Below are 143,447 nucleotides of genomic sequence, written 5' to 3'. Positions count from 1 at the left end.
GTCAGGGCAGGCAGCAAAGGTCTGTAGTCCAAATAACAATCCAAATCCACAACATTAAATCCAACACAGATGTCAAGAACACCCAGAAATGTTAGCCAGGGCAAAACAAAACATTTCAATGAAGCCAGAAAACGCTGGGAGGTGGGTGTAATCAGCGTTGAAAGGGACGCTGGGAAATGGAGTCAAAGTTAGAATTCTGGAGATAAAGCTCTTTGCTTGCAAACGGGAGTCTCTGAGGCAGCCGTATTCGTGACAGTATGTTAGATGCGTTTGGAGCCACATGAGGGTGAATAAGTAATAACAAAATTTTCATTTTGGGTTTACTGTTTCTTTTAAAATCTGCAGAAAACTGTTGATTGCCACAGAAAATAAGTTTGACTTCAAAATCAGGCGAAACATGAATGTACTGTTATTGTAAATCTTTTGGGACAAAAACATTTCACATTGGGATGAATGTTAGGATGAGCACATTAGACATCAGAATAATGTGACAGGATCGCAGGATTTCCTTTTCTGTGCATATTATAGCCACATTTTCAACAAATGTGGTGACCATGCCATAGTCACAAACTGTGTGAAACAATATTGGACCAAGATGTGTCATATATCCACAAATTGTTTTTATCTCCACCTTAAGGAATCCCATTGCTAACAGAAAACCAGAAGCTCACATTTTATATTACAAATAATAAGTGTTTTAACCAAAAATGACTTTTTACAGACTAGTTGACTTCCATTGTATGTCCTAAGGGTGTCAACATTTTTGTGGTTATGTACAGGATTTGTGGCGTCAACTTGTATTGAAACTATATAACATTTCATGAACAACTGAAATGACAGGGCTGTTCACCAATCCTTTTAGTAGTTGTGTGCGTGTGTGCGTTGTAAATGTTTTTCGGCTTTATATGTGTATATGTCTCCAGGTGCTCTTCAGATCGATCAGAGTGAAGAAACAGATCAGGGTAAATACGAGTGTGTCGCCACCAACAGCGAAGGAACACGGTACTCGACACCGGCTAACCTTTACGTCAGAGGTACAGCTTTGAGCGTCTGCCCCCGATTCTTTAGAATTTAGAAATAGCTAACTAACAAATTCATATGAATAGATGAATGTCAAAGTAAATCTGTGAGGCTGTGTGTCTGATTCTTAGTTGTTTCTAAAGATGTTTCTCCTTAGATCATCTCCTTACCTCTTACACATTTTGTTATTGTTTATTTTGTCCTCGTCGGCTCATTTCTCACTGCTGGAATCCCGTTGTACTCTGTAGAGTTGAGAGATGGTAAGTTCTCTTCCTCTAAAACAACGAATGTGTTTCATGGTTGACTTCTCAGACCCTCACATCTAAATAATCCTTCCTCTCCACTAGTCTGGCTCGCTCTCCAGATCCTAATTGTGCATATGCCATCCGATACTAATCCTCCATATTTCACCTGATCCTGCTTTGCTGCATTCCATAACATCATGCTAATATCAAGTGATATTGTGCCGTGTGCTCATCTCAACCCAGTGCTTAAATTATAAAAAGAATATATTTATACATTTCAACAATTCAATTAAGTAATACAAATTTGTGGGGAAAATATACTTAATTGTAATAAAAATTAAGTTGCATTTGTTAATATTAGAAAATACATTAACTAACAAAGACCTAACAATGAGCGATATAGTTTTTCAGCATGTATTAATCCTTGTTAATGTTAAACCTTGTAAAGTGTTACCATAAACGTATATTTGCAAATGCTTATTTTTATTTATTTTAAAGTAAAATATAAGTTTCATATTAATGACAGGTTTCATGAACGTTTCCCAATAGTAATAATATTAATTTATTAAATTAATTATTGGTTAAGTGCCACTATATAGTGAAGTTACAGCACCATGCTGTCAATGTTTATACATGTTGCCAAAAGGAGACGCGGTGCTCTCCGTTGCATTAAAAATGTCTTTAGCATGAGTTAATAAACGTTTTTTCACACCCACAGTGCGTCGCATCCCACCTCGCTTCTCTGTGCCGCCAATGGATTATGAGATCATGCCGGGAGGAAGCGTGAATATCTCCTGTCAGGCCGTGGGCGTTCCAATGCCATATGTCAAATGGATGCTGGGAGTCGAGGATTTGACACCAGAAGATGACATGCCTATTGGGCGGAATGTTTTGGAGCTCACTGACGTACGCCAATCTGCCAACTACACGTGTGTGGCCATGTCTACTTTAGGAGTTATAGATACAGTTGCCCAGATCACGGTTAAAGGTAGGCTGAAGTTAAATTTTAGACTGTTTGAAGGTTTGGGAAATAATGTTATTAGAAAATAATGTTTTGGCGAATCATCACAATGACAAAGATCCTAGTACAGTACTGTTTGGTGGGCAAATGTTTTTCAGTGAACGATGATGATTTATTGGAACAACAAGTGTTGCCGATGACTGATATGTATGACTCTATTTCATTTCCTAGAGAGTTTGTTGCATAGACAGCTACCTCTTTGGGCAGCATCCATAAATGAAATGGAATCTCAAGTGATCAATTCAAATAATCCGCATGCAACAACTCAAACACTGCTTCCCAGTCGCTCACATTCAGTTTCACTAGAGTTTGATGTTAACAATGCAATACTCTTATAAAATACAAATACATGACTTTTCATTAGATGAATTAGGAGTTGCCTTCAATTCTTAGATTTTGGCCAAAATGAGGGATCTTAGAAAGTATAATGCCTTAAGATGCTGCCTATTCACAGAACCACATACAGGATGGCTAATACTGATGTATGGAGGGCACATATTGTACAATATTTACTTTTAATGTAACCTAAGGTTATATTAAACAATTCAAATATGAAGTATATGATACAAAAAAATGCAAATACAGTGTTTCAAGGATTTAGATTTTAGTAAAACTGACAGGAAATAATGTACGTACTTTAGGCAAAAATGTGACCACTTATAAATATTCTGTTGATTCTTTTTATTTACAAAGCCATTCTTTTGTGTAATATTTTGTAAAAAAACGCAATTAGACAAAAATGTTACTGCAAATTGAGATTTCTTTACCAAGAATTAAGCAAGAATTTTCATTTTCCAAAATTGGACATTACTTTTGTCTACTACTGTAAATATACATACTGTATGATAGTATAAGATTTTATATAGTATTTACAAAAAAATGCCCACATAACAAAGTAAATTGACATATAAGTTCTTAAAACTGACTTGGAGCACTGCATCACTGTTAAGAAAAAATTATAAAAAATGTACCCAATTTCGCACTGGGATGGTGGGCTACCCTTTATAGGGGCTTATGTGTACCCTTTATGTACAGAAAAATGTCCCTCTGATGTACTAATATGAACTCGAGGGTACCGCACAAATCTGTGGGCCAAGTAGTTGAAAGTGATCCTCTAATGCCAATAAAATTTTTAAAAGGCCAGATATTGTCCAGTTAGTGTTTTACTATGTATCATCCTCTTCTATTTGCCAATATCTATCCTTCTTTCACATTTAACTTTTTCTTTCTCTAGCCCTTCCCAATCCTCCAGGAGCTCCTGTTATAATGGAGCCATCTGCCACCAGCATTACTCTGATGTGGGACAGCGGGAATCCGCTTCCTGTTTCTTATTACATCATTCAGTATCGCACAACCTCCTCTACGGACCCTTTCAAAGAAATCGACGCCATAGCAACGACTCGATACAGCGTGGGTGGACTCAGCCCCTACTCGCACTACCATTTCCGGGTGGTTGCGGTGAATTCGATTGGCCGCGGCCCTCCAAGTCAAACGGTGGAAGCCCGTACGGCCGAGCAGGCACCGAGTTCCCCTCCGCGCCGTGTTAGAGGTCGCATGCTGAGCGGTTCCACGGCGATGGTGCAGTGGGAGGAGCCAGAGGAGGCCAATGGTCAGGTGGTCGGCTACAGAGTTTATTACACATCAGATCCATCGCTGTCTGTGAGCCAATGGGAGAAGGAAATGGTTCGAGGTGCAAATTTTTTGAACGTTCGGGACCTGACGCCTAACAAAACCTATTATATTCGAGTTCTTGCCTTTACCGCAGTGGGGGATGGACCGCTTTCCAGCGACTTGCATATTATTGCCAGGACAGGAGGTAAGCAGCAGAGGTTGTTGTGGGGAACGTTATTTCAATTTCGATGTTTTTGCAACTTTTGTTTGTTTCTGTTTTGTTACATCATTCTCTCAGTATCGTTTTCTGCCTCCCTTGCTTTCTAGTCCCATCTCAGCCCACTGAACTGAAGGCAGAGGTGAAATCAGAGACCAGCGTTCTTCTGTCATGGATCCCTCCGGCACACAGTGGCACAGATGCCATTATGGGATACGAGCTCATATACAGGCTTGGAGACCAGCCAGAGCAGGTACACACAGACACACACATGAGTTTACGGATTCTAGTGCCTTGTTATTTGGACCGTAGTCTAAACTTTGTGTTTCTCTCCTCCAGAAAATATCATTTGATCCCTGCTCCAGTTATCTGATAAAGAATTTGAAGCCGTTTTCCACCTACATATTCCAGCTAGCAGCTCGCAGTAAACACGGCCTGGGGGCATTCACCGGTGAAATCAACATTCAGACTCCACAGACACGTATGTACTGGTCAAAACAGCTTAAAAATAGAATGTGTTGGGTTTTAGACGCAGTTTGCATTTTAAATAAGCTTATGGAGGCATGGAAATTCATGCTGACCTGAGTTGATCTTTTCAGGCGGGTTCATTCACAATCATGCCTCCAAAAGAGTTATTGTGCCCGCCTGCATTTATACTTGACAGATGATCAATGAGTCTGATAAGTATGTAGAACATATTTTGAATAAAGACACTTATTTATTTGTTTATTAATAACAGACTCCTTTCATGCTACAGGCTATTCGTATATATATATTTAATACTTATAAAATATATATATAAAATGAATAGAAATCAAGAGTTGCATTGCTGCATTTGCCATTTCTGGTTATTATAATTGGAGCATTATAGTTTGTGGGATACAGTTGATATTTTCTTAACGGTTCCTGGTTTATTAATGGGTTAAGTATGGGCAGCAGTTAAGAATATGAGACACTCAATGGATGGATCTAGAAAGATTAAGCTAAACAGGTAAGTTTCATGTTGCATGTGTTTGTGTGTTATTTTCAGTTTACTGTTTATCTACAGTCTAATTTTAGGTTGGGAACACTGAAAATATGGTTGTATATGTTAACATTAGCTAACATGAACTAACAATGAACAAAACTTTTTAAACTTTTATTATTCTTTGTTAATGTTAGTTGCCAATAATTAAATGCTCTAAAAGTAGGCTATTGTTTATTGTTCGTTCAGGTTAACTAATGCATTAACTAATGTTAACAAATACAACCTTTTTGTAATAAAAAAATAGGTATTTTCTTTATCATTTTTTTGTGTCTGTTTTTGTCATTTTGTGTGCCTTTTTGTGTCTTTTTCTCCTGATTTCATTTCCAACCATTGGCATTCACACCAACACTAAAACTAACCACTGATATCTCAAAACACAAACCCACTCGCTTCATCCACAAATCAGCGTCCGGGCCTCCTCCCCAGGAAGTTACATGCGTAAGCCCCTCCTCCACAAGTCTGCTGCTCAGTTGGGCTCCACCCCTCATCGATGAAAATGGAATCATAACAGGGTACTCCATCCGCTATGTGGCTGTAGAAAGAGAGAATGACCCCGTACAAAGGATCTTGGACATCCCATCTAACTGTTTCCGCTACCGGATAGAGGGACTGAGGAAACGGTCCCTGTACTCTGTGACTGTCGCCACCCACATGGATGCCGGTCAAGGGCCAGAGAGCCTACCTGTATTGGTACGCACACAGGATGACGGTACGTCTCCAGGACAACATACGATTAACCTGACCTCTTGACCTGAAGCTGAGCCTCTCCTTCCTTTATCTGCCAAACACACATCTGACCTCCAAACACCTGCCTTGTCCTAAAGCAACATCTTTCCTAATCTCCTATTTTTTCATCTGTGCACATAAATGCATTTTTTGCCTTGTTGATCACAAGATCAGATCATTTGTACTCTACAGAAAACAATAACAGCATTTGGGTTCATTTTTAGCAAACTTTAAAAAAAGGTCTTGAAGAACGTTTTATCAAGATAAATGATCCGTTCCCCAGCATCAAATATCTTCTCCTCACCCACTTTCCTTCTCATGTGAACTGGAAGGAGTGTTTAGATGTAACCACATGTACCTTGTCCTCAAATGCCCCTCAGTGCCCAGCGCACCGCCGCGGGTTGTGGATGTGGTGGTCTTAAATGCCACCTCTGCCAGAGTGTCATGGAAACCTCCAGTTGCTGAGCGACAGCATGGAGTGATCCGTGGTTACCAGGTGACATACGTCAGATGCACAACGGGGGAAAGAACTGTCTCTCCCAGAATTAAGGAACTCCTGTTGAGAGGCTCACAGGTAGGGGAATACACCTCGCCGACACACACTTTTGAAGGCATTATGTGCAGCGGCACTTATTTCCAGATGTATGCATTTCTTTGTCAAATCACTCCCAGTTGCCAAAAGTTTCCTTTCTCAAAAAGTAAAGACATTAAAGAGAAAACATTAGCATATTGTTTAGGTGATCGGAAAAAGTCACCAAAAATGAAGCAGTAATTGAGCACTTAAAAATGTAAATGATAGCTACAGTCCCAAAGTTAGATTGAATGGGTGTTAATGGTAAATTATACATTTTTGGTCACTTTCAAGTTGAAATGAACGTATAAATACTTAATTTGAAACAAAAAAAATATGTATTGCAGTTATTTATAGTTTGATGGCCCTTTATTATGACTTTTTATGGTTTTAATAAATAAAATGTTTAAGCTGCAGTTTGTACTTTTTGCCCCATGGCCAACTTTAAAACATAAAATTGCGGGTCACTTTAAGTACTTTTCTTTACGTGTCGAATGACATCGAACTGACAAATTCAGGAGAAATCGTACCCAGCAGCTCAAATTATATATCATTATTATAAGCTTACTGTTGCAATTTAGAGTAACGTAGGAAGACATAACACTGATTTTTGTTTATTTTAGACAGAAAAAGTGATGTATTTGCTGCTTTAATATTATAGTAAAATATTATATTTTACATGGCCGTCGGAACCATTGTTCTGTATATAGTTGGGAAAGGCTCCACACAATTTTAAGACCAATGATAATGGACTCACTTTTACTTTCTCTAATTTACACACAGCACTACCTGCAATACAATGCAGATCTCAACTATCACTCGATCTGAGTTGTTTGTTTTTCAGCGATAAGATTTCAGGGGTTTTTTAGCTTGACTAATGATCTTTGAAAGGACTTTAATTTATCTTTAATCGTCATATAACATCATTGTCTTTTTATTAACTGCCTACTAAAACAGAATCTGTGATAACCATCACAGAATCGCTCCTATAAAACGTTCACACTAATTATTCTCAGCTGGTTTTTATTCATTGTGTTGTTAATAATCAGATTACGTCTACCGTTCATTTTGACTTTTATTTATGTCTTGTTTTTGGAACTGTTGCAGCCACAGAATGATTCACAACAATATGTGAGTACACTTAGCTGGACCGAATTTCACTGTTTATTTTTTTATAAAATTTAGATCATTTCTGTAGGACATTTTGGTATCATAGTGTCTGTGTGTTCGTTTAGGAGCTGATTTTGTCTGATCTGTGGCCTAACACAGAATATTCTGTTACCGTGGCTGCATTCACCTCAAAAGGCGATGGGCCACGCAGCAAACCCACTCTCATCCGAACTAAACCTTCATGTGTGTTTATACACGGTTATTCACTTATTTTGTTGAACTCAAGCTTATTAACCACAAAAGCACGCTTTTTGTTAACTATAACCAAATAATTATGGTCTGTTCCAAAACCTAGTGAAGAAATTAAATATGGCGTAAAGAAAGCACTTGTATCAGGTTCAAAAACTGCTCATGTAAGCGCACTAGATTTGGAACGGATTCATTATGACTCAGCTACATCATTGTTATGGTATTAAATTACTCCACTATTTTCTGCTTCATAGTGCCAGGGTTGCCCTTGCTGACAGTTGCATCATCGGAAGATGGAACTGTCCACTTAAACTGGCTGCCTCCGCTGGAGGGTCTATCCCCCGTGCTGGGTTACAGGCTGTTATATGGCCTGGCCGACCCCACCTCAGATACCTTCACGTTGCTGGAGCTAGATGATGACAAACGCACACACAGCATCCAATCTCTGGATCCCGGAGCGCTGTACATGTTCCGCCTCGCCGCCCGCAGCGTTTGGGGTTACGGCTTGAGCGCTCAGGTCACACTTTTAATACCGACTGTGGAGCAAACGACGACTGAGGATACGGTGACAGTTGCAGGGACGACAGAAGTTGGAAACACGAGTGTTCTGGAAACCATTTTATCTTTGTCTGGTTTAACAGCGGAAAGCATTAATTCCTCATCAGCCATCCTGAGATGGGAGCGACCAAGAACCAGCGTGCAGATCCAAGGTTACCGCGTGTGGTTCGCTGTCACTTTTAGTAACGGCACAGACATTGCAATGGAATCGGATGTTATGGACCCCACAGTTGTTCTTACCGGTCTAGTGGCAAATACTGAGTATGTGACACGAGTATGCGTGCTTAGCAAACATGGCCCTGGGCCCTGTAGTCTTCCAATATCCATCAAAACACAACCATTACAGGAAGGTAGGACATGTGTATCCTGACATACAAACACTTTCCACTCCCAAACAAACCACCATGTTTCTTTCTTTCTTGAAAGCTATAAATTGTCTGTCTTGAGTCTTCTCTGTGTTGGTATGAGTTCCTTGCTCTGGCAGATAAAAGGTGAGAATATTTCTGTGATTGGGTCTAGATAAACATGGAGGAAACTGAGCTGTTCCACAGGAAAGTGCAAAATAGAGTGGCTCACATCGCTTCTGTGTAGCATTTACTGTATAAAAGTGGTTCTCAAGCTGTCGTCTGCAGAATTCCTGTGGTCAAAGAAGAGGGGTTTTCAAACCTTCTGGAAGCCCGAGAGAATTTCAGAATAAACGCCAAAAGGAGAAATTATAGATATCTACCAAATATTATCCCTTTTTCAATATAATTTTAAAATGTTACATATATATATATATATATATATATATATATATATATATATATATATATATATATATACATAAAAGTGTTTATATCTCTTCCGTAAAGATACATTTGAATCGAAAATGTTACTCTTTTGGTTTATACATCCACCTTTACTCTAATTGTAGCCAATTACACAGTAACACATTTTTGTTTCCCCCGACACTTGACTCTTGTACAATTCTGTGGTGATAATTATAGACGGTTTCAAAGTGACAGCATAAACAAATGTTACTGCTCATGGGCTGCACTTAACTTCCAGAACACAAACAATAGTGGGCCTGTAGATTATTTCTGAAAACAAGCAAAAGAAACCGAGACGAACCGTTACTTGGCTTTACTTGTCTCTCCAATATTTTGAATGTACACTGCGATACCAAGCTCAACCGCTAGATGTCAATGTACCATACGGTTTGTTTAAATGTGACCAAACTACAGGACCCATTCAACAAATTGTTTATTTAATTTAACAATCAATGGCCGTGTTGATCCCGTCGGCCAGAGCTGCGTTTCCCAAAAGCATAGTAAGCCTAATGCCGAGTTCAGATTGCCCGATTTTCAAAGTCGTTCAAAGCATTCCATTGCTGCAGTATTCACATTGAAAGATGGATCGACGACAGGAGATTACACACTGCATGACTTAACAACAGGTCAGAATTGCTAACATCTGTCTGGTCCGCAAACAACCAAACGCACGCGAGAAGTGATACGTGATATCAGTGTTCTTGCACAACATGGGAGGGTTTTGACTAGAAGGGATACAGCTACCACCACTGGGCATGCGCACTTCAATACTGCATAATTTTTGTCGCGCTGAAACAGTTGATTTATATTTTTGTATTATTGTACGGTCAGGTGTAGGGTTGATGGTGTAGGCATTAGCAAATGTAATTTATTGTAATTATATGGCAATATTTTGGCCATATAATGCGGCCGTTGCTGTATCCTTTTTAGAAACAACCCATTGGGAGTCATGGTTGCTGATGTTGTGGTCTCCTCCCCGAAACCTAATTTTGCCTTTTATCTTGCCTACTCGTTGGCTGTAGGTCATCGGCGATGTATTTTTCAGTCAGAACTCATTTCACATAGCAGGATTTTGAGTTGCCGACAGTTGCATATATCTAGTCTGTCTTTGATAATACACATTGTGTGATTGTCACTCGCGTGAACGAGCACCGATTTCCCACCGATTTTGGCTCCTGCTAGGAAGGCTAAAGATGGCAGTAGATGTCAAGATTTGTCAGATTTCAATGCATTAATACTTTTTAGGAAGTTTAACTTTTGCATTTGAAGTAAAAATAAACAGTTTTTTTAACCTCTAGTAAATGATGTTTTAATTTTAATTGTCATTCAGAATTGTAAGAGAATCGTGATCTCTATTTAAAACAGAAAAATCAGGACTCTCAATTTATCCAGAATCGTGCAGCTCTAAACATAAATTAAAATGAACATAAATGTAATAAAATATACGTGGTTATATAATTAGACACTAGCCAAACAAAGACCGGAAGTTAACTGCAGCCCTGGCTCATTTCCCGATAAAACGGTCTGTCGTGGAAATATTTATTTTCACGCAGCATCAATGTTTAAGTGTATAATATGTAGATCAAGTAAATTTTTAGCTTATACCATTACTTAAACAAAAACTGTACAAATTTTCAAATATATAAAAAAGTATTTTCCAATTGTTACTGTCAGAAAATTGTTGCCATTTCTGAAGCACAGGGAAGGCAGGATGAACCGATGAGTAATAATACAGATATTTATAAATGTGTGGGGGTGTTTTTTGTGAGTACCGATTTTCGTATTCAGGATGTTAAGAAAAACAACAAACATTTTTACATTGTGATATTAAACTTTGTTGGATTATATAGACAATATATTGTTTCCACTTTTTATTTATCTAAAAGCTTACATTTTCTTTATACATAAAATATGTAGATGTATATATATTTCAGAAAGAGAATTTGCGGGGTCCTTGACTTCATAAAACCCCTGTTCTAGGCTATATCTAGATTCGCCAAATAAGGCGTTCAATATTTTGGGGATTTTCGTAAAGGTCAACTCGTACACTTTAACTATGAGTCAATGTTTTAAGATTTGGGGTGTTGGGTGGTCCACAGTTTTTGTTTTATACCGTGCCATCTAAAAACCTTTTGATATAAAAACCTCATGTTGTATATACAGACTAGGTGGTTTATAGTATAAGCGTATTTAAAAATGAAGTGATGTTCTTGTTTGCTTCAGGAATGCCTGAGGCCGGATGTTCTGCTCAGATGACTAGATGTAAATATGTATGATTGTTAAACTCTGGTTTTCTGTTTTTATTAGTGTTTGCTGTAAACTTTCGAGTGAAAGCTGCCATGAAGAGTTCAGTGCTGCTGACCTGGGAGTCTCGTACCACCAGCAATAAAGCACAGCCTCTCGTTGTAAGAACTAAAATTCACTTTACTGCATCTGTGTATGGATCAGGCTTTGTCTTCAAGACCAAACGTCTGTGAATAACTACGTGAACATGAGAATTTGTGTGTCTTCTCCATAACAATAAGCAACATGTTAAGCTTAAATTGTATGGCCAAGTATATATAAGCGTGACATGTGAATGTTGTGTCTAAGGTGTGTGTCACAATATGTGTGGATGTACTTTTAGTTTATTGAATATTTTTTATTCTTTCCTTTCCTCTCAGATCTCATATGGTGATGGTGAGAGTGTGGAGGTAGATGGGCGGCTCGGGCTGAAGCTGATCACTAAGTTAAAGCCTCAGTCTCTGTACACCTTCCTATTAACTAGTAAAACTGATGGTACTGGAGGCCTGCAGCACCGTGCGGATGCCATGACGGCTCCAAATCTGCTGACCAGGAAACCTCAGCTGCTAGACAAAACCAGCTCGCAGAGCATCGCTACCCTGCAGCTGCCCGCTGTCCAGGGACAGGCTAACGTCAGGTCAGCAATAATGCAGTAACGAGAGTTTTTATTAGAACTGTCAGTTTAATGCTTTAATAGTGTTCATTATGTCAATGAAACGATTGATGCAACAAAGACCAGAAGAAAAAGGCTATCAAATAATCATTTGTTTTTTAAATATACGGTTCAGTGCTAGGTGATATACCTAAAATGTTAGATGTTAAAAAACAAAATTGCTTTTGATTTGCATAAAGCCTTAGAAATGTTAAGTGCAAAAATCTGTAACAAATGTAGAACATATACTACATTTTTATTGAGTTAACACACGAAAATATGTTTTCAATTGATTAAAAACATTTATGTTATTATTTGAGATGGTGGAACAAATGTAGAAAGAGTCCCGATCATCGTTTTTGGGGACTCACAAACTTACATATATACCAGACATATCCACAATATTAATCCATATTACTTAAACAATACAATACACTGTTATACATTTTACATCAGCACAGAGAGGGAAGCAAATCTTAATTAGGAGTTGCTCATAAGAGAGTGTAGCAGGCATTGTGAAAGGGTGTACTTTACTGTAATGTTATAAGAAATGTTAATTGTTTTAATTTAAATTTTATTAGAATTCTTTGTAAGTCTGTTTTTTTGGGGGTCTACAACACCGATATTATTTCATAAAATTCACTCATAAAAATGAAATTTTCTACAGGGGTTTCTACATCCTGGTTGTTCCTCTGAAGAGGCAGAGAGGAGGAAACTTTCAGAATATATGGAACGATCCAGATGAGATGAACATCGATGAGGTACATGTTTTCATTCAGTCAACTCACTGTCATTTTTGACAGTGCTGTTTCCTGTTTAAGCAGCGTGTGGGTTCAGACATACGGGATTTTAAGCATCAGGTCTGGTTAATTTGACACATGTCATGTATTTGAGTTATACGTTGGTTTCTTTAGCTGCTGAGAGAGATTAATGGCACCGGTCGCTCCGTGCGTCTGAGGAGGCAGGCGGAGGCAAAGCCGTACATCAGCGCTTATTTCCAGAATCTACCAGCTGAGTTTAAACTAGGAGACGGACGCGTGTACGGCGCATTCCTCAACCGACCGCTTCTCAACGGACAGGAGTATGTCTGCTTCGTGCTGGCTATTCTTGAACTGGGCCAGAATGTAAGTCTCAGTCACGTTGGGGTATATTGAAACCACAAAATGATCATAAAATCAAATAATTTATTTGAATATAAAATGTTTTTCAGTGTTTAAGTAGTAATATTGTATATATGGCTATAAGGCTTTATTTTGTGATAAAGACTATCTGACTGTACCTTATCCCTTATATTACACAGCTACTAAGCAAATAAATAAATAAAAGCACATGAAATATTGATTCGAGTTGACATTATTCTATTATCCGAGAAGACAGAAACCGCAGAGTGCTACAAGAGACAGATTGTAGGGCAGTAAACAGTCAAAAGTAAAAAAAATCATTGTTATGCTAATGTTTCTCAATTGACAGACTGTCTACTCCACAAGTCCATTCTCCGATGCCGTGCTGTTCTCTGACGTTGAACCGCAGCCGATCGTAGACGAGGAGGAAGGGCTTCTTTGGGTTGTGGGGCCGGTGCTGGCCGTCATCTTTATCATCAGTATCGTCATCCTCATCCTTCTCTTTAAAAGGTGAGAGAGTATATGAATTAAGCAGGATAGCGCTGGAGGATATAAAGATGTGAATGGAGTTTTAATTACATCAGCAGGCAGACAGGAAGGAATGGTGTAGGACATTGAATGAGACGGTGAAGAAATGAAGTGATGATAACAGGGTTCCTACAGTCATGGAAAACCTAGTGATGTCATGGACTATTAAATTTGTGTTTTTTGGATCCAGGAGAGTTAGCGAAATGAATTTCTCGTGATAAAGTACATTTGTGTAAATAAAGTATGGCATACTATTTGTATATTTATATATTTAATTTATTTTTTCCCATCCCCCCCTTGCTTTATCTGGAAACGAACCAGCAAACCAGACAGGTCTGTGTATTATGTTACTTTGAAAATGCAATTATGACTGAAATGCAATATAAACTATTTCCTGCCATGTGAGAGTTGCTTTAATGGTTCTCTGTGTGTGATGTTACAGGAAGCGGGCGGAGCTAGAGGGCAGGAAGTGTAGCTTTCCCAGCAACAGTAAAGCCATGAGTTCCCAGCATCCATCTGACCCAGTGGAGCTGCGTAGAATCAACTTCCCCACCGCCGGTAATACACCAAAAGACAAAGCCATGTCACAGACACACGCAGGCAGTCCTAAAGAATCTATATGGTCAACACAGACCGTGTCAACATTATGTTCTCTCTTTTCTAGGTTTACGTGCATCTATCATCGGTTATCGACGGTTATCAAGTCAGTTTTGGCTCATGGAGTTTTGCATTGACTACTTAATCCCTCTAATTCTCATATATGCAGAAATATTAATAACTAGCACGTGCATCTTCTAAATCATTTGGCTCATTACAGGGATGTGCCTTAACGCTTATTCACTTTTGCCCTTTCCATCGGCATCTCTTTTTGAAACGTGTTAAAACAACAGCTATCTTCTGCAAAATCCAACTCAACAGCTGCTTTATTATTATAAGCTTACTGTTGTGAATAGTGGAGGACCAGGAGTGCCCCTTCAAAATAAATTAAAGAATTCATATAATAATTCAGACACAAAATTTTTAATAAATGAATCTCCTTTTAAATAGAGTAATAAGTCAATAGAAGTTTAAAGATAAGTAAAGTTTAAAATGTTTTATTTGTTATTTACTTTTGTTTTAAAGTGAATTTTAATATAAGAATAAAACAATGTAAAATTTATAAATAAATAAACACATTTATAATTGTTTGTTCATGTTTTAAAAGCACAAAAAAGTTAAACAATAAAAAGTAAATTAATAACATATATATATTTTTTTTTTACATTTATTGTTTTATTAAAATACATTTAAAAACATAATTTTTTTAAATAGGTCTTTATTTATATTTATTTACATTTTTCTGTTTGAATTATTAAATTGATCAATCGATTCTTCGTTGTCTTTTTTAAGGGGCACCCCTGCTCCTCCATATGTGAATCATGATACGTTTTGAACCCTTTATGTCTTAATCCCAATAGATGATTTTTTAATTTTTAACCAAAAAAACATCCTGTCTAATATTCTTTACACTAATATGAAGTGTTTCAAAGTCTCTTTTGGTTGTTTGATAACCTCTGATTGTAGCCAATGTAACCATTTTTCATCACACGGCAACAACCGTCTATAATGCACATTTAACATTGAAGTCTATGGTGGAGTAGTGACAGTCCTACATTATAATTTCTAGATCCATGACACCCGAGCAAATCGCGTAAACATTTCCAAGTCCAAAGACGACCCGACACGTCCCATAACGACAAGATTTTTAAAGCTCTTACCCAAGATCTAAAACACTTCATGTTAACAGACGAGTTTGTTCCCCATGAGGGGAACTCTTTTGTGAAATTTGTAATCTTTAGCTAAGGCATGGTAGTGGGCCGACGGTATGAATATCGCAGACCTTCAGTTGCTAGGCAACCAAAATCCTATCCATCCTGAAAACTGCGCAAGCAGCCACAGACCCTACCTGAATGCAAAGTTTTATGAGTGTACACAACAGGGAAAGTAGTAGGTGTAGAAAGTAAATAAGAAGCCAGAGGAAACTCAATTGACATCCAACACATTTTAATTAATGAGCAGAAGTCAAAACGTAATGCTTGAATAACAATTAACCCAGAGACAAACAAAAACCCAAACCTTATAAGAATACCTTTTGTCTTTTAGGCTTATGTTGTAAATGCTGATGACATGACTAACTCTCTTTCACACTGCTCACAGCACTAAATCCAGCGGCATTCAAGATTCTGTATCAACCCCACTGATCTGCATGTGTGTGTGATGTTGTGATTGACAGGCATGACCAGCCACCCTCCAGTATCCATCTCTGAGCTCCCAGCACACATCGAGAGGATGAAAGCCAACGAAAACCTTAGATTCTCTCAAGAATACGAGGTCAGATCACACACGAGACACACCCGCTTCAGGGTACACAATAAAAAGTGTCAAGACATTTTTGGCGGGTGTGCTGATATTTTTGCGAGTTGTGGCAGATGGTCGGTGCGATGTGTAATTAATGGCGCGTGTCTCTTGTTTTGCAGTCTATTGATCCAGGCCAGCAGTTCTCGTGGGAACAATCTAACCTCGAAATAAACAAGCCAAAGAACAGATACGCCAACGTCATCGCCTACGACCACACCAGAGTATTACTCTCCAACAATGATGGTGAGAGTGTATGTATGTGTTGTGTTACAGTTGTAATATAGTTGTGAAATGTTCCACTTTATATTAGAACCATACACTGTAGTCAAAAATAGGGCAAAACATTCTGTATTCATGTCATAAATATCCATAAAAATAACAGATATGTACTTGCAGAAAATGATCAGTATACTTTCCTTTTTGAACAGTGTAGAATTAAGTGTTGAATCGTCCTCACTTTTTGTGGAGAAAATATTTTTCGGATGCACTTTTCCTTTGCCACATTTGCATGTTTAAAGAGGTTGTTATCTAAGGGAGAAACACTATATTGGTGTACACTATAACTTTTATAGTGTGTGTTAGCCCAGTAAGTGCTGTTTCTCATGCAAATGGAACATCGATGTCTAAAAGTCATGAACTCGAAAATATAATAATAATTCTACACTGTATAAAAAGGAAAATATACTGATCATTTTCTGCAAGTACATATCTGTTATTTTTATGGATATTTATGACATGAATACAGTACATTTTGCCCTATTTCTGACTGCAGTGTATGATTGTAAAGTGGAACATGGCTTTAAGATTTTTTTTAGCACAAATACCTTTGACTCATTTGATAAAAATGGACTTAAGGTCAAACATTTTAATGTTTAACAACAAATCACATATCCTCTTTTGTGTTCTGCAGAAGAAATAAAGTTATAAAGGTCAAAAGTCAAAAGAGGGTTAATAAAGCTGCCTTTTACTCAATTAACAAATTCCTGGCCAAATTTCAATAGAATTGTTAATCATAGCCAAGATACCCATTCACATTCATTGCATTTAGCATTATTGAGCATCTATGTAATCTCCATATTTGACATGGTGTTTCATTTGTTTTAAATGGGTTCACTGTTGCTGCGACTGGTCATTAATGGAACGAAGATATCGCTCATTAACACTCATAAATAGGAGTATATTTATGGAAAGTAGCATTTTTCTTCTCTGTGTAATGTTTGTTCAAATGTATTCCTCTTTGGTCAAGCAGGTGTTCCTGATGGTGACTACATTAATGCCAATTTCATAGACGGGTACCGGCGTCAAGGCGCATACATCGCCACCCAGGGGCCCATGCCAGACACGTTCAGTGACTTTTGGAGATTGGTCTGGGAACAACACACAGCAAATATCATCATGATCACCAAGCTTGAGGAGAAGTCCAGGGTGAGAGAGCTACAGTAAATCCGTCACAGTACTGGCAGACAAATCAAAGAAATCTCATTCCCAGACAGATACAAACAAAGCTTTATATTAAAAGCACCGCAATTAGGTGGCTTAAAAATGCTGTCTAGATAGGCAGCGTACTATAGGCTTTGGAACAGAACAACAATAAAAACTTTCTTGGCATGCACTAAACTTTCTCAATCAAATACAGCATTTATGTTTTGCTTATTTCTTATAAAGGCGTGATCACATTTAACATTGCTCATCGAAATTTTGTGGATGAAAAAAGTGGATACATTTTTTAGGCCCCGCCCACACATCGGGGACCTAGCCAAGCAACATGCTTTCTGTCGGAGCTGGTCGGTCACCTGTCAAATTTTACCAAATTTGTAACCAATTGTTTTAGTATATCTTGAAATTCCTCATTTATATCCACTAAGTTTCTCTGTACAGTGGAATATTTGATACATCTTAAATCTGATGGAAAAGAGAAAGAAAGTCTTATGCTGTTTGTCTGTTACTCTCCAGATGCCTTCGTATTTCTTCTCAAAGGCAAGAAAATTCTAAATTGGCTAATTAGATCACTTTTCATTTGAATGGTTGATATTTAATGAATCACCTTCTCTCTCTCCCTCCCTCTCTCTCTCCACTCTCTCACTCTTTCTCACCCTCTCTTCTCACTTCCTTTTTACCTCACATGCTTAGACACGTTTTACCAAAGTGTAACTTTGATATTTTTGGCTGGTTATCACACTTTCACTGCATGCACAAATGTACTTCTGTATAGAAGCATATTGGTAGCAATTCTCATTTGAAATGCAGTTTGCAATGTGTAAAATGGAAATGCATTTATGTCTCTAAATGTACATTTAAAATAACATATGTGCAACATAAGGTGCAAAATGAAATTTCAATAATATTTTAATTTTTTTTTAGTTCCTACACTACTTTTAATACGTAATTTAAATGCATATTTTAACGCTCTTTAAAATCAGAATGCATTCCCCGGATTGCCTTCACGCAATGAGCTGATGTTAATGCATTTGGGGAAAATAATATTTTGATGATTTTGCTACAGTTTTGCTTGGCTTCAACATATATATATATATATATATATATATATATATATATATATATAACCAATCCAGGGAATGTATTTTCATTTTAATTTTTTTAAAATATGCATTCCATTTCCTTGATCCCTAGAAATGTTAACATGATTTCATGGACTCTTATGGCTTCAGACTCCGATTACGCGCGGCAAGATTATGACTGCATGCAACAAAACATAGCTAGTAGCAACAATATGACGTTACAACACAGCGTGATTAATATTAATCTGGTATTTTTTGTTTCTTCATTATGTTTCTTTGTAGCATCTTTTAAAAACAACAGTTCCACAATAATATGCCAAAGTTATATTTTAGTCGTCTTTGTGTGTCTCTTTTGTATGCATTATTACACCGTACGCATATTAGCAAGTACAACACCAAGGGAAGTGTCGCATTTACCATCTATAAGTTTACATGGTTTACATACTGCAAGCGAAAAACACAATATTGGTGACTGATATAAGCAAAAGTATTTTAATTTAAAACAAACAAACAAATGTGTCTTTGTACGGATGATTACGGATACCATTTTGCTTTTACATTTATACACTAAACTTAAACACTACACGAAGTATCCTTTTAAATAATTCATGAAATAAATGCTTTTTTGATAAGGTAATGGAGCAACTCGTGCTTACAGTGCATTCTTGGAATTTCTAGAGAACATCCTGTATTTTGAAAATGAGACCGTGAACTCGGGAGCGGATTGAGAGAATGCCAAAAGTAGTATTGTTCTCATTCGAAGGCAGTCAGTCTAGAGAGCAGCTGACCGTCCGTTTTTTCTCAGCTGGTTCTTCAGCTCTTCTATTACGTTTCCTTTGATGTTGAGATGTGTGTTACAGTAAGAGCTTTACTAAGTGTCTGCTGAACTGTGTGCAGAATAAATGTGATCAGTACTGGCCCAGCAGAGGAACAGAGACATATGGACTGATGCAGGTCTCTTTACTGGACACGGCGGATCTCGCGACCTACTGCGTCAGGACTTTCGCTCTCTTTAAGGTAATGAAAGATAGATCAATACATAAATACAGTAAATTCCAAAACCTACACTTTTAAAACACTGTTCCTGTTATGCCTTTTAACACATTTTGTGTTTGTTTTGTATTGAATAAATAAAAGGGACAAAACAAGTTGAGTTAGAAGTAACAAAAAATGTGTTGTCCCAGAAATAACACAGAGATGTGACATTATAAACACACATATATTGCGTTAATGTAGTAGAGGTGTATTTTTTATATTTATAGATATGGTCATAACATCAGATCAGCATGCTTCCCTTGTATTTGTACACAACATGTATTCTTCTCTTATCTGATATACTAGTTTATGAATAAAAATAAGTGTGACATGAGTGTTACAGTATGTTTAGTATTATATGGTACTAACACTTCCATTATTTCTATGGGCAGAGTGGATGTGGAGAGAAAAGGGAGGTTCGTCAGTTCCAGTTCACAGCATGGCCGGATCAGGGAGTACCTGAACATCCCACTTCATTCCTGGCCTTCCTGAGACGGGTCAAGGCCTGCAACCCGCCGGATGCCGGGCCCATTGTGGTCCACTGCAGGTAAGCAGTGATTAGTACAAAATGATCTAAACACATTTGCGGTATCTACAGCCAGGCATAACAGGCTAAGATACTGAATGAGTATTATAAGTTAGTTCCTCTTTCAATGGAATGTGCTCTTACACTGCAGGGAGAATCGAATCTCCTTACAGTAGAGCTCTAAATGGTATTGACTATATAAGATTGGTGTTATATCACACTGAATTTTTTTCACGGTGCTGCAGTTCAATTGTTCGTCTCAGCCTGTGCGCTCAATACTTTTTGTGGAGTCTGAGTGCTTCTGATCATTTTTATGATGATTAATTAATTTTATTATTTTATTTTGCTTAGAACATATGAAAGTAACAACCCCCCCAGACCGGAGTTTTCGACAACTTTTCACAGTGCTTTATTTTATCTTTTGTTATCTAGTGTCGCAGTTCAGTTTTTGTGGAACATTTTTAAAAATAACATATGTAATGTGATTTTTTGGTTTTTAAATATAATAGGACGTTTTAAAAAGATGGTAAAATACCTACATGTTAGGTTTTTCTTAAATGAAACCTTTAAAACCTGATTTAACTTCTCTTATAGCATTTCTTTGCTACGAAATAAAGTCAGACTAAAGTCTTGTGAGAACGTTGTAAAAATGTTTGTTATAATGTTATACATGTTATACTTTGTTTATTGCACTTCTGTAAATAGAATCGTAAAAGTTTTCATATTAATTGTCTATCCCTTATATCATCACCTATAGCTACTACAATATTTCAATATCTCTGGTACAGAACAACCAGAGAAGCATCTCTTTGAATGTGCATGTCAGTGCTGGTGAAAAAAACGTTTGATGCATTCTCCTGCTCTTTCTCAGTGCCGGTGTGGGCCGAACAGGCTGCTTCATCGTGATTGATGCCATGTTGGAGCGCGTAAAGCAGGAGAAGACGATAGATGTGTATGGTCATGTGACCTTGATGCGATCTCAGCGAAACTACATGGTGCAGACAGAAGAGCAGTACATTTTTATTTACGACACACTGCTGGAGGCCGTCTCTTGCGGCAATACCGAGGTTCCTGCGAGGAACCTCTATGCCTACATCCAGAGACTCTCGCAGACAGAACCGCCAGAACACATCAGCGGAATGGAGCAGGAGTTTAAAGTGAGTTCATCCCTGCATGTTTAAAAGCCATTTTATTATAAATCTATTAGTGATCTAAATAAAAATTGATATTGTCTCCATTAATGAAGTGTTATTTAACCTTTATTAGCTTTTTTTCTGTAACCTTCTTTAGCGACTAGCTAACGCCAAAGCACACAACTCCCGATTCGTCAGTGCCAGCCTCCCATGCAATAAGTTCAAAAACCGACTGGTCAATATAATGCCATACGAGAGCACACGTGTCTGCCTGCAGCCAATCCGAGGAGTCGAGGGTTCAGACTATGTCAATGGCAGTTTTATAGACGGCTACAGGTACATATCTTAATTTGATCTCTGTAAAGCTGTTGCTTATTAACATTTATACGGTGGTGATATTCTCACATCTCGAAATTTTGATTTCTTTCTAAACTCTCTAGGCAACAGGGGGCGTATATTGCGACTCAGGGGCCGCTGGCTGAGACTGTAGAAGATTACTGGCGGATGCTTTGGGAACACAATTCGACCATAGTTGTTATGCTTACTAAGCTCAGAGAAATGGGAAGGGTTAGTGCACACACACATTTGCATTGTTATAATATTTACAAATCACATTTTAAACCTACGGCGACAACTAATGGGTTAACTTGTTTATTCAGGAGAAATGTCATCAGTATTGGCCGTCAGACAGGTCAGCACGGTACCAGTACTTTGTCGTGGATCCCATGGCGGAGTACAATATGCCTCAATATATACTCAGAGAGTTTAAAGTCACGGATGCAAGGGTAAGTCACACATGAATCATTTTACACGAACATGAAATATAGATTTGAGCTGAAATTATTTCATTATCTGACTAGTAGGAAAAAGGCTGAAAAATGGCCATATCAATTATTCTGCAGATTACTTTTGTATGGATTGAATAGCTTTAAATTTGTCTTCACTGCAACTTGTCTTCCCCTGCTTTAACTTCTCTCTTATTGAGCTCCATACCACTGATGGTTTTGTTTAATTGCTTTAACTGGGGACTCCTTAGCCCCCAGCCATCTATCAATGCTTTATGCTCACAATATGTATTAATAATGTATAATTAATAAATAATGATGTCCTCCAAGGCCATTTTACTCTTGGCATTGACTGATTGATCAGTCAGAACCAAATGTTTCACAGAGCCAGAGAAAAAAAGATGTTTTAGTTTCACTAACACTGTTTCTCTCTTTCTCAGGACGGTCAATCTAGAACAGTCCGTCAATTTCAGTTCACCGATTGGCCAGAGCAGGGCGTGCCAAAATCTGGTGAAGGCTTCATTGATTTCATTGGTCAAGTGCACAAAACAAAAGAACAGTTTGGTCAGGATGGGCCGATCACAGTACACTGCAGGTACGGAAAATGTTTTGTAATGATTATATTTATTATAGTAAACTGACCCATAACATCTAGCACATTTTGTACAACTTCATTTAATAAGTTTTATGAAATGCAAGTCTGTTAAATAGCATTTAAATTCAGCATTTACATCTTATTACAATGAGCTCAGGTTCTAAAAGTATGGAAAAATTAACATAGTGCATGTAGGAAAGTAACATGACCATATTACATGAATGGAATGTAACATTTTATGTAAATGTGTGTATGTGTAGCGCTGGCGTTGGGAGGACGGGTGTGTTTATCACTCTGAGTATAGTGTTGGAGAGGATGCGTTATGAGGGAGTGGTCGACATCTTCCAGACTGTCAAAATGTTGCGTACTCAACGGCCAGCCATGGTGCAGACAGAGGTAACAACTTTACACTACATCTTAGATTCTCACTGCACAAACTAAACAGGTTTAAAGCAGCAGTAATACGCAGTTTCTGCCAATCTCATATTAATCTTGAGTACCTATAGAGTAGTATTGCATACTTAGAATCAAGAACCTTGAAAATATGATGACCCAATTTTTTTCCATTTGTATTTCCAAGAAAAAAAAACATAGTCTTATATTCAGAACAATATGGTCGTTTTAAAGCTGAATAAAAAGATTATTAGAATTATATGTCAAAGTTCTGTCAACAGAAAATTAAACGCATAGTCGTCAAAGCCCTAAAACAGACAATTAATCGCCATAATGGCAATGATTTATTAGACAATTAACCGTCAGCCAAATGTTATTATCGTGACACCCCTAAACCGAATTTCATGTTCGAAAAAAACTTTCCGAAACCTATACGAGCCTTGGGGGAGGGTATCGAGCACAGATTTACTACGTCATACATCCAACTCATTTTTTGGCAAGTTGACCATGTCAAGCATGAGAAGCCAGCATGTTTAATGATGTCAGAATGCATGAAACAGTAACCTCCCTTTAATTCAGAAAGTCACGTTTACAATTGCAAGTCGCTTTATGTTGGTGTCCCTAATTCTGGCCGCCCTTGTAACATTTAGTCGCCACAAAATATAATTCCACGATGACACCGAATCAGTTGCTTGCCACTAAAAATAAACATAGTGGGAAAATGGCAGCCCTTTAATGTCAACACTTCGTATTGAAAATAAATGAGAGGTGGTGGCTTTGTTGCTGCAAGTTACTGGTGGTGTGGCTTAATATCTGCACTTTTACTAGAAGCCATAACCATTCTTAACCATTCTCAAAGTTGCTGTATGACATTCTTTCTATTCAACATTACAATTCATGTCACTCCATGACTGTATGACGTGATTTAATGCTTGTATGTGCATTTCACAGGAGCAGTACCAGTTCTGCTATCGAGCGGCGCTGGAATACCTGGGTAGTTTTGATCACTATGCAACATAAACCTTCTCTTGGACCAAGGCCACAACCTCACCCACTGAGACCTGCATCTGATCAATCTGACAGCCTCTTTCTGTTGCCCACAGTCCATAAGTCTGAGTGATTTCTCCAGACAGCACAATATTTAAAGGCCAGACAGGGAGGCCGGCTGGGATAAAGAATTGCCACAACAAATTGTAGCTCAACCCATATGGTTAACAGTTGTCCAGACATATTTGGGATGGAGTGAAGGTCCTCAGGCATTAGAGCTAAGCAGACAACAGATCCAATGATGTTGCGTGAATTCGACCACGTGCTGTCTGGATGGATTCTTCAGACCAGTGAGACAAGGAGGAGACAACATTCAGTTTGATTGTACTTGTTAATTGTCATCATTTGTTTAACAGCAAATCCCCCAAAACACACACAAACAATGCAGTAATGTTTATTGAGGGATGCAGACCAGGTTTCCACTTTTTTGTCCCCGGTTGTATATGGACCCACTTACTCACTTGATGAAGTGAAGAAAAACACCTATGAGATGGAATTCAACCTAAATATTGGTGCTTATGCCAGTTTCCGGTTTATTTATCTGTAGCGTGCACACACACACTTATAAATGCGTATCTTTCACAGATTTAAGAAAAGGAAACTAGAATAGCCTGAAATATGGAGATTTGACTCAAAATCCTGTGCAATATTGAACGTGACTGCACCTTCAAGTGTTAAAACCACTAAAGTATTAGAGATATTCTCACTGTAATATTATAGTCTCATGAATCCTATATGATATAAAGTATAAAACAAAATGTTATAAACCATATTACCACATATATATATATATATATATATATATAAATGTGTGTGTGTATATATATATACATACAAATTTATGAACTGTCAATGTATTAAGTGATATTTCTATGTGAGTGAGGTCCCTGTCAGTGCACATACTGTTACGTACTGATCGCAGAAGTTAAATAACGATTTTTCACTTCATTGTTACCAAGCAATGCTTTCAATTTCAGGTTTGAAAGTTCACATATTTAAATTTTGATCCTAAATGGCACCACAGTTTCTAAATATGGGGTGAGATACTCAAAACAATAATGGATCATTTGACACTGGTAGTGCCTTATCATAGTCACATGTTTAAAATGGGTCGCGTTTCAAGTTGTTTCACATCCAAGGATATAAACATGCTTTATTTAAAGATAATTAAACATCAATAATAAACATTACAATTGAAATATGAAATTATGTATTTAAAATTGAATGCAGTATACAACAGTATAGTTTTAACAGTTTTGAGTCCATACTTCTGGATTCTTGTTTTTGAGGGAGTGTTTGACATATTAACATCTTTGTTTTACCCAATGTGAATGCTATTTGAGCAAGTTTACCTAAAGTATATTTGATACTAGCGGAGATGTTCGTGTTAACATCTTTCTGCAACAGACAGTACTATTATGGAAGTACTGTGATCTTGCAGGCCACTATATAACGCAAGTGAGACTTTAAAGTTAGATTTGGAACTGGATAAACAATACTGCAGTTTGGCAATAAACAATGAAGCCCAAAAATTCATTTAATGTAAATGGCTGGCAAATAGACTTAGATTAGAAGAATAATTCACATATATCAATGCCCTTGTGTTTTCGAGTATCATTGGCCATGACAGTTTGTGTATGGGTTTGGAAATGACTCCACACTTGTTCTATGCACTAACCCTCACTATTTCTTCAACACAGAATGTTATTTGTATTGTGTGAGATGAACTTCACAGTGTTGTTCACAGTGTGTGCATGTTTAGAGAAAACAATGTTTTGGTTACAAAGCTCAAAAAGAAATTATGCACATAGCCTATTGTTATTATTAAATAATTAATAGATTACAGGGTGGTATGGCGGACTTTCATCTAGTCTGGTGGTAATCATCATTCATGGTCACTGCGTATGTCAGCTCATCAAACGTTTCATTTCCTTTTTCCATTATTATTTTCATACATTGTCACGTTTTTAAACCAGGTTTTAAAGGAAATAAATCTTCCACTTGCTACCTTCTGTATAACATGACACATTGAAGAGCATCATGATCAAGTTTCAGGGTTTTTCAAATTTCAAAAAGCATTTGTTTAGGAGAACTTCTTTGCTGAACTAGGTGTCAATGATTAAGAAAAAAGAAACATTTTCAGTGCATGATAGCCCCCGTTTGTAAAATGCAAAGGCACACGTCTTATTTAGATGAATTTTGACATTGTTTGGTGTGAAAAGGAACTAGCACAATCTGTATCATGTAATCTGACCAAATATGCATTGTGTCACAATTTTCGTACCGTCAAATGTTGCTGTGAGAGGTTTTACAATTTCACCCATTAATTAATGTGAAACACAAAAGGGAAATCTTTTACCTCTGATTTTGTAGTAAATGTAAATATTTCAGAGGATGTTTTCTTTTTTAATTTTCCTACTTTATGTTGTGAGGACAGATGTGGGAATACAGTTGTATTCATGGAAAAAGTTTTATTTGTTACAAATAAAATGGTAATTATAATCAGCGTACTCATCATTTCATATTGATTTGAGGAGCCCGAGGAGTTGTTGTTGTAGAATAACTTGTAATATGCAAAAATATTATGTTTTAATATAATGACTATACTTCTGTTACTTCCTGTCCTTGATGTATACATAACTTTTATATTGAATGATTTATTTATAAATTATTTATTTAACGCCCCCAAATGCTGTCCATGATATGGAACAACCAACTGGTGGAACCAACAGCCTACAGACGAAAAATAACAAAACGATGAAATTGAAAGTCATAAATTAAATTGAGTAAAACAACATGATGATTCCAGGTTATTGAACAAAGAAAAATATCCTAATTATGACCTTACAACGTTTTATATCTGTTTAATTTAAACAATGAATATTAAAACATTTTAGTGGGGTTTTTAACTAAACTAACAGTAGGAGGTAAAAATGCAATGAACTTTAGGTTTCTAACCACTATACTTCAATTTACGTCAACGCTTTCACGTAAAATCTAGCTAGAATGAGTTCACCACGCCCAATTTTGGTTACGCCATTACTCCGCGCTGTTGTTATACCACGTCATAACATTGCGCGGGTTGGTTCTGTGCTGGATGAAACGTGAAGGGGATTCTGTGGTAGGTTGAGATCGAGTTGACTGAATATATTCAAGAAGTCAAAATGAGGGATACTCCGCTGTCAAACTGTGAGAAGCATTTTCTCCTTAAAGCAATACAAGAGAAAAAGGTAAGCAAACTATTGCCGCTGACGTGGTACCATGGCATCGCCGGGGTGACCATTGACATAACGTTACTAAATCTAGTAAACTTATTTCTAGCTTAACTTTTTACAAATAACGTTAACTGAATCTTTATTCTGTAGCGTCTAGATGGCAGACAAACATATGACTACCGGAATATTAAAATAACGTTTGGAACCGACTATGGTTGCTGTATTGTGGAGCTTGGAAAAACAAGGTATTTAAAGATTATTTAACATTTGCAATTCTGACATTCACTGCATACACACCAGTTTAAAAGTTTGCTTAAGATTTGTAAGTAATAGTAAACTTATGAACATTCTAAAATATATTTTTAAATGTATGTAGCTTATGTTCAATTATGTTAAATAAATAAATAAAAACGGGTTTAAAAACACAGGAGACATTTCATTCAAGTGATCCTAAAAGTGTAACAGCAAATGTGTTTTTCAGGGTGTTGAGTCAGGTGTCTTGTGAATTGGTCTCTCCAAAAGATTCACGTCCAACAGAAGGCATTATGTTTTTTAATGTGGAGTTGTCTCCTATGGCATCGCCTGCCTTCGAGCCCAACAGGTTTGTGTTCAAGCACACACAATCTTGCAGCACATCATCCTTCCAGTTATCCCTTGTATGTCTTTACACTGTCAGCCCCTGTGTTTGTGATACAGGCAGTCAGAGCTGTTGGTGACGTTAAACAGACAGCTTGAGCGGTGTCTTAGGAATTCCAAATGTATAGACACCGAATCTCTCTGCGTTATATCAGGAGAAAAGGTAAAATGCGCACACCACTTCCTAAAATGTTAGCAAGTCATTTGTGCGTCACTTGCAAAGTTCATTCAGTCACTTTAATGCTGGCGTTTGGCAGGTTTGGCAGATACGGGTTGACGTGCATGTGTTAAATCATGATGGAAACCTGTTGGATGCAGCGAGCATCGCTGCCATATCTGCACTCTCACATTTTAGAAGACCGGATGTCTCTGCTCAAGGCCAAGACGTCACTGTGGTGAGGCTTGTTACTCCAGAAAGTTATGCTTAGCAGCTTTTATTTACCATGGCACCTTGCACGACATGCACTTACATTGTGAGAAGATTGTCTAAAGGGATAGTTCACCGCTCATGTCTTTTGGGTTTTTCTTTGCTACGTGGAACAGAAGTGTAAGGTTAATTGTGTGCTTGTAAACTCCATTTGCGTACCGTTTCAGGCAAGGATTGTACTTCCTGTGTAAACCCAGTGAGTGTTGTATTACTGATGTGTGTCACGGTTTGTGTGTGTTATGAGCAGTACAGTCCAGAAGAGAGGGATCCTATTCCACTGAGCATTTATCACATGCCCATCTGTGTCGGCTTTGCTTTCTTCCTGCAGGGGTAAGAAACAGCTAATGTACAATCCCTTACAATACGACGAGTATCTGTGTCTCACACCGGTGAATGTAACTCACCTCTGATTTTATTCTGAAAGCATTGAGGCTATCAACTAAGTTAATATAGTAGTTTGATCACTTTTGAATCACGGAAACACTGATGTGGCATTTGGTGTTTATGCTTCTCAGTCTTTACTTAACGTCCATTCCTGCTGATATGTACAAGTTTCTAATGATATTTCCGTGTTTGTCTGTTTTCCATTTGAAGGTCTTATTTGCTCGTGGACCCTTGTGAACGAGAGGAGCGGGTAATGGATGGATTATTGGTCATTGCTATGAACAAACACAGAGAGATCTGCTCCATTCAGTCCAGTGGAGGTATCATGCTTCTGAAAGACCAGGTGACAGCGTGTGTCTGTAGAAATTCCTTCTTTTAAAAGCATTTCATGACCTAATTCTTAAACGTACTATGTTGTGGGAATGTTGTCTTTTTATGCAGGTTTTAAGATGCAGCAAAATAGCAAGTGTCAAGGTGTCTGAAATTACAGAGCTTATCAACAAAGCCTTAGGGAATGACAAAAAAGTCAGGTATGAACAGTAACCACCTGCTCATTCTAATAGATAAACAAATCTAAATATATTGACACGCTTGCAATATCGTAATATGCTTTAATGTGCACATTTTGTTTGATTTAGAAAAGAGGGTGGAAAGTTTGGCTTCGCTGAATCTATGCCCAAAGTGCGAATAACAACTCTTAAAAGAGATGAAGCTCCAGTCGAGATGACAGACGTCGATGAAACAGCCGACGATATTCTAAATGGAACAGAAACCGCCACAGAACCGTATCTTTATCTTAAGAGACACTGGACTTGTGTGGCTGTGCGCCGTTTTTTTTAGTTTTATGTAAATCCTTGACCCCATAATCAGCGTGTCGTCTCCGGTTCTTTGTGCCACTGGAACTGCACAGGTAGGTGAGGGCCTTTTAAACTCCTGGGGACTCGAGGAGGAAGAAGAGGATGAGCCTCCGATGACAGAGGACAGAAAAACAGGTTCCACATTTTGTGGATTTTTACAGATTTATAAAGGATACAGTGTTGGTGCTTTCTGGCTTTGCGTTATTGTTGCTTTTTCTGTGGAGATATTTGTAATAAATATATATGATCTGAAGTGTGTGTGTACCCTTGCAGATGATGTGACGGTAATTTCAGACAGTGAGGAGGAAGAAGTTGTCATTCTTAATTAGAAACCTTGTAAGTGAATTTAACACATCTTTTCCCTTACCTCATACATGTGTATACAGCGTGACTACATTATTCAAGTGTGATATAACCAAATTAATCCTTTGTTAAGGAAAGAAGAGTGTGCAACAATTATGAACATCAACACTGAAGAGGAAAGACAGAAAATATCAGGGAAATGGTGTTCATCAATGACTTTTATACCACATTCATTATTTGTTTCTTTTGGTATTATAAAATAAATGTGAAAAAAAACCATGGTGTTGAATTATTGAGGGGTGAATTGTTGAATTTTAATGTTATTTCATGTGGAGGTGATGAAAAGAAGCCATCAAAGGTTGCTGCCATGTATTTAAACGATGGGTTATTAAGATTCTAAGAAAATAGTACGACTTTTATTAAATGCATAATCTAAGAAAATAATACCACTTTTATCATATGCATAATGTTTCTTGGCCAGTACGGGGATCGAACCCGCGACCTTGGCGTTATTAGCACCACGCTCTAACCAACTGAGCTAACCGGCCACGTGCAACCTGTCGCTTAGAATGCTTTATAAACAGTTATACATGTTTTAGTACTTCAAGAAAATGTACCCAATAGATGATTATTTAGTTTTATAAATACACAGCTGCTAGCTAACTTACGAATACGACTATGCATGACATAACAAACAGATCCGATTATTTTCTTTTTAAATGTTTTATTAAGAAGCCAAATCGTCAAACGTACTTTTATACCTATAAGCAGTAGATCTTTCATCCCTGTACTAACTTTTTTACGGGTTTAACATGGGCGTGGCTTGAGGTTCCGCTATTCTGACCCTCACGCACGATGCGCGTTGACGTTGACGTGCACCGGCGGCGCGTTCCCGAAATCAGAGAGGGCGCGCCCGTAGACGTTGCTTCTCAGGCTTCAAGATGGCGGAAGCCTTGACAACTCAAGAGGAGGTGGTAAGATACCTTTTCACTAAACCTTTCGTCGAACCCTTGGCATTTCACGCTGAGCTGCCAGCAGCACTTTTGTACAATTTATTATGGTCATGTTTCATACAGACAATTTACGTGGCTGCCTTATGAAAAGTGATGTTAATGAGAAGCGCGGCCCTCTGGCTGTTTTTGAGGTAGCATAGGTAAATGCTAGCCTTGTTAGCTCGTCAGCGACGCTGAGTAGATTAATACGGTTCTTGATTATTTAACGTTTATTATCATGAATGGCTGTAATTTTTTGAGAACGTAGGTGTATTATATTTTTTAAATGATTTGTAAATTGTGTTGGACTTAACTCGAGTTATCTACCAGAAAGTATATTTAGGTTTAGGGCTGCGTTTCCAAAAAGCATCGTAACCTTAAATTGATCTAAAGCAAGTGTCAAGCCAGACACCGCATCTTAATCGCACTCCAGACATCTTTAAGCACATACGCATTCCCATGTCGCTGTAGTGAATTAACACGTTGAGCCGCGCTGATGCGTGCCAGCGTTGGAAAATGTGAGTGTTCTCACTTCTGTCTGTGTCACCCTGCGAACACTCAAATCTGATCCTGGATGTGCCATTTGTTCTCACTTGTTGAGGTATCTGTGTAATACAAGTGTAGCACACGATCTGTCAGCACGACCTGTCTGTCTCTCTTTACAGCTGTCAGCTCATCCTTCCTATCTTATGCTCATGCACTTTTCAGCTTTCAGTCGGGGATAGTGCTGACCTTAAAGGGATAGTTCACCCAAAAATGAAAATTCTGTCATCCTTTACTCACCCTTAGATTGTTCCAAACCCGTTTAAATATCTAGTTCTGCTAAACACAACGGGACATTTTTGGAAGAATGTCAGTAACTTAGCAGATCTCGTACCCTTTTGACTCCCGTAGTATTTATTTTATCCTACAATGGCAGTAAATGGGGTCCAAGGTCTGGGACATTTTTCTAAATATCTTCCTTTTTGTTTAGCAGAACAAAGAAATGTATACAGTCGTCTGTCATTTACTCACATTAACTTTGTGTTTTTCCAAATCTTTTCAAATGTCTTTGTTCTGATGAACACAGAAAGACATTTTGAAGAATGCTTCTAACCAGACAGTTTTTGCACCCTATTGACTACCATAGTAGTAGAGAAAATACAATGGTAGTCAAAAGTGCCCCAGAACTGTTCCCTTTAAGGCAAGCAATATGTTTGCAGTATTTTTATGCGAAATCTATTACAATAATAAAACCATATGAAGTGGGATAACTATATTGTTAAATCCGATGCAGGTAATCAGGATCTGGCAGCATCCATATACAACCATTGTAAAAAATGCATTACAGAAAAACGTCCACTATATACTGGATCTGTGTATGTGTGTCAGGCGGTGGAGGAGTTCCTGGCCAAGCTGAGGTGTTTGGAACGGTCTCAGAATGCAGATCTTGTCAGTCAGATGACAGCGGTTAAGTTCCTTATGGCACGCAAGTTTGATGTCTCTAGAGCCATAGACCTCTTTCAGGCTTACAAGGTACAGTAACATAGTGCTTGTTCTCTCTGATGATAGAATTCAGCGTCGCTTTACGTCTTATGCTTACAGTATGTGTATGTTTGCAGAACACCAGAATAAAGGAGGGCATCTACAATATTAACCCAAACGAAGAGCCTTTAAGGAGCGAATTACTGAGCGGGAAATTCACAGTTCTGGTGAGCACGTTTTTGTATGCATGTCAGCATTTGTCATTAGGTTTTGATGCTTTTACCCTATGCTTGTTGCTTCTGAGCATATTTATGCTTTTGAATAAGTGTTAAATAGAACATGTATTATGTATGATTTAAAAATGCTTTTGGAAATTGTTGCCTTTGTCAAAGAAGTGAAGACTTGATAAGTAACCCTGACCCCACTTTTCAGCTAACGTGGTTCAAATGTGGATTTGTTTGTCTCCATCAAAATAATTTTTGTTATCGTATTATACTAAAAACAGTGTCACCATGGTTCATATTCATAGTTCATGTAAATAAAGCACATAACAAAGGTCACCCTCATTGCTAAAGTGGGAGTGAAGAATGTTTAATCTTTGATCATACATCACATGCAAAACATTTCCATGACCTCTGTTTGGAGGTTACGGTTTGTTTTGGCCACTTTTGTAGTCCTGTTCATGATATATAGAATGTTTGCTCCAGTGTTTGTATGTTGTCCTTGATCTCTTCAGTATGTTCGAAGTAGAGATTTTGAAATATCAGATGTTAAAAATATGACGTTAAATTGACTCTTCTTTGTTTTGCTTGGATTGTGTGTCCTGTTTGTGTGTTCTAACTTTTGAGTGTTGCTGTTAATTTAATGTTAAGTTTGAGTAATGTTTGATGTCTGTGCATTAATTTGCCTTGTGTTGGTGTAGCCCGGTCGTGATGCAAGGGGTGCGTCTTTGGCACTTTTTACGGCACGTCTCCATCGGCCAGACCTCACTACCCACAAGGCCGTTCTTCAGGCCATTATATATCAGCTGGACAAGGCCATCGAAAGGTAAACCGATCAGGAGTCCCAAAAAATAACTTTGCTGAAATGAATTTAATGTTGTTACCATCTAAAAATAACTTTCCTCTCCCCAGTGTTCAGACACAGAGAGATGGGCTCATTTTCATCTATGATATGACTAACTCTACATATGCCAACTTTGACTATGAGCTTTGCGTCAAGATTTTGAATCTGCTTAAAGTAAGTGTAGTGTTGTCATAACTTAGTAGGATTTGGCTTTGGATCAATGGGTGTACATTTTTGCATAAACAAATCTACTGGGCATTTTGGTTAACATTATGCTACCTCTGAATGAAAAAAAGACATTTCAGTTGAAAAAACATATATTGATGTTTTTCAAAAGTTTCCCTTTATCTGAAATGTTCATGAGAACATTGCTTAATGGGCCGTCCTATGAGTAGAAATACCTCACTTGTGTATATCGTGTAACTGTATGTCTTTATTTGTCATTTAGGGGGCTTTCCCGGCTCGGTTGAAATGTGTCTTTATTGTATCATCTCCGCTGTGGTTCAGAGCACCCTTTGCGGTACTGCGTCTGTTTGTTAGAGAAAAACTAAGAGAAAGGGTATGTCTAGAGCTAAGCTGGATTCATACAAATAAATAGTATATAAAGCCACACTTTAGACCAATTATACCGCCTCTTTTTTGTGTTTGCATGGGTCTATCTGCAGGTGTGCACTTTAAAAGCTCACGAACTGGTTAATCACATCCCGATCAGCTCCCTTCCAGAACACTTGGGTGGCACATCACAGTATAGTCACGTTGCCTGGATCCAGTCCTGCATCAACTCCAGCTCCAACAACCCCAATAACTCTTCCTACGTCAATGCCGATTGCTTGGGCAGCTTGCTTCGCTCCTACTCCATGGAACACAGCCAGAACGCTGAGCCTTTAACTGCCAACCCAACAGCCCAGACAGGGGCCACCCTCCTGGGGGATGGACTGAACTCCAACTTGCCCATAATGGATGATGGCAATGCCAACGTGCAGAATCGCAGGACAACTGCGCACGAACATTGGAATGGCTCTATACTGCCAAGTTCAGGGGGCGTCACAGGGTCAAATGCCAATGTTGTCAATGGGCGTGGACGTCAGCCACCTCCACAGTCAGACACACCCCCAGATACGCCCCTGCATCAAAAACACACAGCTGGTGCCATAGGAACAGTAGGAGAATCAGCTATGGGAATGCAAGGAGCTGTGACATCACTGATTGACAGTAGGCAGGATGGAAGTGGTGCTGAGGACAGCCAACAGGATGTAGATTTTTTAGAAGAGGATGGTGTTCCACCCCTCCCGCAAAAGTCAAGGCCACCACCCCTCCATCACAGCACTGCATCAGATATGAGCTGGTTACCAGGGACATCAGAAACGGCGGTGTTGTCAGTGCATGAAGCTGAGCCAGGGGGAATGAGCGTGCAGGATCTGGTGCAGCACGTCAAACGCAAAAAGAAGAAAGGCATTTACCAGGAGTATGAGGAGATCCGCAAGGAGCCTCCTGCTGGGACATTTGACTATTCCAAGTAAGACAAAGGAGGATAGATGCAAAGAAAGAAAAGTGTAGAGTTGTAAGCTGAGAAATACATTCTGGGGAAAGGGCTGGTAAAACAAAATGTGTTTAACAAATGTTTGCGTGTATAAATAATGTGTATTTATTCTGACAGGAAACCCTCCAACCAGATAAAGAATCGTTACAGTGATGTCCTTTGCCTAGACCATTCACGTGTTCGAATCTGTCCGCTTCCTGATGAGGATGATGAGGTTAGTGTAATGGCGTTTTTTCCTTATGTTCTTTTATGTTCCATGTCTGTAGTGGGTGAGAGTGTTAAATTGATCAGTTACCTTCTATACATGACTTTCATTGGTGGTTTGCTTTCAGACGTCTGACTACATCAATGCAAGTTTCATGGACGGCTACAAGAGAAGTAATGCTTACATCGCTACTCAGGGTGAGACATGGTCTCTACACATAATGTTAAGAATAAAATACTTTTTAAAGTAGAAATGCATGATACATATTTGTAATGTTTTACAAGTTCTGGTTTTGGATGGTTTCAGGGCCTTTGCCAAAAACGTTTGGAGACTTTTGGCGAATGGTGTGGGAGCAAATGGTTTTAATCATAGTTATGACTACAAGGTTAGTTTTTTGCTATAATGTGATGCATTGTTTTTTTTACATTGTTATCGTCATCTTTTTTATTAATGTTATGCTGAAAACCCCAAAAGTGAAATATTTTAATTTCAATGAATACCACTGTGTCTGTCTTTCTTCACCGGCCTGTGAACGAATTTACAGATGGTTTTTATAACTGTATTTGTTTGTATTGTATCAGGAGGAAAACGGTGTATTGACTCTTGACCTTCTATTTATCTTAGAGTTGTAGAACGAGGCCGTGTGAAATGCGGACAGTACTGGCCTTTAGAAACTGGCCGCACAGAGGAATACGAGTACTTTTTGGTGAGAAATGTCCATATTGAGATGTTTCAAGATTTTAGGCTATCGCACCTGGAGCTCTTCAACACTCAGGTCAGTATATTTTTATCCCTGTTATCGTCCTGTCTGTTTCTCTTCCCATGTTTTCTTTCCTGTCTTGTTTGCCATGAAGATGAGTCAGATATGTCTCGAAGATTCTTATGAATGTATTGTTCACATGGCAAGCTTTTCTCTTCCAGACAGGAGAATGTAGAGAAGTGTCTCATTATCTCTACGTGAGCTGGCCAGACTTTGGTGTTCCAAAGTCAGCGTCAGCCATGTTGGATTTCCGAGCACACGTGAAGCAGAGACAAGAGACTATGTTACAAACACTGTATCCTGATTGGACAGGCCCCCCAGAGGGTCCCCCATTTGTGGTACACTGCAGTGCAGGCATCGGTCGAACAGGTGAGCTTATTCCTACTCATGTCATACCTCATATGTGCATTACATCCTGTCTAACTTCTCTTTGTCCACCTTCAGGCACGTTCTGTACTTTGGACATTTGTCTTTCTCGTCTGGAGGACATTGGGACGTTGGACATTAAACAGACGGTGCGTCGGATGCGGACGCAGCGTGCCTTCAGCATCCAGACGTGGGACCAGTACTACTTTTGCTTCAAAGCAGTGATCGAGTACGCCCAACAGAGTGGCCTCCTGCAGCCTGTAGAGTGGTCCGACACAGAGCTGGAAACCGACAGCGAGTGAATAAGAGGAACGGAACTCGGGACGAGAGGGCAGAGACACATGGAATGAAGTCGTCTTTTTCCCTCTCCTGGCCACAGGTAGACTCCATCACCTCCTATTTCTTTGTGTTCTGGTGAGGAAGATGAGGAGATAAAAAAGGAGGAGCAGGTTCTTTTGTCCTGCCACCTTTCAAGCCCTTCTTTTGCCTCTAATCCTGAGATTAGAGACTGTGGCTTGGTGTACGAGTTGTAGCAATTTTTTAATAAGTACTGACTTGCACATGTGGAATGACAAACTTGAAAAATCCAATTTATCTTATCTCATTTTTTACCTTCTCAAAGTGTTCAACATGGGGTTACATGCAGACTTTTTTAAGGTGTAAAAACGTAAAACTTGAATTCTTTTTCGTCACATTGGCATAGCATATTATGTGTGTTTAAATAGGTTCCAACCGTTTTCTGTCAATTGTTTTGTCATGTGTGTACTTCATTGTTAAACTAACCTTCAAGCCAAAGGTATGGTGTTGAATGCTTGGATGTTTCCGTAATGATAGTTGTGACCATGTATATCTTGTAACATACATTTATATATTGTGCATAACAGCCTTTGAAAAGCCTTTTTAATATAAATACTCTAAACTTTCTTCAAATTATGTGTATCTATATATAAATATATATATATATAAAGAATTTAAGTTTGTTGGGTTGAAGCAAAATGAAATCAGGAGAAAAACTATGCTATATGTAGTCTTTCTCGGTGACCGTTCTGGTCTTGCAGTTTTTATTTGCATCTGTTCTCTAACCGTAGTCCATGATAATCCATCAATTAGCCTTATTGCAGGACTTCTTTTCACAAAGAATCTCTGACAACAACAGACAACAATCCCAGTGCTCTACTAAACAGTGCCGTGTATAGAAAGTATCAATCTGGTTTTGAGTGTGATGGTAGCCGTTGGAGATTCTTTATGAATGCTACCCTGTAACCTTGAATCACTGCCTTGCTCCCTCTAAATTATGAACTGGTCTGTTTCATATTCTTTTGTTTGTAAAAGTCTTTCTACTACGGGCTTGCCCAAAGTATTTTGAGCCGTGCGGACACTGATTCTATGCTCACGTTTACCCAAGTTACAAACACCAAAGTGTTCCATACCAATGCAAATAGCTAATGTTTCAGTAATTGTTACTTCAAAAAAATATATAAATGTGTGACTTGGGGTCTTCAGCTGTGCATTGTGTGGACTCCTGGGGTCTAAAAGCCTCGGTTTTGTGCCTTCAAGCTTCCTTTAGAGTAAAGTGTAGATTCAGGCAAGGAGTGGAACAGCTGGTCTTGCATATAAATAGGGATTTGTTTTTAATCTCAGGGTATACTTGGTGTCTCAACCTCTGCATCTGCCTCTGGTATTTATCATTTCCAAAAAAACTAAAATACAAAAAAGTATACAAACTTTATTTTGACTTTTATACAGCATCATGTATTATATTATGTTTTTATTTATGTCTTTGTAAATCTTCTGCAGTATTGAAATTTGAATGTTGGTACGAAAAAAATGAACAGATTTAAACTGATAAGCTAAAGAAATCAAACACACGAAACAAAAAAGACTGATCAGCTTTTTCCATTTGTTCAGTGTGGAATTGTTACTCAATATTGTTGACTATATTGTATAAAGTCTGTTTCCAGATGCCTGTAGCAGCCCCTTTTGGATGCTGTGTGGACTGTTTAGGAGATTAAACGCAGCCAAAAGACTGAAACGGACACGTGATTGAACATCACGGCTGCCAAAAACAGTTTTTTTACTTTTTGCCAATCAACAGAAAAAAAAGATGTACACAAAACCAAAAAAGAAATGTATATTAACGTGAATGTTACGATTAGATTAAATCAACTCAAATCTTGGGAGACCTTTGGAATGCTTTCTCCTTTAATATCAATGCTTGTATGATGGCAGATGGTCGTGAATGTGTCCACTCACTTAATGTTTACTTGTTGACTGACTTTATCAAATGCAGGATAGGGCTCAAACTTGACTGTTTTATGCAGCTGATTCCTGCTTGAATGAGACTAATACTTCCAGTGGTTTATTAAAGACAGTCGGGAATGCAATGTGAGTTTTTACTTTTTTTGTTTTCTTTTGGTACCCAGAAGTTCTTGTGATTGAGTAATGGCCTTTTTACCTGACATCTGCAATAGTGTCGTAGTAAACATATTCTGAAACTGAGCATGTCTGTGTGTGGTAAATTTTTCACAAAGGAAATGCATTATTTTAGAATCTTTTTAGTCTGAATTAATGGATGAATAGACAAAATGGCAAAGACTCAGCCAATGATCAGCTCCAGGGAGATCAAAGAAAGTCTGATGTTACCTGTGAGTACTGTAAACGACTCCTATATGAAGCCTAGCTATCGACAAGAAGCCCCCGCAAAGTCCCATTGTTGAAAAAAAAACATGTGCTGAAGAGGTTACAGTATGCCAAAGAACACATTGACTGGCTAAAGAGACATGGCGCAGTATTTTGTGGACTGATGAAAGCAAGATTGTTCTTTTTGGGTCTGACGACCCATAGACACTGAATGCATGCCACAGTACTGTGTCACTGTGAAGACGGTGAAGCACGGTGGCGCAAGCATCATAAGGAGAACGTTTCTTCATTCTATGGTGTTGGGCCTATTTATCGGATTCCAGGGATTATGGATTAGTTTGAGTACATTAAAATACTTAGTGGTCATGTTGCCTTATGCCAAAGAGGAAATGCCCTTGAAATTGATGTTTCAACAAGACAAGGACCCCAAACACACCAGTAAGCGAGCAGCATCTTTGTTTCAGACCCAGAAGATTAACGTTATTAAGTGGCCAGCCCAATCTCCAGACCTTAATCCAATAGAAATTTGTGGGTTGACATCAGAAACGCTGTTTCTGAGGCAAAACCAAGAAATGCGGAGGAATTGTGGTCTGTAGTGCAATCGTCCTGGGCTGGAATATCTGTTCACAGGTGCCAGAAGTTGGTCGACTCCATGCAACACAGATGTGAAGCACTTCTCAGAAACCGTGGCTACAATAAATTCAGTGATTCAGAAGAAGGCTAAATCTTCAAGAATTCTTTTTCATTTTATACAGTAAATGTTTGACCTTGTGAAGAAAAATGCAGACACTGCTATTTGAACAGCCTAACATTCCTTTTTCTTCACTTGCTGTAGAGTAATAACAAATTTGATACTTTTTTTAATGTTTTGATTTAGAATAGATGTACAGTGTTCCCAATGCATCTGTAATAAGTTACTATAAGGATTTTGAGCTTTACTCACTTTTTGTAAACGCACGGCTATTATTTTGAACAAAACCATGTATGTCTGTTTTGTCTCCCTAATAGTTAAGCACAGTGCAGTTTTGTACGTTATGACGACAGTATAGGCCTTTAACATTTTGCTGACAGAAGTTACAAATGTCATTAAAGGATTACTGTAAATGGACACTCAAAATGTACCATGTGAAGATGATTCATTTTAAATATATCAATTGTTGTTAAAAAGTGAATTAACTTGTTAAACAACCAATTCTCATATTTTTCTCAACAAAGTCAACTGTGTTTAGTCAGAAGGCGTCATTTCCCTTTTATTAAATAGTTATGCTTCAAATTTTGTGCGTTGTGGTGTTTTAGCATATTTTGAATCGCATTATTTTAGGGTTTAGTGGTTCTGTTTCAGTTTTTGTAATTCCGGTAAATTATTATGGTAACACTTTACAATGAGCAAATTACTTAACAACTTTACAACTTAATTCTTAATGTTAAAACGAAATGTGAAAATTGTAATTTAATTGATAATAACGATATCCGCTTTATTATTAAGTGTTATTAGTAGGCCTATTACCAGTATTTTTTTAATTTAAATATAATTTTACTATTTTACTGTAAATTAAAAACGCGGTGGCTATAATAGCGTTATAGACCAAGGCCTGTTTACTCGATTATAACTGAATCGTCATGTTTCACCAGCTATATATTTCACCACCTAAAACGATACGTCAATTTACCTTCTGCTGTTTTATATAATTATGGGCACAGGACACAATTCTACAGTCTTCTCTAAAAGTGATTTATGGAGTTAATTGAAGTATTTATTAAAAATTAGACTGATTTATGAAACCCCCTTTTCTGTTTGACAACAACGAATTTGTGTTTTTTCATGGTTCATAAAACGATGCGATCTGTAACATAATAATAGAATGTGATTTATTATATATTATTTGCGCTATTGTTAACCCCAAATGTGCCCGTGGCAAAGTCGCGTCTACGCAGATGTCTCTTTTTAAATCTCCGGTACCAGCCGATGTTGTGACTAATCTTAATAGTTCTGTATTGTTCGACTGGTGCTCTTGTGTACCATGCTCATAACGTTATGATGGATGGGGTGCAAGCTCACGGGTCCTTTGAGCAGCTCCGCGTGACGTCCGTTTATCGGGCACAAAGACCTCGTGGATATTTGCATCAAAAGCCACTCCATCATCTCCCGTCTCTCTTTTCCACTTACATATACACTTACAGAACACAACGACTGTTTAACCCAGCTCGAGTCAAATGTCACACGAGGTCAAACCACGTATAGAAACAAATGAAGAGTTTGCTTCCAAAATGAGATCACTTTTTTATTACGTTATCATGTTTTTATTGTGTTGGTTGCATTTGGCTGAAATCGAACAAAGCAACTACTGTATGATACATACTTATTGGAATGCACTGTATGAGAGTTTTAACCACCTCATTTTGGAACCAAACTCTTCAAATAAATGTAGACAAATAATTAGAAATGAAAAAAAACATTCTTAAACTTATAATGCCAAAATGTGCATGACACAACTGAGGGTGTCATGTTGTCGCTAGCTCATTTTTATGTATTTATTATTCATATTTATTTATTAATAAATAAAAATAAATAAATGGTAAACCTAATAGCAGGAGTAGGCTACTAATGCAATAATAGGATGGAAATAAATCATTAGGCAACAGTCTGATATGATGCAGGTGGAAGCACAATAGAGACATGTGTCAAAAGCATAACAATAAGGCCCACCGCCACGTGTCACTGACCGATTTAATGAAGTCTGAACTGAACTTTAGGCCTAATAAAAACCCCTCAGACGCGTAAGACCATTTCAGATGAGTGCCAGTGAGAGACGAAAGACTAGCCTGATAACATGGACTACACATATCTAGCTTCTGCATATGAGTCCGGGATCGACACAGGCCGAACCTGTAATCGCTCCACGGAGTTAAATTCATGTGGTCAGCCCGCAGATTTTCAATATAACAGGTGCAATTTAGGTGCTTCGACCCATTTCATTGCGCCAGGATCCTGCTCTCATCAGTCCTCTCACTATATAACAGGTTGGTTTGCGTCTTCTTAACCTTTTAACTTTGTGCGATACATTACATTTGCCTTCGAGCAATGAATTATGACCTGACGCTTTTTTCACTGATGCCAAAACTAAGGTTGTTTCATATTTGCCTGTTCTTTCAGTTCATAATCTCTTGACGTATGAGCGAGGGATCCAGGAGAAGCGCAAACAGAGACGCGTCCGCACTATCTTCACCAGCTCGCAGCTGAAAGGGCTTGAGCGCATTTTCGCGCAGACGCATTATCCAGACATCTACACGCGAGAGGAGCTCGCGCGGGAGATTCATCTCACTGAAGCTCGTGTCCAGGTGTCTGTGCTTTTGTTATCTTGTTTATCTCATATATTATGTATTTACAAGGACTTTAGTGAGGCCCGTTTTAATAGCGCGAGGTTGCTGCTTGTGTCCATAATTAATACGTAGCCTAATAACGTTCATATGAAAGTGATATCAATAAAAAGCACACTTAAGATGTCTGGAGAATTGAGTGACCACATGAGCACGAGGACAACAAACCAAACCTTTACAAAATGAGGAGCCATTCGAACGCATTATGTGAAATAATACATTAACGATAACCCACGAGAAAAGGAACCTGTGGGGCTTTGGTTTGTTAAGGGTAACGATTGAACACGGGGAGTGAAATAATCTTTTTTTTCTTATTTTTTGGTCAGGTGTGGTTCCAGAACAGACGCGCAAAATTTCGCAAACAAGAGCGTGCATCCACATGGGGTGCGTGTGCGACCCCTGCCAAAGTGCGCAGCCCGACTTCTATTGAAAACACCAAAACGATGACAGTGCCTCGCCCGGACAGCACACGACCCAATCTAAGCCGAGACCGAAAGCCGGACGACAACCATCTCATTAAGGGACAGGCTACAGATGAGCCGCCCCTGACAGGAGTTCCTTTCGTTGAAAAGCATCGGTCAAGCGTTCCCTGAAAAACTAATTGGCTTTGGGCGAAATAGGACATATTGACCTTATTTCAAATTCTGGAAATAAAAGGAATATTTTCGTTGTCCACGTGTGACCACTAAGGAACAGTTTAGCGCATGGAAGTGGACATTGACCGTTTTGCTACGTGGTATTTGTTTAACATTTATATTTTATTTTAATGTTTTAAAGACAATATTTGCAGTTGGACAGAAAGCGTTTCGTCGGTTACCCAGCATCACCTCCAGGCGGCGTCTTTTCACCCCAATCCTGTTTGATCACAAACGTACAGCAGAGAGCAGCAAAGAAAGCTGAAATGTATTTCTAAAACAAAATAGTATGCAGAATAACACTGTGAAATGTCTCAATGTCAGACAGGTAAATAAACGTTAGTGCTTCTTTTTAAAGCAACCTTTGATAAAGCTGGTTTTGAGTAGTTTAAAGTATGTTTAACCTGTATCTGTAACTGCCTTTTTAATAGAAGAATTGTGTGTGTAAAAAAATGCTGTGGGCAAATTGGAGCATGAGGCTGGAAACTGAAGGGTTTTACAGCCTATATTTGTCCAAAAGCTCTATGTGTGTCTATTGTTTAGGAACGTTTTCGGCTAGTTTTGCCTCAGGACAGATATAAGAGATAAGATCATGTGATGTCCCACAAAAACAGACAATTTACAATTTTGCAGATGCATAAACAACTGCATGGAAAGCAATTTTACATTTGGAGATGTGGCTTAAGTTATTTTGCATATGTGACCCTGGACAACAAAACCAGTTTTACGGGTCAATTTTTTTAAATTGAGATTTTTACATCAAACGGAATAGTAAGCTTTTTATTGATACATGGGTTGTTAAGATGGGGCAATATCTGGTGGAGATACAAGAGTGTAAAACTCTCGAAGTAAAGGGTGCAAAAAATGTAAATATTGAGAAAATCGCCTTTGAAGTTGTTAATCCGAGGCACTGTAGCAGGCCATCCACTCACAAAAATAAAGTTTTTATATATTTTGGGTTGAAAATTTACAAAATATCTTTATGGAACATGATCTTTACCTAATATCCTAATTATTTTTGGCATAAAAGAAAAATCTATAATTTTGACTCACGCAAAGTATTTTTGGCTTTTACTAAAAATGTTCCTGTGCTACTTAAGACTGGTTTTGTGATCCAGGGTCACATATGTCAAGCCCGTAGCCAGGGGGGTTCGAACAAACCCCCCCTCATTGCCAAAGGTCCAGAATTTAAGTCTGTTTTTTTATGTGATTATTGTCATCATTGTTTTAATCAATGCTTGTGACAAATTTCTGGGTTTCTGTTTCAATTAATATGATTATTATTGCAGGACGCGTGTGTGTGCATGCGCAGACAGAGAGAGTTCTCGCAATACACTTTTCAAAGCAACGTGAAGAAGCATCGCCTCTGAATGAAGCGGGGGAGGGGTTATATATATATATATATATATATATAAATGAATGTGGCCCGCCCACAGATTTGGACCGGCCCTCTGAACAATGACTTATAGTGTGTTCACACCAAACGCGAATGAAGCGTTAAGCGCGAGTGATTAACATGTTAAGTCAATGCAAAGATGTGATGACCTGCGAATGACGCGAGTTGAAAAATCAGAACTTTGGCGAAAATTCGCGCAGCGTTAACCAATCAGGAGCTTGCTCTAGTAGGGCCGTGAGCGAGCGTCAGAATATTGGATTTCAGCCCAAATTTCTCTAAGTTACTCACATAGCCTAATAATTTGTTAAATTCATAACGTACCATTGGGATAGAACTGACGCGCGAACCATCGGAAAATTTCAAAGAGACGACAAAATGGCCAAGCGGTTGGGAAAGAGAAAGGTTAATTAATATGCATAAGAAAATGTTTTGAATTTGAGTAGCACTAAACTACTAACTATTAATAAACTATTATACCATTAGGAGGCATCATGAATACATTTCAAATCATAATTAAATCTCCACAATAATTCAAGTAGTACCTCCGGCCCATGTAATTTTCTGTTACAAACCGACCCGGCCCCCCATTAAAGACAGGGAGAATTATGTGGCCCTTGCAGAAAAAAGTTTGGGGACCCCTGGTCTACAATATAAACGTTGCGTAATTATAATAATAAAACATAGCAAAGAGGCATTGACAGAGAGTCAAGAAATTATGATGATAAGAATTATTATTAATATTTCAGTAAAGTTCATTAAATCTATTCCGTCTATTCTTTAAACTTATGAACTGTGTATGAACTGACGAAAGTGTTACATGAGGAAGCAATTTGACAACAATGCAATCAATATTTTAGGTGCATCAAAAAGCATGCTGGTTAAGATACCAGCAGACAAACTAATCCATCAGAAATTAGTGCATAAAAGGTCACCAAAATGAAGTATTTGCATAATTAAATACAAAAGGGAGGAGAAAAACTGCAAAAAGGTTCTCTTTTGGAACTGGCTGGCTACGGACCTGCAATTGATAATATAGGAAACAGCAGAGATTTGTGTCATAATCATTTGCATGGATGTACCAAAGCATTTGCAACTTGTTCAAAGAAATGAGAAAATGCTTGTTTGACGTGCACAAGTGACACAATGATGTGAGGTTGAACAAGAAATTTTGAGAATTTCAAATCTGATCTGAGAAATGTAGCAAATTGACTGTATTTAAAGTGGGTGGGGGTACTTTTGGGGCAGTTTTGTTTCACCTAAGTGTCCCATTTCCACCCCTCTCAAAAAGGGAATATCCAAAATCAGAATCAGTAGCAAGCAGAGGTCGAGGCAGGCAGCAGAGAATCACAGTTAACATAAACAATCCAAGATGATACACGGTAGAAAACAAACACAGGGAAATGCAGTGTGAGACAAGACAAAACTTTGCAGTGTATGAATGAGTGAACAAGGTATAAATAGACAGATGAATGGGGTGATGAGACACAGGTGAATGCAATCAGTGAGAATGAGTCCGGGCAGTGAGTTATGGGGAATGTAGTTCGTGAGTTCGTGAATAGTCTGATGTGGAGTGCCCTCTGGTGGTTCTCAAGGGCACTCCAGCTGGTGACCGTTACACTTACATCTGGACCAGCCCGTGCATCCCTGTCTGCCCCCTGGTTATCTGATGTACCACGTGAGCATCGCCCCAGCCTCCGGTCAGCTGAGAGAAAATGGCACAAGTCAAAAGACCATACTGACCTCTCTCTCTACCAGTCTCTTCTCTCTAGTTTCTCCGTTGACGTCACCTCAGCAAACACTGATTATAACCACTCGAAGATCAGCAACTCTCCTGACTCTCGCACACTCTTAAAAACCTTCTCTGCTCTCCTCTGTTCGCCTGCTCCCACACCTTCATCGGAGTTAACGGCTGATGATTTTGCATCGTGCTTCGTAAAGAAAACTACCGCCATCAACAGCAAATTTTCTACACCACCATTACCCGCCTTTTCTCCTCTGTCTGAATCTGATGTTTCCAAGGTCATTGGTTCCAACCACCCTACCACCTGCCCACTGGATCCCATCCCCACCCATCTCCTCCACGCCATCTCTCCAGCAGTTGTGCCTGGTCTGACCCACATCATCAACTCTTTGCTCACCACTGGGACATTTCCCACTGTGTTCAAAGAGGCCTGCATCACACCGCTACTGAAGAAACCCACTCTCAACCTTACACTGCTAGAACACTACAGGCCGGTGCAGTGTGTGAAAACGCATATCTTCATTCAAAATGTAGATGACTGATTTTAACCTCTAATTATTTTCTGTCTTCTTAAAAAAGATTCTGTCTTCTTAAAAAAGCTTCTTAGCTTTGTATACTGTGCTAGGCTTTAATGGACTGGATTTAATGCACTTATGCATTTTGTTGCCTATATTGTTATAATTGCTTCCAATGTTTCCTCGTCTGTAAGTCGCTTTGGATAAAAGCTTTGCTAAATGACTAAATGTAAATTTAATGAAATGTGTAATGTCATGTGCAATGTGTAGTGTGTGGCCTTGAAATGTTTGCATGTCTACGTAATCATGAAAAAATGCTTCTTGAGACACACAGTGTTGCTTCTTTGCATGCATCAAACGAATTGTTTCTGGCTATATGCATCCATGCATCAGTTAGAGAGGGGTGGAAATGGGACACTTGGGTGAAACAAAACTGCCCCAAAAGTACACTTTAAAAACTGTTTTTTCTAAGTCAATTTGGTACATTTCTCAGATCAGATTTGAAATTCTCAAAACTTCTTGTTCAATCCTTACATCCTTGTGTCACTTGTGCACATCAAACAAGCATTTTCTCATTTCTTTGAACAAGTTGCAAATGCTTTGGTATATCCATGCAAGTGATTATAACACAATTCTGTGCAGATTCCTACATTATCAATTGCTTATGTCATGTTGATCAAAATGCATTATAATGGGTCTCTGTTGAATAGTATAATCCCCCATGACATTTAAGCACTAGTTTTACAATATACAGTGAGTATACTTCAAGTAAACAGTGGCATTTTATTTTACTCAATTTAGTGTTTTGCATTACTATATTCTTTCCACATAGGACTGCAAGACAACTTCACTGGGTTGCAGACGGCCCCTTTTCACACCTAAACAGTCTTTTGACACTCTCTACAGGGATCTCATCCCTGAACAAGAGAGGGGGCAGATTGGAGATGACCTGCCAAAGTACGTGTTGTTTGGGACAATGTCAGTTTCCATCACTCCAACATCATCAGGCAATGGTTTGCGCCCCACAACAGGATGCTGGTGGAGTTCCTCTCACCCTACTCAACCCCGTTGAGGAATTTTTCTCAGCATGAAGTATATGATCGCCAGCCGCATACACAGATGACCCTTCTGGCTGCCATTGGTGTAACGTGTGATGACACGGCAGAGGCTGGATTAGACACTCTGAAAGATGATTTTCACGCTGTATCGCAAGAGAAGATATTTGCTGTGATGTGGATGAGAATCCGTTGCCCAAAAGTCAGGAACGTCAGGAGGTGTAGGAAGACTGCACTGTAATTCCACTGCACTGCATGTACAGTTTTCCCTAAGGAGATTGTCTTATGTTCAGATTTCTACATTTGTTTGTGCTATGCAGTGCTGTCTTTTCCTGTCTGCATCGCAATGACACTGTCTGTCAATAAATTATTGTACAAACAGTAAAAGCTTTAACGTGAATCATGTGCCGTCTCTTGCAATCAAACAATCAAAACCAGAAATGCACTTACTGTTTTGCAAATGTCAAGGATGATTTGAGAAATGCTCCACTCATCACTCTCAGGTCACTCCGCTGCACACGTCTGATCACTTCTTTATCTCCCCCGACCTCACCGCTCTAGACAACGCAGATGTCTTACCGCTGGTCACTTTCCGGCGCTACCTACGGTCCCTCCCTCCTGATTTTCCTCTGCTGTCTTGTCTGCACTCCCCCCCCTCTGAGGAGCTCTCTCTTTTGAATACCAACAGTGCCACAGACACTCTGTGTTCAACGCTTACATCCTGCTTGGACAACCTATGCCCTCTTACATCTGGACCAGCCCGTGCATCCCTGTCTGCCCCCTGGTTATCGGATGTACCACATGAGCATCGCGCCAGCCTCCGGTCAGATGAGAGAAAATGGCACATCAAAAGACCAAACTGACCTCTCTCTCTACCAGTCTCTTCTCTCTACTTTCTCCGTTGACGTCACCTCTGCAAAAACTGATATTAAGCACTCGAAGATCAGCAACTCTACTGACTCTCGCACACTCTTAAAAACCTTCTCTGCTCTCCTCTGTCCGCCTGCTCCCACACCTTCATCGGAGTTAACGGCTGATGATTTTGCATCGTGCTTCGTAAAGAAAACTACCGCCATCAACAGCAAATTTTCTACACCACCATCACCCGCCTTTTCTCCTCTGTCTGACCCTTCTGGCTGCCTTGGATGTAACGTTTGATGACATCACAGCTGATCACAACAAATATCTTCTCTTGCGATACAGCGTGAAAATCATCTTTCAGAGTGTCTAATCCAGCCTCATATACTTTTAATCTTCATGCTGAGAAAAATTCCTCAACGGGGTTGAGTAGGGTGAGAGGAACTCCACCAGCATCCTGTTGTGGGCCGCAAACCATTGCCTGATGATGTTGGAGCGATGGAAACTGACATTGTCCCAAACTAACACGTACTTTGGCAGGTCATCTCCAATCTGCCCCCTCTCTTGTTCAGGGATGAGATTCCTGTAGAGAGTGTCAAAAGACTGTTTAGGTGTGAAAAGGGGCCGTCTGCAACCCAGTGAAGTTGTCTTGCAGTCCTATGTGGAAAGAATATAGTAATGCAAAACACTAAATTGAGTAAAATAAAATGCCACTGTTTACTTACATTTATTCATTTGGCAGACGCTTTTATCCAAAGCGACTTACAAGTAGTTTTTTTACAGTGACACATTACTGCAGAGCAATCAGGGGTAAGGTGCCTTGCTCAAGGGCACTTCAGTCATGACCTGCTGGCCCTGAGATTAGAACTGGCAACCTTCTGATCACAAGCCCAACTCTCTAACCACCAGACCACAGCTGACCCCTTGAAGTATACTTACTGTATATTGTTAAACTAGTGCTTAAATGTCGTGGGGGATTATACTATTCAACAGAGACCCATTATAATGCATTTTGATCAACATGACATAAGCAATTGATAATGTAGGAATCTGCACAGAATTGTGTCATAATCATTTGCATGGATGTACCAAAGCATTTGCAACTTGTTCAAAGAAATGAGAAAATGCTTGTTTGATGTGCACAAGTGACACAAGGATGTAAGGTTTGAACAAGAAGTTTTGAGAATTTCAAATCTGATCTTAGAAATTTACCAACTTGACTTAGAAAAAACTGTATTTAAAGTGGTCGGGGGTACTTTTGGGGCGGTTTTGTTTCACCCAAGTGTCCCATTTCCAACCTCTCAATCTAATGCATGGATGCATATAGCCGGAAATAATTCGTTTGATGCATGCAAAGAAGCAACACTGTGTGTCTCAAGAAGCATTTTTTCATGATTACGTAGACATGCAAACATTTCAAGGCCACACACTACACATTGCACATGACATTACACATTTCATTAAATTTACATTTAGTCATTTAGCAAAGCTTTTATCCAAAGCGACTTACAGACGAGGAAACATTGGAAGCAATTATAACAATATAGGCAACAAAATGCATAAGTGCATTAAATCCAGTCCATTAAAGCCTAGCACAGTATACAAAGCTAAGAAGCTTTTTTAAGAAAACAGAATCTTTTTTAAGAAGACAGAAAATAATTAGAGGTTAAAATCAGTCATCTACATTTTGACTGAAGATATGCGTTTTCACACACTACACCGGCCTGTAGTGTTCTAGCAGTGTAAGGTTGAGAGTGGGTTTCTTCAGTAGCGGTGTGATGCAGGCCTCTTTGAACGCAGTGGGAAATGTCCCAGTGGTGAGCAAAGAGTTGATGATGTGGGTCAGACCAGGCACAACTGCTGGAGAGATGGCGTGGAGGACATGGGTGGGGATGGGATCCAGTGGGCAGGTGGTAGGGTGGTTGGAACCAATGACCTTGGAAACATCAGATTCAGACAGAGGAGAAAAGGCGGGTGATGGTGGTGTAGAAAATTGGCTGTTGATGGCGGTAGTTTTCTTTACGAAGCACGATGCAAAATCATCAGCCGTTAACTCCGATGAAGGTGTGGGAGCAGGCGAACAGAGGAGAGCAGAGAAGGTTTTTAAGAGTGTGCGAGAGTCAGTAGAGTTGCTGATCTTCGAGTGGTTATAATCAGTTTTTGCAGAGGTGACGTCAACGGAGAAAGTAGAGAGAAGAGACTGGTAGAGAGAGAGGTCAGTTTGGTCTTTTGACTTGTGCCATTTTCTCTCAGCTGACTGGAGGCTGGCGCGATGCTCACGTGGTACATCCGATAACCAGGGGGCAGAAAGGGATGCACGGGCTGGTCCAGATGTAAGAGGGCATAGGTTGTCCAAGCAGGATGTAAGCGTGGAACACAGAGTGTCTGTGGCACTGTTGGTATTCAAAAGAGAGAGCTCTTCAGAGGGGGGGAGTGCAGACAAGACAGCAGAGGAAAAGCAGGAGGGAGGGACCGTAGGTAGCGCCTGAAAGTGACCAGCGGTAAGACATCTGCGTTGTCTGGAGCGGTGAGGTCGGGGGTGACAAAGAAGTGATCAGACGTGTGCAGCGGAGTGACCTGAGAGTGATGAGTGGAGCATTTCTCGAATCATCCTTGACATTTGCAAAACAGTAAGTGCATTTCTGGTTTTGATTGTTTGATTGCAAGAGACGGCACATGATTCTGTTTGTACATTAATTTATTGACAGACAGTGTCATTGCGATGCAGACAGGAAAAGACAGCACTGCATAGCACAAACAAATTTAGAAATCTGAACATAAGACAATCTCCTTATTGAAACATGTACATGGAGTGCAGTGGTATTACATTGCAGTCTTCCTACACCTCCTGACGTTCCTGTCTTTTGGGCAACGGATTCTCATCCACATCACAACAAATATCTTCTCTTGCGATACAGCGTGAAAATCATCTTTCAGAGTGTCTAATCCAGCCTCTGCAGGCATTGTTGTGGAAAATTGATCTTGTAGTCTCAAAAAATTGCTCAAACAAAGAAGGTCCCATAGTTATAGTAAAACTGGTGCAGGGGGGTTTGTCTGTTACACCAATCAGGTAAATTCCCGTTATCTCTTATTTTTAATGACCAATAACCCTGTTTCTGCCACCAATAGATCCCAGGCAACAGGATACGTTTTTAATCGTGGAATCATGGTTGGTGCATAAACAAATAATTTATATGCCCATATTCGGACACTTTTCCGGTTCTCTTCCGGCAAAACAACTTGGTGAACTCATAATGCATCCTTGGCCATGTGTAATAACTCATAAGGTGTCCTTGGCCATATGCAATAAACTGGATTTGTTTACCAAAATGTGTGTGGGGTACGTGCAGGTATTCTATGTAAAAAGTGTTTTCTTCATGTCGTTCTCTAAACTTTATTTGAACCTTAGGCCTCAAGCGTCTAGGCCTCACAGACATCACTGGATTTTATATTGCTGTAAACTGTTGAAAATTATTCTTAAACATGCTATATAAGTATTTTTATGTAAGTAACAGGTATACTGATTGTACCATTAAGTAATTAAAACATCTTGGTCATTTGCTCACAATCATCTTGAATTAAATGTGCTCACAATCATCTTGACTTAAATGTGGTAATATGGTTTCTGATTATATCACTAATAAGATTATATCACTAATAACTAATAACTAATAGTCTATTCTATTGTTCCTATGAATACTTCTTAATGTAGAACGAAATGATATGTAAAAGGAAATAGTCAAATGCATGCATAAATGTAGATATATGTCAACGAAAATACTCAATAGCATCAGCTGTGATGTCATCACACGCTACATCCATGGCAGCCAGAAGGGTCATCTGTGTATGCGGCTGGTGATCATATACTTTTAATCTTCATGCTGATAAAAATTCCTCAATGGGGTTAAGGAATGGAGAGTAGGGTGAGAGGAACTCCATCAGCATCCTATTGTGGGCTGCAAACCATTGCCTGCTGATGTTGGAGCGATGGAAACTGACATTGTCCCAAACTTACACGTACTTTGGCAGGTCATCTCCAATCTGACCCCTCTCTTGTTCAGGGATGAGATCCCTGTTGAGAGTGTCTAAAAACGTGACAAGACGTTCTGTTTTGTATGCGTTAGCACACCATTCTAAGACATAGTAGCACCCATGGTTATATTCCCGGCCCTCCTGTTTAGGTGGGAAAAGGGGCCGTCTGCAACCCAGTGAAGTTGTCTTGCAGTCCTATGTGGAAAGAATATAGTAATGCAAAACAGTAAATTGAGTAAATTAAATGCCACTGTTTACTTATAGTATACTTACTGTATATTGTAAAACTAGTGCTTAAATGTCGTGGGGGTTTATACTATTCAACAGAGACCCATTATATTGCATTTTGATCAACATGACATAAGCAATTCAAGCCCGTAGGCAGGGGGGTTCGAACAAACCCCCCCCTCACTGCCAAAGGTCCAGAATTTAAGACTGTTTTTTATGTGATTATTGTCATCATTGTTTTAATCAATGCTTGTGACAAATTTCTGGGTTTCTGTTTCAAATTAATATGATTATTATTGCAGGACGCGTGTGTGTGCATGCGCAGACAGAGAGAGTTCTCGCAATACACTTTTCAAAGCAACGTGAAGAAGCATCGCCTCTGAATGATGCGGGGGAGGGGTTATATATATATATATATATATATAAATGAATGTGGCCCGCCCACAGATTTGGACCGGCCCTCTGAACAATGACTTATAGTGTGTTCACACCAAACGCGAATGAAGCGTTAAGCGTGAGTGATTAACATGTTAAGTCAATGCAAAGATGCGATGACCTACTTGCGGCGCGATTCGCGCGAATGACGCGAATTGAGCGTTCGCGTGATTCGCAAGAGTTGAAAAATCTGAACTTTGGCGAAAATTCGCACAGCGTTAACCAATCAGGAGCTTGCTCTAGTAGGGCCGTGAGCTAGCGTCAGAATATTGGATTTCAGCCCAAATTTCTCTAAGTTACTCACATAGCCTAATAATTTGTTAAATTCATAACGTACCATTGCGATAGAACTGACGCGCGAACCATCGGAAAATTTCAAAGAGACGACAAAATGGCCAAGCGGTTGGGAAAGAGAAAGGTTAATTAATATGCATAAGAAAATGTTTTGAATTTGAGTAGCACTAAACTACTAACTATTAATAAACTATTATACCATTAGGAGGCATCATGAATACATTTCAAATCATAATTAAATCTTCACAATTATTCAAGTAGTACCTCCGGCCCATGTAATTTTCTGTTACAAACCAACCCGGCCCCCCATTAAAGACAGGGAGAATTATGTGGCCCTTGCAGAAAACTATTTGGGGACCCCTAGTCTACAATATAAACGTAGCATAATTATAATAATAAAACATAGCAAAGAGGCATTGACAGAGAGTCAAGAAATTATGATGATAAGAATTATTATTAATATTTCAGTAAAGTTCATTAAATCTATTCCGTCTATTCTTTAAACTTATGAACTGTGTATGAACTGACGAAAGTGTTACATGAGGAAGCAATTTGACAACAATGCAATCAATATTTTAGGTGCATCAAAAAGCGTGCTGGTTAAGGTACCAGCAGACAAGCTAATCCAGCAGAAATTAGTGCATAAAAGGTCACCAAAATGAAGTATTTGAACCTCATAATTAAATACAAAAGGGAGGAGAAAAACTGCAAAAAGGTCCATTTTTTGAAAAAAAGAACCTCTCCTTTCAACTGGCTGGCTATGGACCTGTATGTGGATTTAAATTTTTTGTCTACAGCAGACAACCTAGTAAATGTACACTATTACAGAATGACACGGATCTGATTTCTGGCTTTCTAAAAAATGAAATATAACCCGGTTTCAATGGTTTGCTTGCGTGCTACTTTGAGATATGGAGTTTGACCTCGCCGTCACTTGAGAGAGCATGTCTGAACTGGTCCTATCAAGACTCATGGAGGGAATTGTTTCTGCAGCTTGTACATGCATGCATTTTATTGAACTCTCATGTTTGATGGGATTATCATATCTAATCTGAATAAAGGTATGGGTATCTGGAAAAGAGAGTTTAAGGAAGGTTGTTGAACAATGATCACAGTTGATGGGTAGGCGGTTGACACAAAGATCACGCTCGTCCTGAACTTACAATTACAACTTAATTGTAAGCAAAATAACAATTAAGAAAAATCTTCAAAGCGTCCTACTTAAAACACGTTTTGAGCGTGATACAGAAATATACATTCAGTTTCTCAGTCTGCATTTACAGTGCACTTGCACAGTTTTTATATGAGCGTAAAACAAACACACATGTTAGAACACACCTCAGGAATTCAATTTACCCTGACCTGTAAGATGAATTGCCTTCTGCAATTTGTGGGGTCAGAGTTCACATCATAAAGTCTCACCCTCCCCCATACACACAAGACCTGTAAGAGCACAGATGGTTAAAGCCTTCATTCCCCTTTTCTATGGTGAAGGATGATGTAACAATATAACAGTCTAGACATTGGACAGCTGCTAGTTATCTACATCTCATGCTAAATTAAAGTTCATAAAAAATGGCTGAAGTTCCTGTAGGTGCACCTACCTTAATGAATTAATTCGGACAACATTTACAAATGGGAACTTTGCATAAATATTTATTTTCCAATGTCAAATAAAGTCTGTTGGCACGTGCATATCATTTTAATTGAAACTTTAAACATGAAAACTCTTTGAGTGCATTCAGGAAATCTAAAAAACGATATTAAAGTTATTAAACATTTACTAGACTATATTCTAAATTCATATTTACACCTGCTGTCAGAGGAAAGTGTGGAGTAATTAAACCCTGAAACGTGTTAGCGTTTGCTTTCAGTCACGCTCTCTCCCCGACTCGGGAAACGGGAATGCATTTCCTGTGGTCCGCTCGCTGATTGGTCCGCTCTCTTCCGGGCAGACGCCGATTGGACGAGCACGCTCGACATCTGGAAGGGAGTAGAAGAGGAGAATAGGGGAGCGAGAGAGTTATAACAGAAAAGAAGGAGGAGAACGGGAGAGGGTGCTGACATTTGAGGTGAGTGATGTGCTATGACAAACATGTAAAGAGTATATTAGAGCAGCTGGAGAATGTTTCATTATTGCCGTTTGTCACACCTGCACTTGAATATATTATACAAATGGGAAATATAAAGTTGTGGACATTATTCGCCCTTCGTTGCGATAGCAAAGGGGCTCTTCAGTATCTCACGTACACCGTTTCATTCTTTAGTCAGTTTCGAACGCTGCTACGTTACATAAACACGATTCGGTTGTTACATTGTAACGAGTTTACCGCGTTTTTGATACAGTTGCATTCTTTTCGTTTCCGTTGTTGTGACGGAATGGTGATCGGGGGTTGCGCGTGTGGTCGCAGCCCTTCTTCGGAAATTAGCTGGACTCAACGGGTCACTTTCGGTGCTTTGGTGTTAATGCTTTGCTTATGCGAGGAATGGCATTTCTACTTTCGGATATATTTAGATATATAAGACCATTTGGGGGGAGGATTACGTTTAGTTCACCATGGTTATTTCGTTTACTCGAGTCCCCTCCCATGTCTAATGGCTACGGCCCCCTGTTCAAGGACAGGCCGGTGGAAAACTCAAAGCAGCGGGGGTCGATCGACCATCAAAGGGTCCTGATGCAAACGCCCGCGTTAGTTTAAGTTAAAGGAGTCGTGTTTAAAGGTATCGTAACGGTTGACTGACACGAGTGGCGACGCGCACCTACAGTAGCGGGTACGCGCACACAGGCCTTCGGGCGCGTTGCTGTGCTGTAGCTGTGCGTCGCAGTGGCGAGAGTCTAGACCCCTTTCTGCGGCAGGCACAGACGGCACCAAGCGCAGACGTGTTTTCTGAATACCACTGCTCATTCTTCTGTCCATTCAACCGTACGCAGAACAACAATAGCCAGTAATTCCCATATGCCACCATAAAGCGATCCGACGCTTATGCGTTTACTAGCTGTGACAGACATTTTAGCTGGAGTTTATGGGTTAAAAGTGTATGTAATACTGACAGCTGCTCTGGAAACTTTTGCTACTTTTTAAAAGCCATGTTTAAACATTTTAAAAGGAATGTCGGTGTATTCCAATAATCCTCTAGTTTGTTGGCATTTAAATGTGTTTCTGGATTACAAGGGATCATTCCCAAGGAAATTTGTATATCGGCAGGTGATGTGATGTGTGACTCATTCATGGCACACAGATGAACAACTATATGCAACAATTCAATGTAGAAATAACAGCATAATTCCCAATCTAACTGATGGATATTTATAGGGTCCAGAAGTGTGAGAACACTATTAAAACAGAAAATGCTTTATTACATTTATCATTGTCAGCCTTACAATTTGAGTAAAAAGTTAAAACAAATGTCAGAATGTTTTTCTTTGCAGCGTGCACTGCAATTGGCAAAACACCTTATGCTTCGTGTATTTCTTAAGAAACTTGTGTTCTTTTGCATTTAAATGTGTGTGATTTTCCAAATATTCACATTCAACTGTTATTTTTGTTTAAAGATGCCTGAAACCGACAAAGTTTAGAGTGTTGTTTTTGCATAGTAGGTGGTCCTTCTCTGTTGTCCGATTAGTACACAACAACCCAATGTGGCTGTAAACTGTATGTCTCCACATTGCTTTCCGGAATGTGGAATTTAATAATCAGATTGCAAACCATTTTAGACCCTTTAGCACCTATGTTTAGCACTTTGTACTCCCAAAAAAATATCTTAATATCAAGAGTTTTTTAGACCCGTTCCAAAATGAATCAAATGGCGAAGAACCATGCGGATATATGTAGATAACAGTGAAAATCTCAATTAAAACCTATAATGGCATTCTGGTGTTCTTGATCTGCTAAACTTGACTTTTATCCATTGACTTCTTGTCTGTTTGTTGTGCAACAGCAGCTCAGAGGATAGTTTTTTTAGTCTAGCATGGAGAAAATAGCTCAGGTTTCAGATTTCCTTGTGCTTTGGCTGGGACAAGGTCGCTGCTTTGGGATTAAAAGCCCATTGGAATGTTTTGCTGAAGGCTGTTGCGGTAATACATGAATATTTCGTCTGAGGGTTGGTCATCAGGATTTATTGTGTTATGCAATTTCTGTTGTTAGATTAAGCATGGTTTATACGTGAATATTCTTCTTAGTGAGTTGTTAGTGAAAAATTCCACATCGATGGTTTTGGTTATTGTGTTTAATGAAAGCTAAAGAAATTGACATCAAAAGCTTTTAAGCGTGATCAAGCACTGTCAATACCTACCTAGTTTTTTAGCACACAGACCTTCAGACTGTGCAAAACTAAGGCTGTGTTTTGGTGTAAATATGTTTGTTATTACAGGATATTTAGACTAGTACCGGTATGACATTATTTAATATTTTATACGCTGACCTGCTATGTCAGTCTTGATATTTAATGTAACCTAAAATGATGTCATAATATATAATTATCATTAAACATTTGATATTGCTCAAGTTTCAATTGTCTGTGGATTAAATAGTCTAAAATATAACTAGGTTAGGAAGGGAAATGTGACCCATTTTAAATGTGGCTATGGGCTATTTATGGGAGCAAAAAAGAGACATAATGTTTTGAAATTTAATAGCCAATGAATACTTGAGTTTGAATTATTTTACTTTGGAAACCTTGTATCTGAATTTATTTGTTTCGAATTTACCTCTATGAAATTTAAATATGAAAATTCTTGATTTCCATTTTAAAAACTTGAATTTAATGCTCACAAATTCAGATACAAAACAAAATCAACTTACAGAATTTCAGATAAAATACATTCAGGTTGATCAAATTCGATTGCTCTTATTCAGATCTAAAATTTCAAGTTAATATTTTTCAAAGAAAACATATGTCTAATTCGACTGCTCAAATTCAGATCGAAAAAATTCAAGTTAAATATTCACATGGTAACATCCGGGCTACCCAGGATAGGAAAAACAGTTGAGCCCAGAGCCCGTCTGTAATTGAACCGAACCATTGAACCGAACCAATGAACCGACGTCGGGCGGCCTATCAGAGCACGTCAACCTGACTGTCTGTCATGATCCAAGAAGAGGCAAAGTCACGTATATTAAACCTGTAAAGAAGATGACTTCTTATGGCAAGCCGTTTTGACATAAAAACCTTGGGTTTGACTATCCATAAAATATATTTTAGATAGTTTTAATTGTATTTCGACGAGTCATAATTGTAATTTCACTAGTCAAATTGATAATTAGAGATATCTGCAATTATAATTGCGCTAGTAAGAAATATGATTCGAGATATCTGTAAATATGTTTTGACTAGTCAAAACTCTATTTTAGATATCTGTAATGACCTCATAGATATCTAAAATTATCGCGTCACAAATACGCAAAGTATTTAAAGATATCTCTAATTCAGTTTCGACTAGTCTCAATTATATTTTAAGATATCTGAATCGTGCCTGCTCCTAGTCGAATCTGCTGTTGTGTGACGTGATACTTAATCTCCTCAGCTCCCCCCCCACGCCAAAACCAAAAGCGCAACGGCTAATGCTATCACATTGGCTTCATCGGAACACAGCAAAGGAGACATGCGGCTAGTTTTTTAAAAGGATTTCAAAGGGTTTTGTTCGCTTTTACGCTTTCTCCAGTTGGATGTCTTAAAGACCCTTCGATCTAACTAAAATAAGGGTTTCTTATCTATGCCAGAGCCCCTCCTTATACCTAGTGCTAACGGCTAACAACAGTAGACAGCGTTTGTAACTTGTCAAGGAGAGAAAAGAACTGAATGAAGTACTTTAGGGATTATTAAATAATATATGGAGGCAGTCATGTATGCATAGCGCTGAGATTTTAATTGCAGTCATGTTACAAAGCAGACCAAACAATGTGTAATGTTCAATAAAGACAAAGATCAGCAAACTGCTCGTTTTGTTGTAATTTATTTTTTATATATTTTTTGAATAGACATGAGTGAAAAACATTTGAATTATATACCAAAACGTGAAAAAGTACAAATAAGCACGTGATGGACAAGAATGTTGCATATATGGCACTTCAATCATGACCTGCTGGCACTGAGATCCGAATCGGCAAATTTCTGATCACAAGTCCAACGCTCTAACCACTAGGCCACAGACACCTATACAGATGTCTCGTTCTCGCTTCTCAGGGAACCGAGGTTACGAAAGTAACCGGAGAAGTTTTCCTGCTGGCTATAACGTGTTGCCTAGCTGACTTACCTACATAGAGAGACGAGTCACACAACAAACCATAGCTAACAGTTATGTGTTCCAAAAAATAATCAGCAACAACATACTTTTGTTCTGTCGAGTCTGATTGTACATAAACAGCAAACTACCGGAGCGCCTTCGTTTTCCCTAGAAGTCATCTTCTTTACAGGTTTAATATACGTGACTTTGCCTCTTCTTGGATCATGACAGACAGTCAGGTTGACGTGCTCTGATAGGCCGCCCGACGTCGGTTCATTGGTTCGGTTCAATGGTTCGGTTCAATTGCAGACGGGCTCTGGGCTCAACTGTTTTTCCTATCCTGGGTAGCCCGGATGTTACCATGTGAATATTTAACTTGAATTTTTCGATCTGAATTTGAGCAGTCGAATTAGACATATGTTTTCTTTGAAAAATATTAACTTGAAATTTTAGATCTGAATAAGAGCAATCATGATCAACCTGAATGTATTTTATCTGAAATTCTGTAAGTTGATTTTGTTTTGTATCTGAATTTGTGAGCATTAAATTCAAGTTTTTAAAATGGAAATCAAGAATTTTCATATTTAAATTTCATAGAGGTAAATTCGAAACAAATAAATTCAGATACAAGGTTTCCAAAGTAAAATAATTCAAACTCAAGTATTCATTGGCTATTAAATTTCAAAACATTATGTCTCTTTTTTGCTTCCATAGCTATTCAACATTCTGTTCATCTCTTGCTTTCCAGAGTTTCCTTCATAACATTTCACATTGCATTTCTCATGTGGCTATTTAAATTCAGTCAGGACACTCACAACATCTTTTAAAATGAAAAAATCTTCTTGTCCAGTTTATGTAGTACAGACCCGAGCCGACCCGAGTCCGGGCCCTCTCCCCGGGACAGCAACCCAAATACGCATATCCTTCCAACCTTTATTATCCGTACTTATTATCTGCGAGGCGAACTCCTGAAAGACTTGTTAAATGTTTATTTATCTTGAAAAATATCTTGAGTTTTTTAGCTTTGTTACTAAATAACAAAACAGAGTTCTGATCGTGCTTTGACGCATTTATAACTAATATCTTGATTCTGTTAGATTAATAATGTCTTGAAAAAGATCAAGGAAAATTCTAGGTCAAATGTACTAAAATTTAGTTGAAAACATAACAATCAGGTTCATGTAACACCCTTTAACAGACAAATAAAGCAGAGAAACTTTGAACCCAATGTAAAAACAAATTATGTTTACCCAAAATATTTATGTCTGTGTATTTTTTTGTTTTTTGTTAAAGATATTATTTCTGCTTTAATTCGGACCCTGCACAGATTTAGTTTTGTAACCATCGGATTAAGTCATATTATTTATGTTTATCTGCTGTATTGGCAGTTTTATGTTCCCGAGCGTGTGTAAGTCAATCGGCAGAACAAGAGAAAGTATAAAACACACGACAAACAGCCATCGAGTTAGTGAATGGACGGAGGAATTCCCCCACCCACAGAATGCGATCATTACAGCATGGACACGCAATCACAAACAGACGGAGAGGGGCACGTAGATGTAGACTTTCATAATAAATGATTTATTTTTATTTCATCACTAAGCTTTACATTGATGATTTACATTAACGCTATTGTTTTAGTGTAAGTGTGTATGTGAACCTTAGCAAATTGTGACCCTGCTTAAATTAGCTCCAAAAAGGACTATATCATGAAAACACCGTTGAAGTTTTCATGCACTTTTTATGTCACTCAATAGATTTATGCGAAGAATAAACCAATACAGCATAATTAAGAAACTCTGACCTCCTGTCATCTGTCAATCTCCAGTCAGCATGCTTGTGCACGGTGACGGTCAGGATGTTACTTTTTCCAAGATGTTCCAATGTTTTCATTTTTCTTCATAATTACAAGATGATATTCTATGGTTTCCTTTAAAATGTATTTGGCAAGAGACTGTGAATTACTCGCTGAGTGTAGTTTAACTTATAAGAAGCACTGAAAGCAGCCTGAATGTTGTGCTTCTTCATAACTCTTTTTAAACATCTGATTTAATTGTAAACTGTTGGATGGATGCAACGCACTACGTGTTAAACTTGTAACATATCATCTTTGTGTTCTAACGGTTATCTACTTAGGGAGCAAAATGATCCCTGTGTCTGGGATGCGCATTACTGTAAATAACGAAGCGAATTCATTAATCGCATCATTCTGAGTTCAGGATGCTCATGCATGCTTGTATGCCACTCTGCATATGAGTCTTTTATACGATGATAGATAGTAGGGCTGTGTATTGGCAAGGGCCTCACGATACGATACATATCACGATAGATGGGTCCCGATACAATATTTCACAATACATTCGATACAATACAAACGTTCGATATATTGCAATAATTTGTTTTAAATAAATACAAATTAGGAGTGAGCTAAAAATACATGTTGGTGTGTACAATCTATGGTATTCTGGTATGTTCATCACATTATAGTGATGACTCTGCAGACACAAAAGATTCCATTCAATTTTATTAACAAAGCTATTTATAAGAGGTATTTGTCATCTTGCTTACACAGTGTTACTGAACAGCGAACATATAATGTTTAAAGTACATATTTAGTCATTAAACATTTCAATCCAAATGCCACAAAAACCTTATTTTTTTCACGTATGTTGTTAATAAAAAACAAAGTACATTAAAATCTATTCATAAAACTGAAATTGTCAGTATGACTCTCTTTTATATCCCACTCCACCAGTGCAGTTTTCAGTAACTCTGCAATGTTTATGCCAGTATGGCTTGTCTCATGCATTGCGCGTGTCTGTGGTTGTGATGTAATCCTAACATACGATGCATTGCAAGTCAGGGTCACTCGCTCTACCGAGCTAAGGGATTTTTTTACCTCGTAAATCCCGGTTACTTCTACGTCCGTTATGTGCCTGCGAATCGGAATCACATAACACAGCTAGTGTTCACATATGCCCGAAGCCGGGGTTTTCAATCACACTGTCGCAAATCCTTACAAATAAAATACACCACCGACTCTGTTATTTTCTTTGCACGAGCTAAGATATACGGAAGCTTGTTGGTGATATTATATGAATGAATCTACTTTACGCCGTTTGCTTTCTCGCACCCGCTTACTTTTGAGACATTGTCCGTATGACAGCGAATCACAGCGACATCAACAGGAACGGAAAAAATGGTTATGCGATGAAACGTCATTTTGAATCCATTTAAAACATGACTTATTTAAGGTATCGATACTATAGGTTGGACTATCGATACACTATCGTGAAAAAAATTATCGCAATAGTTAGCTGTATCGATAATTTTGCACAGCCCTAATAGATAGTAGTGTTTTTACTTTTACTCAATTACATTATAAGACTGAAAATAAAGGCATGCTCTAGTATTTCATATACACATTTTAAAATGTTTTACCTTAAACTTCAGTACTTAAGTACATAAAAAAAGTATTTTTTTGTGTTAAAATGAAAACTACTTAATTCAAAGAAGATAGTGATTTTAATGTAATTAAGGATTAAAATGTTAAAACAACAACATTTATTTATGAAATTTAAAGTAAAAGTATGATATCTTTCATAATGTAAGAAAATACTAAAACGTATTATTTATTGGAAAGTTTGCCAAAGGATTAATAAAGTAATCAAAAAAATCTTTATTAGATTAATCTGAAAAATAATCGGTATATAAATCGACTAACCGAAAATATAATAGTTAGATTCGTCGACAATAAAATAATTTTTGCAGCCCTAAAAGGATTAGGTCTATGCTATTACTCCCTTTTAACTTTTTAGATACTTCTTTTGTGTTTTTTGTGTGTGTGGTTATTTTCCCATTTAGAGCTTGACTGCTATTTTAATAAAACATTTCCATTGAATTCACATTTTTGCATTCTAGACAAAAGTTGGTCTCCATACACTTGCCAGGTTGATATTTTATCCGTTCTGCATTTTACATTACATTTAGTCATTTAGCAGACGCTTTTATCCAAAGTAAACGATGGAAGGAGTTCTACTTTCCACCCTTATGTGGCTGCGTATCGATTTATTATATACTATCATTGTGCATTGCTCGTGCTCCCACACACACATCATGTAGGGTTTTCTCTATATACCTCACCTCATAGACAACCAATTTTCACAAGGCTGATGATATTACACCTAAACCTAAACCTAACCCTCATAAAATGAAATGATTCGATTTAAAGTAAAGCATGATTCAGCAAATTACTCTTGTGTTATTGTTACTCCTTTTGTTAGTCAAGACTCAGACAAAAAAGTTGGGCTCTCACAAGCATAGTCAAACCTGTACACACATTATCATAACTACTTCAGACACATGCACCTCGGTCTTCATATAGAAGGTGCTATTGCCTGTGTGTTTTTTAGGTAAGCGATGTGATGTGCCTTGCTTCTAATAGTGAGTATGGTAATTTGTATTGCAGCAGGCACACTCTGTCTCTGTCTCCCTCTTTAAGGGTCTGGACTTGCTGACTGAGGAAAAAGTGAGTCAGAGGGGGATAGAAAGAGAGAAAGGCAGAAAAGGAGGTGTCATGGAGAGACTGCAGCTGATGGTTGAGAGAGGGGTATTTAACATAGGGGCCTCTGCACTGTTGGGTTATTCTTTTCTGTTTCACATAAAGGTTTGGTTACAGCAGAGCAGACGTTGTCTCATGTAGCCAGACCTTCTTACCGAAGGTCTGGAACTTATCACCACTTTCTTTGGTCAAGGCCTGCCCAAGAGGCCATATGACTGACAAGTGAAGCAACCAATCAGGTTTTGTTTTGTGCCGCGCCATATTTAGAGGAGTGGAAATATCGCGTTATCGAGTAACAGACGATGTACATTCACGAACGTGTCAAACGTTAACAGCATCAAAATGATTATGAGTTTATGCCGTGATCCTCCTATACTTTTGAGAGTTTAGTCGTTCGTGATAAATTCTTATAGCAACCTTTGTAAACACGCCAGCTTCCTTTTTAGATCAGACGGCTTCGTGTTGTTTCCAGGTGGACCGTTAAAGAACGCGGCACGCACGTGACTTGAAATCCTGTGAGACGGGACGGGAAATTCACTTCCCATTGCCCACTTCCCATAATCAATTTTAAACAAGTTTGGATGCAGCTGCTTATAAGTATATTGATAAAACTCATAAACAAACTCATTGACTAGTTGCTTGGTGGTGCACACAGTTATGGATTGCTTTTCATTTTCTGACCAATTAAATCAACAAATGGCTTGTCAAAGCTTCACTACCAAAGGTTGTCAGATCTTCACCGTCTGTCAGGAATAATTGCAAACAATCGGATGTTGTCGGCAGGATCCAGAAGGTAGTTGAGTCATATGGGCTGTTTACGGCCACCCGCTGAGACACACGACTGTGCCACCAACTCCACGACTTACGACTAAAAATGGTTTGACAGATCAACGAGTAGGATGCCAGCCTTCATCGTTCAGCCTTGATCATTTTCTGCTGTCCTTGGAACGGGACACGGGATAACGCCACAAACCCCCACTGTGATCTTTTGTGTGTTGTGTATTAATATCACACTCCTCTCAACTGACCATCACTTGCCTTCGGCTTGCTTTAGGATTGTGAAAGTGCTGTTTCATTCCCTCTCTATACGTGTTGACCTCTGTTTTCTTTTCTGATTTGACAATAGGACACTTGTATATTGTTATTTCTCACTTACTTCTCTCTCGTTTTCTCTGTTGCTTTTGGAAGCAGACAGCATTGTGGGCTGTTTTGTAAAGAAAGAAGAGCCGATGACTCTGTCCTATACAGGCCATTGTGTGAAAATGTTTGTTTCGCTAACCAACTGTGTTAGGGTTAGAGGCTGTGTCACCAACAGCACAGTAAATGTTAAGTTCACTAAATACTGTTTAACAAATATTTAGGTACACAAAATATACACAATACAAGTCTTATGGGTACATTTTTAGAAACTGAGATTTTTACATAACCTGAAAGCTGAATAAACAAGCTTTCTATTGATGTTTGTTTGTTAGGATAGGACAATATCTTTGAAAATTGCCTTTGAAGTTGTTATTTAGAGGCACTGTAGCAGGCCTCTCACAAATCTTTTTCATATATTTATGGTAGAGGACGTTTCTCACCATACTTTTTGTTTCTTCGTGCAACAATGAAAAAATTCTTTTTTTCTGGATGAATTCGTATATTACGAGGAAGTCTTCCTCTTCTCTGTCGACTTTCAGTCTGTGATAAAAAAAAGTGTCAGGCGTATCTGAGGTGAAGATTTGAAACGTTCAAATGCAGGGGCTGCATCTGGAAACTTCCTCCGATTGAATCATCTCCCCTAGGCAAACCTTGTCGACATCAGTCTCTCTACTTTTGCTGTGGAGCTTTTGACAGAGCGATGAGGTGAGACGCAGGTTACGTGTGTGCATGAAAGTAAATCTGCATTTTCAATATTTCGTAGCTTTTGACTGCGTAGGTAGATGTTTTGTCAAAGCTGTCAAGTGATGGTAATTTTTATGGTAATTTACATGCCTCAAAGCAGTGCACTTTTTACCCTGCCAGGTTCAAAGCATGAGTATTTGAGCGTATGGGCAAAAAAAGTGTTCCTGAATCCTCAATAGGTTCACTTTCTTTTTAAATTCTCTTTAACTTCCATTTAACTTGTGAAAGCTGAAATCCTTAACTTTTGCACCAATACTACATTTCTTCACTGATACTTTTAGCGATTATTCAGAGTGATATTTGCTAATATTCTGAAGATGAACATAATATTTCTTAACGTTTTGCATGTTATTAATTCATATAATTTCTATTATTATTTCATATCAAACTGGTGATGTTACTTAAAAAAATTAATATACAGTGTGCCAAATTCATTGCATATTCCTGTCTTCTTTTGATTGATTGTATATTGTAACGGCCCTGATAGTCTGTTTCACCGCTGAAACACGGTGTCTACCCGCCTACCGATTACATCACTTGTCTACCATTTGTCACTGTTTGTGAGAGAAAATGTTTTCTGTTTGTTTTAATTAATAGTTTATATTTTGTTGTTTGTTGTTACTGCTGGGCTAAGCTTTCCTGTAGCTCAGTTGTAAGAGCCTAGGGTTAACCACGAAAGGTTGTGGGTTCGATCCCAAGGCATTGCACATACCTATGTATAAATGTATAGGATAGTGCAATGTAATAAATTGGATAAAAGCATCTGCCAAATGCCTAAATGTAAATGTAAATATGACACCTAACGTAACAGGTTGAATAAGACTTTGCTACATGCCGGAGTGTTAACTGTTACACAAGTCGCTTTAAAAAGGGAATGATGATTGGTTATTTCACTGTCTGTCAGACACTGTCTTTGAGTGTTTGATTTCGTTCTGCGCTGTGCAGGCCGGATGGTGTTTGGCACCCGGGTGCTGTTGGAGCATTTTTAAAGCATATAAGCAGTCTGCTCTCAGGTTGTTCTCGCTGTGATTTGGTGTTGTGCGCTAACCGGTCTGTGGGGAGACGCATGGGGTTGAGTGTAGCCATCTTCCTAAGGAACAAAATGCTAATGCACTAATGTGACCGAACCGATAATCTATCGGCCAATGCGATAATACAAAATGTACGGCATTGGCAATATATCGTATACTACACTGTGGTCAAGAGCCGGTTAAGGTTTAATTTTCTTTTTGTTCAAATTTTTCGAAAGCCGGCGCTTTGTCATTTATTCAACATAAATTGTTTTTTTCTTTCTTTATTAAACATAAAAAAATTCTCTTCGTATTCCTTTCTTATGTATTCCCTTGTTATTCGTTTCTTATTTATTTCTTTTCTTGTTACACAATGTATTACTCGTTTTGTTAATATAGGCAACGTAAATGTTTTTTTTATTTTCGTTTCCTATTTATTTCTTGCTTGATGCGTGCTGTGATTATTCGTTTTGTAAGGTCTGTGTTTAATATAAGCAAATGTTTTTATTAAGGAAGATGTTGAATCCAACATTAAATCAAGCAATTGCCCTTCCCGAATTGCCACTAATTTAAAACAGAAAGTAAAATGCCACCGCACAGCAAACCCCTCACCCCCGGTGTCTCCGGTAAAACAGGTGTTTTTACACGATGATTAACCAGTGGGAAAATATTATCACAGCAACATCACTAATCATCGACTGTTTTAAAATATTGTCCGTTAGTATGAAAATTTGCCTATTTTTGACCGATTCCGATTATTGGCCGATGTATCGATACATCTCTTTGTCAAATTATGTCACACCGACATTTTCCATAAAATACAAAAAAAATGTATTTCAAGATTTTATGTCATATCTATAACTTTTTTTAATTGTTTTTGAGTTTTTTTTATTATGTACAAAACTAAATACCAAATGTTGAGAGCTTGTTGAAATTCCTCACTCTAGTAATAAGTTCTTACCAGACACGATGTGACAAGTTTCCAGCAATAGGGAATTTATCAGATTTACATTGAGGTCTTTCTTGCTGGAAATTGAATCATAACATCTGGTTAAGTTGTGTCTAAGCAAACTGATTAACAAGCCAAATCAAGTTTCTTCAGTGTCAGACTTGAACATTGATCCTATGACTGGGTAAGTTAACTGAGACTCCTGAATAACCTGCAGAGTGGTCTAAAAATCTAATAGCCAACGAGCTATTTAACAGCAGATTGTGGTTCTAATGGGCATTAGCATGAATATATTGCTGCAAAATCTGATAAGGAGTTACAGAATTTCACATAAATGAAATAATGAGGAGAAAGACATAGAGAGGGAGACGTTAAGCCGTTTTATGTAACATTGATTTGGCAATGTTTAGTAATGGCTTTGCATAAATTGAAATTATTTATGCATTAAAGCTGAAACAGTTCTCTGCACACCAGTTTCTGCATCCGACAGCCTCAGTTTAACTGTGTTTTTAGAGGAAGCACTGGGAACAATGGACTCTTCCTGCTGGTTATTATAGAACAGACTTATTTTTACACACGCACATAAACACACAGTGCATCATTCCATTTCATTCCTTTCTCACACTGTGTGTTGTGTCTAGTTGAAGTTTCAGCTTCCTGGCTGTGTGTGTGTGTGCGTACTTGTGAGGTTGTGTATTACCCCATTTACACAGAACAATGATTCCAGAAAAATGCTGTAAAATTGCCTTCTGTGTGAACGTAAACGCATCCCGGATTGAAAAGTGATACCGCAAAGACAAAAGGCAGACACAATGCCGTAAAAGCTGTGTAGTGATGACACACATCTATAATAAATTGTAAATAATTTGGCTATGAAAACAAATATAGTGAGGCGAGTAATTTAGTTTGTTAGTAAATCAAAAACCAAAAAATAGGCCTGCAAGAGTCATAAACACCAATCTTAAGGTCAGATGCGAGAATAGCATTGTCTGCTTCTAAACGAACACAGTTTAACTTTAAATTACTTTTATCAAAAGTATTAACACGAAAATACACAGCGCTTCAATAAACTTGATCGCTTACCAACCTGCCGTGCTTGTGATGCACTGCGATGAAGCCCGCGAGTTTTTGTGCAGACACTGTTAACAGAGTAACTCCAAACTTTCACCCGAACATTTATGTGCTAGTTTTTCTTAACAAAAAACAATATAAACATGATGATCATATACCCACCAAAGTGTTTTTTTAATGCATTATGTGCAATGTGCTTTATTAACAGGTTTTACATTCGATAGGAGTAAGCTTATTCAGAAATGGTTATAAAATCTAAATGCTAAAAAACTCAAACTTTGTTTTTCAAAAACAATAAATAAGTTAAACACACATTTTTGTTCATCATTTTACTGAAAAATCATCATTATACCGTGCCTTTTGTATGGCAGTTATGTTGCAAAAATACTGGCCAATTTTTTTCCCGCAGGCAGGATTCGCCACTTCCACGTCATGTGTTTGCATCACATCCTGTCTATTGAGATTCCTTCAGTCTGCCTAATTTTTACGGCACTGTAGATGTATCTTTTGCTGCTTTAAGGATGCCTGTATCAACTAAACATTCAAACGAAAATCTGATATGTTCTAAGCTATATCACCCACCCCTGGCTAAGATACTTTTGCAAAAGAACAACATTTTGCACAGCCCCTCTCCACTTCCATGAGTGCAGTAAGTTGGGACACTTCAGAGTCTGAATATATTTACATAAGGAGAGAACATGCCAAGTCTTAAACCCAGCCCAGTACACTTCTGCTTTTAGAGACTTTGATCCCCTTCCCATTTGGTACGCTGTTTTTCCCCTTTAGCTAGTGTCAGTCTTACAGTTTCAAATTATTGGTGACAGTGCAGTGGTATGAGAGTCCCTCTGCGGTGTTGAGTGTAGAATGTGAGGTGTCTTTGAATATGCCATACACTGTAACAGTACCAGAGCCATGATATGTCACCATCAGGATGACATCACTGAAACATTACCTGGGATGGTGCAGGATCGCACTGGTTGCATATCTGTGTGTGTTTGCGTGTGTGTATGAGAATGACTCCCACTCCAGATGTTCAGCATTAGCGCATGTTTAAGGATGATGGACTTTTTAGTGACGCCATCAACCACCCTCCCCCAATTCCTGTCTGCTGTTGGAACAGGAAATGGCTTTTGGGCGCATTTCAGCTCCTGTGCTGTGCTAGCCTCTGGCACTCACACAACACCCTGTGTGTATGAGAATGCTTCTTCGTGATTGTTTCAGAGCCAGGCTACGTATTGTTTTCCGTCCCTACTACTTAGGTTCTGATGGGTTCAAACAAATGTGCTGGTACAATAGAAAGTAAATAAAGTCAAGAATACTCCTCATTAGCTCTGGTCCAAAATCTAGTGATCTGTCTTGCGTTCAGATGCCTACATAGGAATCCTAACTAGAATGGAACCATTTTTGTGGCTGATTTGGAATGACGTATGCTTAGATAGACAACAACTCCATGCATTATACAAATGGCACTGGTTGTTAAATCGTGGTGTAGGGAAACTATTTTTGGGTTCAAGTCTCCACTCGTTTCAAGTAAAGTGACCTTTTTATAAGCTGTTTATATCACACATTTATGCAATTTATTAAAAACTCAGACATCAAAATTTTACTTAATTGTAAGGATAAACCGCTAGACATCTGAAATTTTGTTATGGAAATAAATCATCAGTGTATTAGCATATATAATTTGCCTATGGCATCTGATAGAGCTGGAAATGATGGACCTGGAAATTATATATATATGACGTTCTATATACGGAGGTGCGTGTTCAGTACAGTTTGCGATTAACATGTTGCTAAGCTAATGTCACAATACAGGATAAGCAAAACAGGATATCTTACAAATCTGCTTTGTAGTCCTGCCTTTGCATCTGCAGTGTTCTTAAAATGGGAGCTTGCTAGGTTCTGATACAAAGCAATTGTCTGATTCTTGTACAGTCTGACGAATTGTCTGACGTTTAGCTTTGTGTTTCTCTGCCATGACAGCTGTGATTTATGAAGTTTCATCTCGTTTGATCTTATAGTGGTTATCAAGTGTTGATATAGCAATACACGCATGTCACTCTTCAAAGGAGCATTATCAGAGCAGATTGCATCAAAGAAACAGCCTCCTGGCCTGCTGTGTTTGCCTTAGATCAGCAATTTCTTTCCAATCAGAAAGATATCACAGTATAACTCGGGGAACAGACAAGATATTGCCACACGGACTATATATCTGCAGAATTCCACTGAAAGTTTCACAGACTTCCACAAAATTGGTGCTACTTACATTTTAAAGTTGTCCTACTTATTGAGAAGCATTCACTCAGTAGGGTGCATAAATTGGCTTCATGGTTCCAGACTACAAAAATATTTTTTTGAAAGAATCACAGATCTTGTGGTTGTGCTATGTTTTTAACCAGTTTTTGCAAGAGTGCATTGGATGAAAGCAGGTAAATTGGATGAGCAGCCCTGTGTTGAAGAAAATGCAAACGGTACTCGGATAATAAATGCATCTCAAAGCTTCTTGTGTGCAGAAATGACTGTTTATACAGATGTTGTTGGAAACCCAAAGTGTTGTGGGATTTTTTCCTCTCTTCTTTTCTTTCCGTCGCATTTAGCACTGCAGTTCCCTCTTTCTCACTATCTCTCTTTTCTCCTATTTTTCCTCTGTAATTTGGCAGCCATTTTTACAGCGAGCACAGAAACCACATCTTTGATATGAAGCCCTGCATGTGTATGCGAAATTTCTCTTTGAAATGCGATCTCGACTTGGCTTTTGCATCTTTTCCCAGCACACATCTGTGCGTTTTAGTGCATAAGCGTTCATGAAATGTTTTGAATGGAGTTTAAATGAGGTTTTCTTCCACAGTTCTGACTGGATGCTCTTTTATGGCAGGGCAGAGAGATGCACAGTTACGAGAAGCAGTTAACTCTGATCTTCCGCCCTGTTTCTGCTGCTAAATAAACTCGCTTTAATCTCACCAGTCTAGCTCTTTCTTTCTCTCACCCTCAGCGGGGTGTGCTTCACAGAACCCCGCTCTGTTGTTGATTTGCACAGTGGGATTATGCGACGGGTCACCTTTACTTCTGTTTTTCTGTACATTTACTGCAGTTTGTTCAACATTTTCAGCTGCTAAAACTGTCAGTTACGAGTCTTTGTGTATTTAGAAAGTCTAAAGGAATCTTGATATTTTCATTGATGTTTATATAATTTTAGGTTAAAATATATAACATACACATATGCTGGCTATTCCAATGAGACACATTAACTTAATAGTATTTTCTTTTTTTTGCAGTGGTGGCGTATCATTTGAACGTGACAGAAGCGCCTCCCTTCCTGCAGTGATACAGGTGTGTTTGTGTGCAAGAGAGAGGGTGAGATGTGCTTTTTTGAAATGGGTAATGAAAGCCTTCAGAAAATGACATTCCAGAAATTCTTCGGCTTTCCTTTACATTCCTGTTGTTTATGCTTCTTGTAAAGACTCTGGATTTGAGGGTGTGTGTGTTATGATTATAGCCGTAGCATCCAGACGCCAAACTCTGTCTCCAAGATCCATTTCTTGAAAAAAGGCGTGGAAAAGAAGACAACAGAACACATAAATCATTCTCTTGTTTGGTTATTTGTGTGTGTGTCTGTGTGCGTGTAGTGGGTCCTGGTAAACAGTGTGTGGAACAAATGTCCTTACAAAGATTTGAATACCATACATTTTTGAGCAATTTTTGAGGGTTTGTCTGAGGGTTATGGTATACAATAAACAGTTTGTACAGTATAAAAATCATTATTATGTCTATGAAAAGTCCCCATAAAACTTGAAAAATAAACATTGGTGTGTCTGAGATCTGCAATTCTGTTGCATTAAAGGTTTAGAAGCTTTCACAAAATGTTTTACATTTTTGATGTTGAAATAATCATTTCACCCCAGTTCTCTTTATAACTTCAAACCAATGCTGACCTCATGTGTGTAACACATAGCATGAAACACTAACTATACGGAGAACATTCTTAGCGATTTATGTTGAATTTATGAGCAGATAATGAATGAATTACTGTAGTGAGGTTTAATTCATGTCCTGAAAAAGACACACACGGATAAGCTTTAAAGGTCATGAATCTAGCAACCTCTTGACTGAGAGAGAGATTATGAAAGAGGGATCTCAGCTAGGTTAGCCACCAATCGGACATCTTTAATTATGATTTACCACACACACAGGCGCACACTTAACAATACTGCTTCTTTGTGTTTGTTTTCAAAATAAATAGCCAAAACCAAAATCTTAGTTATTATCTTAGAATGTATTTCCTTCTGTATCTGTTTTGTTTCCTGTCCTCATGCTAAATAACAGCTCTCTTGTTATTTTAGGGTGTGACAATTTAACAGAAATAAAGAAAAAACATGTTTGGGTTACAACTATTTCAGTTAACACCAAAAGTGTGACACATTTTTGTGAACTGTCCTAAAGCTCTTTTGTCTCACTAGAATGACCAGTGTGTGTTACAATATTCTATACGTGTATAGATTTATTTATTGTTAATTATCAAAAAAATTAAGCAACTGACTAAGAGTCTAAACAACAGCTTTAACAATACTGAGAGAAATGCACAGTTTAGAGTTAAAATGACAAAGACAGATACTGTTCTTTTAGTTGCAAAACGGAGGTATAAGCTCAAATCATAATTGAAATCACTGCGATATTGACAAATTCCCTTGATTTCTTTTTAATGTCAACAAAATCATCTTGAATATCTTACACATCAGCCTAGTTATTATGAGTCGTGCGGTAGATAATAATTTAATTGTTTTCTACCTGCAAAGGGGTTTCCCTTTGAGACAGTGTGTGCGTGCATGTATGTGTTTGTTTGTGGCTCCACCCTTACAGTTATTTTTGTCTTTGCACTCCAGTGGCACATTTCCACCCCATGCTGTTTACACACACATCAGAAGATGTCCCAGTAGACCCAAAACACACACGTATAATAACCTTAGCTCAGACATGGCCGTAGTAAAAATAAATGTATAAAAAAATTCTAAATTCTTTTTTTGTCATTGTTTCATTTTGTTCAGAATACATTTCTCGAGTACTTCCATGGTAATATAGTCTGCTGGTACTGATTGGGCGAAACCTTGATGATGCACTGATTCTACACCATGGCTCAGGAGGCTCTGTGGAAATACCCACAATCCTCAGCTCCGTGGTGAGTGTGCTTGACTGTTCATCGTATTACATGTGTGTAGTGTGCATTTGAATTGATGTGTATTGAATTGATTAGTGTGCGTGTGTGTTACAATAAGATGTTATACACAGATAATTTGCTGTGCTTTAATAAATAAAAAATTATATCTATAAATATTTTTGAAGTTAACTATATTTAAAGTTGTAGTATGCCGTGGGGTGACACCATTTATCTGTTCCAAAGAGTAAAATTGTTTTTTATTAAACAAATTGGTGTGTATTCTGATTTTAAGACTATTGGACCATTATATTAAATGTGAAGTTTTCCAAATCCATTAAGATGCTGTAATAGAATGCAGCTGTCTGTTCATGCAGCAAGCAGCTGTCAAGGTTATGCAGATGATGAAAGAATCTCATTGTGCTATTTCTTGCAGATTTACATTGACAGCGTCTCAGGCTCATTCGAGAAAACCTGTCCAAGGTCAGACAGCCCTCAGAATCTGATTTGTGTTTTTATGCAATCTGTTGAATTAGTGCATGTCATTGGTCTCTCACAAAGACTCAAGTGTCCATATGAATCGTCCTCGTGAGCGTTCAGTAAACTCATCTTTCAACGTGGACCTGATTTAATTTGGTCCCCAATCACATCAGAGCAGGAAAGACTGGGTTGTACCGTAAATGAGCAATGAATCACATTTGATTCACTTCAGATTGATTCACTTCAGATGTGCTAATTCAGTTTGATAGTGCTGCAGCGCAGTCTGTAGAGCAGAGTAAACAGAGATGAATAAACTTTTCATGAACATCGGTTTTAATGTTGATCTTTAGTAGATTTCAGCTTATTTCATTTAATCTTGAAACCATGACTCATTTTTTGTCCTTTATTGTGCCGTTTTATAAATGCAATTGGATATTAAATGAGAAATATACAAGCATTTTCCAAAAAAAAAAACATAACTGATTTTGAAAAGTAAATTTAAAAGAAAGAAAAACAAGATTAGGAAAATGCATTCCGAAAGTAAATGGGCTAAAATTTTGATTTTATGTTTAGTGAATGAAGAGAATTATGTATAATTCAATTCGCAGTTCACGCTATTTGTTTCTGCATGCACTGTTTTGCATGTGTTTTTAATAGATTTTCTACTTTTTCTTAGCCATGATGTCAGTCTGCGTACCTCCACAATGTAACTCCTCCTCCTCTGTGGACGTAGCTAATCACAATGGGCCCTCTGCAACTCCACCCACCTCCCTCAGCCTGCGTTCGTCACACAATCAGTTGCTCAGTGGCGATGTCATCAAACAGGGCCAGTCTACGCCCCCCAAGTGTCGAAAGAAGTACGCCCTAACTAGCATTCAGAGCGCGATGGGACTCGGCGAAGGAGGGACGCCACCATCGTCATCTTCTGCCAATCCGAAACTGGCCAAAAACGGAGCAAATCAGTTGCGTAAAGCGGCGGAACAGCAGGATCACAACAAAAACACCACCAAAGAAGACGAAGACGGAAACACGGGAGAGGAATCAGAGCTGAACATTGATGATGACTTGAGTGTTGAGAAATTAAGCCTCGACAGCGAGTCCAACACTGATGCCGATCACAGTGACTTTGACCCTAATAATGAGCTTAATGAGGATGTAAATGAGTTGATTAACGATGAGACTAATGAAGAGGATCAAGTTCAGCCTGTGGAGAATTGTGACGACCTGCTCATTCTGTCTGAGAAAACCGAAATTGTCTCTGACAGAAAGTCCTCTGACAACCTTAAGACCAAGAGTTACCTGGAGTCATGCCTCAATGCCCTGTCATATGACCTGCCTGATGTGCAGGATGATGTCACAAAACCATTTCTGGAGAAGGAGAAGAATCCTGTTCCCACGTCTCCAAGAAAACAGCAAAGCCCCGAGGACACGCCCCTGCTGTCTGTTGGTTCTTCGTCTTGCTCTTCTTCACCTGAGACGAAAAAAGACCGACCACGGACGGGAGCCAAGACAGACCGCGCACTTAACCGCATCCAGAACCTTCCGCAAAGCGATGAGGAGTCCAGCTGGACCACACTGTCACAGGACAGCGCATCGCTTGGCTCACCAGAGGAGAGCGGTAAGTACATGTGAGGTGTCCATTGCGGTTTTGTGTGTGTGATTTGGCCCAGTGTAGTTGATATGGCAGACACATGAGGTATGTGTGGTTTAGAACTGGGGTTTTTGTGTATTTGGGCTTTTCTCTTCACTGGAGTGTGATAGGTAAGCAAAGGCTAGTGTTTGTTAGCAAGTGTTTGGTTTGGCTCTTTGGCAGAGGTGTGAGGAAAAGTTGATTTTTAAAATGTTGTGTGTAACTTTATCTGGTATCTCCATAATGCTTCATATTAATTTTCTCATTTTATTATTATGGTTTATTTGAAGCTTCATTAAACTTAATCACTACTTAAAGTGAAGCGCTTAATAATTTGTCTGCACCAGAAGGGTGTTGCCTTGAATATACTGTGATATGTACATTATATTAGCATTTCTACTGGGATGAAGGGATGCACCGATACCTTTTTTTAAAGAATGTTATAAAAAAGGGGTGTGTTTACATGATTTCTTCGTTTACGATTGAGTCATCAGGGAATATGGGCAGGACCTTAATATCGGGCTCCATTTCTTGCTCACTGCTGAGTAGACTCTGGTTCCATGACGATTCCTTCTGTGCATGCCCAGGCGCCAAACAGACCATGTTAGCGCCCATCATCAAACGTTTTATTCTCAATTCATTACAATGTAAGGAAGTGGCTTCACGCCGTCCATCTTTTTTACAGTCTATAGTCCTAGCACTCAGGAGGGCGTGTCCCGGCGTGTTCACGTAAACGATGAATAAGGGTGTGGTCAAGCGAAACAATTAGTCATTTTCAAGAAAACAAAACTTTTTTTAATTATATACACGGCTTGCACTGCTTTGAGTGACTCCATGTAGAGCGTCCATGACTTTGAGTACTTTGTAATCACGTTAGAAATGTCAGTTTGTTTTTGACAGAAGAAATAAACAAATGGATGGATGGCTTGTATGACTTGTGGGTGAGTGAATTATCATGAAATTTTTATTTTATAGTGAACTATTCCTTTAAGTACTTTTTAGACGGATACTTTGCCCAAAAAGGAAAATATTTGACATATTTTATGCTTAAATTGCAGTTTAGTTTATTTGGTTGCAACTGTGATTTTTTTTAAACAGTGGGTTTATAGGAGGTTCTTACAAGATACGTGATTTTAGTGAGACTGTTTCTGTGGTAACAAGTGTCATCTCTGCCCTCAACTGTCACTCGTACTAGGTTGGCATTGGCACAGCATTAATCTATCTCTCGCTCACCACGGACGGGATGACCTCACAGGCGCGTGGCGGGTCTGTTGGCCCATCAGGTTGGGTTTTGGACAAGTGTGAACAGGTTTTGCACTCAGATATGTTAGTTGCATTTCTACAATGGGTTTTGCATCCTAACTTTTATGCTCGCAAATATCCCTTGCCATACCTAGGTCACATGATAGTTCATTTGGGTGACTCTGCAGGAAAAATTATCCCGGGGTTGCCGGGGTGACAGAATAATTTGGAGAGGGAGGTGGGTCCGAATGTCAGCACAACCAATGGCTTGTCACGAAAAGACATGATGCCGATATGTTCCTTCACATCCGATTTGGATGAAAAATAATCAGAAACAAACACACTCTGCCGCTTTCGTTGTCTTTTCCACCCCGACTCTCTCCCTCTCTTTCTCCGTCAGTCGCTCGCCCCCCTTCTCTCGGTCTTTCTCCGGCTGTACCTCCGCTTTCCCTCACTCTCTTCTCATGTTATCCTCTCTGCTTGCAACTGCTCAGTCATGATGCTGGGTAATGACTACATGCTGGCCATTGTTATAGTGAATTACGAGGGTAGGTACCGTGCGTGTGTGCGTGATTCAGTGCTGCGCATGTAGCTACGCATCTCGCTTGCGTGTGCAGTGCATGCTTATAAACGCAGACGGAGAAAAAGACAGATAAGACAGGGAGGATGCAGCGAGGGGTGTCACAAGCTGTGTGCAGAATACCCAAGTTTGTGCATATGTCCATGGCTTTGTGTGTGTGCATGTGCATGGATTTTACAGCTGTGCTCCCCTCCCCCTCTGCCTGGACATGCTTTATAGACTGCAGAGAAAGGGACAGCAAAGACATAAAACCAAAGTGGGTCGATTGTTAAATCTAGCACAGAAAACTAGGTTGAACGTAGTTAGTGTATACTAGCACTATTGTTATGTGTGTGTCTGTGTGTGCCATCCTTACTGTGGCTGTTTTTTATAACATCCACAAAGTTATCGATCCTCAACCATGGTCTTTGTCTCAGTTTTGATGTGATTGTGTCCGTAAAGATTTTGCTCTCGAGAACTGCAATGATGTTTTAAGGCAGCTGTAGTGAGCCACTTACTTACTACAACCCCCATAATGCAACTCTCATCACTTCATTCAAAAATGAAAATTCTGTCTACATTTACTCACCCTCAAGTTTATATAAAAACAGATGAATTTTTATTTAAAGGCCAGTTCACACAGACATAAATACTGTATTAGGGCTGGCAATAGCTTAAATGTTTAACTGGGATTAATCGCACACGTATAGTGAAGTGAAGCATACACTATTTATTTTGTTTAACATGTTTATTTTAATGCTGTCAATCAATTAAAAAACACATTCAGATTTGATCTCCAAATTAATGGAGAAACCACACATTTCTTTAACAGCATCATTTCATGAATGAAAGCCAACATTCTAATATCGTTGGCTTTGCAACTGATGTCTTTATTTAATATATAATTTTTTTCTACTAATCAACCCATTATAATAAGTGTCTAACAGGTAGGAAATATACATAAAATAAATTAAGTTCTCAAACACGTTACAGTCTTTACCGATAAATACATGAAATCCAGAAGAATTCTCTTTAAAGCTATAAAATCACATTGATTTCTTCTTTTCTTTTGTTCGTTGATTAACATTAGTGACTTGAGTCACAGCAGCACGTTTAAGAACGCGGCCCCTTTAAACTGATGCCCGTTTCACACTGAACGCGTTAGCAGCGTGTATTTTTTTCGGCACACATGTTAACAGATGAGAGCATTCATTGCGCACGCGTAAGCAGCGCATGCTCGCGAAAAAGAAGTGCCGCTTAAGCAGCAGTGCCGCGATCATTTCGACGTTGAGTCTTTTTTCCCTCCGCACTGCTCCGCCTACACACAGCTTACGCGTGCGGTGTGAAACGGGTGTAACTAGGTCTAAAATGTGCTTCCTATTTTAATACTCTTTGCATTCAAGACTTCATTTAATCATTGAAGACAAAATGTGCTTTTTTGGCATAATCTTGTGTGTTTTTGTTCATTCAAGCACGATACAGAAGTTAATACGGATGCGCTGTCTGATGGATTCTGACGCAGCCTTTAGCCCATGTGTACACCAGATGGGACCCACAGCCAGAAGCTGTAAATCTATACTGGATGTGTCAATACAACCATTTCAAATCTCACTTAAACAGTTTAAAGGCCTTTATATGAATAAAACAGTGTTTATATAATGTAACACTAGGCAATGATGACAGAAAAATGTATGTTGTGTTAATGACGATTCATATTTTTATTTTTATAAATATAAAAATTTGTATAAACTAAACCAAGGATTTAGTATTTAGAATATATAAGCATTCAAAATTTTGTCTTTGACTTGCGCTAACACAGATCAATGTTTTTTATGAGATCAATCTGCAATTCAGCCTTTCAACAAATACCAGGTTGTGAAGTGAAGTAACTGGTATTGGCTGTTTTAAAAGTGGGAGGGGCCACTCGGTATGTCCCGAAATTACGTTGACACATCAAACTAAGCTGTCACTTCACTAGGTTTTTAAATATTAAAATATGAAAGAAATTACTGTAACTTTACCGCAGTGCCTCAAAGCGCATCATCTCTAATGGTCACTTATGTTTGCTTGGTATGCTGGGAACAAGCTAGCTTTGGCCACTAGATGTTTCGCTCTTCTGTCGACAAATCTCAAACTCTCACTGAAGTGAGAAATGAGAAAGATTTTCGACCGGTATCGAATCGGTCTCAAGGTACTTTGATGTCATCCACCTGTCGGATTTTGAGGCACTGCATCGAGTAGAACATGCCTATTCACTATTAGTCACATGACTGGGATGGGACAAGACAAAATGTCAGCGGGAGTAGGCGGGCGCTGTGAATCGTGACAACAATATGATACCCAACTTTATTGAGTTACCCCGCTTTATCGGGTTTGACATACTTCGCATTCTGAAATCCTGATTTCAGGGTTAATATACTCACAATACCTCCTTCTTGACACAGGTTTTTCGTGGATTTGGATGGGACAGGATTTTTTTTGTGGGAGTGGGGTGGAAGAGGTTTGAAAATCCACTTCTGTGTCACCCTCTAATCCCTGACAAGCTAACATCTAAAACAACAATGCTGGTCGTGGGGTTGTGGTGGTGTTATGTGAAGATTGACACAAGTTCCTCTGAGAGTACTTTTAAACTCACACAATCAATGTTAAGGCTTCTTAGCTTTTGTGAGGATGTGTTTCCTGTCATGAATCTGTTCAGCATATGTGTTGTGTAAGAGACTGCAGTGGTTTTCCTCGCCCAGATTTCGTAGCGTGAATAAGGCTCTTACTAACATCTGAAACACGAAACAAAAATTCCCAGCTGCTGTGCGATGACAGACAGAACAGTAGCGGCTTTGGGTTTGTGTGTATGAGAGGGAGAAATTTTTATAGTCTATCAAAGATTTCTAAACAAGAAAAGGACATTGCTATTCTCTTAAATGTAAAACATTTTAAAATTATTATCATTTTAAATTATATATAGTTATTATTATTATCATAAACTATATGGAGTCAGTAACATTTCTTTAAATTTTTATAGTTTCACATTGCACATTGAAACAAAAGTCTTATTCTTAAGTGACAGGTGTGGACCACGCCTGACCTTATGTTCAAAATCATTTGTTTGCAGATATCTGGGGCGAGCAGTCATTTCAGACAGACCCTGATTTGCCTCCAGGATGGAAGATGATGACAGACATGGCTGGTATTTATTACTGGCACATTCCAACGGGTACCACACAGTGGGAGAGACCCGCCCCATGCCATCCAGTGCCAAGTGGCCCCAGCCATGCCAGCCGCAAACACTCACTGGGCTCCCTGTCCCCCTCGCCCACCCCAGACCATGAGGTACGCACAACAAACCCATCTATTAGATTTGAAGTCGTGTTGTTGAAAATGGACATGGACTGCTTTTACTTAAGTTATTTTTATTGGTCATTTTGTTCAGGAAATCTAACAGAATTCAGCCAGGTTGACCCTCTGTATCTTTTTTCTTTCTCAGTCAATGTCTAACGCCGATGTGTTTTTCGGAGCGTCGAGTCGTTCAGGAAGCACCGCCTCCGACTGCTCCTCTGACCCTGCCCCCATTCCCTCCTCTTACTGTTTAGACCCCACCCCTATTCTGTCTTCAAACTCGTCCTCTGACGGCAATGTTCCTTCCTGCGGATTTGTCAATAGCTGCTACTTCGTAAGTCCTTTCATCATATACCAGAAGAGCCAAATCTCAATGGGGATATCCTGCAATTCTGTAGCTGTTCAAGTACCAAAACATAAATGTATATAACTCAACATCAGACAAATGACAATACATTAAAGCATTAGAACTTTTCCAATGTCAGTTAGCCAATGATAGGTTGACAGTATTTAAGTTTCTGAAGAATTTATAGAGCTGGGTAAATGGTTTGTTTTGTTAAAGGTTTGGCTCAACTTTGTGGTGGGATGTATTTAAGAATTTTGTTTATACAAGAGTAGATACTGCTTTGCCTTATGCATGTGAGTGGCAAAATAGAACTCAATGGGATACAATAGCAGTTGGTTTAGTTGGGTAATAGTTGCTTATGGTAAGTTTGCAAATAATTCCAAATGAAGTCATTTGTAAATGTAGGTGTTACATAATGAGACATTTGTAACGACTCATTCCTTATAAATAAATTTAGGGCATTCATCTTCTGCCAAATACACTAAACCGATAAGAGGAATCACTAAATAATTGATGTTGCATTTTATTACATATAAATCATTGTTCAATTTCCAGCCAAAATGATAAGAAACAAAACTGTATATGTGTGCAGCCTCGTTCCTCATCCCTACAGATAACACCAGGAAAGGATAGACACTCCGAGACACGCCATCGGGAGGAAGACAGGGTAACTGTTCTTTTCTGTCACTTTTCTTTCTCTCCTCTTCTGTCCTCTCCTTTTCTCATCTGTCCTTTCCTCTCCTCTACCTGATCCCCTTCTCCTCTGTCCTTTTCTCTTCTGTATTCTATTCTCTTTAGTCCCTTGATCTCCTGGCATGCGAATGTAGAAGAATCTTGTGTGAAAGCGCTTGTACTTGGATTGATTCTTCTTAGTGTTTTAAAAACTGTATTTTGCCATTATCTGATTCTAAAATGATTCTCGATGCATCCGAATTTGAGAGGACTTTGTTTGTTGCCAAATTCTGTATAAGGAATCCACATAACTTCAGGACCTCTTAAAGTTCTTCGTCTGGGCTTTTGTACCCCAAATCCTTTCCAATCAACTAAAAAATTCTAAAGATTCATTGATCATGCCAGAATCATCCAGTTAGGATTCAGAATGCATCTGTAAATTGATTTGTTCTCTTCACTCCTAATTTATATCACATGATTCACATTGAACATCAATCAGAACCAAACACACACAGTCACCCACATTCAAAAGACAAATACACATACACACACATGCTTGTTGGGTGATCTAACAACCCTGTATTGTTTCTCTCCTCCCTCCTGCCCTTGATCCCCCTACCTTGTGTGCGCGTGTGAATAATGGAGCAGAAACAGCCGTGGAGTGATTTTGCAGTGGGAAAGATTGATAGTGAGATCTGGAAGGTTAGTATGTCCAGCTGTATCTTAATGAAGCGCAAAAATAAAATACACAGTAGAATGTCTGTCAAACTGTTGTTGACACACTGTGATGTTCTACACTGGGTCTAGAACTAACATCTTGCCAAACCTGTTCATGGTTGAAAATTCTGACTGTACATCATGAACATTTCTTCTAAGTAAAATTCATTTTTCATTGAGTTAGTCCTTTTGACAATGGGATTATTTAGCTTAGTTCACTGCCACTGTCATAAATATGTAAAGACACTGAGATTTTGTAGCATACTGTAGTTATGTAGAAAAATAATGCCAGTTTAAGACTCAAGTAGTTTCATCATTACTTACTTTCGTTCTTCTGCAGAACACAAATGCAGATATTTTGAACAAAGTTAGTAATCAAACAACATTTGTCCCCATTGACATTGTATGGACATAAAACCACAAGACCAAAATATCTTTCACACAGAAAGAGTGAATGACATGAGGGCAAATAAGTGATAACAAAATTTGTATTTGCGGGTGAACTATCTCTTTAGTTAACAAATAACACACAAGTGTACTTTAAAACCTTTATATATGAGATTTTAAAGGGTTCACAAACTCTATTTTGTGGAAATGATCTAGTTAAGTGCTGTATGGATTTACAAAAATGTTGTAAAACATTTTAGCCTTTGTCACACATCTCAGATACTCAATGACCCCGATAATGATGTATGGGTTATGTGATGTCACAACCTTGGAGACATTCTACTGATGTAGTTTTGTGCTTCTTGAAGTTTCTCCCTCTTTGACCTTTAACCTCTCACCTGAGGATGGCTTTCTTCCTCCAGTGCTTTTCTCGTACTTACTTTGTTTTCCATTGCATTTTACATTTTTTTACCTATCAGTTGTACCTCTATCTTTCATCTAGGGCATAAAACCTCCCAAAATGAAAAGGAATGGGTGACAATTCTGAAAAGCTTATGCGTTCACATGATATAAACATCCTTTTCTATTCCACATAAAAAAGTGTTGAGACAGCTGATAGCTTTGAATCACGGCTCAAGTTCCTTTGCCGGTCCCATTCCCCCCTTTCCACTTCAGTTTCCTGTCCTTCTTAACCTACTGTTCTGTCTAATAAAGGCAGAAACGTCCCTAAAATATAGTAGATAAGGGAAAGTTTGAATTTTCATTTTGGGGTGAACTGTGCCTTTAATACTGGTTAGTTTGTTTGCCACTCATCACAGAAACTCTGATTGTGTTTCTAGGGATGTTTTTCACAAACATAGATCTCTGCACATTGAATCCAGGCATTGGCTGTATGTTTGGGTTTGTCTTGCTGGGGCTTGATATGTGTATGCAAACTCATATTTAAGCAGCCCTTCTTTTTGTCTGTCTCAGGATCTGCAGGCGGCCACAGTAAACCCTGACCCCAGTCTGAAGGAGTTTGAAGGAGCAACTCTCCGATACGCCTCCCTCAAGCTAGGGTGTGTGTTTTTTGAAAGAAAAACAAGAGAGAAAAATATACAGTAAATAGATTGAGATGTGTGTATACGTTATCTGATTGTGTTTGTATATGTGTGTGTTCAGAAACCCTGCCCCTGTGGAGGAGGAAGATTCCAGCAGTATAAATTGTGACCCTGAAGTCAAGGTGAGAGAACTTGAGTTTGTTGACACACACATTAGCTCTACAGAGGACTTATTTTCTTGAGGGTAATTGATGTGTGTAGTATTTTCAATGTGAAAATCTTAGCCTAATATTCCGGATCCGCTACACTTCCAAAAAAAGTATTCAATCGTTCTGCCTTACATAACATCTATAATAGTAATCAAAGTACAAACTTTCTTAACATTCTTAAGGTTTCATAATGTGGCATATTTCAATGTCTGTCATACATCTAAAATATTTAAATAAAACTTATGTAATATTTAAAATGTTGCTACATGAAGTAAATGTGTCTTGTTTTGAGGATGCAATATTAGGAACTGAAAACAAGAGTAAAATACTGATTTTAAAAATGACTTTAAATATATTTTTATTTATTTATCATTTTGTGTTTATTTATTTTCCTTTCTGCTATTCAGTTTGTAGATGCTAGTGGCACAATTACATACTTTAAATGGATTAAGAATTTACATCATTACATAACATTACTGTACCCTGCAAGTTCTAGTCTTGTAAGCATGTTCTTGTGAAATAATCCTGACAAATATTTTATCATTTTTGTGTCATGTGAATGCATCAGCACTACTTTTCTGACAAATATTGCTAATTCCTCTCAACCTCCATGTTTCTTTGTGGACTTGGGTGGAGTTACCAGGTGAATGTATTTCTAGATGTACAGTGCCATCTGCTGAACGCTTAAAGAAATGCACAAGCACTTTTCAGCTAAATCTTCAGACTGACTGAAATCAGACTCAATTTGTCATAATACTATAACATGTCATGAATGCATATTTGTCATTTGTGACACAAACCATAAAACATAAAACATCACAATAAACTTTGAATTGAATTTATAGTGACACATTAGTTATATGAAGTGTTCCATAATATTGAATTATCGCTCAGAAAAATTCAAAGAAAGTGAAACATTAAATTTTTCATCTGGGTTGGGGGCTCATCAATAAAGAAACAGAAATGAATGATGAATGAGTGCTTATTCTGGATGCTTGGGGAAAGAGGGAAAGAGAGAGAGAGAGAAATGATGTATGAAAAGAGTGGAAGATAAAAGAAAAGTTCGAGTGAACATGCTCTTCTCTTTGATCCCAGCTCCTTGCTTTGAAAGTGCGTGTATAAATTATTATGCATATGCATACACACACACACATTCGCTCTTGTACCTACAGCTATTTTTGGAAAATGGTTTGTGAAAATTTCAAGAGTTGTTTCATTGTATTACCCATTCACCATCTCTCTTTTGCTTTATGAAGCCTAATGTAATATACGTAATTGATTAACAGAACACTATAATATTTTGCGTAACTATGTAAAATTAAAAGTAGCAGTTTGTTATGTGTTACTGGTCTTTGTTTGTGATCGGTTGCATTGTGTTTATTAAAGTGTTTCGCCGTACGATCTCTCGGCTGGGTAGAGATGGCCGAAGAAGACTTGGCTCCTGGTAAAAGCAGCGTCGCTGTTAACAACTGCATCCGTCAACTCTCCTACTGCAAAAATGACATCCGAGATACTGTTGGCATCTGGGGAGAGGTGAGACGCACTCTTGCTTTCTTAATAACAAACAAAGCAAATACAACATTATAAAAACACGTTTCTTACTATCTCCTTTATAAACCTGAGAAAGAGATAAAAATGAAGAAGAGAGGAGGAGATAAAATGTCATGCAGTAAAAAAGAAAGGGGATAGATGCAGGACAGGAAGAAAGAGAGTTTAATGTGTTTTGACAGGACACGGTGGAAGGCAGTCTCTGTTCTCCGGCTGCCTTTTATTTTCTAGTCTGATCATTTATTCATTACGTCCAACATACAGGAATAAACACTGTTTGGACCATATCGTTTCTTGTGACGTTGGATCTGTTTTAAAACCTATTGAACGTAGGCAGCATTTTACAGCGTCGTTTATGATGTTCTCCGAACTCGAGAGGGGTTCCTAAAAATGTTTTGCCTTTTGAGAGCTTTTCTTTTGGCCATTTAAAGTGGCATGTATTGCAGTTTCATAATGAATTGAAACAAGCTCAGTGGCAAAAATTCATTCAATCCAATGTTAATTACAAATATACTTATGATTAATTGAATAATGCAAGTTATTGGTCCATAATGGTGCATCAAGTATTGGCTCACAGTTTTGGACAGAGCCATCCTTATTTCCTCTGACTTTTTTGTTTCTCCAGGGGAAGGATATGTACCTCATTCTAGAGAATAACATGCTGAATCTGGTTGACCCAATGGATCGAAGCGTTCTACACTCTCAGCCAATCGCCAGCATTCGTGTGTGGGGCGTCGGCCGCGATAATGGAAGGTAAGCAGCAGTTGCCATTCCGACGATCAGTATGGGTTAGTTAATTCTGTCATTATTTACTCAACCTCTTGTCGTTTTAAACCTTTATGACTTCTTTTCTTCCGCAGAGCACAAAATAAGATATTTTTTTGAAGAAAGTTGGTTACTAACAATATACAACATTTTTCGAAATATCTTTGTGGTATGTGGAAGAAAGAAAGTCATACAGTTTTGAAATGACAGGGTGAGTAAATGAAGAACAATTTTTGGGTGAGCTATCACTTCAAGGAGAATGTGTGAAATGATGAAGAGTTTTATAACGTTTAATAAATGGCAGAGATAAACAACACATTTCTTATTTAAGAAAATGTGTGAGGCGTTTTTGAAAGCGTTTACATAAACAAACGTTACTGCGCATGCACGCTTTTTTGGGCCCTAATCTGCAAAGTATAGAGTCCTTGTAGATTATTTCTGAAAAAAGCAAAAGAAATAACAAGTGAATTACAATAGCTCGCAAGTTAATAGTATGTCTATGCAGTATCTTTTTGGATTTCCAGTAGAAGAACCATTACATGCCTAGACAAAGTTACACGACCAATTTAATAAAATAAATTTACAATCGAATTCAACAAACTGCCTCTTTAATACAATTATTGTTCAATAAAATATGAATACAAATAAAATATAAATAGTAATATTATTAGCCACTACCCAGACCGATCAACAAATACAGACAGGAAGTTAACTTTGGCCTAGGCGTGTGGGTCCGATGAAACCGTCTGTAAATGTCACATTTTAGAAACGGCACAAATGGGCATCAAGGGTTATGATTCAGAGGAATTTCAGATTCTACATCTCACATACGCATACATGGCCTTTATGTCAATCCAATTTTCCACTAATTTTGGTTGTCTGTTTGTCGTCTACCCACTGAATGTTGCCAATTTATGCACATTTAAATATAATTTTTTTAACATTACAAACTGTATCAGTGGCAAAATAAAATGCTGCATTTGAAATAAAAAAGTTCAAAAACCAGTGTGCAGTGGGCAACCCGCCCAGATTTACGTCATCATTTGCACGAGTTAAATTTGTTATTTGTACATAAAGTCTTGCTAAAAATCTCCTTAATGATGTACCGGTACACCACACTGCTCTTTCTCATCCTGAATTATGTCAAGGCCAGAACTCGTCACATCTCATTTTAATTAGAAATTTCAGACCAGCAGACCTCAGCATCTTTGCACCTGTGATGTCTTCATTGGCTTTAATGCTGCATGAGAGATTTATTTAATCTCTCTGATTTAATGTATGCAGAGACGTACTCCTTCACACTAAAGGTCACTTTAATGATTTTGGATTGAAGAAGTCGCCCCACTGAAAGGAGGACAGAAATAAAAGATTGATGATGGAGAGATGGGTGCAAATGAAAGTTTAATCCACTGATATAGGGTGCTGCCCATGTGTCTATCTGTGTTTGTAGGGTTATCTCTCACACACTCTCATACGGAGGAGATGCACTTTTTTTGCTTTAGTCCCCGAAAGGCTGACCGGTTTGTGCGTGTGCGTGTGTGAGTGATGCAGGGGAGGAATGCAGCATACTTCATCAAGGCTGCTGAATCACCGTTTTGCCTCATTGATTCTGAGTAGTACTGCGTTCTGACCACCAGAGTGCGCCGCTCATATCTTCGGTCTTGGGGTGTATCAGACCCAATCATGTAGGCTGGGTGTTTAAGTATGTGCTTGTGTCGGATCGTCATGTTCTCCTATGCTAATACGCCACTAAGCCCATCAGTAAAATATTCCTCCCAAGACCCCGGGAGGTTACCGTAGCGACAAGCGGAGCAGAAGGGGGAGGGGAGAGCGCACGCTGGGATTGGATGGAAGGAGAGGGAGCGAAAAAGAGATGGGGTAAAAAAAGAAAGGGAATGAGTGTAGAGAGGTGAGCAGCATGTTTTAACAGAGCAGAGGATGAGACAAGAAGGTAAAATCTGTAGTAGAGCGGAGCAGGATAATGCTACAGCTTGAAAAGCATGGTACTTAACTAGATGTGAGTATTCTGCCTCTCTTTCTGTGTTTCTTACTTTATGTCCATCATTTAAACATGTTTTATACTGCATGACATTTTTATACTATGCTTAAAATAGCTTAAACCTGTCTCTCTGCGTTTAGTCCGGCGGTTTGATTTTGTACTTTTATAGATTTTTCTTTCACTTTGGAACAGCTAAAGACCGGTTTAGGCATGCTTGAACTCAATGAAAACATGTGGTGGAGTGAGAGAGGAGGAGTAAATGAAGGTGGAGTGGGTGGATTCGCTCCTGATGTGAATCAGTGTGTATTAGATGTTGTTTTTCTTTTATTGAGGAGAAATACATGTATTTTTATACATTCTTTAATGCTTTTTGTGCGATTATAGTACTTTGGAGTAATGTTTAATGAGGTCACACAGCAGGATGTTCACACCATTAGTGGGTTACCTTTGAAAGAAACCGCAACATTTTCAGGTGTGTTCCTTCAGATCGTTCTGGTATTATCCCACACATGCATGCAGACTAGCACAGATACCATTTTTCAACCCCCTCAGGGGATCCACAGCATTCTATCCTCGGTCCGCTTCCATTGTTCTTCGTACTTGTAGTTTCTCCTTGACACATTCTCTCCAGCACATTTGCCTGCTGTCGGCTCCTGCTGAGACGCTGTAAAACATCCCAACCTGAGCAGCTTTAACACTCTTGGCTCATTCTGGGCAACAATGAGTGCACTGAGTTCAGTCGGATTTATCCTTGAATTACCACAGTGTTACATATTCATGCCTTCTGTCGGCTTTGCTCTGCAGCCCTCGTGTTTAGGTGTCACATACATCATGATAAATCTCTGAATTGTGTCATCACACCTGCTGCTCTTATTTTCTTATTCTCTCTCTCTCTCTCTCTCTCTCTCACACACTCTCTTGCTCACGCACTCATGCTTATACAACTGAATTATAGGAAAATATAGCACTTTTTCAGTAGGGGTCTTTTGTTGAAATGAGAATATGTTGTTCACACCAGTGGCCAGAATGTGGGGAGATTTACTTGAGAGGGTGATGTATAAATCAAGATTGCGCAACCAATAAAATATTGTAGTAGGTTCTACTGTTATTCAGTATCTGCTTTCTCATAATTCTGCTCATGTACACAGGTGAACATTTTCTATTTAAAAGCATAAAAGTTTTGATTGTTGCCTACATAATCTTCCAATCACCAGCCCACCATTTTCAGTGTAGGGAACATCTAAAAACTACTATGTCTTGCAACTACACAGAATTTAAATGTGGCTCTGTTGTGCTGCCGTTCACTTGTTTTGAGCTCCTTCCCTCCTTGAGCATGCTTGACAATTGTCACGCCCGGTCGCCTGCACCATTGTGAGCCACTAGGGGGAGTTTCTGTGTTGTCATGTGTTCATGCCTGTTGTTAGGTAATGGAGTCCATTTCCCATCACGCTGTGCTGTCAATAGTGTTCAACCTGGTTCAGCTGTGTATTTCCCTTTTTCAATGTATATAAAGCCCTGATTTGTTATTGTCTAGTGTGAGTTGTTAAAAGTGTTACATTCCTTGTTTCCAGCTTTTCTTTTGGATGTATACAGGGCACACACACACATTTTCTGTTGCTGTATGTAGAAGCGAATGAGCGTTTTAACGTGATTCATCTCCTGATAATGTAGATCAAGTATATAAAAATATTCCATATGAACCAATGCAAAATACGAAAAACAAATGTCATTCCTTTGGGCAAAAGCAGAAGGGTAGCCTTCTCGTCAAAGTTGGCGCTCATGTTTGCAAAAGGGAACGCAGAATAATCTCTGGGCAATGCGAATGCTTTCAAAGGGGATTTTTTGCAAAGGAACGCAATGTTAAAACAAATATTTTCTGCGGCCCGCTTGCAAGATGGCCACCAGTCCAGAGCCTCCAGCCATCCTGGCTGCCTCGCCAGTGGTCCCAAGTCTGGTGGTTCCAGAGGTGTTCGTTCTTGAGGTTCTGCCCTTGGAGTTAGCCCTGCCGGTTGTGGTTGCAGCCTTGTTGTGTGTCTGGGCTGTGCACTGTTCTTCTGCTACAGAGGCCTCTGACAATATGGCTGCCGCTCCAGAGTCTGCTGACAAGATGGCCACCCTGGATGGCCACAGCCTGTCAGCCCCCCTCTTCTGCCTCCACTCCACTGCCCTCCTGGACTTTGATATTTTAGGGCGTATAGAATCCACCCTTAGGGTTATGTCATGTTGTCTTGTCTTCCTGTCTGCTGTTCCGGTCATAGACATCATTTAGTTTTTATTTTATTTATACACAACTAACAATTGACCAAAGTGCTGTACAATCTATAAAACAGGGTAAATCATTCCAAAGTTTTGGAGCTATCGCTACAAAAGCTCGATCTCCACTTCTTGTTTAGTCCAGTGGGTTTGTGGGGCAGCACACATGCATGTTAAAATCACCCACCTAAAGCTATTTATCATATTTCAGTGCAGTTTTACTAAGGAATCAGTAAACTACCCAATAAAGTCGGTGCACGCAACTGGATTAGTCATGTTAAATAAAAACAACTGCAGTTCAAAGCTTTAAAAAGTGCCTACAGATAATGATTAATTGACATGTTATATTGTTCTTGAAGATAGATGCCAAGCCTCCACCATGACTATTGGTGCGTAGAGTGTAAAAAAAGGTAAAAAAATCTGTGAAAAGTCTTAAATCATCAGGGATTAGCCACGTATCAGTCAGGAGCAAGAAGTCTGTTACGTTCAGTAAAAAAGTTGCTTAAAATAAACGTTTAGTTTGATAATGAACGCACATTCATCACCGCCAGTGATAATTCAGCAGATACGTATCTCCTCTGAGTTAGGTTCTTGGATAACAATTCTGCAGGTTCACCCTCCGTTTGCACAGCCGAGGGGTCCAATAGCACGATGATATGGCTCCTTTGGGTGGACTCGCCGGTAAAATCCACTCATAAGAACATTCAAAAGGGCGCCCTGTGAAAAAACACTTTTAAGGAGTAGGTCGCCTTAGAGGAGGTAAAACTCACCTTCGCTGGGCAATACGTTTCGCTCCAGAATGCCTTGATAGTCTTGAGGTTTCATTGTGCCCTGCACAGATTCCAGGCACCCTGTGCCCCAACACATAACAGAGCCTCCTGCATGTTTCACTGTAGGTATGCTGTTCACTTCTTTGAAAGCTTGATTTTTTCATCTGTGAACATAGACTTGATGTAACTTACCAAAAAGCTCCAGTTTTTACTCATCTGATCAATGGACATTCTACCAGAAGGATTGTGGCTCATCAATATGAATTTTAGCAAATTCCGGTCTGGCTTTTTATGTCCTCCTGGGTCTTTTTCCATGGAGCCCACTTTTGCTTAAAAAGCGACGGATGGTGCGATCAGCACTGCTCCTTCAGCTTGTATCTGTTTGGCAGTTTCCTTGGTTCTTTTTCTACCATCCTTCTGTTCAATCTGGGGTTTATTTTCCTCTTGCAGCCGCGCCCAGGGAGGTTGGTTACAATTCCATGAACCTCAAACTTCTTAATAATAGTTTTAACTGTTTTCACAGCTGCTTGGAGATGGTCTTGTAGCCTTTATCTTTATCATGCTTGTTTATTATTTTCTTTCTGCGCTCCTCAGACAACTCTATCCATAGCGTTCTCTGGTCATGTTCAGTGTGGGACACACAATGATACCAAACAGCACAATGACTACTTTTCTCTGACTGAATGACTGATACAAGATTGGATACATGTGTGATACTGATTAAAGATACATTTACATTTATTAATTTGGCAGACGCTTTTATCCAAAGCGACTTACAAGTAGTTTTATACAGTGGCACATTACTGCAGAGCAATCAGGGGTAAGGTGCCTTGCTCAATGGCACTTCAGTCATGACCTGCTGGCACCGAGATTTGAACCGGCAACCTTCTGATCACAGGCCATTTCATCTTTAATTTCATCACTCTTCAGGAAGAATTTATTTCAATGAGCTGTAAGGGTCCCAACAAATTTGAGCATGTCTGTATATCCCTGTGAACTGTCATTAAATGGATTTAAACTGCATTTGGACCTGCTCTCTGTTCCTGACCTGTGTATTCTCGTAACAATAATTAACCAAAGTACTAAAGGTGAATTTTTTAAAGGACTTCTCCTGATAATGATATTGGTTATTAATGTCCAAAAGAAAGAGTACATTTTATCTCTCCACACAATGCCTTCCACGATGAATGTTTGTGTTTATCCATTTGGAGCCAACAATTTCCAAACAGATATGCACTTTCTCTCATATCTAATAAAAGCAGCCTCCTGGTGAGCATGCCAACACAGTCCTGTGGCGAGGAACTCAAACTCCAATGATGAATAAATGGAGAAAAAACCTTGGGAGAAACCAATCTCAGCCAGGAGGGCCAGGTCCCCTCTGACATGTCACAGCTGCACTCACTGAGTGCAGCTGTGACAAGTGGATCAAAATGGATCAATATGTTCATAAAGGTCAGATCATTCCAAAACCGTAAGAGCTGTACAATCCTCATGCACTGCTTGTTGATTCTATAGCTCTTACGGTTTTGGAAGGATCTGATTTAAAATCCAGAGTTCAGATGTTTTTAGAGACTCTAGAGGAGGAAAATCTGAGAAGCAGAGATCCATTTACTCTCAGCTGATTATCATTGTTGTGTAGGATAAACCACTGAGATAATAAATAGACTTTATTTATTTTTTATGGGTGCCTTTAGAAATTATTTACACATACATGAGTCCTGCTGATGCATAAGGGCCATTGTGTTCATTTCCTCATCATATTTCTTCTCTTTTACTTGACTGCTTTCCTGGATTCAGAGAGAGGTAAATTGATTATATCTTTTTGTTATTTGGATTTCATAATTTCCTTGTTGTTAGATTTGACATGGTTATTTTTGTTCATAATAGTGTATTTTTAGCGGAAATGTTCAAGAAGTTATTTGATACAGCTGGATGTGTGAATTAAGAGACACTTACTCATTCTAGACTGCCATGTGCACCTCCATATAAATATATATTTGTAGTAGTACTAAAGATGCGTGCGTGTGTGCATTTATTTGTTTGGCGTAAAATGTGTGTGGGTTTCTTTAAGTAACTGTTTGCTTTCAGATTGATTGTTTCTGTTAAATGTAAAGGGCACCACATCCATCTGGGTCTTGTTTTGCATATATACGTGCACAAATTCACAAAGTGTCTTTTTTCCGTCACACTGTTATATTTTGTTCATTGTCAACATGGCATGGAAATTACCTTTCTTGCTGTTCCATTTGACTTGATCCCCTGTAAATATCCTGTGATTGTGTAATGAGTTTTGTGTTGTCTTTAAATTGCTCTTTACAAGTTTATCTTGTTTTGTTCTCTTTGTGGCCAAACAGGGATTTTGCATATGTAGCGCGAGATAAGGACACCCGCATATTAAAATGTCATGTGTTCCGCTGTGACACCCCTGCCAAAGCCATCGCCACAAGTCTGCACGAGATCTGCTCCAGGGTGAGAATCTACATGATGTATAAACACCACCCAACACTTTTCACTGATATTTGGCTGATTCTTGTGCTGGAACGGGTGCATAACATGCCTGAGTTAACTGACTTTCATACCTGCCCTCTAATAAACATAATTCATAACATTCTTTGTTTATGAGTCGTTTTTTTTCATGATGTACTGAATGTGTTGTGTAACAGATCATGGCAGAACGCAAGAATGCCAAAGCTATGGCTGGAGGATCCCTACAGGATAGGTCACACACTGGACTTGACGTCCCACTACAAGGTAACAAGGTTTTGAGTGTGTTTATTTCTCTGTGTCAGGAGAATTTGTGTGTGCTAATGTGTATGTTGTGTCTCGCCCTTAGCAGAGTTCCCCACGCCAAAGACTGAGTTGGTGCAGAAATTCCAGGTATTATACGTTGGTATGATACCAGCTGCCAGACCTATAGGTGAGAAATCACACACCTGTTTATTCATTTTCTTTCTCATGCTCTCTCGCTTTTTTATCAGTATTTTTAACTATACATGATCACTTACAAACGCACGACACAGTCTTTCTTATGTATCCATCCATCCTACTCTCTGTGAAATAACATCCCTTTTGTAGTGTATGATCTGGAATTAAGTTAAATAACATGTTATATGAACGTATCTACTTTAGCACATCCCTAACACACACAGGCAATAACAAGGTCAAACTCCCCTATTCCACAGGCATGGAAATTCTCAATGGTGCGATAGACAGTTTGCTGACATCATCAATCCGAGACGACTGGATCCCCGTACTGCTGAATGTAGCCGATGCAACAGTCACAGTCATCAAAGAAAAGGCAATTACACCCCTTACCTGCTTAAAATCTTGCAAATCGAAAATCTTTAGATGTTGCTCAGACTCATGACATCATATCCCATGTTAGGAGGAAGATGAAGTGTTGGTGGAGTGCCGTGTGCGCTTCCTGTCCTTCATGGGAGTAGGAAGAGATGTGCATTCATTCGCGTTCATCATGGACTCGGGGAACCAGCACTTTGAGTGTCATGTGTTTTGGTGTGAACCCAATGCTGGCAGTGTGTCTGAAGCTGTTCAAGCAGCGTGCATGGTGAGTTACAACACCAGAATAAAAAAATCAATAATGAATCATTTCTAAGCAACAGCATGTGCTGTATGCACTCTGTTGTAAATGTGGACAATACAATCTGTCAGACTTAAGAACAGAGTCCAGACAGTGCATATTTAGTGGTATTACAGTTATAGGAGGTCTAGATATTTCATACGTAAATGAATCAATTTAAATGTCTAAAACATGTTACATTTCAATTAAGATTAAAATGAAATATAACTTTTTATTATTTTATTTCCTCAGTGAAATAACAACGTTAGATGTTAGGCAAACATTTACAATGCAATAAAGTGTATTATAATGTATAGTAAAGTATTATTTTATTGTTTATTGTTTTATATTTAGAGCAGTATAAATTCCCTGTGAAATTTTCTCTGTGTCTGCAGTTGAGGTATCAAAAGTGTCTGGTGGCACGCCCTCCGTCTCAGAAAGCCTGCTCACAGGCGCCCCCTGCTGATTCGGTCACACGCCGCGTTTCCACAAGTGTCAAACGTGGAGTTCTTTCACTCATCGACACACTCAAACAGAAGAGACCAGTCACTGAGCTGCCCCAGTGATCTGACCCACAAGCACTCATACTCACTGTCACGTCCTGCATGCTTACAAATACCAGAATGTCCTGTACATAGCTGCCACGTCAATGAATGGAGCCGAGGAGGAGCTCACGGGGGAGAAAACAAATATTGGAGAAACTAAATGAGCCAATGCCAAGAAACCCACCCTTTACTCACAAGCACACACACCTAATCCGCCATCTTCAGCTTTCATCGATTACCTGGATGTCAGTCATGCGTGTATCTGCATGGGAAGCCACGCCTCTCCAGCATGACACGAACCAGTAGGCTCCGCCCATCTTTAAGCACTGCCTGAAGAATCAAAGCAGAATTGAGCATAAAACATCATTCGATTTGTGTACGTTATTCAGGCGGAAAACAAACAGCTGCTTCAACTCACTAGAGCTTCAGCGTCATTGTTAACTGTAGCTGCTTGGCCATATGTGTGTGAGTTTGGCCTTGATGAGGATGTTTGGTACTTTTCATGAATACAGTTTGGAGTCCAGTTACTTTTAAATCAAAATTTGTTTTGGTCAGAACAATAAGATAAGTTAGATAAACACTATGATAAGGTAGATCCATGTAAAAGTAACTAGTACAAATATTTGATGCATTAAGTTCTATGTATAAAGATTCTTGGCTTCATTTTTTTGCATTTATTTTGAAAATGTAAAAATTCATTTTTTGTTCCATGTTCATGTAAAGTCCTGTTTAGTGTCAATCTATTTTTTGTTACCTTCTACGTCACAACCTGTCTTATCCGGATAAATGCAAACATTGTTGAGGCGGAAAATGGACGGTTGAGAGGAAATGATGTCATACGGTTTAACTTGCTCAACTAATTTAAGCTTTTACCAAATTAGTTTTATTTAATAAGCTCTGCTGACACAGTCTTCTTCACTGCACTGATTTGAGGTGGCTCAGAAATGTCAATATGAAAATAAATGAAGAACATGTGAAAATAAACCCACAAACACATATTAGTGGATCAAATAACCTAGTAGACTTGCCCTGCATTACCACAGTCAATGCGGTCGGGCATGGCCTGTTCAGTGTGTAGATGTAATGTATGAATGTGCTTTTTTATATTTCCAAAGTAATTGCCTTTTTTTCTTTGAAAGAGAGAATTTCAAGGAAGAGAACTGAATTACTTCTGAAACGTCATACAGAAGAACTCTTGCTCTGAGCCCAACAGTTCAATCGTTTTGAAATCGTGCTTTGACCCCCAGCGTAGCGCTCGCATCCTCGAGGAACACAAACTGTGTTCTGCTTCACTTACTGCGCTCCTGGACAAGGTCGGTTCTGACTGAAAGTTTGGGAAAAACGACCAATAGGAATGGCTTTGCAGCACATCCAGGTTAGCGGACAAATCCCAGTGTCTGTGAAGAGCTATTTCAGTTTCAGCATCCTGACCTTGCTTTTGGATACCATTATTGTCCTGGTAATGTTTCACAACTGTTTCTTGCTGTTCTCCTGATGTGATCGTTCCTGGCGTACCACCTGTAGTCACTGAAAAGTCACTTGTGTGTGTCTATATATAGCAAAAGTCATATCATTAGCCTTTATTTTTCAAATTTGAGATACTTTTATTTTGGTCATACTTGCCTTGTCACGTCTAGTGATCCTGTTTCATCTGGCCATGCTGTACAAAAATCATTGTATGTGTTGTAGATAAACCAAGGCAAAACAAAGACAAACTGAAGAACGGATAATGGTAGAGGTTGTGAATATAAATATATTTTATGGTCCTTTTTAGGAGAACTAGCTATAGGAGAGGATATGTGAATTTGTACGTGTCTTATATCTATGCATTCTTTTAGCTCCGAGGGCGGTTCGAAAAAAAATAGACGCATTGGCTTGCATGTCCCGGGACAGTTTAAGGAAAAAAACTGTACAGAGCCGAAATGATATTTTTTATTTATTCTATTTTATATCGGTATTTACTGGTTTAATGCTCAGACGTTCAATACCCTGTATCAAAGAACACATGGATTTATCCTAGAAGCAAGTCAATCCAAAACATTGTACCGTTACTCTCAAAAGCTGCTCGCCATCGTAACGTAACATTTATAAGGCCTTTACATTCTGCCCAAACATTAGATATCACAGGTACAGTTTCAGTCCGCCAATTTGTTCCAAAATCTGATGGTCAGTTTAAGGAAAATGATTCAATAGAAGACACGTGTCATGAATTTGTTTGGGCAGTGTGTGGATGTGTTTAGCAAGCTCCACTAAAGCATTTATCATTATCCTTGTATCTTTGACTGCACAGTGTCATCACATCTTAACAGATAATCAGAATTTGAGATGATGAAATAACCATCATCTGCATAGATGTGCGTTAAAATGAGCTGACAAAAATCAATCTGCCTGTGTACTGCACCTCCTCTGTCTTCACTCATCATCTTTTCAGTTTTGAAGGAAGCGCAAGTTTCTCCTCTCATGTGAACTTCATCAGCGATACACTGTAGATGTATCATCTTATACCATTCAGTGTATTTTGTTACTGATGATTGTTGATCCACCCATTTTTGGTTTTCATGGTGAAAATAATTTGCACTTTTTTAAAAGACATGCTCTCCATGGCAACCTTCACAGTCACTGTAAGTGCAAAACCGGCAAGATGGAGGAGGATTATGGGTAATATAGTGCAGTACAATAACCTAGCATAGAATCATCAGAATTATCATATGAGCCATGAGTTGTGTATTGTTAGACCTTAATGTTCTTGCATGGTGAAACACTCTGAATATCAGGGGAAATATCATCACAAGGATTAAAGCTGAGAATTAACACTCTGGTAAATCACACACACGTTTTTGTGGAAACGTTGGCTTTATCTGCTCTACACTACTTTGTAAACCATATAAATGTAAACTGTTGTGAAAATAAATGGCAAATCACAAAATATGACCACGAGAGTCCTGTCTGTTCATTGATCTGGTAGGTTTTCATGTTTAATTCAGCACACTATACAAATAAGACGTTTATTTAAAGCACTAGTTTCCCAACAATAGTTTAAGGCCCACCACTTACAATTTCAATGAAAGATAAATACGAAAAAGGAAAAAACCTTCAAACTTTTACGTAACATAAAAATCTGTTTTTCACATTTTTTACATTAAACTTGTACATTTGCAGTTAATTTCTTTTTTTTACTACATTTAAAAAAAATCTGTTTGTTTTTACAGTGTAGCATATAGATGCTTTTGAATGGCTGTAAATGGGGAAACGTTCTTTTTACCTATTTGAAGGAATGTTTCAACCATTTCCTCACCTTGTCATTTCAGACCTGTATGACTTTCTACTGTAACTGAACACAAAATATATTTTAATAACCACACAACAATGTCTCGCATTGACTTCCATTGTATGGACACCAATCCACTGAGATATTTCTCAAAATATCTTCTTTTGTGTTCCCCAGAAGAAAGAAAGCCATACACGGCGAGTAAATGACAACAACATTTTAATTCTTAAGTGAACTTTTCCTTTAATAGTGTAGTCATGTGACTTACTCCCAAAGCTATAGTCAACCGTAACCCACTTGTTACAGCGTTTTTGACAGATCACATGATTTTTTTCCTGAAATTATTAATAATCAATTGTTTCCTTTGTATCGAACAGTGGATGCGTGTCATGAACAGGTTATTGCTCAGCGCCATATTCGTGAATGTGAAACCATCGAGTCCTTCTCAATGCTGGTGGAGGAGGAAATAGAGCTGGAGAAGTTAGAGGAGGTGGAGGATAACAAACGATGGAGGGATGAAGAAAGATGTGCAGGACTGTGCTTAATAACAGGAGGGAGAGAGAACTCTCTTTCCAACCTGTTGACCTTTGATTTGATAACATGTTTTGAATTCAGCACTTCCTGTGAGGAAAGTGAGTCCTGTTGAGATGTGGCCCTGCTGTGTAAAAGTTTGGATGCGTATGGTGTTGCTGGAGCTTCGAAAGTAGATCGTTTGGTCGGAGAAGTTTGTTGAGATGGCCGAAGGTGGAGCAGTTTCTTGCTGGTTGGTTGAGTCCTGCTTTGATGTTCTTTACATGTGCGCAACTTGGAGGTATTTTTTCTTCTGGACTGCTTGGGGCCTTTCGCGTGAGGCCTGTGTCGTTTTGTTTGTTTCTTTTGAACGATGGAAGATGGAGTTGGATCATCGGATGCTTGATGTGGAATGTTGAAATGTTTACTAGAAGTGCCATCCGTAACCAGAAAAATCTGATCTAGGTTTGAGGGACTTTGAGTTGCAGAAGTGTGACGTGGAATGGTTGCTGTCTGACTTTCTGTAGTGACGAGTTGAGTGTAATCTGGAATCAAATGGGTTTCCACGGATGTGATCGGCTCATTCTGGGTGGAAGCTAGTGGGGGTCCTCTTTGTTTCTTTCTTTTTTTCGGTTTCTCCCCGTTCAGGGGTTCAAGTTGCATTAGCCCCCCAAGTAAACCTTTAGCAGCAGCTCGTGCCAAAATATCCTGCACTGTTACTGCCTCTGCTGGGTCCTGCTGTTAGTGAGATTTTAAAAACACACACAGATAATACAATTATTACACAAATCATATCCTTCTTGCCAGCAAACATTTTTAAATAAAACATGACCTATTTATTTTTCATTATCTTTATTATATTGAAAACACATGTTATAGTGTCACCTGGACTGTATAGGCCACACATACATCTCTTATGTACAAATAATTGTTATGTATGTGTTATGTATGTACAGCCTTTAAAAAAATAGAAGAAACATTCTTCATAAACGCAAGGCTACAGGCTTGCCTCTTTTACTGTGTGTGTTTTAGTGTGGATGCTAATGTGTTTAGACAAGAGTGTTCATTATTTAGTGAGAACCGGAGATACGCTGCTAGGACACTAGAGTTGGGTGTGTGTCTCATTCTCCTGATCTCCACAAATTTGACTTCACTACTCTTCGAGAAACCACACACTAACGTATGTTCTGTTTGAAACGTGCATTCATGTAAACTGCATATTATTGAAAAGAAACAGTCAACTTGTTTTCTTTTCCTTTATTTCTCTCTCACTCACCTCCCGTTTCAACACACAGAGAAAGCAGCCATTTGTCAAGTCAGATGCTTCTGTTTTGAAAAATGTTTCTCCCTCGTCGCCCCATCCTGCACTAACCAGCCTGAAAGTATAAAAAGCATTTAGTGGCCTTAAATCATATTCGTTTGTCATAACTCAACCATTCACAAATCCCTCCCCAAATCCTAACAGCCTTACGGAGGATTTACTGCTGTTTCCATGGATACTGCAACTTTAAATCTTCACAGTTAGTGGTGTGTGAAAAGAAGGATTTAATGTCTGGACAACGTGTGTGTGTGTACCTGAGGGGTACAGCTTTTGGTTTGCTATCTGCCTTCTCAAGTGCTCTCTTTACCAGTTGTTCGTTCTCCTCCGGATGCACCGAGCACGTGCAGTATACCACTGCTTTAACCTTAGAAACTGTGGATCAGAAATGCATCATAACATCATATTTGTAAATATGTGAACTAATAGAGAAATATGGAGATTGCACAGCACTGTATGAATCGGGTCCTATTTTGTATTTTCTTTGTAGAAAGTGCCATAAAATATTTGAGTGCTCATGACCAGAACCGCATATTGTTTTCTCATTCTCACTTAGCGGGAGCTTCAGGCGTGTAATTATTCAGTGTCACAGAATCGAGCAGTAAATGATCGAGCGTTTGCACGTGTGTGTATGACTCACAGGTGAGTGCATGGCTGAGGTATTGTGTTTGTTTGGCAACCAATGCCTCCAGTTTACTCTCAGAGATTGTACCTTTAGATAAACCATGTAGCAGCCCTCTGTCTGTAAGACAAATTTAAAACCTTCAACAGAGAAAGGTTCAAAATGAACATGAGAGATTTCATAATGTTTGGTGTAGTTGTACCTCCACTCTCATTGAGGATGAACTCAACAGGGTTGCAGAGTGCTGATGCGGAACACTGGGGAAGCACAACAATCACCTGAACCTTCTGTATGCGTGAATCCCATTCATTCAGCTCATGAAAGTCATCAGACAAAAGTTTTATATCTGTAAACAGACAAACAACAAGATGTATCAATAACAAACAATGGTGCTACATGGTATCTGTAAAATCTAGATTTAAATCCAATAACGAAATTATGAGATTAGGAGCATCAAAGGAGTCACAACCATTAAAAGATGAAAAAGGTTCACGTTTGTTTATCGCTGTAATTGATCAGTTATATAATTTATATTATAGCTTTACCCAAACCATGTGTAAAATTGCATAAATATTCACTTTAAAATACGTACATTCTATTATTAAATGTCAAGTGTCTTGCACATTCAGAAAACCGAATTTAACTGAATTAAAATAGCATTTTATAATGGATACATTTTCCAAATATTTTCTTTGCCGTTTTTGTTTTTTTATAGAAATCCATAATAATTTAGATAAATTACACATTTGTAGTCGTGTCCACAGGTTTTTACTCAGTCCTGTTACTAAGTAGGTTACTCAGGGGCATGTTTACCCTTGAAAACCTTGGAACTTTCAACAAAAAAGTAACTTTACTCATTGTCTTTTCTGTATGTTTGATTATATTGACTGGAAGAGTCAATCTCAACATATACCTATATTATAATTTGGAAGTTATTTGTTTATCTGAAAAATACAAATTTTTGGCAATTCACTAGATTCCTCATGTTATTAGCATCTTCGCCATGCGGCTATATTTTATGTTTTTATTAATTCTATTCTAAAAATGCTGTCCCAAAAATGCATTCATCTTCTGTTTAAAAATCATGTAAAACATAAAATATTTGTCTGAGATTTAAAATTATTTTATTGACGCTAGACTGTAATATTTTTAACATCATTTATTTCTGTCTTTAACATGGCCTTACATATATTAAAGATATCAGGTTTATATTTTCAAATGTTCCTTGTCATTTCTAATTTTAACAAAACATAAATCAATTGTTTGAACATCAAATTATCTAATCAATTTGTTGATAATTTGAAACTATCCAATTTACAGATAGTAACACTCACTTGTGCAGCCAATGGAGGAGAAGGTAGTTTGCAATTCTTCTTGCTTTATAGGATTAATGACTCCACATACATGTACACTTGCAGAACATGCAGCGGCTTGGACAGCCACATGAGCCACTGAATGAGCAGAGAACGACCCCACCATCAGAACGTCACATTTCTCTCCCAACAGCCGGCGAACTGCACAGGCTACGAGGCTGCGGGATTTATCCTGGGTACATAAACACACACTTAGATTGAATCCATTTTTTGGTTTGCAGAGTCACATTGATGGTTGTGTGTGTGTTACCTGTATTATGAGTGTGTGTTCTTTCACAAGTTTGATTTTCTCCAGTTGTTTCTGCACACTTCTTGGAAACAACAGTACATTAGAACAGTGTGTGTCTTTACAGAACACATTTCCTAAGAGCTGTGTGTGTGAGTCCACCTGAGTGAAGCCTGCTGTCTTCAGAATCTCACACACGTTTTCAATGCTGTACGGATGAGTAAACATACACATGACAGGTGAACATGTTTAATAATACATGTCGTGTATATACACACCCTCATTACCTGGATTTGGGGGTGTTGACCCAGGTGTAGAGTGGTATTGTTCGCTTTCTTTGTTGTTTTTCCCTCACAGCCAGCGGTAGGAAGTTTTCAATGGTTAGCAAATTCTGCTTTATTCTACAGTGAGCCAGAGAAGCGTCCAGTTTCGTTTTGTACCTGAAACAAGCACAAGCACAATATCAGTTTCTAGGTTTCCAAGACCTAGTCATGAGTTGTTGTTTCATAGCTTCTGAGACTTAACACCCTATGGGACAATGTTGCCTACAGGCAGCATGACAGATTTTAGCTTGCTGCAATGAAATGCAACACCCACATCATGAGCCCTTCACAAAGAGGGGTGGGCCTAATACTTGTCAAAAGAAAGGCACAAATTGATAACATGATCCACTGGCAACAACTTTTTTTCCTATTTTAGGAATAAACACATATACATAGCAGTATTTTCTCCTGTGAATAATAAACAGATGCTTGTAATTTTTCATCCAAATATATTGTTATGTTACATGAAGTGAATAAGAGATTGCTGGCGTGCAATGGTACAATTTCGCCTGAAGGCAACAACTAACAAACAGCTTGACTCATGTACATGAAATATTATAACACATGAGAATGTGCATTGTTTCTTGAACTAATGTACTCAGATTGATATTTAAAAAATATTCTCCTATTCTTGCATTAAAACATAGCTTGCATTTATTTGGAACCCTTATGGCCCTGAACTACAAAATGCCTCAAAACTGAAATTATAAAAAATAGAATGCCTATGTTTAGTACAGAGCAGAAAAAACATTTAATTTAAAAGGGATAGTTCACCCCAAAATGTCAATTCTGGGATCATTTACTCACCCTCTTGTCCTTTTAAACCTGCTTTCTTTCTTTTTCAGAACAAAAAATAAGTTATTTTGAAGAATGTTGGTAACCGAGCAGCAGCCGTGCCACTTACCAGCATTCTACAAAATATTTGGTTTTGTGTTCTGCAAAAGAAAGAAAGTCATACAGCTTTAGAATGACAAGAGAGTGAGTAAGTGATGACACATTTTTCATTTTTGGTTAAACTATTCCTTAAACCCAATGTCATCACAGTGTCTATCAAAAGGAGTTCATCTTTTGTTAAAACATAAAATTATCATTCTCCTCAAATTAAGCAATTAAAAGCGTGACAATTGTTATAAACCATAACTTGTCCCGACACTTTATGGAAACTGTTTTTGACATTTTTACTAAATAATGGTTAAATTAATTTCTTCCCTTAAAATATACATACCTATGCAGTCTGTCCTCCACCTGTCTCACTTCCTTTATAAGTCCCACCCCTCTTATCATTGGTTCTCTGGGCTGGAACTTCCTGTCCATGAGGTCATAGAGTAGAACCACCACAAGAGCCATAAGGTCATCTGGCTGAACATATTCACAAACATTAGATCAAACATGAACTCCTTTATCTTTTTAATGTTTTTTATGACATCCCTGCAGACCCACCATTTGCTGTGAACGGTAAAATAAGCTGTCAATCAGGATCTCCTCCAAAAGATCTAGGTCTGTGATTGAAGGAAGAATTAGATCGTATTTTGTACAGGTAGAGAACCCAAACCCCAGTAACAGACCTTCTAAGATACACAACAATACCAGACGTCATATAACCCAGACTTATATGTTCCGATAAAAAACAGGTGTGTGGCCCACCAGGCTGTCTATTTGAATGAACTAAAGAGGCTGAATTTATTGATGCTGTACAACGGCCATTAGCCTGAGACCCAGGCCAAGCTTCAGGACCACAACCACTAGATCTGGACTCTGGTACTGCTAGCAGTGATTGGTTATAATAAACTGGATAGAGATGAGGAACACAAAAACAGTCATATACTCCGGAGAGCCGAAAATAGCCAACATCAATGATGTGTGAAAGTTAGAGAACTGAATTTTAAAACTGCATACTCGCACTGGCTATTTTTGCTTCAAAACCAAAGTGTAGCACTATATAGACTTTTTATTTAGCCATAGGTTTGTGATGTAGTTTCGTCTTATTGATTGTATTATACATACAAGTAATGTTCATGCAAAGTAATTGACTTATGGTCCCGCATAAATCGAAATATGAACTTGATAATGTGAAATCGTTTGTTGCTTTTGTGTCCCTCTAGACAAACTGACCTCATGCTCAGGTTCAGTCCATTAATGTGTTACAGGAGTAGTCTGACCTGACATGCCTGAACTAGACTAAAAGCAAATGGATGTCCTTAAAAAAATGGAAAATCCTCCCTCTAAGCAAAAAGTTTGAGAAAGTGCAGATGAAGGAAAGAGAGAGAGACGAATGAGTCAGAGAAGTGTGTGCTGCAGATAAGTTACAAGTAAAAAGTCAGCCGGAATGTGACCAGACGTCTTAAAATGACCAATTCAGGACCTCAAGAATGGCAAGGGGGGGTTCAAACGGAATACGTAGATTGCAGCATTGTTTAAAATGTCTGAACAAAATGACAAAATTTTAAATTATTAGTATCACATCTTTATTCTTCGATTGCATGCATTAAATGGTTTTGGAAAAAGTAATTTTAGTGAAGTTTATGACCCTTCATCTCGACCTCACTGCACCTCTGACTCCTGTGTCAGAGGAACTGAATAATTGATGTTATAGATTTGTGGGCCGCAAATAGCATGACATCAGTAACCAGGAGGGTTATTTGCTGCACGCTGTAAAACAAAGATCATCTGGACACATAGTTGACATCTTTATAGTATTTACATTGTTACGCACAACACTCTATATAGAATTGTAAATGCATTTTTCAATGGAATGTTACGTCTGATCTGGTCCCAAATGAAAGTGTTGTGAATGTGTTTACTCACATTTAAGGGTGTTAAATGCCAGATCATACGCCCAGTGCAAATTCTGCTTGATGTTGACATCACCATCACCAATAATTCCAGAGTCATCGTCTACACCACTGGGCCCATAGCGAATGAGTCTCTGCACATGGTCTTTTTCAACATCAGTCTTCTGAAAAATAGCTGCAGCTTGAAAGTACACCGAGTCTGGGAATCCCGGAGGGGTTTTCTCTCTCTCCATTCTGACCGTGTTCTTTACTAAGGGCACCGTAGAGAGCTTTTTAAGGGACTGAGGACAAACTTTTTTCATTTTGCCCATAGGAGGAGATGGAGCGCGTGGTTTATTTTTAGGAGCTGATTCTTGATCCAGTAAATTCAATGATGTGATGTCAGGCATATTTGAGTCCAGTGTGGTGGTAAATGTCGGCTTTAGCATTCCAATGGAGCCAAATTCTCTAAAAACATATTGCATTACTGATGAATTGCATTTTGGCATATGATCATTTAGGTTATATAATGTTATATATACTGTTTAAATACTACTGTGTATGCTGTTTATGTACAGTACCTGGGTAATTTAAAACCCAATGTTGGATCAAAAGGGAAAAACCCAGATGCTGGGTTATAAATTAAACCAAAACCCCAATGCTGCATTGTTTTAAACCATTGTTAGGTCAAATGTAAAAAAAATCTGGGTTAATTTACTCCGATAGCTGAATTTTGTTTCTTGGGAGGGCAATTCCTTGAAAATTTCAACCTTACTATGACAAAATGTAGTTTTTACCAAGGGTTTTTACTATACAACAGTTCAGATATTAACATATGGTGTTTCTAATACACTTGTGATGTCTTCAAAATTCATTTTCAGGATTTTACCATCCATAAAGGCACATATTACTCATAAACGTGCAAACTCTACAAAGTTAGTGGTCTCCCACAAAACGGTGTTCTTTTTTGTCACATCCATTACATCCTTTTAAAAAAAAGAAAACTTGTGCAGAGACTGATATTTTTCTGATGTTTAAACTCTATCAACAATGGTTTAGTAAAATATAAACAGATAGTTCAGTATATTGGTGTATCAAAAACAACATAAAATACTAAATACATCCCTAACGCAAAACGTCACGTCCATAACGCTGTAATTGCCTGGGAGTCAAACCTTAAGTTACTTATACAATACTCTCTCAAATTTCAATGATAACCATAAGCTTCTAAACACTTTTTTTCTTTTTTTGCTTGTCCTCTCCAATACCTATTTTTAATCTTAAAAATATATATAACTCGACTTTGACACAGCATTTCATTAATTTGTTATGTGTTAAATGTATCCAACATCCAAAAAAACACATTTGATTTCTAATGAAATGAAATGAAATGATGTGAATTCATTTTTTCTTTGCCATCACCAAACCAGTATTGTTGGAAAAAAACATTTAAAAAGGTGCTTCACGATGTCATTGGTCCCATAAAGGACCTTAAACATCCAAGTTTCTTTGTGGCAAAAAAGGTTCTTCAGATTTTACGTAACATTTCACATAACACGTAATAAAAGTCTCATTTTCCAAGTTAGGTTGGTTAAATTCGCACCTAATTAATAAACGGAGACATAAATGAAATTCCATTCTTCAGTTTGAATACGTACCTCTCATAATGTCAGTGCAGTCAGCATGAAGCTTGAAGATGAGTACAGTATGTGTGGACGAGGAGGATCTCTCTCTCTCTCTCTCTCTCTCTCTCTCTCTCTCTCTTTCTCTGTGTAGCTCTGAGATCGTGTGTCACTACGACAACGAACACACTTGCTCTTGTCAACAAAGCGTGAATCTCTCAACAGATAGTCACTCGGCTATCTTCTATCAGCATCTTCTCATTCGCACACACCACACTCTCTCTCACACAAACAAAGTGAAACAGTCCACTCCTGTTTTTCTAGAGGTTGCTCTGTAGTATTGTGCTGGTTTTATTGCAGGTCATGTGTCTCACATTCTTTTAACTGTGTTTGTTGTATCCCTTAACATCTTTTCCCACACGTGTGTAGCGTTGTGTGAGTGTGTGAGTGAGGTTTAGTTAAGGAACAGGCCGCTGACATTAAGGGTAAGCAGACTCCAGAGTAACGCTTCATTTCTGCTCATCCGAAACCCTGTCATGCTTGACGCACATCGGCTCCATTGAGACACAATTAGCAGACGTTTGCATTCATCATGCTGAATGATTCATTGCTTTGAGTGGTTACAGAACTGATCTGAGACCAGTTTCCCTCAGTTAACCCAAATGAACAAATCTTAGTCGGTCGTTTCCATTAAGTCCCAACTTCTATCAAGTTGACAGCCCATCAACTTCTGCATCTAATTAGGCCCCACCCAGGCAGTTCCTGATTGGTCCATGCTACCTTGGTTTTACATTGAATTGGTGATGAGATCTGCCAGTCACTGTGAAGCAGCGTGAAGTCAGTTCAGTGGAACTCAGTGGAAACATGAGGGCGGACGAGAGACTGCTTAATAAATAATGTTGTGTACACTTCCATATGTGTCTGCGTGCTGAATTCGTAATGTGGTGTCCGGAGAAACAAGCCGTTTGTTTTTCTTCATTAACGCCCCCCCCCCCCCTCAATGCACCAGGAACAGATCGGTGTGTCCAGTGACACCACAGGTCATTCATCTTTCTTGCTGTTTAAGCTCAAACCAAGTGCAATCGCTCATCCTGCTGAACGCTTTAAAGAGCTCTGCATGGCATTTTGCTGAACTCGACGTTGGGTTGAAACAGTACACTGACTGGCATATGTGATGGTAATGTATTTGCTGGCGTGAAACAATTCCAGCAGGCCTATTGCTAAACACATTTTAATATGTGGAAATTAATGTTGCCTATTGTGCGCATTGCATTGAAACAGACAGCAGGTGTTTGTCTGGATGTTATTTTAGGTTTTAAGGACTGCAAAACAGAGCACAGCAGGGGAGACTGTAGCACTTTATTCATTTGTTTTGGAAATGTCTAACCTAAAACTTCAAAAATACAAGACATCGGCAGTCATCTTACTTGTCAGTTAAACTCTTTAGAGTTACATATAATTAAAAAAGAAGCACTTAAAAATGAGTGTTACATCATAACATTTGGTGTATGATTGCATTGGACGTATGATCATTTTAAAAACTGTAACCATGACCCCAAAGATATTCACAAAGGTCAAATCTGCAAAACACTTTTATTTGCATATACAGAGAGAAAAATACGGTAAGAAATCGAACACAATCTCATTGCAATTCTTAACCTTTTCATGTTCTATCAAACTGGTGGATAATTGATATGAATCTGTATGATGTCGTATGATCTGATTTGCCCAGTTAAAAAATGTACAAATATCATGCAAAATTGCCACCTCAAAAAATATACATGTATTTTTTCGTGAGATCAGGTTGTAAAAAACGTACTCGCTCAAAACTTACAGCAATTCATTGCGAAATGTTATTGCCTATGTTCATTCATTGACCATTGTTGGTGCGCAAGCAACATCACTATCAAACAATCAGATTGCAGGATTTGGTTTAGGATCAATGATATGTTTAGAAGTGAACATTAGAAGTGACACCCTGCACACACACATCACCGAGACCCAGAGCAGTATTAAGAAGCTATTGTTTCCTTCTAAATTGAGTTATGTTTATGTGTAGAATTTAGGTTAGGATGGCTTTATTTGGACAGGAATGTTGTTCTAGTACAATATTGATAACATTAACACAAACCACTGTCATTAGGTTCTTGCTCATTTTTATGTATTTAAGGTATACAAGTCATAGATTTTAGCAGCTCACCACCACAAACCTGTGAGCTATATATTTTAATTTCACTTCATAACAACTCTGCATTTTGTCGCCGGTGTGATCAGAGGTCCCGGGACAGTCTTTGTTTTTAGGTGCATCATTGTATTATTTGCCTACATTAGCATTGAAAATCTTGACCAGGATTTTAAATATCACACAATTTAGAGAAGTGCAACAGGGTATGATTAAATTATCCCAGCATACCTATAATAATAATAAAAACAATACCTGCATTATATCTTTTTATTCATAGATAATAATGAATTATTTATTGACCGCTGGACAAGAAATGTCCAGATTCTCCTTTTAAAAATCGGAGAAGCATTAAGCCTCTCTAATATCCTAAAACTCAGCCTTGCTGCCCTCCACAGGACACACAGGAACTATGCTCATGACAACACGAGCTCTGAAAAGGTCACTCCACCCCAAAATTACATTTCTGTCATTTGCTCACCCTCAAGATGTTCTCTGTATACATTTCTTTGAACGAAGAAAACATTTTGGAAAAATGTTAGCAACTGACATTTCTGGGCAATCATTACCTTAGTGGGAAAGAATCTTTAATCATTTTGGTTTTTTTTGTAGAACACTGAAAAATATATTTTGAAGCATTTTGGAAAGCAAACAGTTCTATAGTGCCACTACCATTTACTTTTACAGATTTAGTAATTTAGCAGATGCCTTTATCTAAAGGGACTTACAAATGAGGTGAACGGTGGAAGTCATTGGCACAGTAATAAGCGCAGAAAAACTAGTCTCATATAGCTTGCCGCGGTTTATAAAGCTAAGATTTTTTTAAGAGTAGAAAAGAGACTCAGAATGAATCGGTCAGTTGCTGACGGAAGAGATGTCTTTTAAGAAGATTCTTAAAGATGGCTACAAAATATGCTGATCTTGTAGCAGCGTGCAGATCACAAATGTGGAACAGAAAAGGGGCAAAAGGTTTTTCCCTTTTCGGGATGTCACTACAAGACATTGGGATCTGGCCAGTACCAGTCTGAATTAGCGAGTGAAGATATGGGGGTGCCGAACCAGTGGTGGTCTTGTAGGCCAAGAGCAGAGCTTTGAATTTGATGCGAGTGACTATAGGGAGCCAATGTAACTTAATGAAGAGAGGAGTGATGTGTGCACTCTTCGGTTTATTGAAGACCACTCTTGGTGCTGCATTCTGGATCATCGTAGAGCTGCACGATTCTGGATAAATTTAGATAAATGATTTTGTTTTTATCACGATTCCAACAATTACCATAGTTAAATTATAGTGGTTACTTTGTTTTTGTTTTACTTCAAATGCAAAAGTTAAACTTTATAAAGAAGTATTAATGCATTTAAGTGACTTGATGAAATATTTATAGGCCACAGTCGAACAAATTCATAAGGTGACACCTACATTTAAAGGTCTTTAGATTCTACAGATTGGGTCATACAGATTGCTTGAAGAGGTCTTTAAAGAATGATACAACTGATCAACACCAACATACTATAAACAGTTTAAAATAACCTGAAAACATGGAATGTAGGGCAGCTTGAGCATGTTGTTTTTCATCAGCATATAGCGCAGCTTCTCTATTTGTGTAAATAAGTGCCATACACTCTCACAACGTGTTTTAATGGGGTAACACGGGTCTCTTTGAAGACTGCAGGAAATGTAGTGGTGAGATACATTTATAACGTGGGTCAGAGCAGGAACGACAGATGAAGATATGGCCTGGAGGAGATGGCTGGGGATGGGATCTAGCAGGCAAGTAGTCGGGTGGTTAGAAGAAATGATCTTGGAAACATCATCTTCAGATAGGAGAGCGAGCATGTGTTGGCCGTTTTCAGAGGCGGCAGCGCAGAGAACGGACTGCTGATAGTGGTTGTTTTCTTTACGAAGACGCAGTCATCAGCTGTAAAGTCCGATGGAGATGAGGGGGCAGGCGGGTAAAGCAAAGCAGAGAAGGTTTTGAAGAGAGTACAAGAGTCAGGCGAGTTGTTGATGATAGGGTGGTAGTTATAATATTTCCTACTATGGTATTCAATGAAGTCCCAGAATAGTCAGTTGCTAAAAAAAATCCAAATATATTTCTGTGTTCAACAGAACAAAGAAATGTATACAGGTTTGGAACAACTTGGGGGTGGGGGATAATTCATGAAATTTTATGGCGATAATGACACAACACACACAAGTTGATTCAATACATGTGCAAATGCACAATTAATAAAAAATAAAAAACCAATGCGTTCAAACTTTCCATATAAAATGTGGGTTTAATGACTGACAGTCTTTTCTGTGTTTGTCACCCCTGAAAACCTATTGACTTAACAATCCTTCAGGAGTCTCTACAACAGCCATAAAAACATATTCCTACTTAAGCTACACGAACCAAACAGTATGAATTCTATGGAAACTCATTATCAAATTTCATGTACAAAAATATCTCAAATCAGATTTTTTCAGTCTCAACACAAAAGGCATGTCGTGTATTATCGAGGAGGGAATCCACGATGTGGACCACCACGCCCTCTGAATCCTCCTCGGTCTCCACGGAAGTTCGGCCGGTTTCTATCTCGACCACGATCTCCTCTACCTGGGCCTGAACCACCCCTACCTCCCCGTGCTGCCCCTCCACCTCTCTCTGACATGGATTTAGGAGGTGGGGATTTGGGACGCAGTCTCTCGATTTCCTCAGTACAACCAGACAAATAAGCATTGGGCTCACTGAAGTGGCCAGAGTAAGATTCTGGGTTGAAGTTGCTATTGGTCAGGGTTGGGCCAACAGTTAGCCAACCTAGAAAATACATAACATTAGATAAATTGTAACATTAGAGATTTCCCAATTTCAGAATACAGAGTATTGTCTTTTCCGTCAGGCTATATGGCTTTATTAAACAAATGCAGTTTTAATTCTCAACCCTATGCAGCTAAAACGGTCTAACCTGGCCTGATGGTGCTGTCCCTGCCAAACAAATGCAGGCGTCGACGGCCCAAGCAGAAATGTTCGATGATGTGGAAAATCTCCACTGGCTTCTCAATATTGCCCATCTCTGGCTCCTCTGTAATGATCAGGTCTATATCCACATTAGCATGAATGAAGTCACCATCTGTGCTGCGTCTAACTGTGCCTCTGATGCCCATTAGACAGTGTTCCTATACGTACACACATTAAGAGACACGTAAATTGAAAACTAGAGAGCATTTCTAACATGCTGTTGTGGCAGATTTCCTACCGCCCTTGATCAAAAGAAATATGACTTGACTTGTCTCTTACTTTGGTCCTCTGGAACACAGCTTTAGGGTCCAGCGTTTTGGTCTTGCCAGGGTTGTTTTTGTTGGTCTTGATCCAACAAATGTCCTCACATCTCCTGAAGCCCCACTTTCTCAAACACTGCGAGAGAGGACAAGCACAGATCTGAACTGAGACAGACCTTAAGATGAAAGCTCCAGGGCTTTGCCGAAGTTTATCTTGAAGTATAACGCTAGTATCAGAGTATTACACACACAGAGACATCATCTATTGTATCATTGTTCAGCGCATACCAGTGGAAAAAAAGTTTATATCAAAATAGAACAGTAACTAAACACTGTATTTCGGAAGTGTCACATTTTAAGCCTGGGATTATGATTTGTAAAAGAGATAAGAGTGAACAGAGTGATATCACACATTCTGTGCGTGTGTGTATGTATGTGTACCATTCGTCCGAGATCAAGGCCTTCTCCGGATCCACACCACAGGAACACGAAAGAACGAATGGCAGAGATTTCCTCTATGTCCAGCTTCATGATCTTCATCAATCATAAAGATAAAGAAATTAAAGATAAAAATAAAACCTTATGTCATACTTTTATACTAAATAAGGAAATGTGAGTCAAGTCACACATGTATGAATTCATTTGGCAGAAAATAATTGTCTGAAATGTTTTTCAATTCACACGTGGCGTGGAATTGAAGAAACAGGTACAGTAACTCACATCATCCCAGGTCCAAAAGCGCTCTTGGGCGATGATGCCCGACTCTCTGTAATATTCCTCTAATGGAGGCTCTATCAGAAGCACATCGAACTTACACTTCAGATCTCTCAGATCAAAAGAGTCCATATCTGCCTGCAGATACCTGGCACACAAACAAACAAACATTTCCAAAGAAATGCAAGTGGGGTCCTTAAATCTGAGACCATTAGTGAAAATAATCTTTCTAAATTAATAAATTGTTTAAAAATGTAAAGACAGCATGAACTTGAGCTGGCAGTGAAGCTTGTACTTAGCCTGATATTATCACAATAGAAACAGAATATTCAATAAAATAGAAGAAATCATAGAAATCCTGCTTTGTTTCCTTTGCAATGTCGTAGTAGATAAATAACGTACAAATAGTTACAAACACTTTTATTGCTAATAAATATTTCTGTCAGCATGTCTAAATTAGATTCTGAATGCACTTTTAATGGTGTCCGACTGGAAAAATAAAAAAATAAAACAAATCGAAGAAAACACGTTCTCTTACATTGGTGGGGTGTTGGTGGCAGAGATGAGTTCATCTTTTAGCCGGATGAGCTCTCTTTGTTTGGGGTACTCCTCAAACCGGTCAGCCAGACCTAATGCAAAGTAAAGAACACAGGTTTATAACTGTTCTCAGAGTTGGGGATTGAAAAATAGGAGTAGATAAGACAAAAACAGACATAGATCTGAACATTTACCTCCATCTCGGATGAAGTTCTGAGGTCTATGGCCTGTGTCCACAAAGTGTTGGCAGTAATCGTTGTGAGGATTTAGACTCTGAGTGCCCTGTCACACAAAAATAAGCAAGACAATATATGTAGTTACTTTTTTATCACATAAATGGAAACATGACTATAAAAACGGTTTAAAACCCATTTCGTTCCATATCTGATGCATTTCAGAATATAACAGAAAAGTCAATGAGACTAAATACTTACAAAGCACTCTTACAACTAAGACTATTTATTAGATATAACTAAGTATTTAATTATTTGTGATACTGTGTTATCGTACCTTTAGGAAAGTACTTGAGTCTTTGTACACCTCCTCATATGGCCCGCTCTCCTCCTGTTGCGGAGTTTCAACATATTCCTGTAAAACCAAACAGCAGATCCAAGATCAGTTGCATACAGCCGTTTCCAACATAAACTAAACAAATCCCATATTTACAGCTGATTCCCGATCAGCATTCACCCACCTTTTGTTCCTCCACATCTTCTTCTAGATCCTCACCTTCATTCTGACATTTTTTTTTAGCAACGGGACCTGATGTGTCAAATGATGCCCTAGAGTACAGATCAATGACCCTATGAGCACTTATTATAACCATCATATTGAACGCAACTTCACGCAGTATGTTTAAGCATCACATGCGATCTGTGTCCGTTCTGCCCTATTAAGAAGTTTGCTCAGTTTCGGGGGAATAGCAGCACTCCCCCCTAAGTACGCACCTGCATGTTTCTCTGGTCTCCTCGATCTCTTTTTGTTCATCCTTACTGTTGAGAACAGCGCCGAGGCTATCGGGACTTTCTGCTCCGAGCTGCAAAACAAACCAGTAACGTCGTTGAAATAATCGTTGGATGTCGTGCTCGCTGTACAGCAAAGACTAAACGCCGTAGACCAGCCATGATCGCCAATAATGGCTTTGTGAAGCGCGCTAAAAGTTGCATTTCTGTTAACGTTACCTGTTGTGCAAGAAGCTGTCGTCTGAGCTTCTGCCTTTCCCGTATTTCCTGCAACCGACTGTTCATGGCAACACTGTATTGGAGATGTTTACGTTCACGTGCAATTATTAAAACAATAAAATCTGTGCTGCAAAATCCATTGAAAACCTCAACGTGAGAAGCAGTCGCCTGTGTTTTACGTCATCACGGTGCGACTTGCGAGGTGTATGCTATGACGCCATTCGCAGAATATTTGGACTACTTTTTGTTAATATTGTTGCTACATTTGTTTAGTTACATTTTATTTTATTTATGCTATTTTTATGTTTTTTTGTGTTTAATTATATCAGAAGTTTAAAAGTAAAGTGAAATTCTGACTTTAAAATTCTGCCGATTTAAAAAAATAATTCTAGCATTTCATGTAATTAAAAATGTTTGGTACGATGATTTTTTTGCATTGAAAGTCCTATTTAATCATAAATAAACCCATGTTCGTTTATATTTTACTGACACAAGAGGGCAGACAGGTACTTCTTTCAGGTCTCGTCGTTCGGTCGTCGCTGGATGCTTGAACGAGACAATATTTTCACCGAAGCCTCGTAAAAGACCATCAATGCTGATCAGGCACTTGGCCAGGTCAGAAGTATTGTGAGATGCTATCATTTAAATTCATGTATGTGTGAATTGATGCGCTTAAGACTGTAGCAGTAGCGCTATTGAAATATACATTCTAGAGAAAGTGTGTTGTGAATGATTTATCAAGTTTGTAGAGAAATAATTCATCATTTGGCCAATATTCTAGTATTCGAGTCGGTCTTTTAAGATTCTCAGATTAAATGAACGAAAACCTAATAATATAAAAAACGCCACCCAGGATATATTTTGGTTATTTGCGACTTGACTTTGCATAAAGGTTATCACTATTGATTTTGATCTATACTGTTCTAAAACTTCTCATCTCTGGGGAGTTCATCGTCATTATGATGAGCATTAAGCTCCAGGCTTCCCCTGTTTCTCCCTTATTGATCCTCGTCTGTGAACCTCCTGAGCTGCTCGGATTACAGCCAATAGACAAGATGAGGCGACTTCAGGACCATGTCTCCGGATAGACTGGAGAACGTTTAAAAATGATTATGGATATGTATTGACAGACGCATGTTCATGATTTATGATGGATGCGAGCTCTGGGTTTTTCTTCACTGCCGGCGTACTGCTCGTCGCGTGCTGTGACGGGTCTCCGTTTTCCGATTGTATTCAGGGCAAAGGTGCCCTTTACGAGGGATTCATTGACGTGACCGAATCCGGCGTGAAATGCATGAACTGGAGCGAAGTGCCTGGTGTTAGAGAGCGGTACTCGGGGAAAGGTCTCGGGGAACACAGTTTTTGCAGGAACCCTGACGGGAGAATTCGGCCGTGGTGCTTCTTTACAAACAACCGTGGACGTGTTGACTGGGGCTACTGCGACTGCAAACAAGGTATGTGCGGGCTGTTACGTTATATACAGTTATGTACTTATCATATGAGGAACTGTGTGTCAAACCTGTCCATTTTCCACACGAAAGAGTTTCGTTGTTGTTCCAAAATTCTTAAGAATACAGTTTCCATTCCATATAGTTTTGACATAACGTAGAAAATCAAAAGAGATGAAATTGTTAAGAGTCTAAACGTGGCCAGATGCAATAGACATTGTAGCGTGTGCAAGCTAAGACATGTCTAACTTAAACCATTCACATTGGAAAAGGTATGCGCGGGCGCTCCAGGTACCTTTACGGAGAACAAAGCAAACACTCTCATGGCGTAACTTGTTTTTACTTTGAACAGCGACCTTCCATAGATTTACTACAAAGCATGCCGTCTCATTCAGTCACTTCAGTGCAAATATTGTTGTAAATCCACGAGCGCGTGTCGGGTCTTGGGCTCTGACAGGTTCTCGAGACACTGATATGTTTGAAGCGTGGATTGTACGGAATCCAGCTTGTATTTACATTTACAGTTAAGCGTGCGATGAATACTTGACAGTAGACGACCTAGGAAGCGTTGATAATGTATACCACACCGGGGAATCTTTATTTGCACCCGTCTACAAAAGCTTTGATCAGATCTGATTTTACTGTTATTATCCGGGAAAACACAACCGTTTTCTGAACACACTGTTGGGCAGTATTCAAGAATATGTTATAGTTATCCAGAGATGTTGTATTTATTCATTAGCTTGAGATATAGTTACTGTGATACAGACACTGTGTGACAGCTATGTGTTTCATACCAGCAACATAAAGATACTAGTGTATTACATATTTAAGCTTATTGGAACAGCAGCATTGATGTGACCATGTCTGTAAGAGTAGGGATGTGTTAAAGTGATAGTTCACCCAAAAATGAAAATTCTGTCATCATTCACGCAGCCTCGTGTCATTCTTACCTGTATACATTACTTTGTTCTGATGAGAAAGATATTTGGAGGAATGTTGAGTGTCATAGTAGGAAAAATCAAAGGTGCCACAGTTGTGTTCTAAATATCTCACTTAATATCTCACTATATATTTACTATTATAATTTATATTTATAGTTTAATATATTTTCTTTGACTTAATATATATATATTTATTTTTTGAACCCGCGGAAGTAGATATTTTGAAGAATATAGGATAGCAAACAGTTCTGGGGCACTACCATAGTAATTTTTTCTACTATGGTTGTCAATCGTGTACAAAAACAGTTTGGTAACAAGCATTCGTCCAAATATCTTTCCCTGTGTTCAACCAAAAAAATACATTTATACAGGTTTGGAACAACCAGAGAGTGAGTTTAATTCATGAGAGAATTTAAATTTTTTACAATGTCTTTCCCCATAAGTCAAATTATTGAAATAAAAAAATTGAATTACTACTCTGAAAAAGGGGTCTTAAGCTTAAACATTTTGTATAAGTTCATGTTTTTGTTCCAACATAATGTTTAGCATTGCAGTAAAGCAGTCTATGTACATGTTGCACAAAACAGCTAAATCCATATAGAACAAGCCTTAAAAATGCACATTGCATGTCAAAATCGTATCAATCTCTGGAGGTCTCTGCGTGTGCTAAATGTGAACTGGATGAGTTCATTCAAATGTTTTGGTATTCTATTAGTTTATGTTTTCAGCACGCGCACCACCTCTCTTTTTCCAAACACACAGTGATTGTTTTAAGCACTAAATTGTTTGGAGAACATGTGCTGCCATCATGTGTGGTGGTGCACTGTGTGTGATTTATATTACAACTGCCCTCAATCCAACAGCTGGACGACACATAAGCACTGGATGTATGACATGACATCTTAAAATTGTTCTAAATTCCAAAATGTGTACTTGTTTATGTATAGACGATGTAAATGTATACGTATAGCCACAGTATACAGTACAAATAAAGCATTTAAAATTATTATTCATTTTAGCTTGTTCTTGTTAGCTGACATTGTTTTTATGATGCATGCAGTATACTCTAGCTGTCAGTAATGTCAATGTGCAATATCTTACATATAACTCATATGGAGGTTAAAGCATTCCTCTCTCATCACGTAAAGTTACTCATGGAATATGATTTCTGTTCAGTGGGAACTTTTATAATGGGGACATTTATCAAAATTATGGAGACCAGCAGAACCAAATGTTTGCAGAAGATCTATGGATTTTATCACTTCTGAGAAGTTAATGCATGAGTTTGTGTGTGTCTGTAGGCTCTTTAAGGCTGCAGGGTGGGAGATCTAAGTTGGATGGTACAGTTGAGGTGTATCTGAACGGCGTGTGGGGAACCATCTGCAGTAATGGCTGGGATGACAGAGATGCCGCTGTGGTGTGTCGACAGCTGGGACAGGGGTAAAACACACATATACACATACATGGGCTGTGTGAATATCACACAATCATTCAACTTGTAATATTTCTGCAGTACTGGTATTGTGGAGTATGCAAGTCTTCTATACTTGTTCTATTTGATAGAAATGTAGACATTGTTCAATAACAATCTTTCTTTGAAAACTAAATACCAAAACATCACCAATGGTTGTCATCTCTATTTTTAGGGATGTTTTCTTCATTGCACAGGAGAATAGGCTCTGGTTGTTAGTTGGAGAGATAATCACTGAATTCTGATGGCCATATGTTGCCAGTGCATTTATTACTTAACCACAAAACAACCTTTGTTAGATTGTGTCATGGAATGCTTTGGTATTTGACCTCAGTGGTTCATTCTTCCACTGGTTGGGTCAAAGGTCAATCTTTTACCTTTTTAACAGGACATGTGCTTAGAGTTGGCAAGCAGTGAATGTGTGTGCTGGTGTTTAAACATTTTCTGATTTCCCTGGAGAGTTCTAATCTCTGGCACGAACACACCCACACACACCCGCTGTTTGTATCTGAAGTCATCATTGAGCGTGCTCTGAGAAAGGTGACCATGGGGTCTCAGAGATCACATGACACCATAGTGACAGCTTTAAGTCTGACGAAAAGTATTACTTTACCATCAAAATACAAAAGCACACATACCCACAGACCCACCTGTCATCGTTTGACCCCGGTAGGTTGGAAACCATTTGTCATTTGTAAATAATTCAACGACTGTCTCGACTTTCACAGATGAATGCACTTGAATTATGTATAAGCTATGGAGACAGCCAGATTCTGGTATCTGTCTAAATGTCCATCCATCTGTTTGTCTACTGTAAGGTTTATGGAAAAAATGCTTTTTGTAGGTCTACTTGCCAAGACAAAATGGTCATAATGCTAGGATATCGCTATGCAATTTCTAATGTATTTATGGTGTTACTTCTATTAAAAAGTGATAGCGATAGAGTAATGGTTCTCTCCAAATATGAAAATTCTGTCAACGTTTACTCACCTGCTTGTCATTTCAAACCTGTATGACTTTCTTAAAATGTCCCATCACTCAAACAGTATTTTATTGAGTTTTATAAGCATGCATAAATCATCCTCATTTCACTTACCATTTCACTTACCCTCTTTCTCTTCTTCTCTCTTACTCCCAGCTTTAGGGCACGTGCACGTGGAAGTCCTCTGTCGCGTCTGGCAATGTCTGTAGTTCATTGGCAAACTGTAGGTTGTGAGGGACATGAGGGGGACTTACTGCAGTGCAGTCGCACGGTCTGGAATGGAGGAGACTGCAAAAATCAACAGGCGGCTGCTGTCTCTTGCACCCCAGTGGAGGGTACACACATGACATATGCACTGCACGCATTCATAAATTATAAACATTCATGAAATGAAGACAAAATAAACTGTGTGTTTAGCTTCAGCGTTTGTCCCCGTGCGTCTCTCTGGCGGTCCATCGGCGTATGAGGGCAGAGTTGAGGTGTATTATGCGGGACAGTGGGGGACAGTGTGTGATGACCAATGGGACGACAATGATGCTGAGGTGGTCTGCAGGCAACTGGGGTTAGGGTAAGACATTATAGCTATCTATGTAAGGGATTTAAAGGGATGATTAATCAAAAATGAACATTTTTTCACACTCTTGTCATTTCTTGTCATTTTCTGCAAAACACAAAAAAAGATATTTTGAAGAATATGGTTTCAAAGTTTTGTGCCTGGATATTTCCAAAGGAAGTTTTTTCTTTCAAAACAAGTGTGCGGGTACACATACACACACACACACACACACACACACACATATTGACGAGGTCACTATTATAAACTCTTGAAATGGTTTCTTGGGAACAAACTCCCTATTTAGAGGAACACCAGGGTGTCCTTAACAACTAAGATGTGTTAAAATAGAAGACAGACAGAAAGGTGGTAGGAGTGATAAATTGACGGAGAGAAAAAGAGAAGCAGGGTGTCTTTTCCCGCATAAAAATGTGAAATATTTTCTTGGGAGGTTCCTCGCACACAAAGCCAGTGTGTTCTCTGTGAGACGGCGTGTGTGTGAGAGAGACAGAAAACGGAGATGATAATGAGAGAATGAGAGCCAGAGGAGAACGCATTGAGAGGCGTAAAGGATGATTTAGAGGGAGGAAAGGAATTAGAGAGGAACGGAAAGTTCTCAGCGTGAATCAAGTTGATTGTTTCAAACTCTTCAACTGAAATATAACGGCTGATGTAACAAACGATGCCCGAAACAGAGCAGGTGTGCACGAGTTTGTTTAGTAATCATTCGTGTAGATGGGCAGGAAAAAGTGAGTTGGTGCAGATGCCACAGACTAGCTCCACATTTTTCTTTCGGCGTTCACTGATGAATGACTACTAAACCATGTGTTTGATGACCTATTAATGATGGAACGATTTAAAAAAAGATACAGAATCTCACAGCACAAAATTATAGGGGCAGATTCATTAAACAGTTGTGGCACTTCAGTGCATCGTATTTCAATTCGAAAAACAACATTGTTCACTAAGCACCTGAAATCAAGATGCTAATGAGCTAAAATGTTATTTATTTATCAATCTTGCCAGTTCTAGCCACTTTGTTTCTATGTAAATTACATTTGTTATGGAAATAATGGGTAGCGTTTGAGAGGTGATGTACGGGTGTTGGTGAAATATGCCAGATTGAGGTAGTGCTGGTCCTGTACCACCTAGAACAATAAACAAGGCCTGGATTTTGCGATGAAGTAATCTGATTCACGTAATTAATGTTAATCTGTTTATAAAACAACGTAGACAGTGTATGCAAATTAAACCAGTATTAGTGCCTTAAAGGGACAGTTCCCCCAAAATGAAAGTTCTGTCATTCTTGTTTAATGACCCTCTTGTCATTTTAAATCTGTATGACTCACTTTCTTCTGTAGAACGAATGAAGAAATTTACAAAAAATAAGATGTTACCCCATTCACTTCTGGTGGATGGATACAAAAGCAATGCAAGTGAATGGGAAGTGCTATATTGTTTGGTTACCAACATTTGTCAAAATATCTTCTTTTGTGTTTCGCATAGTAAAGAAAGTCATGCAGGTTTGTAATGTGAAGAGGGTGAGTACATTTTCATTTTTGGGTGAACTATCCCTTTAACCTGACATCATATGCCCTTATCGGTTTTTCAACAATTGTTGACTCTTTAGAATTTCAGGGATTAACATTTTTCAGAAGTGACTATTGTACTATAGTGTGTCTGCTGGTTTGTATTATAGGCCTGTTTTAAGTGTCTGAATGTATGTGCACAGGGGCATTGCTAAGGCTTGGGTGGGAGCGTATTTTGGCCCTGGCTCAGGCCGTGTGCTATTGGATGAAGTGAGCTGCACAGGAAATGAGTTCTCTATAGAACATTGTCCAAAACCTGTCTGGGGGGAACACAACTGTGACCACACTGAGGATGCTGGAGTCTCCTGCAGTCCGCTTATAGGTACACAATCTATTCGTATTTATTACACTACAATCGGGAATATTCATTCTCATTGGTCAATCAGAACCAGTCAGTCGGCAAATCTTCATGTTAATGCCCCAGATTGAATGTTTCCGAAAGTAATACATTGGAATAATTTTTTTTGAGACTGAGCCAGATGTTAATACCAGGTGTAAATGTGACCTAGATGGTGCAGTGCGTCTGGTAGGTGGTGCCAAGGGTTTTGAGGGCAGACTGGAAGTTCATTACAGAGGGCAGTGGGGGACGGTGTGTGATGATGGTTGGACACAGTCCAACACGCAGGTCGTCTGCAGGGAGCTGGGCTTCAGGTAGCAAAATGTTTTTTTTATTTTGTTGTCTATGTTGATTATCAGCTTTGTTAATAGGGTTGTTTTGGTGCAGGTCAGGTGAGAGTGTGCCATCAAAACGCTTTGGGGTGGCAGCGGGTCCAATTCTGCTGGATGATGTCAGATGTATAGGGAGAGAGCCCACCATTACACATTGCAGCCGGAGGGGCTGGCTGAAACATGACTGCACTCACAACCAAGATGTTGCCCTTCTGTGCAGCCCCCAACGCTCCAGACATGAAGCGCCCACCAGTAAGAGCTCATTTATACACAGACATGTTAACCTTCAGTCTGACGCATTCTCCCTGCTATTATCATTTTATCAGGTTTTCCTTATGACTGTTCTCAAATATTTAAAATATTAGAGTGTATTTACGTGTAGTTAAGTGTAGTTGTTACATTCAAGACAGTATTATATAAAGTTTGAAGGCTCAAACAAAACTTCAAAAAAAAATTGAAGACCCAAAACAACTGTGAATATTATTTTTACATATATTTAAAATCATACATTCACGACTGACATCTCCCGACATGTCTAACACATATGGCCCTACGGACACCCATAGCAAACCCCTTTGTGCAAGTCTATCTGTCTGTTAAATGAAAGTTACACTCTGCAGAAATTAATATATGTATGCCAAATCCACAGACTATTAAATAGGAATTATTCAAGAATATGATGGATCTTTAGTAGAAAGAGCTCTCTGATTCTCTCATAAGGACTGAGCTTTGATTCAGCGATATGTATTAACTCACTCAGGAGAGACTGAACAAGTTCTGCTAATGTACACTGAGTCAGACATTTAACAAAAACAGCTGCCACTAGGCTTATCATGCCTGACTCCTGTAGAGCTTCATAAAGAACTGATGACTTTACCTGATTCACAGGCAGACACATGGAAAACACTCCCACATGTCCAGATGATGGACATCACATCATATGTATTATTTCAGCTTTGGCTGGGATGTTGTTCTGGCATTTCATTGATGTCATTTTGCCTCCCTTTATTTCACTTTTTCCCACAGCCCATTTGTAAAATCCAGCATATAGAGCTGTGTGTATGAGATCTTTTATAGGAAGTTGGCTAGTGAGTGAGGCTGGGGAACATTGAAAAGTGTGTCATTGTGTGTATGAATGCCCTCCTGCAGTCCTTTTTTCCTGCACTGTCGGGCTGATTTAACTTAATTGACTTTGGAAAAAGCAGACAATGCTTGTAAGTGACTCACTATTGAGGGGACATCCCTGTTTATTTCATCTTACACACATACAAGGACTATCTGGTCTAACCTACACACTAAAGACATCTTTAAGATTTTGATACACAACATTTTTATATTCTTTTTAATGTTCGATTTACTTAAAAAGCCCTTTAACATACACACACACACACACACACACACACACACACTGACTTTTAAAGTGGAGGCCTCCCAGAGATTCAATGGTTTTCATGAATGAATGAAATTATATTAACTAAACCCAAACCTGAGCCTCAAAAACCTGTTGAAATCATTAGATTTAAAGCAAAAGATGATTTATGATTATTTCAAATCGACCCCTTCGGATGGTGTAAGTCAGTTTTTGACATTTAATATATGTGAAGACCTTTTCAAAAATGTCCCTCTCAACAGTGAGGCCAGACACATAGACATAAAAGTTTTACGTTTACTGTTGCACCCATGATTTGCTTCTTGCATTCATTTCAAATGCATGTACTCACACATACTGAGCTAACATTATAAAGACATGTAGTGAGTTTAACTCTATGGAAATTCCTTCTCATTGAATAAACTTTTTATACATTTATATGCAATAAACATTTATACAAGTATAATAATACAATCTGTTCCCAAAGAACATCTGTAGATTTATAAGATACAACTACAACTATTTCAGGTGTCCCCTATAAATCTATACAGCAATGCAAATGTATAACTTCGCAAAAAATGAAATATGTGTATGCTTTGAAAAATTATATAAATAGTTTAAGAATATGGTATGAACATGATTCTTTGAGAAACATAGATGAGATATACGTATACCTCCAGCGCTGTGTGTGTGTGGTTTTTAAAGTCTCAGAGAGAGAGTTTATGAAACATGAAGACCATCTGAAAAACCCATTTCAGCAGGACTGGCATTAGTTTTTCTTTGTGTGCTGGTAGTGCTGAAGGCTTTATGAAGTCAAGTTTATTTAATGAAGAAGTACTCAAAAAACAACTGACAGATGCGAATGAATCTGACTGTGAGAAATGAACTTTACATTCAAACCTAAGTACTTTCGCAGATGTTCAGAATGTTGTATAGACTGTCATTGTATGGAAATATGGATTAATGGTAGTGAACACACATCTTCATATGGTCTACAGCTTTTAGTTGTGACTTGACGTGGTTTATTCATTTTATACAGACACAAATGTTCACCAAATAATTTCCTAATAATTACCAGGATAAAAAAGTAACATAGTTAGCGTTATTATATACAGATGTGTGCGTGTGTCTGTAATTGTTAAAAGCAAATTGTGTGTTTTGTGTATGTATGGTTAGTGTTTCATGATATTGCAGACGGGTCAGTAGCTGTGGTGATTGATTGAGTTTATGTGTGTGTGTGTGTGTGTGTGTGTGTGTGTGTGTGTGTGTATAAGTGGAGGCAGGTGTTCCATGAGTGGAAACATAAAACTCTTACTCAAGCACCAGGTGTTTTTTTGTCTCCTTACTGCATTACGCACACATGCAGTCACACACACACATATTGATAAAAACTTCTTCCTTTTCTCTCTTTCTTGGTTATAATCATTTTAGTTCAGGAACTCTAAAGCAGTGTGTACATATAACATAAATACTTATAGCATATAATATCTGTCTATATATATACAGTAGGCATGGGCAGGTATGATGGCATGATAACCTATAGCAAAAATATCACGGTTTAACGGTATGCAGATGTTTCGATTAAAGCTTTAAAATGTTTGGGTCAAAAGCAAACCTTATATACAATGCGCACACATACAAACGCGCAGACATGTACACACACAAGATGGATCCAGGGGGGCCACAGATTTTGTGTATGTCATACATTTTATGCAATCAAACATAAAAATAAGCCCTCCAACCAAAATAATAGATATTCCAGCATTGTATTGTCTCAGCCTCAGATGTCACGCCCACGATACAAATTTTTTTTTAAACACTTCAGCACAGATGTCATCTGATTGGTTAAATTTCACAGGAGTTCCGGGAGATGTGTGTGTCGCGTTCTTTAACAGACAAACAACACGTAGCTGTCTGATCTAAGAAGTAATCTGTCGTGTTTACAACGGTTGCTCTAACAATTCATCACAATCTCTTAAATGCATTTTTTTAAAGTATGCAAGTTCACAGCATAAATTTATAATTATTTTGTTCCTTTTAACTTTTGACACGTTCGTGAATTTACATTAACGCGGCTCAGGACGAAACGTGATTCGTCTTGAGCGAATAACTTTACCTGTCAGTCATATGGCCTATTGGGCGGGCCTTGTTCAAAGAAAGTGGTGATAAGTTTAGTCTGGCTATGCAAGACTTAGCATTGTATAACTGAAAATGTTTAATTCAAATTCTTAAGATTCTAAGTCTATATTTTGGAGGGGGCCACAAAGCGATGCACCCTACACAAAGGGGGCCTTACAAGGAAAACATTTGAGAACCACCGCTCTATAGAACTTTATTAAACCACAGGGCAGCGTAGCTATTTAGCAGGAGGGAAAAACTCTTCCTGAAAACATTGGAGGTGTTTGTCATTGCGCAAGAATCTCACACGCACACACAATCACTAGTGGAGAACCTATTCATCAGTAAAGGATGGAGAAAAAGCCTCGTTCACAAATTCCCAATGCCAGATGGGACATTTAACAATCTGCATTCTTTGTATGGTGCAGTCCAGATCTGTTACCACTGAACTACTGCACCAGTAGTTTTTCCAAAGCGACCTGTGTGTATTCATATGGTTTGTTTTACCTCTGTCTCAGGTGTGCCTGTGAGGCTGGTGGGCGGGGAGAATGAGAGAGAGGGGCGTGTCGAGATCCTTGTAGGTGGCCGGTGGGGGACGGTTTGCGATGATGGATGGACAGATCAGGACGCAGAGGTGGTGTGCAGACAGCTGGGCTACAGGTGACAGAAAAGATGGTCTTGCAAGTTTATCTTCTGTACTTGTTTCTATCAAACGTTTAAAATATCAAAGTACTTTTTTTATATATCACGGTAAATTCCCTCCTAAGGGAATAATACACAATAGACAACTCAGATAAGTTTATGACTTGTGAAGGTTCAGTCTGGATCTTCATCTGGAAGAAATCAATTCTTTAGAATTGAGCTCTCTGTGTGTGTGTGTGTGTGTGCGTGCGTGCGTGCGCGCGCGTGTGTGTGTGTGTGTGAATGCGTGTGTGATGAGCTCTTCCTGATGAACGAAAATGACGTGGTTGGTATAGATCCAAGTGTCTTAATCTTTATGTATACAGATGGCTTTGTGTATGTGTGTGTGTTACTAAACATCTGTAGAAGTGTCTTTTTTAACACTGCAGTTATGATTTTCAATCATACAGGTGTTATTGTTCAGCTCGGGTTACAAAACTGATAAGAGCGTCAGCTTTACACACGCTAATGTGATCAGCACCTTTCCTCACCTCCTGAGGGTGGGTCAGAGGTCAGGTTATGACACTGTAACTGATGCTCATATCTGTCTGGTGAGCTCAAATCTCTCACTTCTCCCATGTGTTATGTGTCATATTCCGTGCTGGCCTGTATGTGTGTTCCAGATATATGTTTCTCTTGTGTAATGAGTGATACATCAATACACCATATCAAATTATAAAAGTGGAATGCACACTTGATCTTTTAGCCGTTTTCCACTTTTGTTGATTTTTGTAGGTCCTGTTTATAATTTAGATGACTGAGGTAACTGAAATGTGCTGAATTATGTGATTTTGATTGATTGATTACTTTTAATATATTGAGGTTGAGTGAGGTTGTTAGAGCACCAGTCGTGTTTTATGTGGCTTTTATCAGCTTTGTGAAGGTACTTGGGGATTTTTAGTGAGTTTTTAGAACAGCCACATTGAGTTTATCAGATCATTGGTTAACATTACTTAAAGGTGGTGTGTGTTATGTTAAGGAGGATTTATTGACTAAAATGCAATATAATATACATAACTATGTCTTCAGAGGTGTATAAATACATTACATAATGAAGTGTTAAGTTTTTATTACCTCAGAATGAGCTATTTCTATCTACATACACCGCAAGTCTCCTTCTATGGAATTCGTCCTGTTGTTTCTACAGTAGCCCTAAATGGACAAACTGATCAACAGAACGCGTTTCATAAATAGGTTATCTCCTTCGGCAAAGAAGCGGAAACGTGACGACATCTTTGTCCTGCGTCAGCCTCTGTAGTGCTTCGAAAGGGAGGGGTGAGTGGTGGAGTGAGGTGTTGGTTGCAATTCGCAATCCCACCACTAGATGCTGCGAAAAACTCCACATTGAAAGTGTATTAAAGACACTTTGTAAATTTCGTTGTTCTGCAAGAAAAGGCGCAACACTGCAAGGATAAACTTGAGCTTAAATCACGTGTTCCGCTGCCAATCCATTGTTTACAAAAATAAGACAATAGAGAATACATTTGGAGGGGTCCCAAGACTAGATCACGGCAGGAATCGGAATGCTTGAGGAATTGTTAAAAAAAAAGGTAGGTGGATGCTTCTATACGCTTGGAAAGTGGCAGATATACAGCTTAATAGTTGCTCAATTGTAGAACATGGCTCTTGCAATAACAAGCTCTTGGTTTAGAACTGATAAACACAATAGATTCAATTACAGTAATTTTTTGATGCACTAAACATAGGTTTTCATGTTTAAAAAAAAAAAGCTTTATATATTATATATTTTACCTGTGTTTTACACCGTCATCTCGATTCTTAGAAAACAGTCTGTTGAGTTCTTGGTTCAATGAAGCCCCTTCTTCCGAAATGTTTTTTTTGGTAAAGCTGAGCCGTTCTTTTGTGATTGGTCTACCGCTTAGAATGTGTGTTAAGATGTCCTTCCTATTACCCTATCAGTCTTCCAGGGGGCAGTATTTATGTAAAAGTAGTCTGTCACAATGCTACTACTGCAGGAAGTAGCTTGTTGTAGTCCCAAAGATTCGTTCATTGTAGTCTTTAAAAAGTGATTTCTTTTCAAGAAAATATCTTCCTTTTCTGTGAAATTTGAGCACTGCGACTTTGCAGATGTTGTTTATGCACAAACAGCAATACTATACACCAATTAAATTTAAAGAAGTGAAATTCCATCAGACCTCCCCTTTAAATGCACGTGAAAGCGGCTGACTTGTCTTTCATCGTTCTTCTCAAGCAGTGGGATGGCCAAAGCTCGTGTAATGGCCTATTTTGGCGAAGGCGAGGGACCTATCCACATTGACAATGTAGAATGCAGCGGCGGGGAACGGACACTGGCTGACTGCATCAAACAACCGTATGGCACCCACAACTGTCGTCATAGTGAAGATGCTGGAGTTATTTGTGACTATGGGTTACAGAAGGATGCCCCTATGGTGAAAGGTGAGGTGAAAAGGTGAAACAACATTCAAGTATTTGATGCTGCCAAGGCAAGATGTATTTAACCTTAAGTAAATGCACAGATGTCTTTGAATTTTCCAAGAATGTCTAAAACACTGACTTGCGGTCATTTTAATTGGGTGCCATTGAAGCTCTCCGAGAAGCACCAAAGCTGTGAAGGACAGATTTGGGAATCCTTACACCTGTCAAAATACCATCCTTAAACACAAGAAATTGAGATGTATGATCACCTGTAAAAGAGCTTTTGCTTTTACACAGACTACTTTATGCAGTATTGGTGTTTGTTATGTCTTCCCTGAAGGATGTGGTCTAGCTCGCAATCCCATGATCACTTGCATTTTCATTTTATGCTTTATTATTCTAATCAATCTAATAACGCTTTAATGCATGTTAATCCGATCTGCTTTCTCCATTAAAGCGTGAAGGCAGAAAGCACACAGACACACATCATTTGCGCTATTAGGTCTCGCAATACTGTAGGTTTAGAGTAATGGTACAGCAAACATGTCAGTTTGTACACGCACGCACACACAAAACACACAAAACATTAATAAATAATTAACAAAATAACAGTATAAAAGTACAACTAATCACAAAGATGCACACTTAGTCATGTAAATGTATGAATACAACTTAAATAATATATCGTAATTCGTATCATCTTTCAAATAACATTATTTAGAATAACATTTATGGGCTTCATGTTCTTCAAGCCAAATATCATTTCAGGAAGAACTTCTTGGCAGGTTTCTTGAGATCACAAATAAAGTAAAAAATGTGTATGTGCGTTACAGAGACAGTAAGCTCCATGTGTGGTCTAAGACACTCTCATACACGCCAGAAGAGAATAATAGGAGGAGAGAACACTCCACGGTAAGCAAATAGGGACAACTTGTATACAAAAGCCGTAACAAATGACACTATTCTAAGTAAATAAAGGTGAATATGAACATGCAGAGCAGATTTTAACGGCATGTTGGCTGTGTTTTCGTGTGTGTGATGTAGGGGGGGCTGGCCGTGGCAGGCAGCTGTGCGCTTACGGGGTTCTCGGGCAGATGGACGATTGGTATGCGGAGCTACTTTGATCCACAGCTGCTGGATCCTCACCTCTGCACATTGCTTTAAGAGGTACACACACACGCATGTGGACAGACACTATTTCTTCAGTTTGTGTCACATCTGTCAGGCATAAATTAAATCCACCCTCACACAAACATGTACACACGCTCCTGGCTGTTTCTTGTGTTTTCAGTTTTCCACCGTGACTCATACAATTAGAATATGCAGAAAATAGCCTGAGATACAAACAAAACACACTTGAGTTCTATTTTGAAGAGTCCATCGTCATCCCACACCATATCTGCAGGCTGTGTATAATCTTTTTAATGGTTATTTGTGATTTAATAATCAAATGCAAGATGCAAAACAAAACTCACAGTAAACGTAATTTAATTATAATAATCATTGTTACTTTTTTATGCAACTTCAAATTCAGAAGACAGATCTGTGAGTTTTGACGAGCACAAATCTCAACATTCAACTTCAGTTTTTTATTTTACAAGTTATGCATTGCACATTTTAGTGAACAGGCACAAATACTTACTTTACAAGTTTCCAAATTAAAATCTCCTTTGGCAAAAATGTGACAAAAACACGTCTTTGTCCTGGGAGAGCTTCCAGTAGTTCTTCCAAGGGGAGGGGTAGAGCGAATCGTTGGTTGCAATTCGCAACCTGACCACTAAATGCAGCTAAAATCTCCACATTGCTCCTTTAAGACCAAAGTAAACTGATTTTACTCGCAGAGAGACAGCATGCGTTAAAAATGGGCTCATAAAATATTTCAAATTCAATATATCATGTTCAATAACTTACTCATTATCCCTTAGTAGGAAGGTATTCTGGGATATATGTGGAAAAATTTCACTTTATTATTTCATTCAAGGTTTATGGACTGACATTCTTAAAACCTTTTAATACACACGTTAGCTGCTAGTCAACCATGCATCCCAAAATGACACAAAACACTATTAGCCACAGGCAGTTTACAGCATGGTAAGTTTCTACAGAAGTTTTAAATGAAGACTAATAGTAATGGTAAGGCGAGAAATAACAAACTCTTTTACACAAAGACCTTCTGCTTCCCTTACGGATCAATTCGGTAAATGTTCTGTACCGAGTTTCCCCATTACAGTGAAAAATGTGTGTTAGTCTTAGCTTCCTGAATCATTTAAAACGTTCATTTAAAGGAAGACTCCCAGCACTTTGGCAGTGTGTGAGGTTTAGGTAAGTTTGGATCTGTTTTTTATCAAACAGTCCAATGCTGAGCCTTCAAAATATGATCCATGACATCAGACTACTTCTAAAGTTTCCTCTAGTTACATACCATCTCTCTTTCTCTATTACACACACACACACACGACACGTCTATAAATCTCCATACCTCTGTGGCTCCCTCCCTTTTATCCTTAAATACACTCACTCATTTTCTCAGGAATGCGTTTACCAACATGCAGAAGAGCACAACAGATTATTTAGCTTAACAGGACTAAAGTTAGTCTCTCATTTCCGAGTTTATAGAGGGTAACATGACATTTGTGCAAAAATAGCATGCGCACACGAATACAAGGGCTAAACTATTTATATGCTGCACCCTGGCCAATCGTAGTTAAACTGGGTTACAAACAAGTGTGATATTAATGGAGAAGCGCTAATGACAGAACTGCCATAATCTACAACCTGGTTTGATGGTTCGATGGCTGTCAACATATACAGCTTCTGGGTCTTGGGGGAACGGAGGGAAACATTACAGTGATAAACAAATGTGTGTTGAGTTACTGTACTGTGGTGGGCATTTGAGTGGCTCTTAATCACTGATTGATAAGTAAATTATTACAATCGAATCGAATAGATTTTATAAAATATTTTTGTCTGTAATTGGATATAACAGTGGAGATGGTGACTGGGAAATGATCCAGATTGTAAATTGGGTAACCCACACATAAATGCAGTTTATTACAGTAAGGATTTAAAGTTAATTGGAAACATTTTGAGCATTAAGCCCCGGTCACACTAGATTTGTAGCATGCAGAATGTCATCGGACACAACAGCGAACAGGATATGATGTCATACTTTTCCGTTTTAGTAAATACATTATATATTAATGTGAACTTGTACAGTCGTGGATAGTTTTCATCACACCTGCAAGTTTGTGTTAAATTCAGCCAAGAGGTCAGTCGATACGTTAGGATCCTCACAGACTTTCTCGTCATGGGAATTCATTTTGGAGAATCTTGGAGATGTTTTCACAGTTCTTATGGATTTAGGCTGTCTCAGTTTTTTCTGTCTGTTCAAGTAATCCCTTTTTTTTATTGACGGCGAGATCAGATATCTGTGTGGACCCTAATGCATCACAAAACATTAATATTACACAGTTAATGTACAGTAATTGACATAATACATTTACATTTATGCATTTGGCAGATGCTTTTATCCAAAGCGACTTACTTTGAATTATCCTATACATTTATACATAAGTATCTGCAATCGCCTGGGATTGAACCCACAACCTTGCGTTGTTAACGCAATGCTCTTAACACTGAGCTATATAAAAAAACACATTAAAATAAGAAGTGTCTAATATGCCTGTTATTACTTTTGCACAGCGCTGTATATAGATGCAACGTTTTAAAATGTTATAATATTTTAAGGAATTTATGAATTTTAATATTTTACATTGACATCTTTGACCTGGGTTTAAAAAAAGCTATGCATAAAAAGCATTTTAAAGGAAGGTTAAAAAATAGCACAAAAATGTAGTACGACCATCATAAAACAAAAAAGGCAACTCGAAGTTGAAATAATATACAGCACAAAGTACAAAATGACCCCTTGGGTCATGAAGGTGTCTGTGGTAAAAGTGTCTCCGGCTCAGAACTGGCCTTTCCGGCACCTCTCTGATGAATGTGCTGCTGATCCTGCTGCTGGTAACTTCCAGACCAAGAGTGTCATACCGGACAGAGAGGAAAGGTCTGACTGTGTAACGGGACACTTCGGTCCCTCTCTCTGGCACTACATTCATATTTCCGTTACACAGCAATGCTTTCAATCACTGACAAGTAGCCAGGAGGGCAAACGCATACACACACAGGGCCAGCGCTAGTATTTATGGGCCCAAGCCTCCAAACGATGGGCCTGGCATATTCACAAACAGTAAAAAGTTTAATTCTTGTTCAAGTTTTTAAGTCAGCTTGGATTTATATTGATAGCTATATTATTTTATAAAATAATATCATAAACTGTATTACATAATTTTCTATAAAGATATTCACAAAGTTGTCAAAGCTGTAGCCCAGTGGTTAGCACTCCAAGACACGTATGATATGAGCTGTTGGCTCACGGCGGGGGACCGGGTTCTATCCCAGTCTCTGTCTCATACGCCCATGCTCCTGTCTGCCTCCACTGTCCTGTACACATAAATAAAAACACCACAAATATAATGATAAAAAAGAAATAAGTTAAAAGTGTATGATTTTACCGGTGTCTCAAAAAATGATTCAAGTCACAAACTCATCCCTATTAAGAGTAGGGATGAGTGGTTTAGTCTGAAGTGTATTTTAGTTATGTGTTATTTGTTGTTTTATAGGTATGGTAACAGCACTGGGCTGTATAAAGTTCGTGTGGGTGACTATCACTCTCTGGTTCCTGAAGAGTACGAGGAGGAACATGCCGTGGAGAAGATCATACTTCACCCACGGTACCAGGCTGACAGCAACGACTATGACCTGGCACTGGTGCGCGTGTCCGGTCACAGAGCTCACGGCGGGGGGGCCGCGGGCAACTGCGTCAGGCTGAACCGTTTCGTGCTTCCCGCCTGTCTACCAGCTCGGAGGGAGAAAGTGCCAAAGGGCATTTCCAAATGCTACATCACAGGCTGGGGAGACACAGGTTGGAGATTGAATGAAACGCATACAGCGCACCTTGGATCTTTAATCATAAATTAAATTAACCAGTCACCTTCCTGTTTGCCCAAAAATCTAAATTCAGTCACCTTTTATTTAGCCTCATGTCTTTAAAACCTGTGTATGACTCTTTCTTATACAGAAGATTTTGAGAAATATCTTTTGTGTCGATGGGGGACAGTCATTCTTCATAATATCTTCTTGTGTGTTACAAAATAAAGTCTTAAAGGTTTGGAATGACATGAGGGTGAGTAAATGCAATCATTTTTATTTTTGGGTGAACTACAGGATTTAAGTTCGACTCCCACAATCCCAATTGACTTAAATGAAGCTCTGAATGCACTCCACCATGGACCTCCATCTTAAAAGCCATAATCATCAATTGAAAACCTTCACCCGTCATTCCTGAATCAAAGGATGTTTTGAGCTCATGTGTGTTCTTGTACAGTCTGTTTGATATGGATGTTCTTTTAACTCTGTTGAATAGTGTAAGCTGACAGGCATAAGATGTGATCAGACAGTGTGAAAGCAGAACTGACAGCAGTAAAAGATGATCACACACTGTAAGTGGATCTCACAGAGAAACAGTCTTTGTTCCTTGTCCTGTCTAAAATAATCTCGCAATCACTGCGTCATTCTTATACACTGTCTGAAGCACACAGACATTTTGGTTCAGCATTTACATCAGCGCCAACTCATCCAATCAAAATGTAAAGTCTGAATCATCCATTCTGTAATATCCTGTTATATAATGTTTAATGAGTCCAAACGCTCAATAAGATACTATAAGCAAACAACAAAAAATAATGATATATGCTCATGGCGAGCTATAAAATGGAAAATCGTGATCCTAACCTTTATCTTCGTAACGAAATCCCACATGGCCAGTCAGCCATTTTGTTTAAACAATTTATTCAAATATTAATGATATTTCGTGAGCTTGGTGACTGTAGTGTATACTTTGAGTTAATATATGTTATCCCAAAAATGACATGTCTGTCATCGTTTACTCAGCATCGTGTCATTTCATACCTGTATAAAACACAAAGAAAGATATTTGGAGGAATGTTAACGATTTTCAATTCTGTGACATCATTGACTGCCAAAGTAGGTCATATTAAATGGTAGTCAAAGGTGCCCTAGAACTGGTTGTTTCCCTAAATTCTTCAAAATATCTCACTTTGTGCGGAAAAAAGATAAAATATTTGTTTTCCTACTATGGTAATGGATGATGTCACAGAACTGAAAATTGCTGACATTCTTACAAATATGTTTCTTCTTGTTTAATAGAACAATGACATTTATACAGGTTTAAAACAACCTGAGGGTGAGTAAATGATGACTAACCCTTTAAATATGCAATATGGACAGCATGGAAAACTATAAATGCAAATAAGAAGTCAAACAAATAGGCTTAGCAACTTTGAAAACGAAGAAAATGCCTCTTGTACTGTATCTGTTGTTGTTGGTTTTGCAAATCATATTCCAACCTTATAAAAATTATTCGTTAATGTGTTTAAAAGTACAAAAAAGCAAATTTCTGATCTTTCATTAAATATGCAATACGAGTAAACAGTGCTCATAAACAGCTGTTTAAGCTGAATAGATGCTTGGACCCAAAAAAAGGAATTCCTCACGTCACCATTTACCAACCGAATAGTGTTTGTGTTGAAAGCATGTTATTATTATACGCTACATTTTAAAGCCTAATAACAGGGCAGACTAATTTAGAGTAAAATGCCATTTATCAGAATGTTTGACATTGTGGATCTGTGTTTATGCAACAAGCGTGCACATTCTTTCAAATGAAAAAAGCATCAGCATTCGCAGGAAACCTTTGATGGCTGATGCACGAGATAAATTCGCTGTACACTTGTTAGGGATTTTGATCAAATAAACATCTGTTCTTCAGCAACAATCAACATCATCAATCTTAAACAAATAATAATAATAATGTGTACCGCTGAGCTGTAGTTACAAACAGGGCTGGTGTTTGTTTATGATTCCGTGTGTATATTTGTAAGCACCGCTTTTATGTACGAGCATATCGCGTGAGAGACATTGTCATGTGTTTAGAACGACTTAGGTTTTAGGTTTTTTGGGGCGATCAAATGACTCCATTAATAACTGTATCCATCTAGAACTAAAGAAAGCATTTCACATCAGTGACACCACGCACAGATAACAGGTTGCAGTCCTTGACTATGATGTTGTTTTTAAACCGAACCGACTACACAGATGCACAGGTCGTCTTTATGGCCAAATCTGTCAAACTGTCTAGAAAAACATACAATTCTTTGTGCATGTTAACTACTGTAATCTCAGGAAACTCTTATTGGTATTCGACACAGCATGAAGAAATCATTGAGAAGCTTTAGTGTGTAATTATAGTGTCAGTGTCAAGCACGTACAGATCATCATGTGTAGGTCTGACATGGCCTCAGAGCGGGGTCTTATTCTCATGTGTGGCATGTTCTGTTGTAAATCAGAACATGCCACTCTCAGTAGTCTCTCAGTAGTTTTCTCTTAGTAAGTGGACTTCAGTACTCTAAGCAGAATAATAAAGTACTTTAAGTGAGATGAATGAAGCGTGCGAGTACCTTGACAGAAAAGTGACCGCACGCCGCATTGCATAACTTAAGAGTTCAGCTTGATCTATTCCAGACTTCAGCAAAGTCCAAATTTGATCTGTATATTTTTGAGAATGTAAGAAAGCAAACAATTTTGGGACACTTTTAACTACCATTGTCATTTTTCTTACTATGGTAGTCAATGGTGCTCAAGAACTGTTTGGTTACTGACATTCTTCCAAATATATTTTACTGTGTTCATCAGAACAAATAAATGTGTGCAGATTTGGAACAACTCGAAGGGGAGTAAATGATGAAAGAATTTTCATTTTTGGTCGAACTGTCCCTTTAGGATCCTGCACATTTGAACAACATCAAACCAATTTTTTTTTCTTTGCTGGGGCAGTGCAATGAGTGTTGTTGTTGGTTTTGCTAATCATAAGAAATGCGACTCCAGCAACAATTTGCTTTGTGCAATATCAAGAGCATTTAACTGCTGTATTCTATCTATTCCAACCTTATACAATTATTGGTTAATGTGTTTAAAAGTACAAAAAAGCTCATTTTCACTTTTATTTTTCAGGTCGTGCCTATTCGAAAACTCTCCAGCAGGCTTCAATTTCCGTGTTGAGCAAGCGCCACTGTGAGCAACGCTATTCTGATCAATTCACAAGTCGCATGCTGTGCGCCGGTTCCTCCCATGACAACCATCGTGTGGACAGTTGCCGTGGAGATAGCGGCGGCCCATTGGTGTGTGAAAGGTCAAGCGGAAGTTGGGTTGTATATGGGGTCACGTCGTGGGGTCACGCTTGTCGACTGCAAGATGCACCTGGTGTCTACACAAAAGTCTCCACCTTTGTGCCATGGATTAGAAAGGTCATTGGCCAGTAGGATTTTTTTGCGAAATTTTTGTGAACCAATAACGAACATTCTGACAAACTGGACAGAGAAACAAAGCACATTTTAGAGTAAAAATATGTTCCAGATACTAATAATAGTCTTAAGTTAATTAAATGTCTTAAGAAAACGTATTGCCATATTATTTAGGAAATGTATTCCCCAATTGTTTAGCACATGACGTAAATGTAGTCAAGAAATAATTATACTTTGCACTGAAATTATATTTGTGACCGTTTTGAAGGGCAATAGCAACCAAGTCCGGTGGGCTTATATCAGCGTAATTTCGCTCCTTTATTCTTAGATTTTTGTGTTATAGATTGGAAGCACTTCTAGGTTGAAGGGACCACAAGATTATTATGAAAACGTGTTAATGAATGTGACTGTATACTTGATGCCATAAAAAACAGACACAGGGTTTAATCCTTTCTAAAAAAAAACAGAATGATCCAATTTGATATACAGCGGTTTCAATAATGCTCTGATGACATGAAATCACAAATTTTAATGTTGAATTGGGAGTATTCTGGATTCTTCACCAAGAAACGTATGGCAGTTATAATCCCCTGGGATACGGTTGTCATGCCATTTCTATGTAACCAACCACATCACCTTATCAACACATAGTTGAAATCATTACGCCTTCACAGGAACAATGACATCATTCGCTATCGATCAGATGTTCATGATAATCATACTGGGACTTGCCACATGTCAACGTGAGATATTTACATATCACATACTTGCTTAAAACCTAGTTGCTTTCCCACTCTTCCATAAGCCGGAGATCTGGAAATGGCAATGCTTATAAATGTTTACGTCTTGAAGTGTTCTGATAATGAGGAACAAATCTCATCCAAAGCGTTAAGGACTAACAGAACGCAACAAGGCTTTCAATGTCTCATTATTCGGTTGTAGGAAAACACTATCACATGCTGAGCTAATGTTAGCGTGATTCAACATCAAATGTCTGTTTTCTGTATGAGTTATAAAAGCAGTCTTTAGGCAGAATTTTTACTCCCTTTTGAACACAGCCTTTGGTCTTTATAAAATAAAATGTGAGCAATCACTAGCCCTGTAATTTTGCACAAACTGAAGCGTTGCAGTTCAACTGAGCTGCAGGCTTTTGGAAATCTAGAGTGATTTTATAATACATCAATCACATCAGTGTTTTATTATCATTTCCTGTACAGTGGAATTGTAAAAAGAATCACGTAGCGTGAAAAGTTATGGTTTTTTTGTGCATAATTTTCTCATGTATGTTTAAATATTTCTGTACTTAAGGTGCTATTGTTTTTGCATTTAATGAGTTGAAGTAAATCAGTGCAGTCCGGTGGTGTGTAATGCATAAGGGAGGGCTAAACAGTAATAAAGAATTGTATGAGGTTGTCTTTACAACATTATTGGAATACAGTAAACATCTGCAATTGCTATATGATAAAGAAATTAGGGCTGTCAAACGATTAATCGGGATTAAACACATCCAGAACGACAGTTTGTGTGCCTGTGTATTGTGCATATTCATTTTGTATTTATAAAAACAAACATGCATATATTTAAAAAATATATATATAATGATGAATAAACATTTATATATCATTTAAATTATTAGTATATATAAGTCAACACATACATATTTCCTTAATGTGTAAACATGTATGTTTTGCGTTTATAAATGCAAAATAAATATGTACAGTACACAGATATATATTAGACTATGTAAACCTATTATGGATCCGATTAATCGTGATTAATCCTTTAACAGCCCTAACAGAAATGATTTTAGGTATTGAGCAAATGGGCTTGAAAGAAAGATGCCATATAATACATAAAAGATTAGAAAATACTGTATTTTCTGAGTAGTAAGCATGTATTATGTTTGTATTTATTATGTATTTAATGCACATCTTGTATTTGAGGTGTCTGATATCTAGAATACATATTTGCATTTTTAGCTGAATTTGTTTAGAATACACAAAGCTAAACTGTCACATTTAAGTCCAGTGTATGTGTGTGTGTTTTCACACAGTGGTCTGGATCTGTGTATACAGGACTGTCATTGCCATGTTAGCACATCCTATACAAGTCCTGTTTACACAACACAGTTACAATCTACCAATAGGACAAAAGACCATTGTTTGTTTGTGTACGTGTGTTTGGACTGCATTTCAAACACAACATCTTTGAGTTCATCTCTACGGAGACAAGGTAAAGATTACAAATACAATTTTTATCAATGCAACAAAAATCTTATTATTTGAACAAAGGTCTTAAACGGGGGTCTGTGGTGACGCAGAGGGTCCTCAGATTACTGTTTGATTGTCTATATATATATATATATATATATATATATATATATATATATATATATATATATATACATATATATATATATATATATATATATATATATATATATATATACATAAATAAATAAGATATGTTATGCATCGAACAAAAGGCCAATAGTTAATCATAAATATGACTAAATTAAAAAGCATACCCACATTAGTTCCCAGGTTAAAATATAGTGTAGCTACTCCAAGATTAAAATGTGAAATTTTATACAATACACTGGTGTCCCTTCTCCTTTTCTCCATTCATCGAGGGGTTTTTGGCCTGAACCAGGATGAGGACCTGTTTTGCATATTGAAATTTATGCTTAGTAGACTGAAACATTTGCCAGAAGCACAAATATATTTGTAAAATTGGAACCATATGGATAATGTAACTATAGTCAAGCAGGCAGTGGTGAATTGAAATAACAAGACTTTTCAAAGGAGAACAAGTTTCTCCATGACTCTTTGTAAGGCAAACGTGTTCTGTCTGTCAGCACAAGCACGTGAACGTCCATCCAATGGTGCTATCAGGTCAAGAAAGATGTGAACTTGATCAGTCCTGTAGCGCCGCCATGTGGGCACTGTTGAAAACAATAACGTCTCATTGAAAAGAACCCGAACTGACAGAGGTGCAACAGCTGGAATTTACAATATAGAATTGAGATCAAATTATTCGATTTTAACCTAGTACTCATTTTTTTGTAGATATATTTTGATAGATAAGGAGGCTTATGGGCTAAAACAGAATGTGACAGATCTACAGAATAAGACAGATTTCACAAACATAGTTTGCTGTGACGAAGTTGAGTCTCTTTGACATATACTGTAGATTTTTCTTCATTAACATAGTTTGTGCTATTTGAAGATATTTTATGCGTGCGTGGAAAAGGTTATGAGGAAAAGCATTATTAAACATCATACACATCTTGTAGACTGCGGTTTAATTTAGGTCGTTCAATACCCACAGTAATTCAATCTCTTAACTTGTATTTCCTTTTGCATTTTAGACTCTTTATGTCTCTCACAAAGACTCTATTTCTCTTGTGTGGTTCACCTTGTTCTTGTACAACGTGACACATAACCCATAACAGGAAACCCACTGACTGGAAAAGTCTGAGAACCTTGGGCACACAATAGCATGCTGTGCTTTCACTCTCTTTTCTTTCTACAAACCAGAAGTTACCGCTTTAAATTAGACCACGTTTGAGTGGCAAACATGTGTCTGATAGGGGAAATGTCTGTATTGAACTCTCTTTTACACCCAATATCATTTTGTGTAACCAAACTAATCTGAAAGACCCTAATATTTGCATTTTGTGACCCCTAAAAGAAGGTATTAAAAACCTAAAGAAGATCACAATACCTGTATTTTGCTCTAAACTTGTACGTTTTCTCTGAAATACATTAAACAGTTTTATGTCACTTCACAAGAGAAAATGTATGATGGGTTCTACATCTTCATTGTCATCCCTTTATGTAATTTTCCACCCCTGTGCACGTACCTTAATGTCCTGGGCTCTGATCTTCACGCTTCACTTAATACGTCTGAGAAATGATGATGTATGGCAAAGCTTGCAACCAAGCTAATTCCTGGCAAATTCTGTTCTGTCCAGGTTTTATTAGGATAGCTGGGTGAACTTGTGTTAGATTTGTACATCTGCAGGTAAAAGTATGTGGATTTATCATTTCAGCTCAAATTGATCCCAACGTGACATTATTGAAAACACTGTGTAAATATTAGCATTACAGGGTGAAAATTGTCATGATTCCGCTGTCATTTATATTCTTGGTCTTGCAGTGGAGTCAAGGCATAGCCTTAGGTTTTGTGTGAGAAAGACATGGCTTTGTTTTGATTCTGACTTTCCGTGTGCTTTCTCGTGTCTCGTCAGTTTTTCCCCGCCCTTTTGTCTCGTTAACCTTCCCTGAGTGTTTCAGTACCCAGACCTGCCCATTGTTATCTCCTTTGTTAGTCTCCCTATAAAATGCCCTCTTGTC

At 38.4% G+C, this 143,447-nt stretch overlaps 8 protein-coding genes across 16 annotated transcripts in view; 6 read left to right on the top strand and 2 right to left on the bottom strand.

Annotated features, from left to right (window-relative positions):
• The window catches only part of ptprdb (protein tyrosine phosphatase receptor type Db), a 42,658-nt gene extending 15,983 nt beyond the window's left edge, over positions 1 to 26,675 (top strand). Inside the window, exons 6-30 of the mRNA XM_079462961.1 lie at positions 924 to 1,034; positions 1,984 to 2,253; positions 3,521 to 4,102; positions 4,225 to 4,367; positions 4,454 to 4,595; positions 11,475 to 11,572; positions 11,831 to 12,087; positions 12,770 to 12,863; positions 13,017 to 13,226; positions 13,573 to 13,733; positions 14,073 to 14,084; positions 14,194 to 14,309; positions 14,416 to 14,454; positions 16,024 to 16,121; positions 16,268 to 16,391; positions 17,398 to 17,573; positions 19,565 to 19,684; positions 20,095 to 20,249; positions 21,100 to 21,385; positions 21,519 to 21,697; positions 21,802 to 21,928; positions 22,021 to 22,146; positions 22,587 to 22,741; positions 23,002 to 23,137; positions 24,086 to 26,675. Of these exons, the coding sequence (XP_079319087.1) occupies positions 924 to 1,034; positions 1,984 to 2,253; positions 3,521 to 4,102; positions 4,225 to 4,367; positions 4,454 to 4,595; positions 11,475 to 11,572; positions 11,831 to 12,087; positions 12,770 to 12,863; positions 13,017 to 13,226; positions 13,573 to 13,733; positions 14,073 to 14,084; positions 14,194 to 14,309; positions 14,416 to 14,454; positions 16,024 to 16,121; positions 16,268 to 16,391; positions 17,398 to 17,573; positions 19,565 to 19,684; positions 20,095 to 20,249; positions 21,100 to 21,385; positions 21,519 to 21,697; positions 21,802 to 21,928; positions 22,021 to 22,146; positions 22,587 to 22,741; positions 23,002 to 23,137; positions 24,086 to 24,154 (3,986 nt within the window). The 3' untranslated portion in view covers positions 24,155 to 26,675. The remainder of the gene's footprint in view (positions 1 to 923; positions 1,035 to 1,983; positions 2,254 to 3,520; positions 4,103 to 4,224; positions 4,368 to 4,453; positions 4,596 to 11,474; positions 11,573 to 11,830; positions 12,088 to 12,769; positions 12,864 to 13,016; positions 13,227 to 13,572; positions 13,734 to 14,072; positions 14,085 to 14,193; positions 14,310 to 14,415; positions 14,455 to 16,023; positions 16,122 to 16,267; positions 16,392 to 17,397; positions 17,574 to 19,564; positions 19,685 to 20,094; positions 20,250 to 21,099; positions 21,386 to 21,518; positions 21,698 to 21,801; positions 21,929 to 22,020; positions 22,147 to 22,586; positions 22,742 to 23,001; positions 23,138 to 24,085) is intronic.
• A 525-nt stretch (positions 26,676 to 27,200) lies between these two features.
• On the top strand, positions 27,201 to 30,530 carry exosc9 (exosome component 9). 3 transcript variants are annotated; one of them, XM_079461624.1, is made up of 12 exons: positions 27,201 to 27,411; positions 27,547 to 27,641; positions 27,878 to 27,997; positions 28,093 to 28,195; positions 28,290 to 28,427; positions 28,707 to 28,789; positions 29,054 to 29,186; positions 29,285 to 29,373; positions 29,482 to 29,628; positions 29,714 to 29,835; positions 29,974 to 30,036; positions 30,137 to 30,530. In XM_079461624.1, exons 1-11 carry the CDS (start codon positions 27,346 to 27,348, stop codon positions 30,027 to 30,029), a joined length of 1,152 nt encoding a protein of 383 aa, XP_079317750.1. In that variant the 5' UTR covers positions 27,201 to 27,345; the 3' UTR covers positions 30,030 to 30,036; positions 30,137 to 30,530. The 3 variants fall into 3 exon arrangements, with proteins under 3 accessions (XP_079317750.1, XP_079317751.1, XP_079317749.1); XM_079461625.1 differs by having other exon boundaries at positions 27,223 to 27,411; positions 30,142 to 30,274; XM_079461623.1 differs by having other exon boundaries at positions 27,223 to 27,411; positions 29,714 to 30,036; positions 30,137 to 30,278.
• A 321-nt stretch (positions 30,531 to 30,851) lies between these two features.
• On the top strand, positions 30,852 to 38,893 carry ptpn9b (protein tyrosine phosphatase non-receptor type 9b). 4 transcript variants are annotated; one of them, XR_013787066.1, is made up of 14 exons: positions 30,868 to 30,977; positions 32,367 to 32,510; positions 32,597 to 32,686; positions 33,382 to 33,506; positions 33,593 to 33,698; positions 33,973 to 34,083; positions 34,190 to 35,040; positions 35,182 to 35,278; positions 35,397 to 35,466; positions 35,576 to 35,654; positions 35,894 to 36,044; positions 36,191 to 36,398; positions 36,474 to 36,774; positions 38,357 to 38,893. XR_013787066.1 is itself a non-coding variant. In XM_079463098.1 (13 exons), the coding sequence occupies exons 1-13, from the start codon at positions 30,945 to 30,947 to the stop codon at positions 36,695 to 36,697; spliced, it is 2,289 nt and encodes a 762-aa protein (XP_079319224.1). In that variant the 5' UTR covers positions 30,852 to 30,944; the 3' UTR covers positions 36,698 to 37,323. The 4 variants fall into 4 exon arrangements, 3 of the variants coding, with proteins under 3 accessions (XP_079319224.1, XP_079319226.1, XP_079319225.1); XM_079463098.1 differs by lacking the exon at positions 38,357 to 38,893 and having other exon boundaries at positions 30,852 to 30,977; positions 36,474 to 37,323; XM_079463100.1 differs by lacking the exon at positions 38,357 to 38,893 and having other exon boundaries at positions 30,968 to 31,156; positions 36,474 to 37,323.
• Positions 38,894 to 41,746: 2,853 nt separating this feature from the next.
• Positions 41,747 to 43,644, top strand: phox2ba (paired like homeobox 2Ba). Its single transcript, XM_079461593.1, has 3 exons — positions 41,747 to 42,056; positions 42,190 to 42,374; positions 42,740 to 43,644. The coding sequence occupies exons 1-3, from the start codon at positions 41,867 to 41,869 to the stop codon at positions 43,004 to 43,006; spliced, it is 642 nt and encodes a 213-aa protein (XP_079317719.1). The 5' UTR covers positions 41,747 to 41,866; the 3' UTR covers positions 43,007 to 43,644.
• An 11,953-nt stretch (positions 43,645 to 55,597) lies between these two features.
• Positions 55,598 to 99,453, top strand: apbb2b (amyloid beta (A4) precursor protein-binding, family B, member 2b). Of its 4 annotated transcripts, none has more exons than XM_079462474.1 (19): positions 55,598 to 55,674; positions 72,576 to 72,630; positions 74,343 to 74,473; positions 74,886 to 74,932; positions 75,606 to 76,547; positions 81,470 to 81,687; positions 81,842 to 82,027; positions 82,632 to 82,706; positions 83,360 to 83,413; positions 84,788 to 84,873; positions 84,977 to 85,037; positions 86,451 to 86,597; positions 87,238 to 87,365; positions 94,754 to 94,868; positions 95,063 to 95,150; positions 95,233 to 95,316; positions 95,582 to 95,697; positions 95,785 to 95,964; positions 96,372 to 99,453. In XM_079462474.1, exons 5-19 carry the CDS (start codon positions 75,608 to 75,610, stop codon positions 96,540 to 96,542), a joined length of 2,649 nt encoding a protein of 882 aa, XP_079318600.1. In that variant the 5' UTR covers positions 55,598 to 55,674; positions 72,576 to 72,630; positions 74,343 to 74,473; positions 74,886 to 74,932; positions 75,606 to 75,607; the 3' UTR covers positions 96,543 to 99,453. The 4 variants fall into 4 exon arrangements, with proteins under 4 accessions (XP_079318600.1, XP_079318601.1, XP_079318603.1 ...); XM_079462475.1 differs by having other exon boundaries at positions 95,236 to 95,316; positions 96,372 to 99,451; XM_079462477.1 differs by lacking the exons at positions 55,598 to 55,674; positions 72,576 to 72,630; positions 74,343 to 74,473; ... (8 more) ...; positions 86,451 to 86,597; positions 87,238 to 87,365 and adding an exon at positions 89,186 to 89,398 and having other exon boundaries at positions 96,372 to 99,451.
• Positions 99,454 to 100,194: 741 nt separating this feature from the next.
• LOC306897734 (putative methyltransferase NSUN7) lies at positions 100,195 to 107,342 on the bottom strand (the record flags this gene model as incomplete). The annotated part of the gene is made up of 11 exons (XM_079462725.1): positions 100,195 to 101,037; positions 101,576 to 101,675; positions 101,875 to 101,992; positions 102,258 to 102,359; positions 102,442 to 102,585; positions 103,574 to 103,784; positions 103,863 to 104,046; positions 104,126 to 104,278; positions 105,387 to 105,520; positions 105,602 to 105,726; positions 106,967 to 107,342. 11 exons carry the CDS (start codon positions 107,340 to 107,342, stop codon positions 100,195 to 100,197), a joined length of 2,490 nt encoding a protein of 829 aa, XP_079318851.1.
• Positions 107,343 to 112,097: 4,755 nt separating this feature from the next.
• On the bottom strand, positions 112,098 to 116,646 carry mettl14 (methyltransferase 14, N6-adenosine-methyltransferase non-catalytic subunit). Its single transcript, XM_079461978.1, has 11 exons — positions 116,428 to 116,646; positions 116,194 to 116,282; positions 115,941 to 116,028; positions 115,757 to 115,834; positions 115,441 to 115,528; positions 115,248 to 115,338; positions 114,716 to 114,857; positions 114,437 to 114,529; positions 114,015 to 114,131; positions 113,683 to 113,893; positions 112,098 to 113,534 (listed from the first exon to the last, which is right to left on the bottom strand). Exons 1-11 carry the CDS (start codon positions 116,491 to 116,493, stop codon positions 113,230 to 113,232), a joined length of 1,368 nt encoding a protein of 455 aa, XP_079318104.1. The 5' UTR covers positions 116,494 to 116,646; the 3' UTR covers positions 112,098 to 113,229.
• A 781-nt stretch (positions 116,647 to 117,427) lies between these two features.
• prss12 (serine protease 12) lies at positions 117,428 to 140,507 on the top strand. The gene is made up of 13 exons (XM_079461905.1): positions 117,428 to 117,881; positions 120,121 to 120,259; positions 121,429 to 121,607; positions 121,690 to 121,840; positions 123,558 to 123,736; positions 123,924 to 124,065; positions 124,139 to 124,335; positions 128,089 to 128,230; positions 130,464 to 130,669; positions 131,482 to 131,560; positions 131,693 to 131,815; positions 135,331 to 135,632; positions 138,800 to 140,507. Exons 1-13 carry the CDS (start codon positions 117,575 to 117,577, stop codon positions 139,105 to 139,107), a joined length of 2,454 nt encoding a protein of 817 aa, XP_079318031.1. The 5' UTR covers positions 117,428 to 117,574; the 3' UTR covers positions 139,108 to 140,507.
• The last annotated feature ends 2,940 nt before the right edge of the window (positions 140,508 to 143,447 follow it).

Source organism: Barbatula barbatula (assembly GCF_947034865.1).
Source record: "Barbatula barbatula genome assembly, chromosome: 8".
Classification (NCBI taxonomy): Eukaryota; Metazoa; Chordata; class Actinopteri; order Cypriniformes; family Nemacheilidae; genus Barbatula; species Barbatula barbatula.
Note: the sequence above shows the minus strand (reverse complement) of the source record. Positions and strands in the feature narration are given on the sequence as shown.

What these genes read in the sequence shown, in the direction of transcription:
- prss12 (XM_079461905.1), top strand. Translation starts at nt 117,575, where the DNA reads ATGATGGATGCGAGCTCTGGGTTTTTCTTCACTGCCGGCGTACTGCTC. An exon ending in TGTCGACAGCTGGGACAGGG is followed by an intron (nt 120,260 to 121,428) that starts GTAAAACACACA and finishes TCTTACTCCCAG; the next exon opens with CTTTAGGGCACGTGCACGTG. An exon ending in TCTGCACATTGCTTTAAGAG is followed by an intron (nt 131,816 to 135,330) that starts GTACACACACAC and finishes GTTGTTTTATAG; the next exon opens with GTATGGTAACAGCACTGGGC.
- apbb2b (XM_079462474.1), top strand. Translation starts at nt 75,608, where the DNA reads ATGATGTCAGTCTGCGTACCTCCACAATGTAACTCCTCCTCCTCTGTG. An exon ending in TACGCCTCCCTCAAGCTAGG is followed by an intron (nt 84,874 to 84,976) that starts GTGTGTGTTTTT and finishes GTGTGTGTTCAG; the next exon opens with AAACCCTGCCCCTGTGGAGG. An exon ending in GTCGGCCGCGATAATGGAAG is followed by an intron (nt 87,366 to 94,753) that starts GTAAGCAGCAGT and finishes GTGGCCAAACAG; the next exon opens with GGATTTTGCATATGTAGCGC.
- ptpn9b (XM_079463098.1), top strand. Translation starts at nt 30,945, where the DNA reads ATGGCGGAAGCCTTGACAACTCAAGAGGAGGTG. An exon ending in AGATTTTGAATCTGCTTAAA is followed by an intron (nt 33,699 to 33,972) that starts GTAAGTGTAGTG and finishes TTTGTCATTTAG; the next exon opens with GGGGCTTTCCCGGCTCGGTT. An exon ending in TGCTTACATCGCTACTCAGG is followed by an intron (nt 35,467 to 35,575) that starts GTGAGACATGGT and finishes GGATGGTTTCAG; the next exon opens with GGCCTTTGCCAAAAACGTTT.
- phox2ba (XM_079461593.1), top strand. Translation starts at nt 41,867, where the DNA reads ATGGACTACACATATCTAGCTTCTGCATATGAGTCCGGGATCGACACA. An exon ending in GTCCTCTCACTATATAACAG is followed by an intron (nt 42,057 to 42,189) that starts GTTGGTTTGCGT and finishes CTGTTCTTTCAG; the next exon opens with TTCATAATCTCTTGACGTAT. An exon ending in TCACTGAAGCTCGTGTCCAG is followed by an intron (nt 42,375 to 42,739) that starts GTGTCTGTGCTT and finishes TTTTTTGGTCAG; the next exon opens with GTGTGGTTCCAGAACAGACG.
- mettl14 (XM_079461978.1), bottom strand. Translation starts at nt 116,493, where the DNA reads ATGAACAGTCGGTTGCAGGAAATACGGGAAAGGCAGAAGCTCAGACGA. An exon ending in GAACTTCATCCGAGATGGAG is followed by an intron (nt 115,339 to 115,440) that starts GTAAATGTTCAG and finishes ACTTTGCATTAG; the next exon opens with GTCTGGCTGACCGGTTTGAG. An exon ending in GCCACCAACACCCCACCAAT is followed by an intron (nt 114,858 to 115,247) that starts GTAAGAGAACGT and finishes TTTGTGTGCCAG; the next exon opens with GTATCTGCAGGCAGATATGG.
- exosc9 (XM_079461623.1), top strand. Translation starts at nt 27,346, where the DNA reads ATGAGGGATACTCCGCTGTCAAACTGTGAGAAGCATTTTCTCCTTAAA. An exon ending in GTGGAGCTTGGAAAAACAAG is followed by an intron (nt 27,642 to 27,877) that starts GTATTTAAAGAT and finishes TGTGTTTTTCAG; the next exon opens with GGTGTTGAGTCAGGTGTCTT. An exon ending in AAGGCCAAGACGTCACTGTG is followed by an intron (nt 28,428 to 28,706) that starts GTGAGGCTTGTT and finishes TGTTATGAGCAG; the next exon opens with TACAGTCCAGAAGAGAGGGA.